Genomic DNA, 144,179 nt, shown 5'->3' with positions numbered 1-144,179 from the left:
ATGATTATTAGTCTAAATAAGATTGGTTGCAGGAAGGTTTGCTACAATGAACAATAGTAAATACTTGGAACCAACTGATTTTTAAAACCCTTGGGATATACAAGGACACTTATATAGAAAATTAATATACACAAATAATTTAATTATTTCTTGCACTGGCCTATCTAGCATAGCATTCTGATTGGCTGTATATCTCCAGGTTCTTTATCATCATCATCACCACCACCACCACCACCACCACCACCACCACCACCACCACCATCATCATCATCATCATCATCATCATCATCATCATCATCATCATCCTTCATTTATTAAACATGAAACTCAGTCAACTGAACATTCAAAAATGTATAAAAAATACCAGTGACTGGTGCTAAAGGTTGATACGGTTTGCTGCCAGCGTCCTAGGTATCAACTAAGTACCTTCTTAAAATATAAGATGTTCCGAGTAGCGCAGTTTTTTGCAGTTCCACTAGTGTTATTCAGGAAGCTGCAATTTGCTGATGTATCTTATAAAATTCTTGGACATGGTACCAAGTGCCCCGATGACAATAATAATAATAATAATTATTTAGGAAGCTCTAAATTTTGGACTATAGCCTCCTTTCAGATGTCAGTTTTATTCACTTCACAATATGGTAAGTTGGCTTTTCTGCATTTGGCACCATTGCTGCTCTTTCTGCCATTTAAAGGACTTATCTTCAAAGACCTGTCCCCATTTATCAGTTGCCTGAATTTTGGGGGCTGGAGATGCCAGAATTTGGGATTCAGCATGCAAGCATGTGTCCTAATGTTCAGTTTTTGGCCGGCAGAGTGGTGCTGGAGGCCGTGAAGGCCTAAGACGGGCCATGCGGGAGCCTCATGGGACCTTCGTATGCCCTGTTTTTGGCCGACAGAGTGCTTCAGGAGGCCATGGAGGCCAAAAATGGGCCACGGGGTGGCTACATGCGCCTCCCACGGCCCATTTCGGCCAGCAGAGGCACCGTGGGCCGGTCCTTTGTTATTTCCAGGCCAATCCCATGGGCCAGATTTAAGCACCCCATGGGCTGGATCTGGCCCACGGGCTTTGAGTTTGACACCCCTGATATATGTGGAATGGACCATAGCTGAGCATTACAACACAAGCTTCCATGTTGAAGTCCAAATTCTGGCATCTCTAGCCCCCTCCAATTGAGCTAGTAATAAAAATGCTTAAATCTAATGATTCTAAAGACTGATCTCTCAACCACTCTGTACATGATTAGTAAGGTTTTAAAAAATTATTTGAAATAGAGATGGCCACTTGGCAGCCTAAACAGTAATTGTGTCCAAACTGAATTTTATTTATCCTTTGGTGAATATACCAAATTTTAATCAGTACATGATTTAAAAAAAACATAATTTAGCTTCATCTGTAGGGAAAGCTGGATGGATGAAATAGTGATAGAGATTTGTCACATCACCTCTTGGAATTATGAAAGAAATTGTATGTCAAACCCCAATCATATCTATGTATATGTGCTATAAAAATATAAACCTCTTTTCTGGTAGATTATTACTTTCTTATGACCCAAATTATGAAGACATCAAACAGCAGTAAAAAAAAATAGTTGGACTATTGTATGGAAAACTGAAATAATGTCTGAATATTAAAAAAAAATGTTTCTGATAGTATTATGCCCCCATAGCTCTGGACTACAGCAACCAGTACTCATAGGATATAAGCCATGATGTAATCCACTATATATGCAGTTTTCTCTGCATTGGGAAGGCAGTTATATAATAATAGCAAGCCACACACTGTGAATTTTCTATAGCTAAAATGTTACAATCCACAGACAAGGAAAAGTCAGTTGTTAAATAGATCAATGATGCCTGAGCTTGCTTGGGGGACATGAGATATCCTATTAAAGCTGAGATAGACAACAGAAAGGAAGTTGGATTCACATTGCATCTGACTAATTATGTTTTTCCTGACATGCCGAATGTTCACCTCTACGTCACAAAATTGACAGCAGCATACCCTTAAACACAATCATTATCACTTATTTGACAAACACTCATTAGTTGCAATAAATCACATACAATAGTACCTCTTACTTTTCTATCGGCATTTTGACGTCTTAAATTCTTTTTCATCTATTTTCCTATCCTTTATATATTCCTCCAGTTGTTCTAGTTTTATTTTAAAATTGTGTATAACTTGGTATTGATCTCCAATTTCCCTGTCAAACAAAACCACCTCAGTTTTGAATAAATTAATTGTTGCACCCGTGCTCTTCTTTGCCGTATAAACCCTACTGAACCTGTGTTCAAAACCAATTGTGTTCTTATCTAGGAACTCAGCATTGAAGGAGAATCAGGGAGGGGAATCAACTTAAAAATTCCTAACTCAAATACTTAGGGAAAACAAAGCACTGGCTCAGCTACATGGTATTAAATTGGACAAATGCTTCATCACAGAAGCACCTTCCCAGGTAAATCAAAACCCTCAGTTCAGCCATAAAATATTTAGAAGCCAAAGGAATGCTGATAAGCTGGGAAAAGCTACTGGCGAGTGAGTAGAGTTGTGGGAAAATAAACAAAGAATACTTCCAAAAATGGGAATGGATATTAACAGCTGGTATTAACAGAAACTTTGACCTTTGATCATTCAGCTTGGAGGCTAAAGACACAGTATGGCCTTCTCCAATTCAAAGAGACACTTGTTCGACAGACTGAGGCAAAGAGGCAGTCCTGGAACTAGTGAAATCTGGGGGCTGGCCAGGGGACAGAATATAACTGCCCTCAGTGTGGAAGGGATTGCCACTCCTGAATTGGCCTTTTTAGTCACACCAGATGCTGCTTTAGGACCTCTTTCCAGAGCATGATACCATAGTCTTTTGATGCCAATGCCAACTTCTCCCCCAAAAAACCTGTGTTCATAGAATACTGCCTCTTTGTTCCCTATTGTCTTTGGAGTTATGCCCCATTGCTTCATAGTTACACTCTAATGGTTTTCCTCACCTCATCAGATATCAGCTTCACCTGCAGAGATAAGATTCTCTCCCCCCCCACCAAAATGCTCTGACACTCTTTCATAAGGTTCCAAAGAGAAGGTTCAGCCAATGGGCTTGTGAATCCCAGAGCGATACAGAGCCCATCAAATGGCTACTTTGATTGTTGAGGGGGTGGGAAGATAACTGGGGTTATGTCCTTTCAAGCCACCTGGAGTCACTGGAGTTTGTCACCCATCTACATTTTCTTAATGAATAGATAAATAAATATGATGTGATATATTCAATGAAATACATGGCTATTCTCATTTATGTACAGCCAAGGACGGTAGTCCCAGCTCTTCTTAGCCTGTCTCTGCCTCTATGTCTGTCAATGAACCATTTTCCCTTCCAATATAATGTGTCCTGGCCTCTGGTTTAAATGAACCCCTTTCAATGCCAAAACTGGAAGCTGTTCATGCGATAAAACCATTGTCATCAGGTTCATGGTGGAAAGCTTTCAGAAGAGCAGTTCATCTGACTGGGAAAACTTTGGCATCTATTTCTCTCTCTGTTTGTGTATGTGTGTGTTGCAAGGAACGCTCATTAAAAAAAAAGTTTCTATTCTATTCTATTTCTTTCCAAAAACTAAAGGAACCTGTTTCTACAATGAATAATATGTGTAAAAAAAATATTTTTACAAAAGAAATTAATCAAACGGATGTAATTTAAATGACAATTAACCTGGGTTTACTTCAATTAAACTCTAATTACTTCTAAATGAATAGATTAGTTTTAGACAAATTTTAATGACTAAAACGTGAATCAATCTATATTTATATTTCAATTTCTTTATGCCTTTAAATGCTATAGTATACCAATTTGCCTTTCCTCCAAAGGGAAACTGTTCATTGAGAGAACAAACATGGAAAGTAAACAAGAATTTGCCAGTATAATTTTACAAAAGGAAAAAACCAGGAAAAGGGAGGGAGTAGAGAAACTGTACATTCTAAGAAACTTGTGTGCTCAGCTTTGAGGACTAAAAAGATCATCTTCTGAATAGCTGCTGATTGCAAATTGTCTATCTCCTGACTTCTTCCTATTGAGAAAAGCAGAAGTAGAGTAGACCATAGAGGAGCAGAGCATAGTAGGAACATAAAGCATTGCAGTCCCAGGAAGTTTGCAAATTGGAGATTGTGGGAGGAATATAGAGTGGTTTTTCCCTTTAATTCAAGAGTTTGTTCTTGGCTAACCTGGAACTCTAAGATGAAACTAATGACAAATGAAACTCTTTCTACTGATGGGGCCCTGAGAAGAAAAAGTGTTGATGGATGAACAAGAGTATGCAATTATGAGATATTTGTGTTCCTGCCTGGAAACAACCTTTCACATATACAGTATGCAGCAAATGCAAATTCACAAGAGTCCTTAAAAACAAGACAAAAGATTTGAGCAGCAAATGGCCACACTTCAGCTGTGGGGAAAGATAGCTCAAAGAAAAGAGACTGTGCAACAGAAACTGATAGTTTAAACAATTCTGCATAAGAAAGAAACTCAAATCAGAACAAGCCAAGTAGGTAGAAAAAATGTCTGAAAACGAGACACAGAGGATATTCTGCAGTGCTTGAATTCAGAGGTGATTTTTCCAGATGAACAGGAGCAAGGGAAGTAGAAGAAACATTGCAGAATTGGTGGGTCCTTAAGTGTCAGAGTGGATGCAATTATGTCCTATAAGAAGACAAACAGAAGAGTCATACTAACATATAGTCATTATTATGAAGAACTGAAACAAACGGGGGTGGATTAGGGATGTAGTTCGTGAAGACATGAACCTCATAGAAATAATTGTGTACCATATTGTAGAGATGTTGCTCAAATGGGGCTTCTTAAACCACAAAGTGAAAATCACACTGGGCCACAGAGTCCATTGTCTTCACCATCTATATGCTAGATCTCAGGCCATAGAAATAAAAATGATAGTCTTGAGCTCTTAATCCAGAAGGATACATGTGATTAAATAGGTATTATGGACATCTAGAGGGATGACTGATATGACTAAAATAAATAAATAAATAAAATACAGCAATTGAATAACTTTTTTCATTTACCCCAAAATCCAGATTAATGAACTACTTAGCAAAGCTGTAAAAAAATTGTTGATTATGTGCCATAAAGTTGGTGCTGACTTTTAGCAAACACATAGATTTTGTCCATGTCAACCTTGTCCTTCAGATCATCCAATCTTTCACTATAACTGCATCCATCCACTTCACTTAGAACTTTCTCAAAACATCAGGTCTTCACATAATGTGTCTGAGAATACTACACAGACCTTCTAATTTAAAATAAGTGAAGGAATAAATAAAAGCAATGTTCTTTTATTTTCAATTACTCTTCATCCAACCATGGAGAAGAAGTGGATGATATCTATCTTTCAAAGAGACGAAGTTCTCTGTCATTCTTTCATACCTTCAGCACTGGAAGGTAAAACCATTCACTTGTGTCCCCCACTTGCACAAATGGTATGTGCTCTTACCCATTGCTTTTGTGGCCTGGTAGTGGGCCGAGGCACAGAGTGGGGATCTCTGCTCTAGGGGATTGGAGATGAGGATGTCAATTATATAGTTTACCTCAGGCAAACTAGTTACAGAGAAGCCAGCTAGAGACACCAATACAGCTATTTTTTATTTTTTATTTGTCAAGCATATATAAAATAATAGATATAAGTATAAACATGACTATGAATACATGAAATGGATATGAATAAATGGGGACATTAGGACAGAGGAGGGAGACTCTTTGGTGCACTTATGCATGCCCCTTACAGACCTCTTAAGAATGGAGTGAAGTCAACTGTAGACAGTCTACCGTTAAAGTTTTGAGGGTTTGAGAAAGAAACACATAGTCAGTTAGTGCATTCCAGGCATTGACCACTCTGTTGCTGAAGTCGAATTTTCTGAAATCAAGTTTGGAGCAGTTTAGTAGTAACTGTATATTAATTACTATTAATAGTAATTCTTGGTTTAATAATAATCAGTTTACAAGGCTGAAATGAGGAAATGAGCATTGCAGGAATACTGGGAGGAAGTAATATGTAACTAACATTCAAGTTCTTGATTTTAACAGAAACTGAAGTAAATCGTAATAAAATATTTAACTTTGACTATAAAAATCAGATAGATTGTGACAAAATAGGATCACTGGGAAGGATAAATTAATCAGAAAATGAGCTCAGATTGAATGGGAATTTCTGAATAAGAGATATTGACTTGCAAATAATTCATAAGGGGGGAAAAGGAAGAACAGAAGGAGCTAAAATGGTGATATAGCTTAGAAGGGATCTTGAAAGTGTGTTTGTGAGAGAGAAAATATATGGAGGGAATGAAAAGGCCAGATCACAAAGATGAATACAGACAGGTAGCCTGGAACTGTAAAGTTGGTGTCAGAAAAGCAAATGCTCAGAATGAGGTGAAGTTAGCAAAGGGGGCAAAATGTGACAAAAAGGCTTATTTAGATATGTTTAAAATAAAAGGAATAGAAAAGAATCAGTATAGTGGCTGGTGAATGAAAACAACCAAGTGCTAATGGATAACAAGGAAAGAGCAGAGGTATTCATCTCCTATGTTCAATCTTCTCTAACAAAAGCCATGTATTGCACCAAATTTTTTTTGATGGGCTGAAGATAGGGATGAAGGATGAAATTGAAAAATCGTAAAGGGATTTCTCATCACTCTGAATGAACTACAGGATCAGATAAATTAAATCCTGGAGTACTGAAGCAACTAGGTGATTCTCTGGCTGAAACATGATGTATTTATCTTGGAGAAATCCCAGAAAACTGATGAATTACCAAATGACTGGAGGTAGGCAGATGTTGTTCCTATCTTCAAAAGGGGGAGAGAAAGATCAATATTAGTTAGTCTGACATTGATATCTGGAAAGATTCTAGAGTAGCTCATAAATCAATCGATATGTAAGCACCTTGAAAAAATGTGGTAGTTATTAGAAGTCACCATGGATGATTCAAAAACATTTTTTATGCCAGATTAATTTTTTATAATTGTTTTGATCAAATAGGTTTAAGAATAAATTGTGAAAATACTGTAGAAATACTATATCATGACTTCAGCAAAGTATATAAAAAGCACCCCTAACACTCTAATTAACAAGAATAAGTTAAATAAGATGTGACAAAACTAGCTCAAGTATGTAGTTATAAAGTGTGATGATCCTTCATAAAAATAGAGGTGGGTATCCAGTATTGTGCCATAGGACTTAGTCTTGGGCCTTAGAGTCTTCAATATTTGTTGTCAATGATTTTGGTGAAGAGATAGAGGAAAAGCTTATCAAATTTGCAGTTAAAACAAAATGAGTGGCAGAGCTAATACTCTAGGCAAGCAGAAATAAAATTGAAAATGAACTTGATTAGGTACAAAGTAACAGAATGAAATTTATCAGAGACAAACACCATGCTCTTTGCTTAGGCAACAGGAAGCAAATGTATGAATAGAGACTGGAGCATACTTCACTTGGTAAGTAATACTGGCAAAAAATGGTATTCTAATCATAGCTGAATGAAACTAAATTTGAGCCAAGCACGTTGCAATTTCCAAATCACAGGAAGTTATCATTTCACTTTATTTTGCTTTGATCAGATTTCATGTCAAGTTTCAGGTTCCATACTTCAAAAAAATATGAAGTAACTATAAAAGGTCCAGAGAAGGGCAATGAAGATAATTAGGAAATTAAAAGCTTAATTCTACAAAGAAAGGGAAAAACTTTTTAAAAAAAGAAAGAGAAGGGGCAGATACTCATTATGATCACATTCTTCTAATATCAGCAAGGATATCACAGAGAAGAAGGTCAAGATCTATCTATCATTCTAGAGTTCAGGACACATAGAATAATCTATTTAAATTAAAGAAAGCTGTTTCCAACGAAATACTAGATTATACCTCTTAACAGAAAGATCTGTCTGACAACAGATCCAGTTAACCAGAGATGTACTCACTGGAGTGATTCAAAAGAAGGCTAAACTACAATGTGACATCAATGCTTTAAACTGGATCCCTGACCTGAACAGAGATTCAATTCACTAAATTAAATAGCACTTTCCAGACCTGTGATTCTGAGGGCCATTTTTGCCCGTACCTTATTGTGCCCCATTGTTTCCTCTCATTCTTTCTGCTTTTCATTTGCTGAAATAAGTGGAACTTTAATTCATATTGAATGAAGGATGTGCACAAGTATAATATGTGGAAAAACAGGTATTGATATTAATAAAGCTTCAGATATATTGCGTTGGTTGCAATGTAGTAGTCTAGTCTTATGTAGTAGTACATACATTCCAGAAGTCTAACATTGAACTGTATTGTGAGACCATATTTGCATATTACCTTCACCCTGACCTTATCAAACAGGGCTTCATATTTGCCAAAATTCTTGCAGGACTATAGAGAGATCTTGAGATTACCCATATGTTTTCCATACAGCTGCATTTCAATGACTAAAGAGCAGAAACTGATGTTTTGTGGTCTCTTGTGATCAGCTAGGAGTTAACAGGATTCCATTAAGCTGAGAGCCATTAATATAGCCTTTTTTATTGACCCAAGTTTCAGCCAATCCTCATCTTTTTAAAATCACTTTGGATTTTAGCTCCCTTCCCTCATCTACATACTATTAAAACTCTGGTTCCTATAACTTTTAACTGGGAGAAATGGTGCATTATAAGCAAAAGCTTTTTGAACCAAGTTATCTCAAATGGGGTAAACCTACAGAATGATTATGGTTATTCTTTATAAAGTTTAATTGGGTATAAGGGAAATAATTTGTAAAGTTGTTGTTTTTGATATATGAACAAAGTGTTGCTATTTTCTGATGATATTTAATGAGAGGTTTTTTTTATAGGAGTAAGATGATCGGCTATGTTTGGTAATGTTTAATTGGGTTTTTTTCTGACTGGGATTGAATTTTGATTATTTGAAGACAGGGATAAGGAATGTGTCTCAACAGAAATGGAGATATAAATATTTAAATATTTATTTATGATAGCTTTTCTGGACTTTTGCTGATTAATAAGGAGAGTTGCAGATTTAGAGATGCACTTATAGAAAATGGGATGATGTATAGAATGAAGAAATGTTTGGTTGTATTTTAAGAGACAAATGATAAGTTGTTCTGTTGTCGACATGCTGTGGATAATGAGGGAAGATTCTTTTTAATTTCCCCATTTTTTCTTCCTCTTTTCCTTTTGTTTTGTTATTCTTCTGCACTTTTTATTAATTTTGTTAATTCAAAAAAAGTATTTTAATATATTTCTGTATTATGCCATCACATTAGATGTACTTAATATGATTCTTAATAAATTTATTGAAAAATAATAGAATTATATAGTGAATACTTAACCATTCTTTTAATGAGAATACCATAAAGCACTTTGTAGATGGCTTTGCTATGGTCTAGCAATAGCACTTAGACTTATATACTGCTTTGCAGCCTTCTCTAAGCGGTTTACAAAGTCAGCATCTTGGCCCCCAAATAATCTGGGTCTTCATTTTACCAACTTTAGGTGCAAATATAGCTGTAGCATTTCCCTGATCTGCTAAGCTAGTAACTCTATTAAAGAAGGAAATAAGATTAGTCTGGCACAATTTATTCACAACCAACCTGTGCTGACTCCTATTAATTACAGCAGGTCTCACAAACATGCTGATTAATAATCTGTTCAAACATTTTGCATAGCATAGACACTAAACGGACAATCCTGTCATTTCCCCCACCTCTTTTTTTCTTTCTGTTATTGAAGATGGGGATAATTTTTGCTCTCTCCTATCTTCAGGGACCTTCTCTATTCCTTTCAATACTGTAATACGTAATTTTGGCTCCGGAGATTTGAATTCATTTAAGTTAGCTAAGTGTTTTTTTTATTCTCTCCTTGTCAGTCCTTAACTGCCATTTTCACCTTCTCCTGGTAACATAACAATGACCAACTTAGACTCTCCTTCCCTTCTAGGATAAAACAAATGCAAATAGGCTTAAGAAGTTCTTTCTCACCATCTACCATCAGTTCACTATTATTTTCCTTGCAGTAGACCTATATGCTATAAGAGCCATGGTGGCACAGTGGTTAGAATGCAGTGCTGTAGGCTAATTCTGCCTGACTGCCAGCTGCCAGCAATTCAGCAGTTCGAGCCTCATCAGTCTCAAGGTTGATTCAGCCTTCCATCCTTCCAAGATCGGTAAAATGAGAGTCCAGATTGTTGATGCTGACTTTGTAAACTGCTTAGAGAAGGCTGTAAAGCACTGTGAAGAGGTATATAAGTCTAACTGCTATTGTAGGGCTAACCTCTTTGGCTTCCTTATTTTTCTAAGGCATCCAGAAAACTCATTTTTTGGGGGGGGTTGGTATTTTTTTACAAGCCTCAAATTGTTTGATTGCACTTTTGTATCTCATTTTGTTGGATTTCCTATCCTTCCTAAATGTTTTTCTTTTTCAGGACATAAAGGGATTAGAACTAACCTATCTTCCCTCACAGTTCATCAAAATCTGCTTTTCTGAAACCAAAGATAGAAGTTTGACTCTTCTCAGATTCTTCTTTCCTGGATATCAGGAATTCAAAAATAGCATGATCTCTTTCCTCCAAGGTACATGTCACCTTCGCTTCAAGGTACACCTCACCTTCAATTCCTCCCTATTGGTGAGAATTAGGTTTCAGATAGCCAACCTACCTTGTTCTTTATTCCAATATCTGATAAATGAAATTGTCCTCAAAAGTGGATACACATTCTTTGGATTTCTGACTCTTCAAAGAGCTGGATTCCCAGCTGGATAATTGAAAGCTCTGAGAAACTTGTCATCTGATGCAGTAAGGCCTCACACATATCTTCTATCTAGACAGTTCATAATAATCTTCCTCAAACAACGTTTGTTGCTCACTTATCTTACAGAAATGCTTTTGATAAAGTTTCCATGCTCCAATTCCAGAATTACTGTGCAAATATATTTTATTATTTGCACAGAGTGCAACACACCTACATAGTCTTATAGGACTATGATGGCTATGCTTCTTTTGAATAGGTTCTAATCTTCCAAACTATGTGGCAATCATGAGTAGCATTTCACCATGTTTCATTGTTGCCCATCCTATCATAACAGTTGGAATCTCTAGTTATTCCCTGTACCTTGGTTTAGGAACATCTAAAATGTTTATCACCTAAAGACTTTTTCTGTGAAATTCAGTATTATAAGTAAGCATCTTCTCCTTGCCTTTCAAAAGTTAACTAGAAAGGTTAAGAACACATTTGTGCAGTATATTTTTTTCTCTTCTTAACTACTGTTATAGAATGACAGAATTACAGCGTTTGGAAGGGACCTTGGAGGTCTTCTAGTCCAACCCCTTCGCTTAGGCAGGAGGCCATATACCATTTCAGACAAATGGTTGCTCAATCTCTTCTTTAAAACTTCCAGTGTTGGAGCATCCACAATTTCTGGAGGCAAGCTGTTTCAATGATTAATTGTTCTAACTATCAGGAAGTTTCTCGTTAATTCTAAATTGTTTCTCTCCTTGATTAGTTTCCATCCATTGCTTCTTGTCCTGCCTTCAGGTCCTTTGGAAAATAGGTTTACTCTCTCTTCTTTGTGGCAACCCCTGAGATATTGGAATACTGCTATCATATCACCCCTAGTCCTTCTTTTCATTAAACTAGAGATACCCAATTCCAGCAACTGTTCTTTATATGTTTTAGCCTACGGTCCTCTAATCATTTTTGTTGCTCTTCTCTGCACTCTTTCTTGAGTGTCCACATCTTTTTAACACTGGATGCAGTATTCAAAGTGTGACCTTATCAAAGCATTATAAAGTGGTATTAACACGTCACTTGAGCTTGATCCTACCCCTCTGTTAATGCAGCCTAGAACTGTGTTGGCTTTTTTGGCAGCTGTTGAGCAGCTGCAGCACGGTTACTTTTCCCACTACATTCAAAGAGAATTCATCCCAATAGGCTTTCTCAGTGGTGACTTTATTGTCACCAATAAGGGTTGCCCTTCAAGGTTGGCAAATTTCTGTTTCCCTTTGTGTCCCATCTAAGAGCTCTCACATCTCTATAATGTGAGTTCCAGTCCAGTCCCCATCAGATAGCACCACAATTTTCTACATGCATATTGTCTCCTGGCCTATTCTTTAGTTTTTGACTATGTAAGTTTTTTTTTTCCTCTTTCAGAACCTTCTCATTTTTAAATAGTCATCCTGATGAATGGGGCCTTGCTGGCAAAGCAAAAATGATGTGGCATATCATTTAAATGCCAGAACAGGAGTTGAGCGGTATTTTTTCCAAGGCTGTCTCTGCAGATACACACACACACACACACACACACACACACACACACACACACACACACTCCTGTTATAATGGAATGTGGGAATGACCTTGGAAGACTGAGTAAAGAGATACTGCAAAGGGAACAGTCAGATAAAATATAGCAGAGCCTTAGAAGAGTATGTATGTATGTACGTACGTATGTATGTATGTATGTATGTATGTATGTATGTATTCATTCATTCATTCATTCATTCATTCATTCATTCATTCATTCATTCATTCATTCATTCATGTATTGATTCATTCATTCATTCATTCATTCATTCATTCATTCATTCATTCATTCATTCATTCATTCATTCATTCATTCATTGGCTGCCTATGAGATAACTCTGGCCTGCTAACAGATATAAAAATGCATACATATTGAAACCTAAATAAAGTAAAAGCAAAGATTAAAATCAAGGACACATAGGAAACGTGGGAGTAGAATGTGGGGGGGAGGAGTGGGATCTATTGTTACATGATCAACCACATCCACTGTGCTGTTTCCCCCATTGGGGCCCAGACTAAATAGTAGAGCAAGGTCTCTAGGCCCTTACGAAAGGATAGGTGGGTTGGAGCCGACCTCCCTACTTTCTTGGGCTGTGAAGGAGACAGGATGAAGGGAGAGTATTGTATTTTCTGACCTGCAAGATCCTGTCAATGTAGCTTTACAATAAGGTAGAGTTAGCTCATCTTGTTGTGATTCCTACCTTGTTTATTTTGGGAGGCTAACCCCAGACAACATCTGCTGTTTCTTTGCAGATAGCTTGCCAAGCAAAGGGAACTCTCACACTAGTTACACAGGAGTTTCACAATGTGGTTCTTCTGTCCCCCTCAGAGACAAAATGAGGGGTACTAGGAGACTTTTCCCAACCTATACAATTCTGGCATGTGATCAGCTTCCTTCCAAGTCAAACATTGGCATGCAGCCTTATTGGTTTTCTTATTTTCATCTGTTGCTGAATCACTAGAAAGTAACATGCTTTTAAGTCTTATCTGCTTAGTCCTGTCTTTAATCTGTAGTACGTTCTTTGTTTCTGGAATTTACTGATTTGGGATATGCTATCAGTTCCTTTCTAGGGAAACTATCCTCAAGAATCCTTTCTAACATCTGAGTCTGAGATCCGGCAATGAAAGAAGATTCTGTGATTGAATAAGGATGTGCAAATCTACCAGCATTTGTCTTGATACGGATACTATTATTTTCATAACAGTTTGCTTGTTTTGTAATCAAGCACATACTTAAATGTGTATGTATTTTGAGTGAGTACTTATTCTGGCATAGAGTACACATATTTCTTTTTTGCCAATAGTATTCACCTAATAAAATGCATTTTATATCTTAAAAAAGTATATGTGCCTTTGGTATAGACTTTTCTCTCGGATATGCTGCACATAGTTTTCTAAGTGGCAAATACATATTACAAAATTATGTGTGTGTATATATATGCACAACTCTGGACTGCCTTGAGCAATTTCAACCAAACTTGGTACACAGATGACTTACTCTCCGGATAAAAATACTGTGGTGGAAGACACCCCTAACACCCCTCGGGGTGTGTGTTCTGTTAAGATACAGCCTGTTGTGCTGTACTGCCATACTGGCTTCTACTGTACAGCGGAATCACCATGGTAATGGCTTCACAGTACTCCACAAGGGACCTTGTGGAGAAATTATGTTTGGTCTGGACATTTTCCCCCTATGAATAAATACCCAGGCAACATTGGGTTATTGACTAATATGAAATAACATTTTATATTGGTTCAAGAGAAATGACAGTGGAAGTTGCATTCGAATCTGAATACAAGATTTCTTGGCTTAATCCTGGCAGAAATTAAGACTTGCATTTCAGAAAGTTGGAAATGACTTTCCAAAACACAACTATGATTCAGGGAGTGGGGAGTGAGCAATTGGGAGATGTCAAATTTTCAAGCCATGGTTCTTGATTTTGGTGGTAGGACAATTGCATTTCCCACTATTTTACCTCTGACTTTCTGAAATGCAATCTGTTTATATAATGCAAGAAGTAGCCTTTTGTTGGATCTTTGGCCATCAAAATATTGCCTGGCAGTCATTCTAGAGGTGCCTTTCCAAATTGTGCTTGAAGATGCTGGAAAACATATGATTTTCTAACACAAAGATGGGCCCTATCTTTGAACTATCGCTCTATCAACAGCAGCTATAAGGCTGACGGTGGAACTACATTGCTAACAACGTTGTGCCCTCTTCTCTGAAGCTTTACGTTGCTCTTTTTTCATGAATATTAAAGATCTACAATGAGGTGTGTTTAGATTGGCCCTATTCTATCAATATGCAGGGACACTGACTAGAAATAATTTGCTGAGGCTACTGTATCTGCTTTTCCTTCTCATCAAGGGGGACTGCTCTCTGGTATCAAGGAGTGCATCAATGTGTTTAAAGTAGCATAAAAAAAGCTGTCATTAAAAAGAGATTGTGTGCAAAGTGGCTGCCTGCATACCAAATCAGACCAACTGGTCCTCAAAGGTGTTTTAGCAGAATAGAAGTGCCATCATGTGGTTTATTTGAGTACTGATTGGAGGGAGGAGACATGTAACTGCTGAACCCTTCAGGGCTCATACTCCAGAGTGTATTTGAAGAGAGGAAAGTATCACAAAGTTAGTTTATTAGAAGAAAAAAATATTAGGAATCTTATTCTGCACAGAAGCTAACAGACTGCTGCATGGGTTTCTAAATGGATTAAAACCCATTTCATCTGAGGCAGTGGGCTCTAGTCCGGGAATTGCTTACACCACTAAAATTCTATTTATCGTTATTAGGCCACTAAACTTTTTGTTGCCCTAATTATAATTGACAACAGAGCTATCTGAGAAGCAGAAGGAGGTTTGAAAGATGTTCTTCATTAAATTGTTTCGGAGTGAGCAAACTGCAAATTATGTCCTTATATAACAACCAGGATATGCTGTGGGGCATCTCCTTCTACATAAAATGATTAGAAACATGGAAAGTTATCTGTAAAATAGGAGGCAGGCTGGATAAGAGTTGGCAATTCAAAAAAATGGCATCCAAGAAGGGCTTGCAGCTAATGGATTGGAAAGTTATTAATTCATACCCCAAAGAAACAAGGAATTCAAGGAAAATAAAAGCATCTATGCTCAGATGGAGGCAGGCAGGCATCTAATCTTGCAATTCTACTGCAACATATTGAGAATGGGTCACTAATGAGCTTAGAAATAGGTTACAGAAAGTTTTGCACTTCCATACATAGTTGGAGAAGCCAGCTGTGCAAAATATTCATGACCCTTTTTCTTTGTTTCTCTGTTCCTAATCATGAGAGTACAGAAGTGATGAAATGTGCTGTACTCTTTCACACCATACTGTAATGTGTGTACATTTATAAAGGGTGGAGTTTGCATTGCCACATTGTGACACACATTTTATCATTTTTCCTTCCCTCCCACCTGAGCATGCATATATGATGCATACTAAAGTATAATTTGCTTCCCTTTTGCTTGCATTTTCTATGAGTTAGAGAGTTATATAGGTTTCAGTTATTACTGGATAAGGAGAAAGTTATATTTGAGATGAATATCAAATGCATTGTCAAATTTCACCTGACTTAGTCTTTTTCAACTGGATCCCCTCTAATAGATCATATATAGCTCTAAGCTGGGACTGATACAAAATAATTGAACATATTGCACCAGGTTAAATGAATTGTCTTAGGCAATAGGCAGGTGGAAATATGGTGCTACCTGTGCTTAATGAGACTGAAAAAGTGTGTCCATAAAAGTGATTTCCACACTATGCTCTATTTGAACTAAAGAAAGTTAACTCAACACTATTTATTTTAAAGCAAGATGGGGTTCAACTCATTATGTGATGTTTCAGGCCACAAGAGAATCTGTGAAAGAAAATGAAATATATAGTAAAGAGATGAGAAGACTGTAAAAAACATGCCAGCCTTATCAAGGACTACACATTTTAAAGGAATTGTTATGTTTTGTGTTGTTGCTCATGTATAAATTATGCTAATGTGGAGATTGAAGATATAATTTTAAGGCCACATCTCATCCCCAGACCACATGAAGCAGTGAAAAAGGGAACATTTGACTAAATGCATAGAGTACTTTTTGTCCATTTGCTGAATGGTGATAATATTTAAAATTTATAAGAATGTCATTGAGGATTATTTCAACAATGTTCATTACAATTCTGTAAGGTAAATCAATCTTAACTATCCCTTAACTTCTGGAGCCCTATATTTGGTTGGATATGAAATAGGATACAGGTTTAATGTTGGTGCTATAAGAATGTCATCTACTCAGAGGTGGGTTCCTACCAGTTCGCACCTATTCGGTAGAACCGGTTCGACAAATCTACCGAACCGGTTAGAAGAGGTTCCACCAGTGGACCCGGAAAGCAGGCCAAACCTACAGAAGAGGTTCCAAAAATTTTTGAAACTCACCACTTGTCCTTGGATATGATTATTCTACACTATCATGCTCATATTTATAAAACTCAGTGCCTCTGTGTGAAAGGTAAGAATGACGACTGTGTTTGTGGTGCAATCAGAACATTGCATGTGTTGAAGTTGTTTTAACGGAAACCAAAGATGCCTTTTTTAAAAAAAAGTTTACATCATATTCTTATGCATGCCAGTGGTGGTTCTGACAAGTGTCGTTGGCATCATATCTGCTCACATGGGCAGCAAGCCACTCCCCCAAAGGAGGTCACACCCGCAGAGTAGGTTTGAACAATTTTTGAAACCCACCACTGCATCTACTGCAATGGTAGTAGCACCTGTGTATTCCAATACTTCTAGCGCTCCCTGACATTTGCATTGGGAGCCAGAATCAATGGTCTGATTCAGACCAATGGTAGGACCAGTGCTTCTTGAATGCAACTCACTTAGGACACATGATGTTTGAAGAAAGAATTCAGTAGTTCACAGATAAGTATCTTGGCCATTGTATTAAACATGCTCTCTAAAAACCAGCAGTCACTATGTTACATCAGTCTTCATGAGTCATACACTGACAACAATAATCAGTTATCCCAGACTAGATTTTCATGCTTTAAGGAACGTTCTTTCATCCTCAGCAGGTTTCATCTTCAAAAATGAAGCATCAGTGCTTCATTTCTCTTAGTTCATGATTCAGATTCTCTCCGGCACAATTCTCTTTTGTTTTATTGATCTGACAAGCATGTTACAAACAATGGTTTCTTGAAGTACCTGCTGCAAAAAAACCATTCTTCTCTCATGACACATAATCATAGTGCTTCAACAAACTTTTTGAGGGCATGATTTTTTTTAAAAAAAAAAAACCCGATAAAATGTGATCATGATGATGGGGCTTGTCCTTGGGAAAGATTTAAAATGAAACAATGACAGAAAGTTAGCAAACCTTCCATTTTGGTGACATTCTCCAATCTGATGCTGATCAACTGAACTGGATTATATCAAATATTGCTCAGAATTGAATGCCACTGTGTTTCCAATAAATGACATTGTTTAATCGGAGGAACCCACAGTGTATCAATCCTGGCTAGGTACATTCTACAGGAGACAGATGGTCCTTCAATAAGCTGAGCCCTATGACATGTAAGGCTTTATAGGAAGGATCACACCCAGAAGCAAACTGGCAAGCAATGTAGCTTGCAAAGATGGGTGTTATTGGCATGCACATCACTATTCATGCCACTGCTTCCTGGACCACCTAAAGCTTCTAAAATCTAGATGATCTACAAGGGTAGCCCATGTATAGCACATCACAATAGTCAAGCTTTAAGGTGACTAGGCATGAGTGACTGTATGAAGGGCTGTCCAATCTAGATTAATTGTACAATCCAATTCTATGTATCTATATATCTCATTATGTTCAGTGCTACTTATCCATCGCTTTAGAGCCCTCTCTGTCTTTTTAAAAAAATGGATCTCTATTTCTAATGGCAACAACTTTGGATAGTAAGATGGACAGTATAATAAACAAACAAACAAACAAACAAATCATATATCAATGCCTCTGCTGCCATTGTAAAAGTAAGCACTCAGAAAGACTGAGATAATACATCCCATCTAGCCAAAAATGTTCTTTTAACCCAGTGGTGAAATTCAAATTTTTTTTACTACCAGTTCTGTGGGCATGGCTTGATGGGCATAGCAAGGGAATTATACTGCAAAATCTCCATTCCCTCCCCACTCTGGGGTCAGCCAGAGGTGGTATTTGCTGGTTCACCAAACTACTCAAAATTTCTGCTACTGGTTCTCCAGAACCTGTCAGAACCTGCTGGATTTCACCCCTGTTTTAACCTTAGCTTTCTGCTTTTTTTCCAGCCACTCTACTTGGAAATAACGGCTTATTGCTTGGTATGATGTGGAAATCTAAACAATAAACCTTGAATAAATGTGGCCTTCTCCAGCCTGTGGCCTCTAACAGCATGTTGCCTTCAGTATTCAGAATTCCCCGGACTGTACGGCCATTATTGAGAATTGGGAGACTGGAGTTCAGACATCTGGATTGGGATGGTCTGGCTTAATGGAGTGTGTGAACACAGTGACTATGATTATCTTAAGTGAGAGTACCCATCAATCAGGAAAGGTTCTTATATAAAAATTAAGTCAGCCTTCCCTAACCTAGTGCTCTCCACAGCATAGAATGTTGATGGAGAACTATGACATGTGTAACACAGATTTCACACCATGTTATTTTCGGTGATATGCTGGAATGTACATTTCTGCTCAGTTTTCTGAGGTTGTGGAGGCTACACAAGAATGTGGTGTGCTCTCAAGCAGACTCCAGCCCCACTGGAAGTCATGTGACAGGGCTGTGTTCTTGTGGCCTCCAAATAGTACACAAGAACAGACCACACTTTCCCCCTCTTTTCAAAGGCTTCAAAGTTCCCAAGGTGAAGGCCTCATGTGACCCATAGCTGCCTCAGAGAGCTTCCTCCCCCAGCTGAGACTGGTGCAAAATGTTCATTTGATGAAGTATTGTACCATTTCAAACCATAATGAATTCTTCAGAAGTAATCATTTCAAACAATAATGTATTATTTTAAGCCCAATTAACAATGGGCATACTGTATTGCTTTCTCAGTTGTAAGTCACTCTCTTTTCTTTCAGTTTTTCACACTTTATTCTTCGGAATAACCCGTTTTCCTTCTGTTTGATTAATATAATGTTTTAATATGAAACTCATTTAATCATGAATCTGCTTTTTAATTATTATTTTCCAAGTGTTTGAGTTTGTTTTATTCATGTTTCATTTTTTTAATCATTTAATATTTCTCTATGTGATATATAATACCTACGATTGGACTGCATTTTTCTTAAATAAATGAATATGTAAAGAATTGTTCCGCTTTTGTTAGGTGCGTTTGTGTGTGTGTGAGACACACCATAGAGTCAAGTTAGGCATTTTCTGAATTTTTGATACTAAACTCAAAAAGTCCACCACCATTACTACAGGGTATCTTTAACCAAGCAAGAATATACATTCAATAGACTTCCAATTTACAGAATTCATAATTGACTGCGAATTTGACAAATTAAAGGCAGCACAAATGGGGGCTACTCTGTTAGAGAATGCTATACTAATGCTACTTGTACCTGAATTGGAGGATGGGGTTTAGGGCATTAAAGAATGTATTACAAATTTTCATTCCATGTCGTCACATAAAACTTAAGGGAGTCATATTGCTTTTATTTTGTTTATCATTTTTCATATTTCCCATTCTTAATTTCCTGCTTCTTACCCTGGCCGTTCTCTGTCCCACTGTGAAGCAGACAAAAGTTCACAGTGCCTATTTTGTTGGATATATGATTGTCCTCCTTTATATTTAATGTCAAATGCTGAAGCTTTCAGAAGTGAGAAGAAGAAGAAGAAAAAACTACTTCTCACCTTCTCATGTTCTAAATGGAAAGAGACATACTGCAGAAGGAGTTCTTTTAATGCAAAATGTTCTTGCATTTATCAGGCAGGAAACTGAAAGGAAAGTTTTAGAGGAGGGAAGCTATGAGATGGTACCCTTTCAGTGGTGGGATTCAAATTTTTTTTTACTACCGGTTCAGTGGGCGTGGCTTGGTGGACGTGGCAGGGGAAGGATACTGTAAAAATCCCCATTCCCTCCCCACTCCAGGGGAAGGTTACTGCAAAATTCCCATTTCCTCCTGATCAGCTGGGACTCGGGAGGCAGAGAATAGATGAGGGTGGGGCCAGTCACAGGTGGTTTTTACCAAGACAAAGAACTACTCAAAATTTCCGCTACCAGTTCTCCAGAACTGGTCAGAACCTGCTGAATACCACCTCTGTACCCATCTCTAATGCTGTAGAGCCTGTAATGCTCTGAGGGCAGGAAGGGTGCAGAAATCTTTCAAGCATTTTGCCATTTTAAATTTAAATTTCATATTGATGGCCATTGTTTTAACTCCTTTCCACTTTTTCACTCTCTTACCTTTCTACAATTTCAGTTCACTTCTTATCCTCTGTTTAATTTGCTTTATTTTTGTTTTGAAAGCAACAGCTACTGCTCATCCATTCAGAAGCTACATGCCCCCCCGTAATCCTATCCTTCCTTGGGAAGGGTCACGCCAGTGACCTAGCACAAGCTTTGCAGGCAAATGTCTCTGGTTCACAGGGTGGCATCTTCAGGTAAGGCTGAGTAAAACACCTGCTCCAAAGCCTAGAAATCTCCTTGGTGTCAGTGAGGGTTATATACTGTCAGATTCATAGGTTTGTCTCTCTATAGCATTACCATCCTGGTCTAATATGTTTATATGTACAACATTACGAGTTGTACATTTAATTTTGTGAAGCTTTCTTTCACGAAACATCGTATTGCTAACTAGAGCTTATAAAACTTATGCTAGACCAATCTTAGAGTATCGTTCAATTGTTTGGAATCCCCACCATATATCTGACATCAGTACAATCAAGCGGGTTCAGAAGTATTTCACAAGAAAAACTTTGCATTCTTTTGTACACAATAGAATTCCCTACGCTACTAGGCTCAAAATTCTCGGTTTGGATAACTTAGAACTGTGTTGTTTGCAGTCAGGCCTAGGTATTGCATACAAAATTATACATAGTATCAGTAATGCTTTACCTGTAAATGACTTTTTTTGTTTTAATCGCAATAATACGTGTGCGAACAACCGCTTTAAACTCAATGTATCTTGTTCTAAACTTGAGTGTAAAAATATGATTTCTGTAATAGTTGTCAAAGCCTGGAATGCTCTACCTGATCCAGTTGTCTCAGCTACAAATTTTCATAGTTTCAGTCGCAGATTGACTTCTGTGGGCCATACTTAAGTGGCCAGTAGAGGGGACGTGCATAAGTGCACAATCGTACCTATTGTCCTTGTCATTGTATTTTTTAAATTCTTGTTCTCATTTTTTGTTTCACAAATTCTGATAAATAAAATAAATAAATAAATATGCATACCAGTGGTGGGATTCAAATAATTGAACAACTGGTTCCCTGCCCTCATGACCAGCTGGGTAGGCATGGCTCGGTGGTCATGTGACCGTGTGGTGTGGCCAACTCAACATCACTCACATCGATGGGTGCTTTGCTTTAGCTGTTACAATGTAGTAAGTGTTAACTGGAGAGGCAGTTTCTGTAAGCAAGGCAATAGGGATTAGGCTAGAAACAACACCAGAATGTTTCCTTCCTGCCTTCCTTACAGGATTAGCCTAGTCAAGTGGGAAAAAACTAAAAGGAGATTTCTTCCAACAACCAGTTCTCTGAACTACTTAGAAAGTTAACAACCGGTTCTCCCGAATAGGTACGAACCGGCTGAATCCCACCACTGATGCATACATATATGTACATACATGGATGTGGATGTAGATGATGTAGAGATAGAGATAAAAGTAAATGTAGATGGAGTGCAATGGCTCAGAGGTTAAGATGAGCAACAGGGTGAACTCCCATTCTTGCCCCACCTCCTGCCTGCCTAGTGGTTTGAAAGCATACAAATGTGAGTAGATAAATAGGTACCACTTCGGTGGGAATGTCACAGCGCTCCATGTGCCTCGGTGTGTAGTCCATGGTCCACATGACCATGGAAATGTCTTTGGACAACTCCCTCAACTAAGAAAGGGAGATGGGCACCACCCCCTAGAGCCAGACACAACTAGGCAGGAGAAACCTTTACCTTTATATGTATATATCAAATAATTTTAACAAAGTTAAAAGATAAACACAAAAAAATGAAAATAAACAAGAAAGATAGAAAAATATTGAAAACAATAGAATGTGAGAAAATAAAAAGGAAATCAAATACTTAAAAATGCAACATCCAATCTTCTTTACCACAGTTGTGGACATAGTGAATGCCCCATTCAAAACTACAGAACAGAGTTCCCTTCTCCCACATGCATCTCCATTTTTTAATTAGTGAATCCAAAAATCACCAAATTATTTTTATCCATTTTCAGCCAAAAGTCCATAAAAGGTTTCCCAGTCTTTTATCAAAGTAGTTATCATTCCCTCCCTGACCAAACAAGTCATTTCGGCTATTACCACCATGATCTAATTCATTTATCCAGTCATAAGAGAAACAATAGTGTTCCTGTTTTCTTTTTATCTGCTTTTTGGCAAGATCACATGCCTAAGCCCCAACATATCTCTCCTAACCATATATTTCATCTTTGGAAATACCTTCTCCTGTCAGCTGCACTCTAAGGTGCTGATGCTATGCACATTAATCATAAGGGAAGACATCCTTCTTCACTGGAAAAAATACCTTTAGAAAAACATAACTGATCTATTATAGCTTTCCTCCCCAGGTGCAATTTGCAGAAGAGCAGATGGAAGCTATGAACTCTTCTATAGTACCGTCAATCCTAGCCAAGCTTAATTGAACATCTCATTGATGTCAGTGGGACACTGGATAAAATTAAACTGAGGTAAATAAGGAAAGGATTAGTGACCCCCGCCCCTCCGGAAAATATTATATCATAAATCAGACATAAGCAACTTACAAATCTAGGGCAGCTTACTGTCATTGGATGATTAAAAAAAAACCTTTAAAAAGAATCATAGGTCAAAAGAATTTGACCTTTGAAAAAAGTTATATGTCTTTTCTTAGGCGCTACATTGTGTGAAAAGGATCATAGTAGAGCCACAGAAAAGTATTATTTGAGGAAATAACATTGAGACAACTATTCTGTTAGCTGCTCATTTCCACCACCCCTCTTGTCTTCTTGTGTGACTAATTGTTCCGGGAGTTTGACAGGTCATCTTTCTCATCCTTGCTTTTACACCTTATCTCGGTTATTTACACTACCCATGACTGGCGGTGAAGGTCATGTCTTCCATTTTTACACTGTAAACAATTTATGCAGTGAGAAGTTATAAAAGACAGATGGATCCCAGGGATATCTTTTTTGAACCTCACTGTACATTAAGCTTGGGAAGCTGCTATACTCACCTGTCATAGATCCAACTTTCTGCTCAGCTACGCTTCTCAGGAAAAAGGAATGTAAGCTTACTTTTCCATCACTATGAATAGTCAAGGTAAAGTAATATGTTCATCTTACTCATGGTGACATTATTAAGCATCCATTAAGAATCTGTCTGCACAGCTATGCATTATACTTACCTACCTTGATTGTACTTGATTACTTTTTTTAACTAATAAAGGGTTCTCTCTCTTCTGCAAATGGTAGGATTAATTCATGATGAATTTCTGGACATATATGTGCATCTCTTCTCCTACTCATAAATCTGATTCCTAAAAATCCAGATCTAAAATACTTTATCTGTTCGTGTTAACAGCAAGGGTAATCACTGAAGGCATCGGAAAACTCTCTTTAAAAATTAGAGCCATCAGGGTACTTTTAGGCCAATCATTCTCTCTCTCAGCCCAACCGACCTAGCAGGGTTGTTGTTATGGGTAAAATAGGAGGAGGAAAGAGCATTATGTATGTTTGTTGCCTTGACTTACATATAAGTAGCAAAGTATAATAATGAAGCCAAGTCAGAGTGAAGGTAACAGTGTATTCTAGCACAGGGGCACCAGTCTGTGGCCTGCCAAGAACCGGTCCGTACATGTGAGTGAAACCTCATCTGCGCATGTGCAGGATCCAGGTGGTGTGACAAACCACACTGGCCTGTGGAAAAACTGCCCTCCATGGAACTGGCCTCTAGGGCCAAAAGGGATGCTACTCTACCATATTCTGAGGAAAACAAGAACAAAGGAACAAATCTGACACTATTCCATAGCTGATGCTATAGAAAGTTACAGTCTGCAGCACTGAAATGGAGGAATGGTGTGCTTTATTTCAGGGTGGAAAAATAATGGGATTGCATTTTGACTTAGCACTAGGCACACCTTAAAAACCCATTTCCCAAAGCTAATTGAATTATTTGCATGTGGGAAAACGTATTTGCAGATACACCAGGAAGTTTACAATATCACTGATATTCCTGCAAACACATTCTTTAGACTGCAGGAGAGGCAATTTGGTTAAGGTGCTAGACTATAAACCAGGAAAATGAGTTTTAGTCCATCTTGGGCATGAAAGCCAGCTGGGTGATTTGAGGCCAGTCACTCTCTCTCAGCCCAGCTCACCTCACTTCACAGAACTGTTGTTGTGGGAAAAACAGGAAGAAGAAGAAGAAGGAGGAGGAGGGGGGGGGAGAAGAAGAAGAAGAAGAAGGAGGAGGAGGAGGAGGAGGAGAAGGAGGAGGAGGAGGAGGAGGAGGAGGAGGAAGAGGAGGAATATTAGGTATGAGTTATTTATAAAAGTAATAAAAGTGTGGGGTTCAAAAACTCTTTAAAAAAAGAGGTGCTTCCTGTTAGTACATCTTCTAAACACTTAATAAGCTTTTGGCCCAAAAAGGATAATTCAGACAGAATCAATAGGGAGTAGAACCAAAGCAGTGAAACCTCTGAAATATGAAGAAGATTCATTTTCTCACACAGAGCCGAGAGCCATCAGATCTGACAGAGTAGAACAATCTTGCTCCTTCATTCTGATTCATCTTAGACCATTATTTAAAAAATTAAACTGTTATCAACAAATGTGCTAGCCTCACTTGTATTGAAAGATGGGCTGGTTCAGCTAAGTAGGTAGTAACTGGGTCTGTCACGCCTCCGAATCAGTTCTACTGCCGGCAGCGCCATCTTGATTTTTGGTTTTGTGCAAGCGCAGAGCAATCTTCATTACAGAAATATAATTTTTTTCCTCTTCTAAGGTTGTGCGCATGCGCAGACCTTTTTAGATGCAAATGTGCACGCCAAACTGGCAGTAATGCTGGCAGCAACCCACCCCTGCTTGTGTTTCCTTGCTACAAAAAATCATTGTGATGTCTTGTTACCAGTAAATATTTCTGTATTAACAGGATCAAAACCAGTGCTGGCAGAGACATGAGTAGGTAGCTGTGGCATTCTCACTAGTGGCTCCTTTCTTCATATTAGGATTAATGTCAAGGCGTCTACAATCGGGTTGAATTCAGTCTTCTGAGTGTTTTGCAGGACTGAGCACTTGAATGTATCTGGAGGCTTATTTGACCCCCTCTGCATACCAAATTTCCAGCAGCTGAAGGAAAGGAACCCTGCTGATTCCAGACAAATCACTATAATCTTTGCTTTCCATTCCTTCCACTTGAGGAAAGCTATGTTTCTTTCCCATTTAAGTAATAACCATCTGTTGGGAAAGCTTCCAGCATTGATAAAAATGATAGGGAACCTGCAGGTACTGTGGTGTTTTGACTCAGATTTAGTGGTGTGCTTTTGAGTGATAATGGAAAGGCTTTTTCCCCCTCTCCTAGTGGCCTCCCAGTGCTCCTCCATTGTGACAAGAAGACAGACTGTTAGTACCTTAAGTGCCAGATCTGGCACTTGTGCTGTCAACTGAAAGGACTGCAGCTGCTGGTGCTGCCAGGATGATGGGTGCTCCTCTACCAACAGAGCTGCTCAAGAACAAAAGGTAATAAAGAAATATGTAGTGTTAGCACTTGTGGCTGGTGCTTCTTGTCTGGACTTCTTCTAAGGGCTAACATCAATCTTGCAAGTCTGAAAATACATCTCACCCCCCCTTCGCTTTTACAGCCTAAGAAACTAGGGAAGGTCCCTTCTGAGATGTTTGCTACACGCCCCCCTCCCCCCCACTGCTAAGTTGCTCCTTACTGCTTATCCTATGGCTCTTCCTCATCTTCTCTTTCAAGGTTATTCTCAAAGACCATTACACTTCTTTGCCCCTCTGAACCACTGAATGGGGGAAAGCATGGAAGGGAAAAAGAGGGGAAGTGTCACTGTTTTGAATGCTGTGCTCAGGTTCAGACAGCAAGACAGCAAGTTCCATGTGGGACTTTTCAAACAGCTGAACTCCCTTTCTGTCCCTCCCATAGTTTCTGGTGCATTTGGGGAAACTTCATTTCCACAGCATATAAAAGGGGCAGAGAAGTGGTCTGGATCAGAGGTGGGTTCCTACCAGTTCGCACCTATTCCGTAGAACCGGTTCGTCAAATCTACCGAACCGGTTAGAAGAGGTTCCACCAGTGGACCTGGAAAGCAGGCCACACCTACAGAAGAGGTTCCAAATTTTTTTGAAACCCACCACTGGTCCTTGGATAGGATTATTCTACACTATCATGCTCATATTTATAAAACTCAGTGCCTCTGTGAAAGGTAAGGATGACTACTGCATTTGTGGTGCAATCAGAACATTGCGTGTGTTGAAGTTATTTTAATGCAAACCAAAGATGCCTTTTAAAAAACAAGTTTACATCATATTCTTATGCATGCCAGTGCTGTGTGTGAGGTAATTTAAGGTGGTTCTGACAAGTGTCGTCGGCATCTTCATATCCGGTCACATGGGCGACAAGCCACTCCCATCCGGTCACATGAGCAGCAAGCCACTCCCACAAAGGAGGCCACACCCACAGAGTAGGTTCGAACAATTTTTGAAACCCACCACTGGTCTGGATCATAGCTGTGCTGACTCCCTCATGTTTCTAATGCTCTTACAAGATCAAACATGAGGTAGAAGAGAAGGAATTAGGCAATGAACAGCTTGCCCTCAATTAGATATTATCTTATTTCTTCTAGAGAACAACTTCCTATTTGTGTTACTTCTGTAACTTCAGCCTACCCTCATAAAATTAAGAGACACTCTATAATGAAGATGCCAAGAATATATGCATGCATGTCTTTCCCATATATAATCTCTTTCCTGTCTACCTTTCCTTTCTACCTAGGCCCCATTCATCAACATCAAAAAGAGAAAGGCAGATTGGAAATGGCACAGCAAGATTAAACTGCGGCATATCCTTGTCACAGTTGCTTACAGTGATGCCTTTACTGGCATTCATTCTTTAGCCAATGGAAATACAAAATTGGGGCCACAGTGATAATGGTACCCATAAGAGACTTTTTTAAAGCAAGGTCAGGGGATTTATTAGATTGAGATAGAAAGCAGGTATGTCGAATTCCATCATCCATCAATCAACATGGCCAATAGTAATGGCAGGAGCTGCAGTTAAAAAAAAAGGGAAGGACCATTGATGTCTCATACTGTGCTAGAACATGAAAGGAAGAAAAGAACAATTGAAGATCTCAGTTGAAGAACTAACCAGCATTCCATGGGCTTTTCCTCTCCACCAGTGTAATATTGACTAGTGCCACTCAGATATCGGGGCTTTACTGTACATTTTTTAAATTGTTATTTTCCTTCCTAAAAGAGTTCAGTTTGTTTTTCAATTGAATGGTATAACTTGTATGTCATATTAAAGACGGAAACAATTCTGAAGTGATTTCTCCTGGTCTCATTTATTTTACGTCTCAAAAACATAGCATATTAAGGTAAGGGTAAAGGTTCCCTACACACATATGTGCTAGTCATTCCTGACTCTAAGAGGCAATGCTCATCTCCATTTCAAAGCTGAAGAGGAAGCACTGTCCGAAGATGTCTCTGTGGTCATGTGACTGGCATGACTAAATTCCAAAAGCGCACGGAACCTTCCAACCAAGGTGGTCCCTATTTTTCTACTTGCATTTTTTTACTTGCTTTCAAAATGCTAGGTTGGCAGAAGTTGGGACAAGTAACTCCATTATGCGGTACTAGGGATTCGAACCGTTAAACTGCAGACCTTTCTGATCAACAAGCTCAGTGTCTTAGCCACTGAGCCACCATGTCCCTATGGCATATTAACAGGGGTCAAAAATTTAACAGGGGCTTAAAATTCTATATCCATTGTACCTCTCAGACTATAAAGATGGACCACAGCCTGAGAGAGAGAGATGTCTACTGCTTGTCAATGCAGCAGAAGAAGGGTGTTTTCCCCTTAGCTTCCTATGATAGCAACCATCAGTGTTTCCCCACCCAAAGGAAATGAAGGAAAATGTACACAAAATGTGCTCAAATACAGAGCAGCAAGGTGGTGATGGGGACTAGAAGTTTTGTTTCTCCCTTTTCATGTAGAATAGAGGTGAGGAGATCTTCTTTGGTTCTGTAACTGAGGTATGTAGTCTCATGTTTTATTTTCAGTTCATACAGTTCCCTCATGTCTTCAGAATTTTGAGAGTTCCAAAACAGTGGTGGGATTCAGAAATGTTTACTACCTGTTCTGTAGGCGTGGCTTGGTGGGTGTGGCTTGGTGGGCATGGCAGGGAAAGGATACTGTAAAATCTCCATTCCCTCCCAATCAGCTGGGACTTGGGAGGCAGAGAATAGATGGGGGCAGGGTCAGTCAGAGGTGGTATTTACCAGTTTTCCGAACTACTCAAAATTTCCACTACCAGTTCTCCAGAACTGGTCAGAACCTGCTGAATACCACCTCTGTTCCAGAAGTGAAAATTAACACAATAACTATAATGAATCAGGAGTTGAAATGGAGTAGTGTGAAAGTACCCACAGTTATTTGATGCATCTGAAACAATTCACAAACTGCAGCATTTTCTGAGGCTTACCTATACCAGCCAGGGAGCTTCTGTCTATCTTCATTCCTTCCAAAGATCATAGTTAGGTCAAATTTTGGCTGATTGCAATCCTAGGTTTGAAAAATCTGGTTTGTTTTACTATAAATCCTTGCTTGGAATTAGAACAAGAATCCAGATGCCGAACCTCAAAGCCACTGACTTGTTCTTGCTGCTGTTCCCCCAACTCCAACTTTGCATTTCCTGCTAGTATGCCTCTCCAAATCCTTTCTGAAGTCTGCAAATAATTCCTGGCTGGTTTTCCAGTTTCAGTCTCTCCCTCACTGGCAAATGATTTCTTGAAGCCTTTTAAAATTGTATCATCTTTCAAAAGAGGAACTTGTAAGCCGAGGTGGAAAGGGAGGGACGATGCTAGAACTTGCCACATTCCTGTTTTTTGCCCATTGTTTCCTGGCCTTTTATGAAGACGTATAGGCATTTATTATGAAAATAGATTACCAGCTGCACTCCCAAGTCCTTGATAGGAAAAAGGCCCAAAGTGTCAAGTTTCGTTTTCTCTCTTCAGATATGCTTGTGCTCCCAAGCACAGAAAGAAGCATGTTAGCCAGCCAGCAATCTATCAAATTTACTATCCGACACTGCATTGCACACCTAGATAGGAAAGTGCCCATTTGCACCGTGAGGAAAATTTTCTGTTGAATTAATGATGAAGGGTCAACACAGATTACATCTTGAGTCAAAGGGTGAACATGAAATATGAATCTAAGCTAGTCAATATTCTACTCCAGCCTGTTTATAATGCCTGAGCTCCTGTTTATGAAGAAAAATGTTCCAATGAAATGCATCAGAAATTGTCCTCATTTTAATTTTCCAGAATGCCCACTATTATTTCAAGGCATTTGGGGAAACTGAGACTCAGAATCCTGCCACAGCCTACCTGTTCTGACCTTGGCTTCCCGAGAAAGCATAAATCATACTCTTAGTCCCAAAAATCCTCTTTTATTTAAACGGCTATGAATTATGGTCATTCACAGCCCGTAATGATTCACAAACAATCTGTGAAGAGTCTGACAGATGTCTGCTCAAGTCTTTCAGGGTAATGTTGATAAGCACCCACCTTTAACTCCCTTGAAACGCTGCCAGAGACCTAACTGCCAATTAGTTTTGCAAGGGCAAACATGGCATAGTCAAACAGAGGTTCTCAGAGTTTGAACCAACCACAATGAACTAATTGCTACAAAGGCTCACATCCGTTTCCTCTTCTTTTATGTCTTATAGGAGCGGCCAATCAACTGCAAGCCTTACTCCCAAGTCGCCCCTTTTTTCTTAGTTGTTCTTGTCTTCTGACAGCTCACTGGGAATAGGCTCCCCCTGTTCATCTGCCTCACTGATGTCAGGCTCTGGAGGCTCCGGAAGCAGCACATCACTACCAGATGGCTTTGCCCCTCTCTGCCTCCAATGCAGAGCCTCATCCGAGCCTTCCCCAGACTTCATTTTAACCCAAGTCTCATCAGGACTTTGCTCTAGAATCTATACTCGGTACTTGGAAAGGAGCCTGGGTAGCACCGTGGAGCATAAGAAATAAGCATATGAATTTAGGAAGCTGCCTAATGCAAGAGAGTACGAGCTTCTGTAAATAGGATTCAGGAAAAGAACTTCCCTACCATGTAATGTTTGCAGGGGGAGGGCGTGAGCAAGCCTACAGATACTGTGGTTGGAACCTGATTTATTCTATATGCAAAGCACTGTGATGCCCCTAATCAAAAGTGGCAATCTACAGCTTCAGAATCCTGGGGCCTTCGGCCTGATTTCAAAAGCCCTTTGCAAGTAATCAACTCAGATCACATCTTTTCCAAAATCAATTTATCCTTTTCTTTGCAGCAGAAGAAAAACAAGTGTGTGTGTGTGTGTGTGTGTGTGTGTGTGTGTGTGTGTGTGTGTGTGTGTGTGCTTGACGTCTCTGTCCACATCCACTTTTTGTCTCTTGCTCTGCCCACCAGTGCCACCTCTAGAAGATTACTTCTGTAGGAAAATAGCTCTACAAAAAAAAGGGTGCATATCTTTGCCTTAAATAAATTGGATTATCCTCCATTTTATAATTATAATTTGCATAATCTTCAATTCCCAGTAGCCACAAGCAACCTGACCAGGAATGTTCAGCCCATTAACATTTGGAAGATCAGCTGTAGTTCTATGAGATTATGGGAAAAGAGATCCTGTGCTAAATAAAAGGAGACTTTTAAAACCTCAAACTTTTTTATTTTCAGATTAATCTCTTGAGATCTAGTCCCAGCTCAGACGAGTACCTCTAAAATAGCTAAAAGAAATAATACTCTGACTTACTTCCTCCTCCTCTTTTAATTTAAACTTTTTTTCTGCTTTTATACATATCAGCCAGCATAGCCATACAATCCCTTACTTTCTTCCCATTACCAGTGAGAAGGTGGAGAGCAGTAAATCACCAACCCAGATTCAATCTATATTGCTTGCTTAATGAAGCTAAGTTACAGGAGATAGTTTAAAACATTAGATATAGTATTATATATATATATAGCTCTGCAGCTGAATGAATCACTAACAATGGGTAGGGATTTTCTGCAGGTATAAATGACCCTTTCTGAACCTTTAAGGTAATAGGAAATATGAAATTATGTCAATTTTATATTCAGTACAGGAGAAAATATAAGCAATGTCTGCAATGGAGATTAGGGGAAATTCTCTACCATTTAAAGGTACTCTTCCTTCTACAGCAGCAGCAATAACTCTTACCCATTTATAAAAATAATCTTTAAAAAGAAGCTACCTAGTTTGCACCATGTTCAAGATCCTTAACCAAATTAAAGACAAAGCTAGTCACTTCTTCTCAGGCAGCAAACTTTTCAGGACATATTTCCTTCAAGGTGATGAGCACAAACTGGTTCTAAATTTTAACTATGGGTAAAAATCTTATAAACTTTCATGTGATAACAAAAACTTTGCCCATTGTGGCAGAAATCCTTCAGATTTGGATCATTTGATTCCTTTTAAAAAATATTTAATTTTGGAGATCCAGGTAGAGCCGCGGTGGCACAGTAGTTAGAGTGCAGTACTGCAGGCTATTTCTGCTGCCTGCTGCCTGCCTGCCTGCAATTTGGCGGTTCATATCTCATCAAGCTCAACATCAAGGTTGACTCAGACTTCCATCCTTCCGTGGTGGGTAAAATAAGAGCCCAGATTATTGGGGGCAATATGCTGACTCTGTAAACTGCTTAGAGAGGGCTGTAAAGCACTGTGAAGTGATATATAAGTCCAAATGCTATTGCTAAGTGCTATATTCAGTTACACTGGTGTTGTTACCTAGTTGGGTAATGAAATGTCTGCAAGCAAAACTCCAAGTTCAAAATGCACCAAGAACTTCACATGACAGAATTTTTGCCTGACATAATGTTCTTAAAGGCTTTAAAATAAATTCTGGTCATGTTGAAGGGATTTATTCATTTTATTGAGAAAACATTGTGGAGGGAGTAACTAGAAATAGATTTCGTCTCATCTGACTGAAGCTCCAAAGTAGCTTACCAAGGAGTTCTGGGAAGAAACCCAGCTGGAATTATTTCATACCTGAACATTTATTCTCTTTGCACATCCTCAAGTATTTGAACAGGTGGTACAGACCAAGCCCTTCTTGGAGTTTCTGTTGTGAGCTAAATTGGTTAGAAATCTCCTGGCATATATAATCTTTACAGAATATTTGGTAATTTATTTCCATTTTATGTTCAAAGTTGCCTCTTTTCCCCCCACAGAGATTTCTTCATCCTCTTTCCATGGTGAGATGTATGATACATGCGAGTCAACTAACTAAATAAATAAATAAGCAAACCCCTTGGAGGATTGTCCCCATTAGCAAAAAGGAAGAGCAACACAGGGGCCTCATTCAAGAAAAACCTTCACATTCATCTCCTGTGCTTGCACGTGATTTGACTCTAATATCTATTCGCTGTGCCTGCTAGAATTAATTCACCTGCCTTGTTGCAGTGCCAAAGAGAGAGAAAAAGAACTTGGTATCTGAATTTCCTTGTGCACGGAGCCCTCTTCAGGAAGAAAAGAGAGAAAGAAGAACCACAACTGGAGATAAAAGAGGCTAGATTATCTGCAAAAAAGGGAAAGCAAGACATGGAATAGTCACTGCTCATCCATACTCAAGAAAAAAGGAATTGCTGATTTCCTAGCTGTAATTCATTATTATAATCACCATGCACATAAGTAATCCACCTTCTAAATTTAGCTACCATCTATACATTATGCAAATAGCATCCACAATTCCTCTTTTGAATTGTTCTGTCTTGCCCAGCTTAAAGAACAGCAAGGAAATGCAGAGGTCACCACAGCCTGAATTTTGCACTAAATGTTTGTTTAAATACTAATTTATAGTAGGTATAGCATAGTACTTACAGGACAAGTTACTTACTGCAGTTAAAAAGGCAAAGTAATGCAATTAAATCATAAGAATAATAATGCATAAATAATTCAAATAAAAAGTAAATATAACAATAGACACTAGAATAGATTATATATTAGCTAAAACAGAGGGTGCTAGAACAGAAGGTGATTGTACATAGATTGGCATCAATAAATTTTTATTTCTACTCTGGTATTCACACATTTTCAGGCTGTATTTCATAATTATAATAGCTCAGTGCTACTACTAATGATATTATTCCAAAAAAGTACACTTTATGCACTTCTTCCTGCATAGCTGTGGAATTGCTACAAGCATCAAACCTTGAGTATATTCAATGTTATCTATAATTTGTTTGGAGTTGCTTGTTAATATCACAGTCATTCTATTATACATATTTCAAATAATCTGAGGAAATCACTTCATGTATGTCCAATTATAACATAAAAAATTAAGCCAAAGGATCACACTAGGCATGCTAAGATTCCTCAGATCCGTGATCTTAAAAAACAAATTGTGAAAGATTTGTAAACTAGGTAGGTATAAAATATTTTTTTAAAAAAATGTTTATGCTTCTCAATTTTTATTAGTTTATAATATATAATATAAAAGAAAATAGTAGGAAAATAGAGGAGGAAAAAGTGGAAGGGAAAACTGTAGGGCAAGAGGGAAAAAGAAAGAGAAGGTGTTGACTTCCAAATCCCTTTGGTGCAGTAAAATAAGATAGCATCAAACTTCAACTTTTACATAATAATATTATAAACAAGTCATTTCTATAATAACAAACCTATTAATTGGTAAAGCCCAAAATCAAAGTTTCATTTTTTCCCACCTCAAGCATAAAGTCCAGAAGAGGTTTCCAAGTAGAAACAAAAGTGATTGTATTTTTTTCTTTTAATCAAGAAAGCCAATTTGGCCATCTCTACTAACTCCATCAAATTTTGGAACCATTCATCCGTTGTACGAATCAAAGTGTCCTTCCATTTTTGTACATAAAGTAATCTTGCTTCCTTCAACCTATATAACATCAATGTTCCATTTTTTTTTCTTTTTCCATTTTCTTCCATTAAACCAAGAATAAAAGTTTCTGGTTTTATCCTTATATTCACTTTAAGAATCTTCTGTATTAAGATTTCAATCCCACTCCAATATTCCTTTGCTTTATCACATGCCACCATAAATGATAAAAGGCCCCTTCTTTACTTTTACATTTCCATTCATTTGAAATACCTTTATACATTCTTGACAACTTATCTGGTGTTAAATACCAACGATACATCATCTTATAGATTTGTTCTTTTACATTTAATTTACTGTAAATTTTAGATCTTTCATCCACACATTCAGAACAAGAAGCAATGGGTGGGAAGCAACTTAGAACTGAGGAGAAATTTCCTGGCAGTGAGAACAATTAATCAGTGGAACAGCTTGCCTCCAGAAGTTGTGAATCCCCCAACACTGGAAGTCTTTAAGAAGATGTTGGATAGCCATTTGTCTGAAATGGTATAGGGTTTCCTGCCTAGGCAGGGGGTTGGACTAGAAGATCTCCAAGGTCCCTTCCAACTCTGCTATTGTATTGTATTGTATTGTATTCTCCCATTGTTCCAGTATTACACTACATCCAAAATTTCTGAATCATACAATGCTTTACATATTCATTCTCCAAAATATTCAAATTCAGATAAATATTCCACTCACAAGCCAGTAGTTGGCATTCATTTTTTTGTCCCCTCCTTTCAGCTATGCATGAACTAACCCATGATAGGTTCATGTCTTTTACCTTAATCACCCCCCCCCCCCCCAAATCAGCTCTACTACATTCAGGAAGGGCATCACCATTCTTCAACGTGCTATGTCTATGGAAATTCTCAGTCATCCAGCTCATGGTTGTCTCAAAAGTGCTTTTTGTAGTTCCTTGAAGACATTTTGCTTCTCACCCCAGAAGTTTCTACAGTTCTGAAGAAAGTTCTTGGATGAGAAGCAAAACGTCTTCAAGGAAAAAGAAAGTCCAGTTGTCTTTTGAAAAAGCACCTATAGGTTCCTCAGAGCAGCCTCCTTTTTGCAAAAGACCTCTCAACCTAATCTGAGAATGATGGCATCAGGCCTGCAGCTAGTTCCTTTTAGGATCTTTGGCCTGCCACACTCTCTATTATTTTACTATGCTTTTTCATTAGTTGGGAATTGGGAGGGGGAATAGTAAGGAGTAGAATGTGTTGTTGTCAAAATAAAAAAATTCCTTCCTAGAAGCCCAAGGTCATTTTTGTCTCTGCACCTCTGCACCTGACCGGAAGTGGATGGGTGGAGATGCCAGAGTGGCAATGGAAGTTTGGACCATGTGATGGACTTGTGGGTGTGGGGGCAAGATCATGAACTTTCAACTGGGTGGAAACCCCAGGAAGTTCTCAGATTCGGGTTTTCACAGATGTACCAATATGTCTCTCTTAATAAATTGGAACTTAGAGCAAGACTTTGCCTTGGACTCTGATTTAATTTTGGATGATATTTGGAACGCTGACAGATGGATGTTTCCCGTCAGAGAGGTTATTATTCTATTCCTAAAATGATAGCATTTTAGGAACTTTTCTAAATAAAGGAATCAAATTTAAAGGATATTAATTCAATCCCCCTGTATGAATTATTTTGATAGTGATCGGATTTCATTCATCCATTACATGTATAGCTTTCCTGCAAATCTCATTTTATTCCGTAATAATTAAAACAAACAAGCACATGTTTCTCCCATATACTAGAATTATTACATACTATACAATTTCTATAGAAGATTGTATAGAGCTCCCTTCTCTCGGAATCTACTTAAAGTCATGGATTAAAGTCAGATCGTATGAACTAATTCACTTTGCAGTGCTGGATAAGACTCAAAATTGACTTGGATAATTTTTGTGCTGCTTAAATTCCTTATTCTGAATAAGAGTACCTCTTCAATATCCTTGAGAGCCATCAGCTTCCAAACCTGTCAATGTTAATATTAGAAGCTATCTTATATTTGTTTGAGCCATCCAAGCTGGACTTTCTTACTTTGAATGAATTTGCTTTCTTTGAAAAGGGTTGCCATTTGGTGAATTTAAGACTTTTCACATCTAACAAATCTTTGGCATTTTTCCAAATTGTATAATGGGATTCATAAGAAAAAAGAAAAGCAACAGAGACACATAACATACCTCCTGCTTCTGTTTTATGTTGATAAAATAAAAACAAAACCACAAGTGTAAAAGACCTCAAGATGTTTTTCATTTTTTTCATTTAAAAAGAAAAAGTGTTATTTCTTCATCTGTTTGAATCTGTGTGGAAAACAACACACCCGACTTCTGGCTAAGTATGCATATGGGAGTGTATTTTAATAACAAGCAATTCTTTACATCTCCTTAAACAAAAATATTGTACTACTCATTAGTATGCAGGCATCATTCTTACAACAATCCAGTTCTTCATAACCACGTTAAACAAATTTTATTATTTTACAGAACTCATTGTATAGATGAAAAATTCAGAGGAAAAGGGGAAAAAACCCCTAGCTTTTGATCCTCTAGACTAATGAATGTTTCAGAGGAGGAGAGAAGTAAACAAATATCAGTCTGTAAACACACTTTTCAACTGTTCCAACACTGATGGAGCAGCCAACTCAAAGAACATAGGAACTAACAACTCATTGCATTGATTATTGTTTAGATTCTGACTTTGGCTGGAAGATCCTGTCCTAAAAACCCCTAACATTCAGTATTATCATCAACTTGGCAATAATTTCCAGGTCCAAACTAGCCATTTGCTAAGCTCAGCCACACAGTAATATGTGTTTATTCTGGCCAGGTTTCACAGCATCCCTTGAGTCTATTAGTTCACTTTGTCCTTCATCCTATTATTCCAAGTAAATTAACCTCAGATAGCATCATTATTCAAGAAACCTCAAGACTATGAGTCAGAGGAGGCAGGTGTCAATGTAGACAAATCTAGTCTTACAGGTATAGAAATACTATTGAAACCATTCCCTGGTTTCCATCAGCCATACCAAGGCACACACACACGACCATATCCTGCTCCATTTACTAAGAAATCTGTGCTTGTTTTCTGTACAGAAATAATTCCTGCACCAGTGTCTGATTCTGCATATGCTGACTCTGGAAAATGGAAGCAGGCCACTGATCATCCTTTCATTCACTTGTCTGTCTCAGAGATGGTTGAGGAATTTTGCCATTTCAGACTTCAAATAAATATTTTCTTGGTGTTAATCATCCACCGAACAAGGTGGCACAAGCCAGAAGTTTCATTTTTTGCTGGTAACTTTTTTCTTACGAGCAGCAACCAGGTCATAGAAGGGATCTCTAGTGATGCTGGTCCTAAAATAAAGAAAAATAGAAAGAATATTAAGATTTGGCTGTTAGCAAAGCACTGATTGCCTCTTTCACAGAACACAAAGGACTCTTTAAGCTGGGAAAAGCAATAAGCCATGTGATAGTTATGTACTTCCATGTTTCCACATACTTCCAACATCTTCCATGTTTAGAGGTAATGTGTCATTGAAATTATACAGGCAGGAAGGCTTGACAATGGCCTTCATATTCTTTCTAAGGAAGCTTGGTGGTTACCCTAAAAATTGGATACTGGGTTTAGAGAGCTCTTCTCATGCTTAAAATGATCATGGAAATGAAAGTAGGAAATGAGGAAGAGAGTCCTGCTGAAAAGAATATAAAGCATTATTGTTGATATTTTTATCAGTGTTTGAAAGTGCTCAAAAGTAAATGCAGTCAGGTGGTTAATGCATGCATGTTTCTTACTTGATGATTGCATGGGACCGTGATGGCAAACCTATGGCACGTGTGTCATAGGTGGCACATGGAGCCATTTGTTAGGGCATGCAAGGCATTGCCCTGTCAGCTCCAGCTGACTTTGTCTTTCTTTTGAGGCCATTTTTCACCCTCCTGAGACTTCAGGAGGCTTCCCTGAAGGCTCTGGAGGGTAAAAAAGGTCCTACAAGCAAACCGGAAGTGACTTCAGGAAGCCTATGAAAGCTCTGGAGGTCGGAAAATGGCCCTATGGACAAACCGGAAGTCACCATTCCCGAACTGATGAGTTCCTCATAGGTCTGTTTTTTTGCCCTCTGTAGACTTCAGGGAAGCTCCTGAAGCCTCCGGAGGGCCTCTGGTGGGGTATGTGTGTGGAGGAGGCTGTTTTCATCCTCCCCAGGCTCCTAGAAAGCCTCTGGAGCCTGGGGAGGGCAGAAAAAGTGTGCCAAAAGTGGGGGAAGTGCTGATCGCGCATGCATGCGCACTGGGGTCACGTGCAGAGCATTATGGATGTGCAGTGACGTGCAGTGAGGTTTATGGCTGGTGAGGCAGTCCTCTTCCCCGACATCCCACTGCCTAAAGCACTTTCTTTCTTTCACCTGCCTGTCGGAGTTCAGGCAGGCGAAAGAAAGAAAGCGCTTTAGACAGTGGGATTCGGGGGAGAGGAGAGAATGCCTCTGCTGGCGGGCTGCCACAGACACAGATGCGGGCGAAAGAAAGTGACTTTCGTCCGCCTGAGCTGGCGGGCTGCCCTCCCTGCCTCTCCTACCCCCTTCCCTCTGTTCACTCAAACAAACTCTCTCTCAAATTGAGAGAGGGTTTGTTTGAGTGAAGAAACAAACACACACACACACACACACACAAAGTTGCACCAGGAGGATTAATTTTGAATTCCTCCCCCTCCCTCCGACCCACACGTACCTTTTCCAGCTGTTTCACAGAGGATTTCAACTCTGTTCTTGCTTACCATCATGAAAATGTAAAAATGTAAAAGGAAAAAGGCAAGAGCTGAGGTCAGGCTGGGCTAGTTGCTGCCAGAGTCACCGTGGATACTCTGCTTAACTATTTAAAAAAGCCTCTAAAAAACGCTCTCTACAGGAGGAGGCAAGAAAACCACGTGCCTCATCTACATCAGGAACTTTTTGGCTTTTAACCCTTGCTTAACTCTGCTCGAGTGATCATAAAGTCAGACTAGATGAGGCACGTGGTTCTCCTGCCTCCTCCTGTAGAGGGCGGTTTTTTAGAGGCTTTTTTAAATAGTTTTTTCTTTTCATGTTGACAGTGGTGAGGCTCTGCCTACCCTGACTGCACGTGCCTGTGGGTGTGGCACGCCTATGCACGACCCCCCTGCACTCTCCCTGCTTTTGGCATGGGAGCCAAAAAAGGTTAGTCAATGGCATAGAAGTCAAAAACACCAGAGAGAGAATAATGCAATAATTTCGAATGCAATATCTCACAGAAGAGCAGTTTCATGAAATGATGATAGGTGCCTCTGTTAAGCCCACACTATAATATTGTGATATTCCTTATTACTGAACATTTCTCTCCCTCTGGGGCCTTCTTTCCCATGTCATTGTTATCCCGCCATAGAATAACAGCCTTTCCTCCTTACCGTATGGCTTCAATCCATAGGTCACGGTCCTCCTGGGAGGCTGCAGAGATCTTATAGGATTGGTGCTTGCCTTCAACCACCCTTCCATCCCCATCCGTCTTGCAAGCTTTGATCTTCTGCCCTTTGCAGTGTGCATTGAAGAGTTCAAAGCAATTCTGACAGAGAAAAAGACAGAAAGCAGTGAGAATCAAGAATACTAACTGTCTCCGATATCTGATATGGATGTGTACATTTGTGCTGCAGGTGAGAAACACCTTGGACCTCTAGGTGGAAAACAGTGAAAATCAACAATACTACTCTCGCCAATATTTGATATAGATGTGCACATCTTTTTTGTGCTTTGGTGAAAACATCCTAGACCTCTCTATGACCCAGGACAAAGATCCTAAAGGGCTTTCATTTACCTTGACCTGGATAGCTGGGGATGATAGGGCTGCTTATCCAATACACCTGGAAGAGGATGCTATTTTGCACCCTTGTTTCATTTACATTTGGATTTATGTATTCCAACTGGTTTCACCTAGTCCTCCACTTATGGACTAATATGCAGAATGGAATGCAGTTAGTTATTGCAATTATTATCTTACAAAATGAGAATTTTGCATTTCTCCAAATGATGCAGCACAATTCCTAGACCACCCCCATCCATAAAGTACCAACATTTATTTTATGATGTACATTATAAGAGGATATTGGGAGCTAATTAGATTCAGTTCCAATAAAATGCTAAATCATGGAAGATATTACATGAAGGAGTCCTCTGCTCAAGCACTTTCTCCTTTCTGTTTTCCTCCCATGCTTTCCTTTTCTTCCATTAGTCATTTGATGGATTTCGGCAGACCCCAGTTTTAATTGCATTTTACCATTCTTGTATTAGCCACCTGAGACCATACAAGGAAAAGCAGAAAATAAGCATCTTAAATAGATCAATTGATTACTGCTGGACCGGCAAACTATGGTACAAGCGTATTTTGCAGACCAGGAATAGACATTAGATTTTTGTTCTTGTTTTCTAACCTTGATTTTTTTATTTGCTGAAAATAAGGAAGTAGCCAAACCAGAGAGTGAAGGGATAGAAAGATAAGGCATCAACATATAAATAAGCTCGTATTCATTGGATACTTATGTGAATAGATCTGAAAATAATTAAAACAGCCTAGATCCTATGTTGAGTCCATTTTTAGATTCTATTCTTAATAGAATCTATAGAATAAAATAGAATAGAATACAATAGAATAGAATGGATTACAGAGAAACTGATTTTATGGAAAAGGCCATAGTTGAGGTTTCACTTGAACCCCAGATTTTCAGAATGCTTGTGATCTGGGAATATGTCCATGCTATACCACCCAATCTTATGCTGATTTTTTAAAAGCAACTCCAAATGAGTAAGCATGTGCAGGATTGGCATAGTGTCAGCTGTTCAATGAAAGGAAAACACTGGCCAGGAATCTGTTTTTGATCATACTTAGGCTGGTCCTTGGCAAGAATCAGCCATTTAGTCTCCTTAGAATTATCCATCCCAATTATATGCAAGAGGTTAAAAGATCTGATATCAGTTTTGTAAGGCAGTTTAGCTGCTTCAACTTGCTCTACTCCTTTAATAATTTTCCAGCATGGCATATGGCATTCTGTATAATTGATGAAATTTCCTTTCCCTTCCATTCTGATGGGTACACTAGGAGACAAGGTAGGAAACTGGCTTCTGGTCTGGTACCAGTTTTTCTCCCGTGGAGTTTTCTGATGAGGTCACCCTGACCTCTGTGAAGTCTGTATCTTGGGTCCTTGATGAGTCCAAACATCGAAACAAAGGGCTGCTTCTCATCTTTTGAAAGACAATTTTAATGTAGATTTCACAAAACATTATCTCAGAAGCTCCACATTGAAAATATGGAATAGATATAAACACAGACTGTGCCTGAAAATGCATTTAGGGATCTCAGTACAAGAAGCATTTCATAAGAAAGAAACAGCAGGTAGAGAGAAATGGTTAACCTATTGAGAGCTGTTCGAACAAGAGCTTGGAGAATATAAAATGAATCCAAGAGAACAACTGGTTGCGGAGGGTTTTAGTTTTAAAAGAGTTGTTTTTATCATGCTTGGTAGACTTCTAAAAAAGCCATAAAATTGGACTTCCAGATGAGGAAATGGTTGACTAAAGGTGGCTCCACAAAAAGAAGAAACACAGAAGCATAGAGTCATCATAAGGCTGGAAGGGACCTTGGAGGTCTTCTAGTCCAAACCCCTGCCCAAGGCAGGAGAACTTCAACATATCAGACAAATGGATAGCCAATCTTTTCTTGAAAGCCTCCAGCAATGTAGCATCCACAATTCCAGGAAGCAAGCTGTTCCATTGAGTAATTGGTCTCATTGTCAGGAAACTTCTCTTTAGTTCCAGATTTGGCTCTCTCTTTAACAAGCTTCCACCCATTGTTTCCTCAGGTACTTTGGAGAATAAGACTAATCACTTCTTCTTTGTGAATGCTCCTAAAGTACTGAAAGATCTCTATCATGTCATCTCTAATCCTTCTCTTCATTAGGCTAGATATACCTACTTCCTTTAACTGATCAGTTAACTGTACAGTTTAGCCTCCAAACGCCTTATCATTTTGTTGCTCTACAATGATCAATTAAAGGAAGTAGGTATATCTGTCTTTTTTCTATCATGGCAATCAGAACTGGATGCAATATTCCTAGCGTGGCCTCAATAGTGCAGTACAGAGCAGTACTATCATTTCTCATGATCTTGAAGCTGTCCCTCTGTTGATGCAATCTAGGACTGCATTGGCTTTTTTGGCAGCTGCATATTCGAAAGGATTAAGAGTCCAGTTAAATCTAAAATATGATTTTGGAATTTATTACAATGGATTTTTCATGTGGAAAATAGATCTGTTTGAACTTAACAACATAAAAGTAAACAATTTTAAAAATTGGAGTCCTTTAATAAAATGTATATATTAAAAAGGGGAAAGAATTTGAGATATTTCATGTCATATGGCTTTGTTTTCAATCCTTAAATAGACATTTCTTTGATGGGGTTTGGAACAAAGAAATTACAGAAGAAAAGGCCTTATGGGAGAAAGACATCTTTAAGAAATTCATGGCCACTTCAGTTTCAAGTCTTGTTAACCTCCATTCTAAAATTATAACCAGGGGTGGGATTCAGCCAGTTTGGACTGGTTCGGGTGAACCGGATGTTAATTTTAATCTGGTTTGATGAACCGGAAGTTTCAAGGACTGGCTGACCCTGTCCACCCCGCCCGTCCCCTCCTAGAAGTCTCCACGTGGCCCGTTTGGGATGCCAGGTAAGTGCAGGGCCCACGTAGAGCCTAGGGAGGGTGAAAAACAGGTCTACTAAAACAGTGGTTTCCAACCTTGGCAACTTTAAGACTTGTGGACTTCAACTGCCAGAGTTCCTCAGCCAGCAAAGCTGGTGGAGGAACTCTGGGAGTTGAAGTCCACAGGTCTTAAAGTTGCCAAGGTTGGAGACCACTGTACTAGAAGTACCAGAAGTCTGGAAATGGGTCCGTTTCCAGTCTCCAGAGGCTCGAGGAAAGCCTCCAGAGCCTGGGGAGGGTGAAAACACCCCCCCCCCCACACACACACACCATGGTGCAGGAAGCTGACTAGACCACACACCCATGGCCACGCCCACCCAGCAACTGGGCAGAGAACCGGTTGCTAAAAAAATTTAAGCGAATCCCTGTTTATAACTCCTGGAATTTCCAGTATGACAACTATGCTGAATTTTGAAGATGAGTCCTGCCCATTGTTATAATCCAATCCCAAAGAGATGTCCTGAGAGGCAATCTTGCCCCCCCCCCCAGATTGAGGAGGCTTGAACAGAGAAATAGCAGTAAGCCTGAATTGAAATGCTGTGCAGTGCAACATGTCATTTCTGATCTGCAATACATTGGAATCCTAAATCAACAATGTATAACACAGGAAGAAAAGGAATTTAGGGACTGGACTCCATAGACTTCATGATCATGACTAACATCTAAAGAAGAAAGGTGTTGGTCTGGGGGGGAGGGGGAGTGCAGTATAACCAAAAAAAGGAAGCAAGTAAATTCTTTCCAATTTAGTGAGAATTAAATGGTTCACATAACACACTAAATTGTAAAGATGGAATAATAAAACATAATTGTTGAATTTCCATATCATGCTATGCCCAAACAAATAAAACATGCATTTAACATTATGGTCTTGTTCTCACATGCTATTTATATACTTGTTATATATTGATTGTATTTTTATTTTCTGTGATAAAAATATAATAAATTAACAGCAGTGAAAACACAAAATTACAATAAAAATATAATAGGTGCTATGGCTGCATCTAATAACACTGTGCTCCTGCAATATGCTGGAGCAAAAATTAATTTATTTTAGCCCAATTTAGCATGTTTTACAAACCCAACGGCAATGACTTACTGGTTTCTTGAGATCATCTATTGGTTGAACTGATAGGTTTTCCAATGGGATAATCCCTAGAGGCTCTTTGTCCTAGTAAACAGCAGAAATCATAAGTGAATTGTCCCAGTGTGCACATAATATCAGTAAAATTAATGTAAATCTTAAATCTCCATTTCAACATGTCTGGTAAAAGACTTAATTCCTTTTTTTTTTGCATGGGATTCCAGTTCAACAAAAAAAAAAGTTTCATCTTACAAAAAGCCCTACAGCTGGAATGGGAAGCAAAATAAATGATTTCTTAAGAGTTTGGAATTAAGATTAAGACTAACCTTTATTGTCATTTTTTTACTGTGAGCACACATTAAGCACACATTAAGAATGAAGTTATATTGCCTGCATAACACACATATAATGTGTATGTGTGCATGTATGTATGTATGTATGCATGTATGCATGCATGCATGCATGTATGTATGTATGTATGTATGTTTTCGTAAATTTTCATGGGTGTAGGTATGCTGGTCTTGTTGTATTCGTGTCTTTTCCCATTCATGTCTTTTCCCATGTAAGATTGAGATTGTCTTGGCAACGTTTCGGCAAGGTTGAACACTTCAACAAGAGAATAATTATGGAAGCTATCAAAATAGAGAAACACCCCCACAACATGAATAAACGTGACGATACCTCCCGCCTACCAGACATCTGGAAACCAGCCCTAGTCAACAAACGAGCTCCACCCACCACCTAGGCCGTTACAACACAAAACAACAATGGACACACAGCCAGCACCAATCAACATCAATCTACCAATCATGATACAACCACATGACCTTACTGAAACTTACTGAAACAAAGCAAGCACTCCACACACCCCATCAAGATTTATAGAAAGACGGCAGCTCCGACCACACTTTAAGCCCAAAACCCAGCCTGAAGATGGCGAGTGACACCTCACCGAAACGTTGCCAAGACGACCCAAATATAACAAGGCCATATATATATATATATATATACGGCAAAGTAATGAGAATGTGATTGCCAGGTGATACACACACACCCATATTTTTTTAAAGAGCTACAGAGCCTTCTGCAATTTCAATCAGATTTTTGTGGCCTATTGGCCACTGGCCCCTCCAGCAGCCGAATCAGAGGAGGAGGAGGCATGGGAGTAAGGGTCATCATCAAGGCAACTTGAAAGCTCCGAGTGGGAAGAGGGAATGGAGTTGGCAGAGAGAGAGACAGAGAGAGAGACAGAGAGACAGAGATAGAGACAGACAGATGGAGGTGGAGCCTCGGCCATCCATCGCCTTCAGATGGAGAGTCAACAGTCCCCAGGTCTGGAGGTGGCTGATGAGGAAGAAGAGAAACAGCTGGGTCCAGTGCCTGATGCGCAGTTGTGCAGAAGGCAGAAAAGAGGATACCAGGGGGAATCTAAGGGCTGGTCGGGATGGAAGAACCACCACTGTTAGCAAAGCCCCACCCTAGCTCTGAGGATAAAAGGCAGGAGGTGGAGATGAATAGATGTGGCAGACAACTATTCATTTTCCAGCCAGATGTATGTGTTAGCCTGTGACGAGAGAGAAACTTTTTGCCGCTCCTAATAATGGAATGGAATGGAGTAGAATAGAATAGAATAGAATAGAATAGAATAGAATAGAATAGAATAGAATAGAATAGAATAGAATAGAATAGAATAACAGAGCTGGAAGGGACCTGGAGATCTTCTAGTCCAACCCCTTGCTTAGGCAGGAAACCCTACATCACTTCAGACAAATGGTTATCCAACATCTCTGAGTTAACTTCAGAGGGTTTGTCGTGTTTGGGGAGCTGGGTCAGAACACAGATATTCATTCACCTCCCCATAAACTGAAACCATGATCTCAGTGTCATGAAGGATTCTACATCCTTTCATCAATTTTTTTCTCATGTTGATTGCTTACCTCCACAACCATAGGTAGTGAACCAAGCCATAACCAAACTTGAGGTGTGGTAATGTGGAAGACCATAAAGCTGGAAGACTTCTGCTTGGATATACCAGCAGGATAAAGTCAGGCTTTCCTCCATACTCTTCCTGAATACAATTATGGCTCAATAGAACGATCAATGTGGAACTTGGACAACTTTCTGATTCACATAAGCTCTAATTTCTAGCCAAGAAATCTTATACATTGAAGATCATTCCCGAAGATGCTCTTACCGTGGTGTATTCAAAATAGTAGAGGCAATTATCTGTTAGAATGAACCAGCGGCGTTTCCAGGTCTTCACTCTGCCTCCTGGAACAAAAAGAGAATGAAATGAGCTAATTAGGGTTTTTTCTTTTTAGATTCATAGTGGTAAAGCTTCTTGTTACACATCCATGAAAATGTGAGGATATATATATATCGAACAAACAATATTTGCGGTAGCTAGCACAGCCAAGGGTCAGACACTTCATCAAAACATGAAAAGTTAATTGCCAGTTTGTTTGTTTGTTTTTCACATTTCTGAACCCTCCATCTCCCTCCAAGAAGGGCTCTGGGCGGTGTATAATGAAACAAGGAAATACAAAGCAGTGTATAAAATTTAAAAGTGTTAAAATTCAAAGTTTTTAAAAATTTAAAAAGTTTTAAGGAGGCAAGAATAATGAAACCCAATTAAAAATTATTTGAAGGCAAAGGGAAGCAGGGTTCTCATGGCACCAATACATGCCACAACTGTGTGCTCCTTTGAGCTCCCCACACAAGGCCACAGAGCAGTGGGGAGTTCCGGATTCCATTCCAACCAGTATGCCAGCCTGGCGGCATCCACATGGATACGCGCACACATGCAGTGGGCGCTTGTGTCTTAGTGTCTCCGTGAGCCTCCACGATGCTCCAGCTGCTCCGCGGAGCGTCGTGCGGGCACTGTACGTACCATGTGCATGTGCGGAAGCCTTAAAAGACAGGTAAGGAGCTCAGGCGGGTGGGTGGACCATCCAGAACACCATATGGGAACTGTATCCAGTGCTCCGGGCAGGCTCCGGTACGCCCATCCCGGGGCGTACCGCTTGCAACCCACCACTGTCGCAGAGCCATATTTTAACCCTGTTTCAGAAGGCCAGGAGAGTGGGAGCCTGCCTCACTTTGGGGGAGGGGAGAATATTCCATGGGGCAGGGGGCAAATGGCAGAGAAAGCTCTGGTTTTAAAGCCCACCAGTTGGAATTCTTTAACTGATGGAATCCGCAACATATGTAATGGGATGAAACCAGTTATAGCAGTTAGACTTATATACCGCTTCATAGGGCTTTCAGCCCTCTCTAAGCGGTTTACAGAGTCAGCATATCGCCCCCACAGTCTGGGTCCTCATTTCACCGACCTCGGAAGGATGGAAGGCTGAGTCAACCTTGGGCCAGTGATATTTGAACCGCCGAACTACAGATAGCAGTCAGCTGAAGAGGCCTGCAGTGCTGCACTTTAACCACTGCGCCACCTGGGCTCATTCAGTTCCTTAGATAGCCTGGCCCTATGTAATATAGTACTATACAGGTCACTTTGAACTTGCATGTGCCCTTCCATGGGCATCCAGTATAGCTCTTGCGGCCACATTTTGTACCAGCTGAAGCTTCTGATACTTTTCAAGGGTGGCACCATGCAGAGCCTGTGGAAATAGTCCAGACAGAAGATAACCAGGACATGAGTTACCAAGCGGAGAGTCTTCCTATCCAGGAAAGGGATTTTGCCTACTTCTGATTAAAGGAGATGAAATTAGAATTCTGCCCGATAATATCCTACATTTCATGGCACAATGTATAAAAACTTGTTTCCATATATTTAAAACTCTTGCTGTTGTAAAGGTAATTTTTTCAACTTATTTATGCTAGTTAAAAACAAACAAATGTATTGATTTAGGGCACAAACGGAGGAAAAATATCCATCTCAAGAGCCAAATATTATTTGATATAGGTCCGTGTTAGCAAATCTATGGCATGCGTGCCAGTGGTGGCACTCAGAGCCCACTCTGTGGGCATGTGCACCATCGCCATTGGTGGGGTCGCAATGGGTCAGACACAACTTTGCAACTAACAAGAAAGTCCTCAACTTACAACCACAATTGAGCCCAAAATTTATGTTGCTAAGTGAGAAGTGAGTTAAGTGAGTCTTGCCCCATTTCACAACAAAAGTGGATCACACGACCCCAGGACTCTCCATGTGAATCAGTTGTCAAGCATCCAAATGTAAATAGGGATGCTGCTGGGGTCATAAGTGTAAACAATGGTCATAAGCCATTTTTTTCAGTGCCGTTGTAACTTCGAACAATCAGTAAGAGAACTGTTGTAAATCAAGGACTACCTGTACTACCTCCAGAAAAATAATTCACCTCACAAAATGGCGCCAAAGGCCCTCCAAGCCTATCTCCCAAATCCCATTGTTTCTCCCCTAGATATCATCCAGTTCCCACAGTGATATTGAAGACAACACTGTGTTAGAGAACCAACACTTGAAAAGTTTCATAAGAACATTTAGAATCGCTTTCTTGAGATACGGCAGGTGGTTATTGGCCTTTCATCATTCCTTTAGAGATCACTTGAAGTCATAACGACACTGAACAAAGTGACTTATGGCTGGTCTTCTCACTTAAAACCATTGCAGAATCCCCATGGTCATGTGATCAAAATTTGGGCATTAATGACAGTTGCAGCATCCCAGGGTCAGGTGATCATCATTATAAGCTTTACAGGCAGCTTTCAACAGGCATAATCAATGGGGAAGCTGGATTCATTTAACAACTGCATGATTCACTTAACAACTGAAGTGATTTGTTTAACTATGGCAAAATAACAGGTCAGTTCTTGACAAACACTTTGTTTGGCAACAGAACTCTGACTTAAGGTTTTAAGTCTAGGCAGGGGTGGGCTTCAAAAAATTTAGCCCGGTTGCTGGGTGGGCGTGGTCATGGTGGGGATCTCTGCCTGGTTGCTGGGTGGGCGTGGCCATGGTGTGGCCTAGTCGGCCTTCTGCAGCATGATGGGGGCGTTTTTGCCCTTCCCGTGCTCTGGAGGCTTTTCCTGAGCCTCCAGAAGGGCGAAAACAGCCTCCCCAGATTCCGGAGGCCCTCTGGAGGCCAGAAATGGGCCCATTTCCAGCCTTCCTGAGCTTCCATTAGGCCCGTTTTTGCCCTCCCCGAACCTCCGGGTGCACCCTGCACTTCCCGGCATCCAAAATAGGCCATGTGGGGACTCCTGGGAAGAGCAGGATGGGCGGGGCCAGCCAGGAGTGGGATTTGGGGGTTATCTGAACTGCACAGAATCTTAGTTAGAGGTTCTCCTGGATCACTGCGAACCCCCCAGCACCCACTCCTGACAGGGGTGTCAAGCTCACATCATCATGGCTGTGTCACATGACCTATTGGGACTTTTTTCCCCCTTTGCTAAAACGGGCGTGGGCATGGCCAGTGCATGACACATCCTATTTGTGGATCACAAGTTTGTCAGCCCTGGTCTAGGACTACCTGTACATTTCTTTCCCTTTAAAAAAGTTACAGAATGGCAAAGGTTTCACAGTATCGCTTGGCTTCTCGGTGAAAGAAGAAGGGAGAGATAATGTTTAAGTAAAATTGGGACTTTGCCCCAGGAAGCTTATGGATGTGATTCAATTGGAGCCAAAATACTTTATTCTTTCTTTATGGCTTTTGATTTATACTTTTAAAGAGCACAGAGGAGGACTTCAAAGAGCAGCCAGGAAGGAGAGTGCACTGTTAATCAGAAATAAGCCTCACAGGCTTAATCCTAATAAGCAGGTTGATGAATTAGTGAAACAAAAGTATATGGATGAGAAAGGAAAGAAAAGAGCATTTCATTAAATCATCTCTCTTTGAATGGTGAGCTGCTATACAAATTAGGGGTTAAATTACTGGTTCTTGACAATTCCAGTTCGGCAATTCCTGTTCATAAATTCTGTTTATTATGCAAGGCTTGGACTGGCTGTCGACATAGCTACATAGCTTTCAGTTTATCCTTTGAAAAAGTGTCCCCAGCATTCTCCCCAACCACTGGCCCTCCAGGTGGCTTTCCTCCAGCCCATTAAGCGATGCCAGTCAAGCTACCCAGGCCAAGTGAGGAGCAAAAAATCAGCCACTCTGTTTTGGCCTTGTGCCGTTTGCAGGAGTCTCTAGAGAAATATATACCAGAACCAAACACCAGGGGTCCTTCTAGCCCCACAGCTGAAGGCTGGCTGGCTGATTTCTGCTGCTGCAGTCTTCTGCTACAATAGGAACACAACCCTTTTCCTTGGAAAAAAGACATTTGAGTAGAAGTCAGGAGCAAGGTTGTTTTTTTCCCTCCCTTATTAGCAAATTACAAGTGGGTTACCTAGCTTGAGGAGCCAGCCTTCCCGACTAGGGTTGAAGAAAGTGTGGGTGAGATCATTCCCGTCATCTTCTGGGATGGAAAAGGGTTCGTTTTTGATACTATCAAATAAATGCTGCCAGGGAAAAGAAGAAGAGAAAGCAAGGGGAAATCATGATGAGTTTTAATATTTGGTGTACCAGATCAATGTATCTATTTATTTGGACAGTAATAGGCCTCCTGGTTTGAGATCTCAGGTAGAGTGTCTCCCTTCCCATAACACCTGTTCCTTTTGATTGGTTTCTTTGGACCTTAACTGGATATGGAATCAGTCCTTTCAATGGACAATCCTTTCTGTATTAACTGGCAAATTTGCTCTTTCTTAAAATTAACCATATAGACCTGTTGGAAGAAATGTCCATCTGGGTTCAGTTCCAAGTGGGGAGAAAGACACTGGAAACAATGGTGGATGTTTGGAAAGATGGTTTTAATGGTGGACAGGACCACGTGGTTTGAGGTCCTGGGCAAAAAAGGCACATGGGAGAGAGGGGGGAGGGAGGAGAGAGAGAGAGAGGGAGAGGAAGGGAGAGAGGGAGAGAGGGAGAGAGGGAGGGAGGGAGAGGGGGAGGGAGAGAGAAAGATTGATTGATTTATACCAGCGGTGGGTTGCTCCCGGTTTGCTCCCGGTGCTCCTGGCAAAGTGTTCGCGACGTGAACTGATACCAACCAGATCCAATACCAACCAGTTAACCTCTGATTTATACCCCCTGTTGAGCTTTGAATTTGAGGTTGTATTCTGATTGGTTGTCATGCAGGGGCAACTCTGTAGGCTGTCCTGAGTCCCAAGCTTGGTTGACTCTTGCTGGGTGATGATGTAATGAAAGCGCTTTGGGATTCCTATTATGGCTCTGCCTGAAGGAGGTAGACTTTGTTATGTAGAATAGACTGCCCCACGCCTTAATGGCCCATTGACAAAGTGTGGAGGAGCTGAGTTTCTGCCTCCCTAACCCTAACCATTTTTAATATTTCCTAAAATATTTCATTTTCCTAGGAGAGGGGTGGGTGCTAACTTCCTACAGACAAAACCAACCTGAGTCACTAAACATATGTTATATATTATTGTGTTATTAGGAGTACATGTACAGTTTTGACTAAATCCCCAGACATCTAGTATATCTGATACAGTGGAGTCCAAACAAACCGTTATCCAGCAAAATGAGATAGATATATGTTTTGCAATTTTCTAAAAAAAATATATGAAGGAAATTAGTTAAACCACTTCATTCTATCAGTTCTTCTCTTTACGTGTGTGTTTGTGTGTGTGTGTGTGTGTGTGTGTGTGTATCACTTCCTGCACTGAAACTATGTTTTCCTGCCATTCCTCTCAATCTAATGTGAAACTTGAAATTTCTTGAGAGTCAGCAATCAGTGAAAGCAGATTACTTGGCAGGTCAGGAAATTACTGGAAATATGCGGGCCATCCTAATTGACTGGCTTGTTCAAGTTCAGATGAAATTCAAACTGTTGCAAGAGACCATGTACAAATGGCAAGGCAGAAATCAGAGGTTCACAGGCCAGACAGAAGCTTTATGTAAATAAATGGATTAAGTTATATTAACTAGTTCCACCACAAAACCGCGATGCCCTTATCCGCGCCGACATAAGTGCGGAGGCAAATCCGCGGCGTCCGAAGCGCTAAGAAAAAAACGACCCTACCGCCGCGACAACAGCGCGGTGACAGAAGGGCGTTCTACATGCTTCGTTCTTTGCCTCCAAAGGTAGCCCTCCTCCTTCAGCTGACAGCGGCAGCGGGCACGGGGCAAAGCGGGCTGCCCAGCAGCAGCAGCCCGTGGGAAGGGTCCAGCTCAGCCGTGGGGGGCAGCAGGAAGCGGAGGAGGATGCGGCAGCGGCGGCAGCTGAGGCTCTCCCGGGCCGGCGAAGCGGGCTTGCCCAGCGGAGGCAGGCTGCCCTCTTCTTCCTCAACAACATCTCCTTGGACGGGCGGCCTCCGCCACCGGCGCCTCTCCCAGAGGAAGAGGCAGGGCGGGCGGCGGCGGCGGCGGCTGAGGCTCTCCCGGGGCCGGCGAAGCGGGCTTGCCCGGTGGCGGCGGCCGCCCTTCAGCTGTGGGGCTAGAAGGACCCCTGGTGTTTGGTTCTGGTATATATTTCTCTAGAGACTCCTGCAAACGGCACAAGGCCAAAACAGAGTGGCTGATTTTTTGCTCCTCACTTGGCCTGGGTAGCTTGACTGCTGCGTCCTCCTCCGCCGCCAGCATCGGCGGCCCTGCTCGGGCCCCCCGCGGGCTTCCTGCTGCCCCCCATGGCTGTGCTGGACCCTTCCCGCAGGCTGCTGCTGCTGGGAAGCCCGCTTTGCCCCGTGCCCGCTGCCGCTGTCAGCTGGAGGAGGAGGGCTACCTTTGGAGGCAAAGAACGAAGCATATAGAATGCCCTTCTGTCGCCGTGCTGTTGTCCCCGCGGTGATGACGCGCGGTGATGATGTCGCGACTTTAGTGACGTGATTTAATCTCCGCTATTTTGCGTAGCGCGGTTTTGTCGTGCCACGGTACATGACGGTTGCCATAATAGATTGCTTTCTTCAGAATAACAAAATAGCCAAAAGGATGCTACAACTGGTTGGTGTAACAGCCATGTTCATTGCTAGCAAATATGAAGAAAGTCTCCACCAGAAATTGGTGATTTTGCCTACGTGACAGATCATACTTACACCAGCTTACAAATCAGGCAAATGGAAATGAAAATCTTACACACATATGCTCAGGAAGTGTATTTCCATTTTATAACATTTTCTTAAATCTGAGAGAACCATAGGTTTTGTGTATGTACATATAACTTATTGCTAGGTTTCCGGGGTTTTTTAAAGTGATTTCTCATCCAATGAAGTAATAACTTTGGATTACTGGGATGTGATGTCATATATTATGTAATGTCCCTGCAACTTCCTGCAATTGCTCATTCAGAAAGCTTCGTTTTTACTCACAAAGTCATTTCAGATTCCTTTGCAAAGTTGCACGGGAGTGTCTCAAGATAATTTTTGAAAGCCGATACTGAATTTGTACAGGTTTGCAAACTTTTACAGAAAATACCTGTAGCTCTATAGTACAAATCAAACATGCTATGAAACCCATATTTAAGAGCCTGAGCACTGCAAGAAGAAAAATGAAAAAGACTGTATAATTCCAACACTCGCCCACATTCAGTAGAGAAGTGAAAGGTCATATATAGATGCTGATATAACTGTCATAATCAAGAGTTCCCACTAATCCAAGGAGGCTTATGTGTATGCAAATGTTTACTAAAACATAGCTGCGAAGAGCATTGCTGATGGGCATGTTCATTTATGACAATCAGATATGATTCTGTTTGTCTTTCATATACTTGATCAATGCACTACAAAATAATCTGAATATCCCTATCTAGTTTAGAGATCATAGAATAAATACAAATATTACCACAAATATTACAAATCCTAGTGTATCCAATATCCAATGTCATCTTCTCAGCAACAATTCAGAAGTGATTTTACATTGATTTTTCCAGTTTTTTTAAAAAAAATCCTTATCTAACCTGCACCCTTGTACTTTCTTAGTGTTCCATCCAAATCTGACAAATTAAAAAAAAAAAAACTAAGATCATCTGGATGGAATTCTTTACTTGAATATGTGATGATTTTCTTTTGTGTCTCATCTCATGTACTCCCTTCATTTGTTAGGATTGAATGTAATTAAAATATACTAATCTGGTCTACAAACTGTGAATACAAAATAATCAGTCTAGTTCTTTGGGATACTTGGCAATAAATTAGTGCATCTTCTTTAGACTTATGACAGTGTATGTCTAATATCCTCACAGTAATTTGTTTTTCCTTAGCAAACAATGCTATTTATAGATACAATTAAGCAAATTCTCCTATCATTCAATGAGTATGCTGGGGATAACTGAATTTCTGAACAGAATAGTACACACAACCATTAAAACCACCAGAAATCTATTAGGAAAGGTCTGTTCATATCAGTAAAATGGATGACAATTTTAGTTTATTTTGTTACCTTACCTTCAGAAGCACTTCTTGAAGATCTGCTCCATTATTGATCCCTCTGTTCATGGACATGAACCGCTCAAATGGGGGCTTATCTTTGACATTTGGATTGTGGAGGCTGGTATTCAACATGATGACTGAGAATGAAAGGATGTAGCAGGCATCTGCCAAAGAAAAATGTAGAGTTAATAGCTGACAATAGTAGATTGCTGAATGAGAGAGAGAGAGACAGATATCAGTTTTATTAGCAGGTTGATACCTTTAGAGCAGGCACTTACCTTGATACCTCAGCTGGTAACCATTTTCTCCAAAACATTTGTCATCACAAAGGCAAGTTTGGGTTACATGTTTTTGTGATGGCCTCATTTTGTACACACATTGAGATTTTATTTCTGGGTCAGTACAATAAAAATATTGGGACTACTATATTAAAAAGACAGTAACAAAGCTTAAGCAAAACAGACCAGAGTCTCCTGAAGCCATAATAAATGTAAATAAGTAAAACAGTAACAGTAAGTTCTAACCAGTGGTGGGATTTAATTTTCTTACTACCGGTTCTGTGGGCGTGGCTTGGTGGGCATGGTGTGGCTTGGTGGGAATGACTTGGTGGGCATGACAAGGGAAGGATACTGTAAAATCTCCATTTCCTCCTGATCAACTGGGACTTGGAAGGCAGAGAATAGATAGGGGCGGGGCCAGCCAGAGGTGGTATTTACCAGATCTCCGAACTACTCAAAATTTCCACATCCAGTTTCTCCAGAACTGGTCATGTATTCTCTGCCCAACTTGGCACCTATTTATTTATTTTTGCCTTTAGATCCCTAATGGCTTTTATAATTTTCAGGAAGTCCTTTTTTATTTTAGGGGTGCAGAGCATACTCTTTCACGTTAATACTTATCAGGATGTGATCAGTGTTATTCTTGCCTTGTTTGTTGCTTTTAATTACTCTCCTAACAATGAGTTGCAAATAAGGTAAAGGTAAAGGAATCCCTGCAGGTTTTACTCCACTGGTCATAGCTGACTTCAGGAGTGGTGCTCATATCCATTTCTTTAAGCCATTGAGCCAGCATTGTCCAAAGACATTTCTGTGGCTCATGTGGCCAGCATGATATCCCACTGCAGCATGAAGCGTACAGCAAAACATGGAACACTGTTACCTTCCCACTGAAGTGGTACCTATTTATCTACTTACATTTATATGCTTTTGAACTGCTACAGTAGGTTGCAGAAGCTGAGGCAAGTGATGGGAGCTCAGTCAGTGGTAGGACTCAAACCACTGGAGTATAGACCTTCCCCAGCATCTTTTAAGCCACTAAGCCACTCATTGAAAGGCAGTGCAGTAAATATACATTAACTGAAGCAGCTAGATCTTGGGCTTGAAAGTTAGTAGATAATACAGAAATGTATTATAGACGTATTGATTTGAAGCACAGATTGAAATCAGACAGGCATCTCTATCCACGCTGTTAGGACTAGTATTTTAGGAACTTAAATAAATATCTCCACCCATTCACCTGTTGACTGAAAAATGCCTGGGTTACACTGACAATACCAATTGGCAAAAGCTTCCATCATGCGGTCAATCTTCTGGGCTTCTCCAGGCAAACGGAAACTCCACAAAAACTGCCTGCAAAGGAAACCATATCTTCAGAATCTTAGCTCAGAGTAAGGTTTTTCCTGCCATAGAAAATAGAAATGAATACAGCTTCTACTCTTATGATATTCCAGACATTAATGAAAGCATGGTTAGTCTCCCAGGCCTTGGTAGAGTTGGGGCCCTTTTTAATTAACCCCAGTTTTGATTTCCTGTTGAGGCAGTTTCTCTTTTATATGTATTTATTTTTTTCTGTTACAAATAAGCTGCCCAGAATCACTGAGGAGTTAGGTGGTCTTAAAATTCAAATTAATAATTAAATTAACAATTCTACTACTTCGGGTAATGTTTTTCATCTGACGATTTATTAATTGCATTGATCTTTTGACTTAGCTGAGATGAAGAGGACAATCCTTTCTTTTTGCAACAAACTGAAGCTCGGGTTATAATTGTGGCTTCATGCATGTGACTAGGATTTTCTTTACACAAAGCAGCTAAGTTCATCTAAGGATGCATAACCACTTCAGATGAGTCTAGATTCTAAAATCTAGATTTCCACAGTATACTCAAAATTGGGTTCATTTTTGTGGCTTAGTTATTTATTTTGTGAACTTGAGCCATTTGGATAGCTTCTAGTTCAAGTTATGATACAAGCTCAGTAAACATCTTGTGTGAACACAGCACAACTATTGGATGGATTTCTCTTCCATGCCACAAATTTAGAATCATTTTTCACAGTGGTAGAGTCTTGAATTCTTACTGGCTTTGTATCGCAAGGCTGGAGTTTATCTACATACCGTACATACATGCATGCATGCATGCATGCATAGAAATGGAACAAAAACTACTTAAGTGCATGAGAGAATTTATCCATTTGATTCACATTGGCAGCATCTCAGTTGGTTCCCCTCTAGAGAAGAAAAATGACCTTCAAGATCAAAAGAGAGCCATAGAATAACAGAGTTAGAAGGGATCTTGAAGGTCTTCTAGTCCAACACCCTGCTCAAAAAGGAGACCTTGTACTATTCCAAACAAGTGGTTGTCCAGAATCTTCTGAATAGCCTCCAGTGATAGAGTACCCACAACTTCTGAAAGCAAACTGTTCCACTGGTTAATTGTTCTCACTGTTGGAACATTTATCCTTCCTTCTAGGCTGCTTCTCTCCTTGATTAGTGTAGCACCTAGCCTCAATATCTGAGATACTTTGCATGTTTTGGAACTTACCGTAGTGCTTGCACAAGATTGAGATTGGCAAACTGGTGACATTCTACAAAAGCCTGCAGAACCTGGAGATTCAATGGATCCCTGGCAGGAGAACAAGACCAAGATAAGAAACATGGATTTTTCCCCACACCCAATATTTTCCCTGTGGCCTGAAGGCCGGAAGTGAAACATAGATGTGTTTACTCACTGACAATGCACTTACCTTTGTCCCAGGTAATCTCCTATGGCTGTTTTATTGAGTCCTTCTCCTTGGTAAAGAAATTTAGCAACTTCTTCTGCATCCAAGGAGAGTATCTTTTGCTCAACCAGATATTGAATACCCTGTTTGGGAAAATAGAGGATCCCTATGAGTTAACTGTGAATGGATTGTTGGTTCCAAGAAACAAACAAGAACTTGTGAAATAAGGGAGTGAGTGGTGGTTATTGTTATATATGACAATATATAATTATTGTCATATATATTGTTATATATTAGGAATATCATGATAGTTGTCTTCCAGTATTGAAGGACTGTTACAGAGAAGAGTGGTTAGGGTTCTAGAAGTTGTGGACCACTGGAAGTTTTCAAGAAAAGATTGGACAACCCTTTGCTTGGACCAATAGAAAGTCTCCTAATCAAACAGGAGGTTGGACTAAAAGACCTCCAAGATCTCTTCCAAACCTGTTATTCTATGTTCTTTGTTGTATGACTTGAATTTATTTTAAGCCATGAATTTTCCAATATCTCAAGTCTCAGGAATATTCAGTTGCCTAAAAAAAGCGATAATAGGTTATAACTAGTTAATAATTTCTTCTCTAGGTATTTTAAGATTTCCAATGGTTTTCTTTCTCAAAATTCAGCTACAACAGTTGGGCCATATGTTCCTAGTAAGCAAGGTATAGTCGGATTCTGGAGCTCTGCTTTAGGCCCTGTGATTGTGAGAAATCAGAACTGAGATTTCTTAAGAGATTTCTCTGTGATGACATTATAATCATAGGATTCTCTTTCACGCATATGTAACTTCTTTAATTAATTGCATCAATTAAGTGAAGATGTTTTGTTCCACCAGTTTCTTATTTTATTGTTCAAGGTGTTCAACTGTCTTCAACTTGCAGCTGTGTTTACAATACTACTCCTCGATGTGAAGGTAAGTGGGAAATGGTTCTCAGTGTCAATGTTTTAGTGTTTATACGCACATTCTTATTTGAAGAAGAGGGGTTTTAAATAAGGCTGGATATATTTTCTAGTTGAACTAGTTTTGCATGGGTAGGTCCTTTAATAACCTACACATTGATCAGAAATAATAATGCAACTAATAAAGTGAGCTTAAAACACAATGGATAGCAATTATCCTATCAAATTGTCCTTTGTGTTTTTTCTTTTTTTAAAAATAGAATTTATTTTTATTTTCAAAACAAACACAACACATCAAATCTTCCTTCTTTACATACTGTAGAAAGTGTATCAGTTGATTACAAAAGGTTTTCGTGCATCTCTTCCACAGTCATCAAGCATATTTCATATTAACTCAAGTATTTTAACTCAAATATTTATACATGTTACCCTTATACCTCCATTTTTATTTGACTATAATTATTTAAACATCCTTCATCATAAAATATACCCAGATTTAATACATAAACACATACTGGCATTTCATTTAATATTTCTAAAATCCTCCAATAACACTGAATTCTTATGTCATATTCTAGCTAAACATCCATAATATTTAATAACAAACTTTTCTAATCCTCCTTTCCAAATCACTGTTGGCAATTTTCATCTAGTTTCCTTATGTTATACTCAAACATATAGATATGGGTTGTCATCATTATCCCTCCTTTATTTGACTATATCCTGTATCATAACATTTTCCCCCTAATAATCAAAACTTAACTGTATCTAACTTAATTCTTTTTTTATTAACATTTATATATAATCCAAAAGGATTTCTAATCTTCCTTTCATGGGTACCATTCAATATTCATATCCAATTATTACTTATCATAACACTACACATTGTATACATTATTATCATTATCAATTATTTCTTTAACTATATCTATTATCACTAAATTTCACTAAGTTTAACTAGTTTTAAGTTATATTCTTCCATCTATCAACCTGTATCTTTTCAATAACAAAACAATCTCATATCTTCTGCCATTTGTGGTACCAATCCTCTAGTCATCTTCTTGATCAGATTTGTATGGACTTCTCTTAGCAACTCCTTGCTTATAAGATCTCTCATATAATCTTGATGCCCTCTTTCTGTTTCCTTATTCAGTTTGTCTTTGATTGTCAGTAGTGTTATCGAAACTTTTGCTAGTGGAATTTCTTTCTTTAAGTCCATAGGTTCTTTAATTTTAACTTCTTCTATATCTTGACCTTTGAAATAGATTTCCTCTCCATTTAATTCCTCTTTCTGTATTCCATCCTTTCCATTTTCAGGAACAAACCAATTACCATAGATATCAGCAGGTTTAGTCTATTTATACTCATTTTCCACTTCGGTGTTTTGAGTTTCAATCACCCCATTTTGCATTCGATGAACATTTTCAATTTTTTCATCATATTTTCTTGTTATGTGCTCTATAGGTATTCCAGTTTTTTTGTCTACTATATTTGATAATTTCTGTGGTTCTGAAAAAATATTTTGCAAAGTCAAGACCTTATTTTTCCTTGGGATTGTGTCATTCTGACAAACACAGCTACTCTAGTTTTGAAAGATCAACAAAATTAAAGCATAGATTCACAAAGAACACTGCTCTCATTTCTCTCTGGTCAAAAACATACTTCAAAGGGACCACTGTGCGCTCTTATCAGTCTGTAGCCAAACAGTAAAGCCTTGCGGCCCCAAATCAAAGCAATCCGTGAAAGAAAGAAAAACGTTCCATTTTGAATACACAAAATTCTGATCAACAATACCTCCCAGCCTCCGGAGCGTAGACACTCTTAAAGAGTTTCTTTTTGTATCTTTCTTGTATATCAAATTAGAGAAAGAGGTCCAATATTTAAATGAATTAGAAAAATACCCACAGCAATAAAAGAGGAAAACTTTAGTCTGTAAATTACAGAGAGTCACAAAGTGAATGCAGAAGAAGAAAACTTAATCCATCCATTTCAAAAGGTTTGCATAGATTCAATCCATGTAAATAACATTTAAAAAGTAAGATAACCACTGTCCAAAACCATTCCAAATTCAATTCCACCACTTGATTCTTCTATTCTTTAATTTAAATTGTTTTTTGAGTTTTTATAGGCAGTCTCTTTTTTAAAACAATAAAAATTCCTCACCAGCTGGAAACACTTTCTCTTTCCGTATCCTTCCATTTTGGAGCTGCCGCAACTTTGTCAGCCTTGGTTGGATTTTTTTATCACCGGCTTGAAGAACTTCTCTTGCTTCTTTCGAGGATTTTGCGAAATCCCTGAGATCAGCAAGACATATTCTTCCTGTTCACCATCTCTTCGGGACGGTTTAGGTCCGTTTGGACCACCCAACGGCAAAAGTGTTGGCTGTGGTCTCAGAGCATTGAGACCACACAACCATCTCATCGTTACATTGACTCCTCCCTCCCTTTGTGTTTTTTTTTCTTAAAGGCCTTGTTCATATTCAGCACACCTTTACTCCATAATAGTAATGTAGGTAGCTGCTTTTCTATTAAGAGTCTAACTACCATTTAATGATTGAATGATCACTTTTGACTGTAGTGTTGTTAGTAAAAGGAAGTAATTACACTGAAAGAAAGAAACAGTTCAGTGTGAAGTGCAGTTCACAATGGGTTACAGTTAGTGGAATGCACAGAGATAATTACATCAAGAAAAGAAAGATAAGGATAAAGACAACTTCAGTTCCTTCTTTATATAGGCAAGTACACAAAGTAGACCTGGTTGTGACAAATAGAAAGAAAAAGGGTAAAACCAAAACATGGGCATGTATAAGATCTCCAAGATGAAATTAGCTGCAGTCAACATAACTGCTTATTAGTAATTTTGGCTTTCCTTTTTCAAGTATAAACTATCAATTCCAAAGAAGAGAAAGACAATTGGAGAAAATACGAATATGCTCTCCATTCGTTTGTTTCTTTTAAGGAAGCGGCTGGTGGGAAGGATGCAGCTGGACCACAAAAATGCAGAATATTTTCTGTAGGTGTAGCATTTTTCATCAGAAAGAGGACCTGGGTTGCTTTCTGATCATTCGCTAGAAAGAGGACCTGGATTCCTCAGAGCTGGACCTGTCTTTCATCATATGGCTTATTTCATTTCTTATAATTTCATAGTGATCTCATTACTATGCTTTCATTCAAGTTTTCTCATGTCTTCCATTCTCTTTTTCATGTAATATATTGTACATAAATGTCTATGGAGATTCTCAGTCATCCAGGTCATGGTTGTCCCAAAGGTGCTTTTTTCCAAGAGGCAACTGGACTTTCTGTTTTTTCTTTGAAGATGTTTCGCTTCGCATCCAATATATGTATATTGTACATAGTTATAAAATTTGGCTTAACTAATAATGGGTGTATGGTTTGTTTTTGGTTTTTTTAAAAAAAAAGAAACTAAGAGCCTTTCTCCAAGGCTGAGTTAAAGTGCTATCATCAGTCTTGAAACCAGTCAAAAACTTTATTGGCATTAAAGTTGCTGCATCCATCAATTCTCTATTGTTCTATTGGCAAAATGCTACCAAATGGTGTCATCCTTATTTATTACCCATGGGGCATATTAAGAAATGACTTTGGAGAATTTCCTCCAAAGGAAGAAGTCTTCCCTCCTCTTAGCATCATCTGACTGAAAACAGCTATCAATTACACTCTTTACAGGGGGTTAGGGATTGGAAGGAGTTGAATTTTTTTATCAATGGCTGGTCTGGCAGATTTAGTAATCTTTAGTCAAAATTTACTCTGACTTTGAGCAAATATTTTGCATACCCGAATTCAACAGGAGCCCAACTATTATCAGATAATGGGGATCTTTTTGACATAGGTTTAATGCACTAAATCCATTCTCAAAAGAAACAAAAGCTTTAGTGCTTTTCTCGGAGACCATTACCGGTAAACCAGGGGTGAAATTCAGCAGGTTCTGACAGGTTCTGGAGAACCGGTAGGGGAAATTTTGAAAGTTTGGAGAACCGGCAAATACCACCTCTGGCTGGCCCCAGAGTGGGGTGGGAATGGAGATTTTTGCAGTATTCTTCCCCCGCCCACAGAACCAGTAGTAAAAAAAACATGCATTTCACCACTGCATTAAACCCATATTAAAAAGCAAGGCAAACAATAGATAACTCAGTGGGGATATGCCAGGAAATGGCAGAGAGAAAGAGAACTACTTTCTCTCTTCCTCTTAACCGTCCAGCCCAAGTACCATCACCTTTGTTTCAGCTACTATTTGAGCTGATTCCTGAGATGCACATTGGATTTGAGACATGGTAGGCACAAAAGTAATTCCTTCCTTCCTTCCTTCCTTCCTTCCTTCCTTCCTCCCTTCCCCTTCCCTTCCTGAAATTAGCTGTTTGAAACATGAACGCTGAGATTGTCAAGGACCTAAATCTTAAATTAAATCTCAAAGACTTGTTCCTACCTTAACAGGATCCATATTAAATTTCTTCCGTCCAATGCTCATGTTCTTTTCCCTTTGAATATGTTTGCTGCAAATATAAAGATAGGATCAGAGCACAGGGAAAAACAAAGGAAAGCCACCTTCTGTTTTTTCGAGCTGTTTGCTAAGTCCCAGAAATATACACCAAACTTCCCCCATTAGATGCATCCAAGTTCAGTTTATACAGCTGACTTACTTAATTTCAGGCACATTAAATCTCAGTCACTTACTTGTTTTATATCAGACAAAATATAGGTACAAATGAAACATTACTAATTTATGAAATAAAAGGAACAGTATGAAGCAAAGTAGATCTCCCCTGCTGTTGCTCTGTGCACATCTTACAGAGCTTATCATGCAAAAAGTTAATTAATTATAAGTAATATTATAAGCAATAAAACCAGAGTCAGTTTGGTTTAGTGCTTAAGGCTTCAGGGTACACAGCCAGAAATTGTGAGTTCTAGTACTGCCTTAGCCATGAAAGCCAGCTGGGTGATCTTAGTTACTCTCTTTCAGCCCAACTCACCTCACAGGTGAGTTGTTGTTTGTGAGTAAAATAGAAGTAAGAAGTTATGTTGGATATGTTTGCTGCCTTGAGTTATTTATAAAAAATAATAAAGCTGATAAATAAACATTTCTATTCCATTATATACTACTACTACTACTACTACTACTACTACTACTACTACTACTACTACTATAGTAAAGGTAAAGGTTCCTCTTGCACATATGTGTTAGTCGTTCCCAAAGCTAGGGGGCGGTGCTCATCTCCGTTTCAAAGACGAAGAGCCAGTGCTGTCCGAAGACATCTCCGTGGTCATGTGCCAGCATGACTAAATACCAAAGGCACACGGAACACTATTACCTTCCCACCAAAGGTGGTTCCTATTTTTCTACTTGCATTTTTACATGCTTTCGAACTGCTAGGTTGGCAAAAGCTGGGACAAGTAACGGGAGCTCACTCCATTACGCGGCGCTAGGGATTCAAACTGCTGAACTGCTGACATTTCTGATTGACAACCTCAGCGTCTTAGCTACTGAGCCACCACATCCCTACTACTACTATAGCATAGTATAAATAAGACATATGCTACTCTTACAGCTAAGATTACAGCTCTCTGTAATCTTATGTTTCAAATCAAAGTTTCTATTACATATATTGTTTAGAAGATAGCTTTAAGCACTTATTTGGCTAAGTATTTTTGTAATTTTGGCTTAGTAATATTTTCAAGGAAACTGGGAAACGCTGAATGATTGACTTGTCAAGTTGATGGCATATAATTGTTCCTTGTACATATAAAATCCAGCTGTTTTTATTGGATCAGTTTCTAATCTCCCCATGGAGCTCTCCCGGGTCCTGAATACCTGATACAGGCAGCCTGTAACTAGCTTTAAAAAAAAAAACTGCTGTTACAAATTGTAGGCAGTGTTAAATGACAGACTGGCAGTTCTCATTTCAGACTGACAGATTAATCAAACAGAAGTTAGGATGCAAAACAAGCTGTATAATTCTGAGTGCTCTTAAGTCTCACTGCTGCTGCTTTTCCCTTAGCGTATGTTGCTTAAAGTGGCTAATTCAGTGTTTTTCAAACTTTGGCAACTTTTAAAATATATGGACTTCAACTCCCAGATTCCCCAATCAGCATTCTGGATCATGGTTGAGTTTAACTTCACTAGTGAAATTCTTCACTAATTTAACTAACATAGCAGAGACTGTTAGCTGCAACAGGAAATAACATTTTTATATAAATTATTCTCAAGATCCCTTGTAGCATTGAAAAAACCCTCCTTTCCCCTTTTAAATCCAAAGAGAACTTCTGTGTGGAACATACAGCATTTCCTAGTTTTGTTTTATATATATTTACTGTATGTATGTATGTATGAATGTATGTATGTATGTATGTATGTATGTATGTATGTATGTATTTATGTATGTGACTGGCACCTCACCATGATTGTGCTTGCTGGAAATGATCAATCTCCAGTAGTATTTCAGCAATCTCTTGATTTATTTTCTGGAAGCAAGAAAAACAATGAGAATGAATATAGGGAGAAAAACAATGACTTTCCAAATATTCTGTATAGAAGATTAGGTGGTCAAAAAAAAGACCAATAATTACATGGCAAGTAAACAGATACTTGCATTTTTCAGTCATTTCACTTAGACACAATATACACATGTATTTATCCTTAGAATATATATATATATGGAAAGGTAGAGATTCTCAAGATCAATACGTCACAGGCCAAGTAGAGATGGTCATGAAGAAACTTCTAGTAATAATGCCAGGAGTCTTTTCCCAGAAGCATAGCCATTATCCAAATATATTGTTCTATCTCACAGAAAAATAGTGCTTACTCAGTGCAATACACTTGACTTCATAAGACTTTTTCTACTACCCGTAACCCTATTAAATCCAGGGTCAAAAATTACCTAGCTGCATTCAGATAATCCTTTGCTTTCTCTCAGGCACCCCTAATCCCTAATCTGGGGTAGTCCAAATGCTCTTGACTAGACCTCCTATAATTTCCACTTCACAGTCAATAGGCATGTGCAAATTGCAAATTGTAGTTTACCCCATCTAGTTTCCAATTTCATTTTAAAATGTATCTTATTCCAATTTCATTTTAAATTGTAGCTTATTCCAATTTCATTTTAAATTGTACTTTAGCCAATTCCATTTTAAATTGTTTTTATCAGATTTTAGTAATAATTTGTGTCTGGAATGCTGCACTTTGATATGGCCCAAGGGCTAATCAATAAAGTAAACTCAACTCAACCCATCTAGTTGGTGAACCAAAGTGATGCCTACCTGAATGTCTTCCAGAAAGTTTTCCTGATGCTTCTTCATTATCTTTAGCTCAGCCTTCTCAGTGTCATTCAAGTCAGATGAATCTGAAAGAGAGACACATTTTTATTCCCACTACAAAACTCAGTGCAGTAATAAGCGTAAGATTCCAAAGGGCATATATGGTATAAAAAAAAATCACACATACATGTAGATCCTTTCATTTGTATTCAATGAAAATCAGTCAGGTCTAGACTGTCATGAAAGTTTCAAGGGACAAAATTGTCAGATTACTCCAGAACAAAACCCATGAGTTGTCTTTAACAGAACAAGTAATATAAAGTACTCACAAGGAAAGAAATTTGCCAGACCACCTTGGAGTCAATGAATGAGAAGTCCAGGTATCAGGGCAAATGGCAATGCAGTGTTGAAGTACCAGTACAAGGCCTGAAATAGATTGATGATGTTGATCCCAGAAACTGAATTTGCATTAGCTAAAAACTTTTATGATGAGAGTTTTTTTTGGGTTATGCTTCTGTTTCAGCTATTCCTCAGATAAATGACACCATATGGATGTTACTGGAAAGTCTGTTTATGTGTTTTTCATTGTTGAAAGCAGAAGCTGTGATGCAAATCCATGCAGATGCTGCTATTCCTGAGAATTTAAAAGGAGTTCCAGATTTTTTTTCTGGCTTAGATGCAAGGCAAGCTAAACTGATTATTCTTTCCTATTGTTACCATTTTTAGAACATATCATGATGCCTGCTGAGCCATCTTCTCTGAATAGATGTCTTCTTCTAGAGAGTAAAGTTCATGACTGAGTAGGGATTTGAACCCAAGGTTCTGAAGTCCTAGCCTGTCACTTGAATTATTCTACTAAATTCTATCTCCCTACCCACTTCATCTTTAAAAATTAACATTGTGGGAATGACAAACCCATTTCCACAAAACTGTTTCAAATTCACTTGAATTAAAAACTTAATTTGGGAATTGCTGTCATCATATCCTAATAAAGTGAGTGGTTAAAATCAAAAGAGTGCTAGCAAGAATATTCCCTGTGTGGAAGTAAAAGTTGGACTTTGGAGAAGCAGGATAGAAAGCATACTGACACTTTTGAACTCTGATGTTGGGGGAAAAATCCATCACAATATATGGACAGTGAAAGAATGGATCATTGAACAAATCAATCTAGAGTTCTCACTCAAGACAAATACGATCAGGTTGAAATTATCTTACTTTGGACTCATTATGCAAACATCCAGCTCCCTAAAGATGTCTTTAATCCTGGTGAAGGTGGAAGGAAGGAGAAGAAGAGGATGATCAGCTACACGATGGATGGGTTGTGTTACAGTGGCAATGGGTGCATCCTTGGGAGATCTGAAAAACCTAATTGGGGCAGATTTGTCATGAAAAAAACCTTTTGCTGTTGTTGTTAGTTGCAAAGTTGTTTTCATTGCGACCCCATTGACAACATTCCCTCCAGGCCTTCATGTCCTCTATCATCCTCTAGAGTCCATTTAAGGTCACGCCTACTGCTTCGGTGACTCCATCCAGCCACCTCATTCTCTGTAGTCCCCTTCTTCTTTTGCCCTCAATCTTTCCCAGCATTAGGTTCTTCTCCAGTGAGTCCTTCCTTCTCACTAGGTGGCCAAAGTATTTGAGTTTCATCTTCAGGATCTGGCCTTCAAAAGAGCAGTCAGGGTTGATCTCCTCTAGGACTGACTGGTTTGATCGCCTTGCAGTCCAAGGGACTCGCAGGAGTCTTGTCCAACACTATAGTTCAAAGGTTATTGAACTTATATGGTTACTAAGAGTTCAAAATTTGATGGTACATAGTCAGTCACTGAATCAGTCAAAATGAGAGATTAAGCAGAATAATCCTATGGACACTTTTAACTCAATACAGCCTTTTTGAATGGGAAAAAACAGGGGAAGAGAACAAATAGATAATGAAGTGTAAATTACAGCAATACATCTAGTAAATGATCAAGTACTTTGTGTTATGAGAATGACTGCCTATAGCTGCGGAAGAAGAAAGCTTGGAGTTGGGGGATCTCTTTCTCTTCCTGCCAGGTGGTAGAGCTGAGGTGGTGCAGTGGTTAGAGTGCTGTACTGCAGCCACTTCAGCTGACTGTTATCTGCAGTTCGGCTGTTCAAATCTCATCGGCTCAGGGTTGACTCAGCCTTCCATCCTTCCGAGGTGGGTAAAATGAGGACCCAGACTGTGGGGGCGATATGCTGACTCTGTAAACCGCTTAGAGAGGGCTGAAAGCCCTCTCAGCGGTATATAAGTCTAACTGCTATTGCTGTTGCTATTGCTAGGTGTGCTTATGCAGACGTTTGCATAAAAAGCAAGCAGGCTTTAGCTTTAGTGGAGACAGTCTACAAAAAGGTGAGGGTCGGATGAGTTGCTGTGAGTTTGAGCTGGTATGTGCTCCAGTGGTGGGATTCAATTTTTTTTTACTACTGGTTCTGTAGGCATGCTTGGTGGGCATGGCAGAGGAAGGCTACTGTAAAATCTCCATTCCCACCCCACTCCAGGGGAAGGTTACTGCAAAATCCCTATTCCCTCCCAATCAATTGGCACTCAGGAGGCAGAGAATAGATGGGCGCGGGGCCAGTCAGAGGTGGTATTTACCAGTTCTCCAAACTACTCAAAATTTCCGCTACCAATTCTCCAGAACTGGTCAGAACCTGCTGAATTCCACCTTTGAATTCTGCTCCTGTTTGCTCCAGTAAATGGCTTTAATCTTCCATGATTGTTCTCAAAGGAAGCAAATCCTCTGTGTGAAGTATTTGAGTCCCAGAAAACCAGGGGTGGGTTCCTGCCAGTTCTAACCTGTTCTATAGAAGAGGTTCCACAAATCTACAGTGCTGTTTAGAACCGGTTCCAGCTCCTTCCCACCGCCCGTCCACACATCAACAAGATGAAGAGCGAGAGGAGGAATTTCTGGGAGTTGAAGTCCACAAGTCTTAAAGCTGTCAAGTTTGAACACCCCTGGGGTTTTTTTTCCCTAAAGGGTTAGTGGTGCAAGTGTCCTGTAACTTGACAGCTTTAAGACTTGCGTGCTTCAAATGCCAGAGTTTCTGAGCCAACATTTTGGTTGCTAAGCAAGAGCGTTGTTAAGTGACTTTCATCACATTTTACAATTTGTCCACGCCCACCCAGTCACATGGCTGGCAAGCCACTCCCACTCAGTCACATGGCTGGCAAGCCACTCCCACCCAGTCACATGGCCGGCAAGCCACTCCCACAAAGCAGGCCACACCTACAGAAGAGGGTCTAAAACATTTTGAAACCCATCACTGCAGATAACTCACAACATGGAGGACTGAATGAGTAATTCCTTAGCGTCATTTCCATGTATATCCTGAAAATGGTCCAAATTGGGCAACTATTTTGTTGAGACAGAATACATATACAATGACAATGAGAGCATAAAACCTAAAATTTATACCAGGGCACCTGTTGTAATATCCTTATCTACATAGATCTTCCTCCCCACTTGAGAGGAGATTAAGATGGTAGAAGATTTTGAAAGAAAGGGAGGCCTTATCAGAAGCTGTCCATAAATCTTACTCTAGGCTGTGAAGAGTTTCTGTTTAGTTCTCAGGAAAGGGGTGGCTGATGTCAGAGATAAAAGCCACAAAATGGTTTACTAAAGAAGCAGAAGTAGCAAGGGGGCAGGGTGGCAGTGGAGGATAATACTACAGTTAAATCATGAATGCTTAGCAAATATTTGTCTATTAATGAGAAACAGCTATTGTAACTGCAAATAAATGTATTTATTTGATGTATAAATTGTACCATTTATGAGGCGTTCACTCTAATGGAGAATAAAGGTATCACAGAAACTTATCACACAAATGTAAATGTCAGATCCCTCCGTGAAGGCTGTGTTTTCCTTTAGCTAAATACTGACATTCAGAATGGACCTTAGTTAATTTGGGGAAATTAATGTTTAGCAGGGGTCAGGATTAGTTCTTCCATTAGAGAAAATGAGATGGTTCATTTCCAATAGGAGTTCTGCAAATTTAACTCACAGTGGTTATTGTAATTATGGGGACATTTTAAATTGCACCCACATTGGTTTATTTGATTGGTCTCTGTTACATTAGAACAAATATTCTTTGCAAGCACACTCAGTAATTTAGCAGCAGATCATTTTAGTTTTTTTCTCATTTTCTTCTGTCAGGGTAGAAAAAAGGAAGTTTAATCCATTGGTCTGGAAACTATTTCTCTGTATTTCATGTGCAGATTATTGCTAAATATGGTCAGAAAAAGGGAAGCCACCACCTAGACCCAAGGTGAAATTTGGATAGGAAAAGGGAGAGAGAGGAACAAAAATCCCATTCAACATGCCCATTTTTTCCCCCTTGGCTAAATGTTTAAAAGGAAAAAAAGAGGAAGGATGATGTGCAATAATTATTTTTCAGAGCCCTGATGTGAAGCCTGACAGAAATAGTGATATCAACATAGAAAAATGACTGGATTTTTTTAAAATGAACTTTTGTCATTGGGAGAGGCTATTGATACATGACATCTTTTAAAAAAACTTTCCAAGTTTGTGTTTTTCCATTTAATTTAGCAGCATGATTTCTGAACAAAAAGAGGTTCCAAATACACTCATAGATTGCACAATCTCTGTTCTAGAGCAGGAAACATTTAAAGTCTCATATTTTTCATTGGCATTCAGAGATAATTCATTGCCTAATGATTGCCTCAACTTACTATGTCACTTCCTGATAGTACAGTACTAATCATATGTAGTGCACTCATCTGGTAATGCAGAGATATAATGTTTTAGCTACAGCTGGGATGAGCAATGGAGTCAACAAAAGAGACAGCAGGATAAAAGATACAGGAACCATGGTGGCGCACTGGTTAGAATGCAGTATTGCAAGCTAACTCTGCCCACAATCAGGAGTTCAATCCAGATGGGGCTTGAGATTGTCTCAGCCTTCAACAGTACTCAACAGACACAACAGTAAAATGTGAGCTCATATTCCTGGGGGCAATATATTGACATTTGTAAACTACCCAGAGAGTGCTGTACAGCTGTATACCATGGAACAGTAAAATAAGTCTAAGCGCTATTGCTACACAACATTTTTGCAAAGCTGACTTAACACTTGGACACATGGATTTCTTTACTCAGTTACAGGATCTAAACAATGAGTGCCAGTGGTGCAAAGCTGCTGCAGCACCAGGCAAGAAACTAGGAGACCTGTTTGAAAAGTTTGCCACCCACCTATTCCACTGGATTGCTGGGACCAATTACTATTCATCATCCTAACTCCTCTTAGAGGGATAGTATTCAGAAGGACACCACTGAGATTATTGTAAATTCCTTGAAGATTACAAAATGTAGCAAAACTTGTTAATTTTTGTCAAGATGATTCTGAGTAAGGTCAGAAAGTCAGCTTTTGGGTTTCACCTGTAATAGTACCTAAGAACTCATCCAGACTATCATTTCAATGTGCTTCTTTAGTGAGGTATCACTAAACATAACGGGAAGAAATCAAAGTCTTCTTTAGCTTTTTGATATTTATTTCATCTCTTTACAGTTCTTCAGCTTTGATTTCATTTCACCAAAGACTGAAGTCAAACTCACCTGCATTTTTGAGATGTGTTAATTCAAAGGTTTTTAATAGATTAAAAATAGTTATCAAGCATGATTAGAAAAAAAAAGTTTGCAAACTTAGTGACTTTTGAAAAGCATCAACTGTGGTTGTGAAGATGGTTATTCCCATCATGCCCCAGTGCTCAAAACCCACAGATTTCTGTCTTGTGGTCTCCTCATTAGGAGTGACTGTTCTGAGCACATGTGAACAATCTCCCATCCCCTCATTGTCCAGAGAGATTCTGAAGAACCAGTCTACTCACTGGCTCTTTATTGCAGTCATTGGTTTGCTTTTTGTCTTCAGTCTATTATTTCTTCCACTGGAACAGGAGTGGGTTTCAACCGGTTCGCGGAGGTCCCTGTAAACCGGTTGGTCGGCGAACCCGGAAGTAAGTAACTTCCAGGAACAGTGAAGGGCACGCCCGCCCGCGGTCTTTACCTGGTTTTGACGAGTTCTGCGCTTCCACGCATGCGCAGGACGCATACAGCGCCTGCGCAATCCTCCAGGAGCAGCTGGAGCGTCACGCAGATGCTAGTACGCATGCGTGCACCGCGCGTGTGCACGAGGACGCCGCCAGCCCCGTTCCAACTGAACTGATTGGAACGGGGCGAGAAACCCACCCCTGCACTGGAAGGCTAAGATTCTTTCTCCTTAGCCAATGTAGAAGTGACATTTAGGAAACTGGCTAGGACAGAGTACTTTTCCAAGCTTGAGATTTTCTATATATTTTATTAAAAGTGCCCCAGATCTGGAATGTACCTATATGTGCATTTTCAACTTCCTCTATAAGCAGTTGTTTTCATACATTTCCTCTGAACAATGTTCTACACCGGGGGTCAGCCACCCACAGTTTGGGAGCCACATGTGGCTCTTTCATCCCTCTGCTGTGGCTCCCTGTTGCCGGTTGGCACCACAGTTTTCACAGGAGCTTCCAGTTGGTTGTGGGGGAAGCAGGGCGTGCCAAGAGGAGACTCTATGGCAAGGGGTGGATTTTCTGATCAGCTCCACAATTGACAGGGCTTTTGGTTAGGACAGGTAGAGGAAAAAGGATGTTGTGCTAGGAGGAGACTCTGTGGTAGGGAAACTGGACTTCCGATCAGCTCCAGAATTGAGCTGGGGGCTTGCGGTTAGGACCTTTGTGGCTCTTTGAGTGTTTAAGGTTGCCAACCCCTGTTCTAACCAGTAAATACAAGGATCACAGAAAAATGTACATTGAAGGTACAGTTGCAAGATTTCCTAGGTAAGCCTTTAATCTGGGAAGACCAAACCAGAGTGTTTGCACATACAAAAAACCAAAAAAACAACCACCCCCGAAGTAGAAAGGCTAACAATGAATAAGAGTTAATATATTAGAATCTCCAAGCCAGTGAAACTGGCAAAATATCCCATCCAGTACATGGACTCTGATCACAGATTGTTTAGTCTAACTGATAAAGAATTTAACCATTCTTTCAACTGGCAAATCCACCCCCACCCCACCCCCCCCAAAAAAAAGTTTATTCTGAAAGCAAATCCGAGGCTGGAATCCTATACATGTAGAGTAAGTCTTTTGGACATCGCTGTGTTTCTTCTTTTTCAGGAGAACCACAAGTTCTGTGAATGCAAATTTTAGTGAAACTAAAATGCAGAACAAGATGCAAAAAAAGGAACAGAATTCTTTCAACAGCTGAGAGGAACATTTTATGCATAGCTACAGCTGCTAACTTTTCCTCTTCGATAGTGTGACTATTGTCTGCCGTATATTGTCAATCGTATAACTATTGAAGGCACTAAAATACTTGTCCTCTTTTCATCTGGCCACATTGGGAACTATGTATTACATTACAGATTGACTGCCAACTACACACATGAGCTACAATTCTCCAACCCCAGGGAGAATAAATGTTAAAGAGAAAGATTTGGAAATGTTACTGGCTCATTTAAAGTCTCTGTATTTTAAAAATAACAGTAGATATTTATTTAATAAATGGGCAGGATGCCTATTTCATATGCATAACTCTGGGTGGTGTACAATTAAAATAACAGAATAACAGAGCTGGGAGGGGGTTTTCCAGTCCAATCCCCATCTCAAGCAGGAAACTTTACACCATTTCAGACAAATGGTTGCCCAATCTTTTCTTAAAGACCTCTAGAGTTGTAGTATCCATGATTTCTGGAGGCAAGTCATTCCACTGATTAATTGTTCTAACTGTCAGAACTAAATTTCTCCTTAGTTCTAGGTTGCTTCTCTCCTTGATTAGTTTCTACCCCTTGGGTCTTGCCTTGCCCTCAGATGTTTTAGAAAACAGATTGAACAGATTCTTTGTGGCAGCCTCTTAGGTACTGAAACACTGCTACCATGTCACCCTCTAGTCCTTCTTTTCTTAAACTAGATATATCCAGTTCCAGCAACCTTCTTTGAATATTTTAGCCTCCATTTGAGGGGTGAAATCCAGCAGGTTTTGACAGGTTCTGGAGAACCAGTAGTGGAAATTTTGAGTAGTTCAGAGAACCGGCAAATGCCACCTCTGGCTGGCCCTAGAGTGGGGTGGGAATGGAGATTTTGCAGTATCCTTCCCCTGCCATGCCCACGAAGCTACGCCCACCAAGCCACACAACACCACGCCCGCCAAGCCACGCCCACAGAGCTGGTAGTAAAAAAAATAATGAATTTCACCAGTGTTCCATTTCCCTAATCATCTTTGTCAGCCCTCTCTGCAGTCTTTCTAGAGCACCAAAACTTTTTTATATTATGGCAACAAAACTGGATGCAATATTCCAAGTGTGGTCTTACCAAGGCATTATGAAGTGGTATTAACACTTCATGTGATCTTGATTCTATCCCTCTGTTAATGCTGCCTAGGACTGTGTTGGCTTTTTTGGCAGCTCCAAATGATGCTGACTTATGTTTAAGTGATTGTCCATTTAGAACAAAATAAACAATAAACAATTAAAATATCCGGAGTTTAAAGCAACAAAAATAACATAGGAATAATGCCCAAGATGACTCACAGCCACTCATACCAGCCAAGTCATGGGCTCACTTATGGCATCAGCATATCAGGCTTGATGGCAAAGCCAGATTTTTAGTGCCCTGCAACAAAAGAAGGGGCAAGTCTAATTTGTCAGGGGATGATATTCCAGAGGATGGGTGCCACAGCAGGAAAGGTGCTCTTCCTTTAAAAAGGAGAAGTGGTTGAAATAATGCAAAAATGACAATAGTTTGCCACAAACTATCAAGAATCTTGTAACTCCAGCCCTGAATGACCATGGTCTCTTACCTGTATACTACTGAGCCAGATTCAAGATATTGATGCTGATGTGTGGAGCCCTAGGTGACTTGGGAGCTAGAAAGAAATAGTTCTTTCTGCATCCTCTTGCTAATGTTTATTTGTTTAATATATGTTGTTGTTTTTAGTAGTGAAGTCATGTCCGACCCATCCCGACCCCATGGACAACCTTCTTCCAGGCCTTCCTGTCCTCTACCATCCTCTGGAGTCCATCAAGAGCCAAGGTGGCGCAGTGGTTAAATGCAGCACTGCAGGCTACTGCTAGATCAGCAGGTCAGCGGTTCAAATCTCACCGGCTCAGGGTTGACTCAGCCTTCCATCCTTCCGAGGTGGGTAAAATGAGGACCCAGATTGTTGGGGGCAATATGCTGACTCTCTGTAAACCGCTTAGAGAGGGCTGAAAGGCCTATGAAGCGGTATATAAGTCTACTGCTATTGCTATTGCTATTGCTATTTAAGCTCGCACCGACTGCTTCGGTGACTCCATCCAGCCACCTCATTCTCTGTCGTCCCCTTCTTCTTTTACCCTCCATTTTTCCCTGCCTTCCCTGAAGTTCAAATCAGCAGCAACCCTGGTTTCATTCAGAAATGCAATGAAGGTTGGGATATTTCAAAGAGCTTTTGAAAATTGAGGAATGGGTAATAATTCCCAGAATGGGAAAGTTGCACATGGATCTGTTCTTTACTTAGGAAGTAGACATTCAACCCACAAGCAGGGTTTGGTGATTGTGTTTGTGAAAAAGATCTCGAAATAGTAATTGATAGCCAAATGAATGTAAGTAAGAAGTGTGGTACGGCTGCAAAGAAGAGAAATAGAATTTTAGATTGTATGAACAGAACTATATTTCCCTGAACTCAGTTTAAAAGAAGGGAACTGCGTGTTGGGGGGAAAAATCATTTTTTGACAGTAAGAGAAATTTAACAGTGGAACCAATTACTGAGAGTTGGGGACAGGGAGTTACTAATGATAGTTGCAAAAAAAAGAGGAAGATATGTTTCTCATTGAATTACAGTCACCATAGTTCATATGGTAGCATTATGAGTAGAGTAGCAATGTATTCCAGATGCACAGATTAAAAAGGCAGCAACTTTACAGCATATAAAAGTAACCACTTGCCACACACTACACATTCTTTGCTAAGTATTTATGAGCAATGTATTTATAGCACACTTTAAAAGATGTACTTTCAGAATGAGTTGACTATATTTTTTGTCCACCAAATAGAAAAGGACCTCCTGACCCGCACAGAGACACCACAATATTTAACAGGAGGAAAAGCTCAATACCAAATCAGGTATTTTGCAAATGAATGGCTACTCCCTTGAGTTTTCAGGACAGAGATACAGATGTTATATTACATCACAAAACAATATCTGGCTAGCTGTATTGGATAATTTAGGGAAACCAATCACATAATATCTGCCTCCTGGTGGTCTATGGATACAGTCAATCAAAATCATTTTCACTTAAAAGCATAGGATAATAGATGATAAGAAATATATTTGCCAAAAACCTGGAGAGCTATCACTGGAGATTTAGAATTCTTAGTTCTGGTTGAGATGAACTCTAAGATAAGAGTTACCATGAAGCACGATGGGTACCTAATAAATTTTACAAACAAACAAATAAATAAATAAATAAATAAATAAATAAATAAATAGATAAATAATATGGCCATAACTGAATTGGATTTATTCTGATATAGCATCAATTGACTGGTCAATATAAATAATGTTGTTGTTAGCTGCAAAGTTGTGTCTGACCCATTGTGACCCCATGGACAACGTTCCTCCAAGCCTTCCTGCCCTCAGGAGTCCATTTAAGTTCACGCCTAGTGCTTCAGTGACTCCATCCACTTCATTCTCTGTCGTCCCCTTCTTCTTTTGCCCTCAGTCTTTCCCAGTATTAGGCTCTTCTTCAGTGAGTCCTTCCTTCCCATTAGGTGACCAAAGTATTTGAGTTTCATTTTCAGGATCTGGCTTTCTAAAGAGCAGTCAGAGTTGATCTCCTCTAGGACTGACTGGTTCGACAGCCTTGCAGTACAAGGGACTCGCAGGAGTCTTCTCCAGCACCATAGTTGAAAGGCCTCAATTCTTTGGCGCTCAGCCTTTCTTATGGTCCAACTTTCACAGCCATACATTGCAACTGGGAAAATCATAGTCTTGACTATATGCACTTTTGTTGTCAGGGTGATATCTCTGCTTTTTAGTATGCTGTCTAGATTTGCCACAGTTTTGCTCCCCAGGAGCAAGCATCTTTTAATTACTTGGCTGCAGTCTCCATCTGTGGTGATTTTGAAGCCCAGGAAAATAAAATCTGTCATTATCTTCATTTCTTCCCCATTTATTTGCCAGGAATTGAGAGGGCCAGATACCATGGTCTTACTTTTTTAATGTTGAGTTTCAAGCCAATTTTTGCACTCTCCTCCTTCACCCACATCAAGAGAATTTTTAGTTCCTCTTCACTTTCTGCCTTTAGAGTGGTATCCTCTACATATCTGAGGTTGTTGATATTTCTCCCAGCAATCTTAATTCCAACTTTTGATTCATCTAGCCCCATTTTTCTCATGATGTGCTCTGCATGTAAGTTAAATAGGCAGGGTAACAGTATACAGCCTTGCTGGATTCCTTTCCCAATTTTGAAATCATCAGTGGTTCCATGTCCTGTTCTCACTGTTGCTTTTTGACCTGCATATAGGTTTCTCAAGAGACAAATAATATGGTCTGGTACTCTCATCTCTTTAAGAACTTGCCACAATTTCCTGTTTCTTGTCTTATGTGGCAAAACTCTTTTGGGAGCATAAAGGACCCATGGAGAAAAGCTATGGATGGAACTTCTTTTCCAATAGAACTCAAAAGAGTGAAAGATGTAAAAAAATAAAATAACCACAGTTCTCTTTCACAGAGAAATATCAGAATGCACTAATAGAAAATCATTGTATCAGCCATGCAAAGAAGTCCTGACAAGAAGCACATCCAGAAGAACTAGTTCTATTCCATTAAGGTTACGTTAATTACAGGTCTACTGGTTACATTAACAGAAATTTACAAGCTTGAGAGTATGTTTCTCTCCTGTTACCTTTACAGCCCAAGAAATAAAGGACAGCACCTTCTGAGATGTTTGTCATATCCACTTTTCTGCTATCAGCTAAACTTCCCTTTATCTGACTGTTCTGATTGCAATTCTTGTCTCGCAAAGTCACTCTCATACTGTGACATAAAAGACTGTAATAAATGCAATTTTCTAACACCTCCAGATAGAGAGGTTTACAACATCTAGAATATATTCCAAAATGGTGCATAAAATCAATAGATGTTCTAGTAAGCTTAAAATATATATCAGGTTTTAATGCATACTATATAAAGTTGGCTGCTTTGTATATAACAGAGCAGTCATAAAGGTCACATAGAAATAATTTGAAATTGCAAGAAGGGCGGGGGAACAGACAACATCCCTATGAAAACAGCTGCAAATAATTCAATGGGAAAGTTGTCGGAATAAAATGTGAATATATGTGGCACTGCATGGGCCAAGTTTCCACCAACTAGCACATTGTATGTGGCACTGAAATGGAACCAGACATAGTATAGTGACTTTGGGAGCAGGCAGGAAATTAAGGAAGAAATATGTGGAGATTACAGTGAATCCACCTTAATGTGCTGTTTTGCGTCACCAAGATGCATCATTGCTTTGATGTGTTGACAAAAGTGAGACACTCTGCTTCCTCCAAGCAGCAAGCCAAGCCCAATCTCACTTGATCTGCTGCCTCATTCTGGTGAATGCAGATTCTGAACATGGACTGTTTTATACTTTCAGAATGTTTCTGAATCTCTTCTTATTAGAATTTATGTCTAAATCTGAGCTGTTTAATGTTCTATTCCTACCAGAAAGAAAATGTGATCCTGTAAATTACTGCATATTACATTTCTTCTATTTTGCTTTGTAATGTCCAGATAGTGTTGCTGCCTAGTGATACTGGGAACATCTGGATATGGACCAGCCATAGTGGGGACTAGCTTATTTTTATCTAAAATCAGACATACTATGAAACTGCATCTTAGCATGGAAATAAGGCCTTCCGGCGTCACATGACGTATTGGGAGTTTTTTCTCTTTTGCTAAACTGGGCGTGGGCATGATCACATATGACACATCTGGCCTGGGGGCGGGAGTTTGACATCCTGGTTTAAGGCTTTTCCCATCATTAATAAATGTCTTTTTATTTGAAAGGCGGAAGAATGTCTTGACTGAACAAAATTCCTGGTCACATTCGAGCAGGAGAGAAGGATGTTTCTCAGGCAAGATGGGGTTTTTTCCCCTGTAAGAAGCTGGTCATATATAAAATGTTTGATTCTGTTACAGACAGTAAGCTCTGTCTTGAAATTTGGGAAATCAAGGCACTTCATGAAGTCACTTTGGAGAGGGACTTCATTTAGAGCAGTGGTGGATTCGACCAAACTGGTAATAATTTGGCGGCCTGAGTCACTGGAACCAGTAGTGACTCAGGTCTGCCACACCCCCAAACCGGTTCTCCGGCTGGTGCCATAGGTGCTGCCATTTTTTTTTTTGTGCAGAACAATTTTTATTGCACTGCGCATGTGCAGTGCACATCAAGCGTGCACACACGAAGCACAGACGCGCAGCACGGCCATGAGTGAACCGGCAGTAGTGACTGCCAAAACCCACCCCTGATTTGGAGTACTGCTAAAGGGAAGCTCTATTTCATTTGGATTTGCTTTTGTAAGAAGCAATATTCCTCCGGGCATGTCCTCAGCCGATAAAGTTGTTTTTAGTACTGGCACCACAGGTCATACATAAATGTTTTTACGTACAAACCCTCTGTTCCTCAACCTTTCTGTATTTTAATAATCTAATTTAGGAAGGGGAAATGCATTTTATTTTCATTATTATTAAACCAGCAGAACCCTTATTGGAATCTGTCAACCTTCTGCCCATCAATGGTCTTAACGTTTGCTAGGAACTATTTTGTTTGATGAAAAACCATCACAAAAAGGTGAGATTAAAATACTTACGCTTTAACAATTATGCTTATAATTTAGTGCTCTGCTGCAAAATTATCCAGCTTTTTTTTAAAAAAAAAAAAACCACCCAAATTATTCTAATTTATTCTGATGAGGGAAAAGTATTTCCAATATAGAAAAGACAGGAAGGTTTCAGAAAAACCCTGATGGCTGGAGTACGGGATAATTGTGTTTACTGGAATACTAAATGGGAGTAACCTTGGTTTTTTTAACCATTCAGAGAGATGGGTTGAAGCTACCCTGCCTTCCCTTCAGTTATATTTTAGGAAAGTCAATATGAAGGAACTTTTCTGGCACCTTTTCAGGACATCAGTGATAGATAACCACAAAGCACAAAACACAAAAGAGAAGGGGAGATGAGGGTAATCGGTTAGAAAACTGGAAAACAGTCTAGCTAGCTGTGAAAGTCCTCTAAATTATTTACCACCCATTGTAATAATCAATTCTCTTTACTTGCCTCAACAGAAAGAAATGTAATACCCTCCTTGAAAAACTAAGACTCATACTCAGCAGTATTATTGGATACAACAGGAATGTTCAGGTTTTTTTTTAATTTCCTTTCTCAGATGGATAAACCAAAGGTTTTATAGCTTAGAAGAGCGACTAACCTTCCATTCCCCATGTTCCTGAGTAGCTGCCCTGCATGCAGCCAAATAAGAAATGAAGCCTTTGGAAGAGAATCAAGATTGTGGATGACCCAGCAATCAAATAACTCTCCATTTCACAAGCACTTTCCCTAATTGTTTATTTGGGGCAGGGAGCACTAGCTCCGGTCTTTGCATGTAGTTTTAAAAACTTCCTCAAAAGGGTCAAGTTAGCCATTTCAGATATCTCATTCTCAGAGAATGAGATATCTGAGTTTTTTTCTGTAATTTCATATTTTCTGATCTGAATGATTGGCATAAAACTCCATCTCTGTACAGTGCCTTTATGAGAGTGTGTTTGAAATAAAACACTTGGCAGTTTGGACTATCTGATTAGTTCTTCTCCAATAGTTCATCTTTTTCTAAGTTTTTGGCCAGCGTCTTTATAACTCCATTTCCAGACATTATATTTACCTATCACTATCTGCAAGTCACAAGGAGACTTCATTAAGTTAAAGTACATCTAAGCCTCACCTGCTGAAAGCCTTTCTATATCACCCGAGTGGAGATGAGTGAAAAGACAAAATACTTGGAGGTCTTCTAGTCCAACCCCCTGCTTAGGCAGGAAACCCTACACCCCTTCAGACAAATGGTTATACAGCATCTTCAAAGCTTCCACTGTTGGGGCATTCACAACTTCTGGAGACAAGTTGTTCCACTGATTAATTGTTTCAACTGTCAGGAAATTTTTCCTTAGTTCTAAGTCCTTGATTAGTTTCCACCCATTGCTTCTTGTTCTACCCTCAGGTGCTTTAAAAAGTTGTATCAAACAAGTCATCCTGACCCTTTAGTTCTTTTTCACTTTTGTAAAGGTTTATATATTTTTCCATCAATCATTAAGCTCAAATAGTGATCATGTTTTATACAGTGATACAAATATCCATGAGAACACATGCAAAATAACGAAATGATATAGCAGCTGGAATTGTTTCCCTTTAACATATCTTTGGCTGAAAATAAGGGAGCAAAACAACAGCAAACATCCATCAAGCCAATTAGACAAACTTATATTCTACCCTGTTGTCTCATTTCTTCTTGGTACTTTAAGCTGATGAAACTCCCATGAGACAGATCTCTCAGGAATCCCATCTATAGAAAGCCAACACCAAAGTTCTCTATTTCTTTTAAGAGAAGACTTACCAATGGGAAAAGCATCCATCCTGAAGATGTCCCAAGAGCAAGGCAGCAGCTCCTCTGATTAGTCTTCCCTTTCTTCAAACTTAAGGTGACTTGAACATAATAATAACTAAACCAAGTGACTCCACCCTTTGTTTCTGGTTCCTCCTTGAGAGTTCAGATAGATAGAGGAAGCCATTTACGCACAATTCAGAACTGTGCACAAGTAGTTTGGTTATTTCCTGGAAAAAAAATTGCAAACCCACAGCACCATTGCTCACACTGCAATGAACGTCTTTGTTAAGAGGAATCTTGAATCACAGAATTATATTCCTCTCTTAGAAGTGATTCCCACTGAGTTCAACATGCTCATTTGTAAGTGTTCTTATAGTTAAAGCTATCATGCTCAGGAAGAACATGGTAGTGAAATATGAAAAACCTCAAGCGATATGATAATTAAGGATACTTTTTTTGTGTTGCTAATTAGACTAAAATCTGTTTTAGGTTTTGGGTTCCTTCCAGGAAGCCAGAACTAGAAATAAAAGAATGCATCTCTGAGTATTGTGGTGTGTTTTTTTTGTCAGTTAAAAAGAATTGGGGGCTTATGTGTATAACTTAATTTTATTTCTTCAGCATGAGCATGCTTTTTTTAAAAAAAGTCCTATGTAGTGTGTTAACATTCAGTTGTGATAAAATTGTATTGAGCTCACGTCTCTTCCCCCACTTTGGCCTATATTTGGAGCCACAAACCCCAGCTTGCTGTTGTTTTGTAATCCCTTTATTCCTCATTCGAAGCAAGTCAAATGTATTGGACGCTTGCATATTTTGTACACCTATCCTGTGAAAAGAAATTTATCTCCACAAATCCCTAAGCAAGGAGCCCTAGACAAAGTTCTGACAAGTTGACAAATATAACTGTGTGTATGAAATTGTATGCTACATCTGGCTTCCTTAACAGACCAAGGGAAGCAGAAAACCACACTGTACCTTTAATTACATATGTATCTGACATTTCCTCTTCTCTGCACAACTGTGAAGGGGACAAAAGCTCATATTTTGCATCCCGATTCCTAGATTTCTCTCTTGCTCAGGGGTGTCAAACTCGATTTCATTGAGGGCTGCATCCGGGTTGTGTTTGACCTTGGTAGGCTGGAGTGGGTGTGGCCAGGATGGATATAATCTGTCACTCATGTAGGGGGTGCCTGTGGCAGCCCAGTCACTCTGCCAGTGAAAACAGGCTCCCGAGTTCTGTTTCCAGCTGCGACGGTCTCCTGCAACCTCTGCCAGCGAAAACTGAGTTCAGGAGGGCAGCCCTCACTAGCTCAGTTTTGATTGGCAGAGGGTTGCAGGAGAGAGTCCCAGCCAGAAACGGAGCTCAGGAACCCATTTTCACTGGCAGAGGCACCGCGGGCCGGTCCCTCACTGTTTGCAGGGTGGCCCCACAGGCCAGATCTAAGCATCCCATGGCCCAGATCTGGCCCCCAGGCCTTGAGTTTGACACATATGCCTTAGCTGATTCAATGAACCCCTTCCCCACATCTTTTCATTCCATCTTACAAGAGTGTTGTTTAAAAGGCGATTAAATGGAACCAGCAGATCAAAGAATACTTCTGCTTCTCTTTCACATCTTACTCAATCAGCAAGGGTGGAAGAAGGAAATGCTCAAATGGAAGCACCGCCTTTTCTTTCATTTCTTCAGAATAATCCGGAAAAGCTGCACCACCAGCTGGAAAGAAAAGAAAAGTGCAACAATTACAATTCAAAGAAATCAAGTTCCCAAAGTTTCCATCTTAGGGCAATGATTAGGACAGTAGCATGTAATAACATGTATTGGATGCAGGGACGTGCAGTCAGGGGAGGCAGGGGAGGCAGAGCCTCACCACTGTCATCATGAAAAGAAAAGAAATGTAAAAGGAAAAAGGCAAGAGCTGAGGTCAGGCTGAACTAGTTGCTGCCAGAGTCACCGTGGATGACTCTGCTTAACTGTTTAAAAAAGCCTCTAAAAAGTGCCCTCTACAGGAGGAGGCAGGAGAACGACGTGCCTCATCTAGTCTGACTTTAGGCGTTTTATGGTCACTCGAGCAGAGTTAAGCAAGGGTTAAAAGCCTAAAAATTCCTGATGTAGGTGAGGCACATCGTTCTCCTGCCTCCTGTAGAGGGTGCTTTTTAGAGGCTTTTTTAAACAGTTAAGCAGAGTCATCCACGGTGACTCTGGCAGCAACTAGTTCAGCCTGACCTCAGCTCTTGCCTTTTTCCTTTTACATTTTTTTTTCTTTTCATGATGGCAGGCAAAAGCAGAGTCGAAATCCTCTCTGAAACAGCTGAAAAAGGTACGTGTGGGTCGGTGGGTGGGGGAGGAATTCAAACTTCATCCTCAAGTGTAGATCCCTCCCCAAGTGTAGTTTGATTGCAGGCAGAGCCACGTTGCCTTTTCAAACACACATATGCGCACACACACACACACACACACACACACACACACACACAGCTGGATAAAACTATATAAGCCCAACTTCACTGATTACAAGTTTGAAAAGGCAACGTGACTCTGCCTGCAATCAAAGGCTCAGATCGGCTCCCCTCCAGCTTCTCTGCCTCTTCTCTCACCCCAGCCTGCAAGCAGGAGGTGAGTAGGTGGGTGGGTTTTATTGTGTTTCAGGCATTTCCCACCCAGTCAGGAGGCTGCATTTGCAATGGTGGAGGGGTATGGCAGAGGAGCTGCTTTCAAGCCATTGGAAAATATATCCAATCCAACTTCTATGTTTGTGTTTGTTTGAGAGTGAGTGAGTGAGAGAGGGAAGGGGGTAGGAGAGATAGTCCAATTCAACTTCTCTGTGTGCGTGTGTCTGTTTGAGAGAGGGGGGAGGGAGGGAGAGAGGGAGGAAGGAGGAGGAGGCAGAAGAAAAAGAATGAAGGAAACTTTTTCGCAAAGGAGAAAAACAAATGCTGTCGCTTTAAATTGGAACTGAGCATGCCTGGCTGTAGAATTCTGGGAGTTGAAGTCCACAAGTCTAAAAAAAATTGAAACCCACCACTGTGTCAGTGCCTCAACAGCCATAAACCTCACTGCACGTCACTGATTGGATGTAACGATCATAATAATATGTCGTTATTCTGAATCTGTGCCTATAGTGAGTCCATCTGAAGAAGACATGTTAAGTGTCTCACATCTGTCTAAACTGATGAGGTTATGAGCAAGATGGTAGGCCTTCTTTGTGGCCCCTACCACACTCTTAAATACTCAAGTTTCAGAAATGCATTAAGTTTCCTTCCATCTTGGTTTTCAGGAGATTTTCTTGAGGTGGAAAAAATGAAGCTTTGATTTGGGGTTTTACTGATTAGCTAGATCTGTTGTTATAGAAATGGCTAGTTTATGCTATTATGCTATTGAGCTGCGGTGGCACAGTGGTGCCACCTGCCTGCAATTTGGCAGTTCAAATCTCACCAAGCTCAAGGTTGATTCAGCCTTCCATCCTTCTTAAGTGGGTAAAATGAGGACCCAGATTGTTGGGGGCAATATGCTGACTCTGTAAACCGCTTAGAAAGAAAGCACTGCAAACCAGTATAGAAGTCTAAGTGCTATTGCTATTATATAAAAGTAACAAATTGAGGTTTGATGGCTTAGTCTATTGCACCAAAGAGAGTTGGAAGTCAATACCTTTTCTTTCTTTTTTTCCTTCTCTATGCTTTTCTCTTCCTTTTCTCTTCCTTTTCTCTTCCTTTTCCCTCCCTTATTTTTCCTATTATTTGCTTTGCATTTTTGTATTGTATATTATAAAGTAATAATAAGAATTGATGATTTTCAGGAGATTTTCAAAAGTAGACATATTTCACCAGACTTTCAATGCTGTCTAGGTTTTTTTCTCTTTCGATTTGGGGAGAAAGGGAGGGGGAGGGAGGGAGGGAGGAAGGAAGGAAGGAAGGAAAGAAAGAAGGAAGGAAGGAAAGAAAGAGGGAAGTAAGTAGCAAATTATATAGCATAAAGTAGATGTAATTGTGGAAAGAAAATAGGGAACTTTTTGATGCATTTTTTTGCACTTTGTGTTTAACCTTACATTTCACCTTTTATCTTTAAATCAGAACTGTAGTGGTAAATATTTGAAAATAATGTTCCTGTCACCAAGAAGACACTATAGTCAAGCTTCATGAACATATTGATTTTTAATACCTGTTGTTTATACACAAAGAAGAAGAAAACAAAAAGAAAACCAGGAATCTGTTGGCACAGTTCAGACTTACAAATCTTATTAAAAGGCATAAGTTGTCATTAGCTATGTGAAAGCTTCTGCTTTTTGGCTATTATAGATTAACTAGAGCTCTGTTACAATTCCTTGAATGGTTAAAAAAAACAAAAGCATTCAAACAAATTGAACAAGGAAACTACTAATGAAATAGCACCATTAAATTTATGGAGCATGACAACAATTCTGCACACAGATACCTGGAAATAAGCAGCATTTAACTCTCTTGGGCTTACATTTGACTACAGAAATGTTTAACTTGTAAAACATAGTGAGTTTTAACAAAAGATCTTTGGGAGGCTCAAACATAACCTTTACCTTTTAATTAAAAATGCAAGCAATCTTTTAAATAACTCTTATAAGTAAAGCAAAAACCGTTATGTTGATGGGGAAAAAATGACAATACCTTTATTCAGCCAACACTTTGTCACTTAGCTTTTAATTTAAAAAATGCAAGCAATCTTTTAAATAACTCTTATAGGTATAGCAAGATCACTTATGTTGGAGGGGGGAAATGACAACTTTATTAAGCCTACACTTAGTCACCATCATGCAAATTGCTGAATATAGAGGCACAGAGAGACAAAAGTGTGTAGCATGGGGGAGGGGAATATATAATGCCTATGAATCCCAACTGATAAATGAAGATGGGAAGGGAACTTATCAAAGGTGAGGGAAAAGCAGACAACCTTTACTTTACTTTTCTATTTTCTTCATTCACTGATTATTTTAATGGTAAAAGTAAAGGTTCTCCTCGCACATATGTGCTAATCATTCCCAACTCTAGTAGGTGGTGCTCATCTCCATTTCAAAGCCGAAGAGCCAGTGCTGTCTTAAAACGTCTCCATGGTCATGTGGCTGGCATGACTAGGTGCCAAAAGCACACGGAACACTGTTACCTTCTCACCAGGGGTGGGTTCCTGCCAGTTCTAACCTCTTCTATAGAAGAGGTTCCACAAATCTACAGTGCCATTTAGAACCGGTTCCAGCTCCCTCCCCCAGCCCGTCTGCACATCATCAAGATGAAAAGCGAGAGGAGGAATTCTGGGAATTGAAGTCCACAAGTCTTAAAGCTGTCAAGTTTGAACACCCCTGGGTTTTTTTTTCTAAAGTTTTAGGGGTGCAAGGGTCTTGTAACTTGAGAGCTTTCAGACTTGCGTGCTTCAAATGCCAGAGTTTCTGAGCCAACATTTTGGCTGCTAAGCAAGAGCATTGTTAAGTGAGTTTCACCACATTTTACAAGTTGGCCACGCCCACCCAGTCACATGGCTGCCAAGCCACTCCCACCTGGTCACATGGATGGCAAGCCACTCCCACAAAGCAGAAGAGGTTCTAAAAAATTTGAAACCCACCACTGCTTCTCACCAAAGGTGGTCCCTATTTTTCTACTTGTATTTTGACATGCCTTTGAACTGCTAGGTTGGCAGAAGCTGGGACAAGTAACAGGAGCTCACTCTGTTATGCAGGCACTGGGGATTTGAACTGCTGAACTGCCAACCTTTCTGATTGACAAGCTCAGTGTCTTAACCACTCAGCCACCGCATCCCATATTTTAAAGGTAATATCACACATTTTGATGAAACGTGAAAGCCTTATTAGCACCTCTTCTTTTGGCAAAGCACAGAGCACTCAAGAATTCTACTGGTGATCTGTCAAATGATAATATCATGACTCATCTTAAGAAAAAGTGTGCAGTTGTGTTGATCGTGTATTTCCACTGTATTTTTAAGCAAATAAATTCTAAGCATTTTAAAATGTCTAAGAATATAGAAATTATTTCACAACTGCAGTGCCTCCACAACTTCTTTGAGCAATTTGAATTTTCTGTCCCAATAGTTTGGAGTCTAGATGGAGCAAGACTCCCTTTTTAGAGCTTAGGTTTTGCTAAGAATTTACGCACCCAGCACAGAAACAGCAAAATATGTAATCTGCCACTATCTCCTGTAAACTGTGAAAGGAAAAACATTTTTTTTTGCCTTTTTCCTGGCAGTAACATTTGATTTCAGCCTTGATCCATGGCAGTCAGTAGGCCAGAAAAAGGGCTGAAGTGGTGTCTGTATGATAAAAGAGTTAAATAATAGCTAAAATGTGTTGTCTGCTGAGCGTAGATGGAAATAAAGATTGCAAGACAGAAATCTTCAGAGGGTAAGAGAACTGCAGACTGAAGCATAAGTCACTGGAACAGGAAGACAGATTGAGGGTAATTTAGCAATTTCCTCTTGTGCTGTATAATAATTGCTTTGTTGTTACAATCTCCTCTTCTAAAAGGTGAAGAATAATGCAAAAAGCAGTGTCATTCTCAAACAATCTGAGGATGCCACTTCATTGCCCCTCTGCAGTGGCAAAATTACCTCCATTTACTTCCGTAGCCAACACGCGATCAAATGATAACCGGCAGTCTTCTTCCATAATTCGTTGGTATGATAAGAGGAAACTGCAATAATTAATCATGTGATAATTTGATGTTAGCAGGGCAGATTCATGGCTAATGAAAGCAGTTATTTAAATGATCAAATGATATAGCTTCAATTATCATATTAATAATTCATTCCCCTAGTTAATATACCCATTTGCCTTTGATGAAATATAGTTCAAGCAGAGGTATATAATCTTTTCTGGGGCTGGTTTTTTTTTTGGTCAGTTCCTGCAAACAAGGGCATGTACAGCTACTCACGAGTGAAGAACTATCAAATTCTCTCTGGGGAGTGGGTGGGAAGATAATGCAGAGGAAGAAGCTTGGTAAAAGTGCAACAATTTAGTGGCTTTCCTTGGTATAAGTCTTTACTCACAATCACATCTCTAGCACAGAGAAATGGCAAATGCTGCTAACTCAGTGTTGTTGTTATTTGCAAAGTCATGTCTGACCCATTGCGACCCCATGGACAATGTTCCTCCAGGCCTTCCTGTCCTCTACCATCCTCTGGAGTCCATTTAAGCTCACACCTACTGCTTTGGTGACTCCATCCAGCCACCTCATTCTTTGTTGTCCCCTTCTTCTTTTGCCCTCAATCTTTCCCAGCATTAGGCTCTTCTCCAGTGAGTCCTTCCTTCTAATTAGGTGGCCAAAGTATTTGAGTTTCATCTTCAGGATCTGGCCTTCTAAAGGGCAGTCAGGGTTGATCTCCTCTAGGACTGACTGGTTTGATTGTCTTGCAGTCCAAGGGACTCACAGGAGTCTTCTCCAGCATCATAGTTCAAAGGCCTCAATTCTTTGGCCTTCCTTATGGTCCAAATTTCACAGCCATACAATGCAACTGGGAAAACCTATATGCACTTTTGTTGGCTGGGTGATGTCTCTGCTTTTTAGTATGGTGTCTAGATTTAGATTTGCCACAGTTTTCCTGAAAAAGCTAACTCAGTAGACAATACTATCAAGTTTTGAAATGTTCACAGTGGACAGGGGTTCTTTCAAATTATTGTTGATTTCTGGTAACTACCTGGACAAATTCCTGCAGTGGTTTGGAAGTGTTTGCCATTGATGTGTGTGTGTGTGTGTGTTCATTCAGAAATATGGTTTTGATTAATAGACAAGATTGTAGAAAGAAGAATCATATGATGTAACTTTAGAGAGAGTTCAAAATATATTTGCATTATAACTGCATGACATTGTAATTGCTGAGAAGAATATTGAAAGCCACTTTTTATACTTATTTTCTTTTCTATTTTTAATTGAATTTTCTTGCTTTTTTCTTTAATTTCTTTCTTTTGCTTTAGTCTGCATTAGCTTTTATCTTGTTTACAAATTTTAATAAAAATTATGTAACATTAAAAAATGGAAAGTTTGTGAATATTATTCTAAATTCAATTTATTGTACATTTACAAGAAAAGGCTAGTATGTCTGAGACAAATTAGCTAAAAAAAGACAATTTAGACAGGATACGATTCAAGTCGATAAATTCATGTGTGGTTTGCAGATATACCAGAGGGCACCCTATAAAAATGTAAGCAGTGCCTGCTGCTGGATGAGATGCCTGCCTCATCTAGTTCAGCAGTCTGTTTTCACAGTGACCAACCAACTGCTAAAAGAAGTAGTCTCCCAGAAGGCAGCTTTCCAAGGCTGTCATAATGTCACCAAGGTCCCCATGATTGCCATGGATTGGTCCAACTCTTTCTATGAAGCCACCTGAGCCTTTAGCCAACACTGCAACTTGTGGCAGTTACTTTTGTATGAGTAATACAAAAAGTTGTGTTCATTGCCCAGGAAGTGGCTATCTCAGCCGTCATATCACCCACATTGAACCATTCAGGGTATGATTATGATTCAAGAGAAGTATCAGTTGGAAGAACAATATTTGATGAAATATTACATAGGAAATTTGGGAGAAGATCTTAACTGGGAGAAGATCTTAACCGGCTTTTAAATAAGTCTGATTTAAATAGCTCAGCTCTCTATAATCTTGTAACGGCAACTAAGTAAGCATCCACAAATATCATCATCTGCTGTTATTCTGAATCTATGATTCAGTAGTATACTCAGCACATCTGAGACCATTTTTAGATCTAACTCCTCCAAGAAGCAGTTTGGTGTAACCGTTAAAGACGGTTAAAGTTAGAAACCAGGAGACTGTGAGTTTGTGCGAGTTGGAAGAAAAGTTTCCAACTCCATCTCCTTGAGTACAGGTTCCCCACATGGCTGTGTCTTGAATCTGCTACTGTTCACCTCGATGACCCATGACTGCAGTATCAAATCTGCTATGAATCATATTGTGAAGTATGCGGATGACACCATAGTAGTGGGTCTTATCCGGGATGACAATGAAGATGCTTATAGGGAAGAGGTGAAGGCTCTGGTTGACTGAGGCAATAACAGTAACCTGGTTCTAAATGTTAATAAAACAAAGGAGATCATTGTAGATTTTAGAAAGAGCCGGCATAGTCATACTCCACTCAGTATCAAGGATGCAGCTGTAGAGATGGTTAATGGTATTAAGCATTTTGAGGTGCAGATAACCAACAATCCGAACTGGTCTCAGACATCATCCTTAGTGAAGCGTGCAAACCACTGTCTGCATTTCCTGTATTGGATGAAGAGAGCACATCTTTCTCCTTCTGTCCTGGCTGATTTTTAAAGAGGCACAATTGAAAATGTTTTAACAAACTGTATCACTGTTTGGTTAGGTGACAGAAGTGCCTCTGATAGAAAGTCCATAGAGAGAGTGGCAAGGACAGCCAAGAAGATTATAGGAAGTCCGCTTCCTGTTATTCAGGATACTGCTTATAAGTGCTATGTGCTTAGAGCTCAAACCATTGTTAGTGACCCCACACACTCACTTTAAGCTCTGTTTCTGTTGCTCCACTCTGGGAGGAGGTTTCGAAGTATTTCTAGCAGGACCACCAGATTCTGTAACAGCTTTGTTCCCTATGCCATCTGTCTGCTAAACTTGCAAGATTCATTTTTCTCCCCATGTACATGTATACATCTGAACTAGACGGTGTTGTTTCTCCATCACACATAAGTGGATATAGACATAATTCTGTATTTATTTTATTTTTGTCATGTTTCTGTAGTGTACATTGGAGGTGGTGACCTTTTGAGATCTGTATGCAACAAAATTTCATTTTAATGCATGCCAAAGTGACAATAACGTTATTCTAATAAGTCTCTTCTAGTTTAGCCTTAGGCACAAAGCCAGCTGGGTGACCAGTCATTCTCTTTCAGCCTTAGGAAGAAGGACATGGCAAGCCATTTCTGAAAAATGCTGCCAAGGATATAGGAGGCGGTCATCATGACTCAAAACTGACTTGAGGATGCAATTATTTTCCTCTGTTGCTGCCATGCTACTCACCTCTAAAAATATAATCAACATGCTGGCACCAGCCACCAATGCTGCACCTGCTTCTTTGTCTTCAGAAGCATCCCCCTTATTACCTGCGCCTGGACCGACTGCCACATACCATACTCCTTGGCACACCACTGCTGTGACCTATTCTGCTTCAAGTAGTCACTGTATCTTTTGTGTATGAGCTATGGCTTATTTCATCAGTTCTACCATTCCTCCTCTACTAACATGTCATCCAGTCCAGACTGAAATTTGAATGTCCATAGCTTGGAAGAAGCTACCCTGTGTATCGCAGGACTCCAATCTTCTCTTACTGGAATGAAATGCCATAATACTCTCATAGTCTCTTTTGAAGAATTCCCCACCTGAAAAAAGGAAGAAAATTAAGTATCAAGCCCAGAAACACTCACAGCTTTCAGTGGGTGAACCAAGTGGTGCTGTGAAAGACAACAGCAAAAGGTGCATTTAATAGAGCCTAAAGGTTAATATGGGTCATTAGGCAGACTGCCTGCTTGGCTTATAGAACTAGGGACATAGCTGAGGCTTATTAGCAGCTTTGGGGCATGGGGACCTGCTGCAAGACTCATGCTATAAACATTGCTTTCAAATGTTTCACACTGCAGCAAATAAATTTGGTTCCAATTCTCAGCCCTTGCTCTAATTCAGTATCTTCAGATTGTGAACCTCCCCATTTCAGAGTTTTTTTCTGGCCACCTGTCCTGCTTCATCTATAATTTGATAAATTGGATTGCATCTCTTTCATTCAGTGACTAGGACTTCATATGTTTGTTTCTATAGGTGCTTTATTGCTGCCTTCAGTCATAAATGTGGCTTATCAAGAGTTAAATGGTTAGCTTCTATTGGCAAATGTTATAGACATGAATATTATCATGGCTTGTGGAGCTGTTCAGCATGCATATCCTTATCATATATTCACTTTGCTTTATACATTGTGAGGTGGGGAACCAAGAATTCTGCACGGGCAAAACCAAGCAAAACATTTCACAATGTTTTCTGTGAATATCCAAGTTTGTTGAAAAGCAAACAAAATGTTCTTAAACATCACTCCTAAAAGGAAGACAACGAGGTCCTCTGTTTACAAAATACACACACTTTGTTTTGTGCTAGACCAATATGACTTGTTCTCTCTCCCCCTCTCTTTGCAGTAAGACCAAGGCAAACAATTCCTCAGCAAGGCATCTTCTCTTACTAGCTAAAGTAGCTAGAAAGAGAAAAAGGACCTCCTTTCTCTAAGCATCTCTCTACTTCTCCATCTGCTGCACTGGGCAATTTTGTTGGGGAGAGGATTCAAAGCAACCCTTTTCCCGACTGTCCATAGTGTGGAGTCAAAGATAAGAGGAAATGATGAACCATCTGGGATCTGCAAAAAAAGAGTTCTGCTTTCAAATAGCAAGCTTGCCCTTCCCCAGCAAACACTTAAAGCTGCCTGGTAAAGGAAGAGATCAGTGGGCGGGCTGAGAAATATTCTCTCTCTTCCGCTTCCTCCCTAACCCACAACCTGCTGTTAATTCAGCTTCAGTTTTGACATATCTATAGAAGACTTTCCACCACCAACATTTGTTGAGCTGCTTCGTTGCTCAAGAGGCTTCCTGAACTCCACGGTGCTGCTAGGCCGGAGACATGCAAGCTATCAAATGTGTGGTAGTAGGAGATGGGTATGTACTTTTCCTTTGAGAAGCAAGGAAGTGAGTGGGTCTTCTGACAAGGGCTTGTTCTTTCTTAATCTCCATCTTTCTTTGAGAGTGGGGGAGGGAGGAAGAGAGGAAGAGAGGGAGGGAGAGAGAGAGAGAGAAAGAAAGAGAGAGAGAATAGAAATGAGGAAAGGATTTCATTTGTTTTCTGTGCAATATGAATGGGGGAAGTAATGCTTTCATTTTTCAGAAATGTGGTGTTTTTTTAAAAAAAAAAAGTCAGCCTGGATAGAACATATACAATAAGATTAATTGTGGAATTGCCTACCAGATAACTTGTTACCTATCAAATAAACCATGGCCCCCTTTATTTAAGTACTTGAAGACAGAACCTCTCCAGCTTCCTGCTCTCCAGGTGGGTAATTGGGACCGCAGCTCCCAGAATTTCCAGTCAATTCGCCCAAAGACCTCATGCATTTGAAGAGCAAGACCTGGGGGGGGGGGGAGTCTGATTTAATTAAAGTAGTGTCATTATCGGGAGTTAAATGTTGCAAGCCTGGAATAATGTAACTATCTTTCAAAGGATTTAAAATGGAGATACAGGCCTTTATATTCATGGCTTTCTGCCTAGGTTTGTGGTTTATTGGACCAGTGGTCTTAGTAAGTTTTCATGGCTTTTTTTTTGCTTATGAAACTAGTAAAATGTTTTTTTTTTCTATGCAGCCCTCTAAAACTAAGATGAAAGCAATTTTCTATGAAGCACTTGTCACCTGAGAAGGTCTATTTGTCTTGATAATATTTCTTAGATGTCATTTGTGGGTGAGAGGCCAGGCTCAAAAGCAAACTGAAGTTGCCAAAGAATGCCTCTTAATGCAACAGCTGTTGATTAAGAAGCAGAAAGGGGGACTACCATAAAAGATATTGTTTTTTAGGATTGTTGGGAGGTTGCTTTTAGGATAGAATTGACAAAGGTCACTCCTTTGTCAACTCTTTCTTGTATCTACTTGTTGGAGGAGAGTGTCCATAATCACATTGCAGTATGACAGCTGCATAAGATACAAGAAATCAACATGAAAGATTCATAGAATGATATACTGTGTAATAATGTGCTGAAAGCATTTGTAATAGCAAAAAAACTTAGCAGCAGACATAAACTTCACCTCCTTCCTGGTAATATGCTCCCGATGACTCAAGAACAATATTTTTTTTCCATGATTTGGATTCAGCAAAAAAAATATGTTTGGATTGCCTACATGTAAAAACAGCTTCTATGTCTACTAAATGAGATATGACAAGTTTAATTTATTTTGGGACTTCCTATTAATTGTGCACTGAACATCCCTCTCAGCTTCTTCCATTTTGGAGAGTCTTAAGCACAAATCTGCAAAGACCAGCATTATACTTTGGAGGAGGAGGACATTGGCTTTGAATGAAATTCAGCCTGATCCCTTCATCCTGGGATTTCCTGCAATTATTTGCTCTGGGCTGGTACAGACAAAGGGACTTTTCTAGCTTCTGCATTTCACCAGTATCTTTTCTTTTGCTGAAACCTCCATAAGGAAGTTTCTTTGAAGTGTTTGACACCTGTGATTTAAAAAAAAAACCAAGCATGCAGAAGTTGAGGGAATGGTCATATTTCAGTGGCTCAGGTTTGAATTTCTTCAGTTGAAAAGACCAAGTACTTAATGCTCCTACAAATGAGAATTAGATCAGCCTTTCTAAATCAGAGGCCACTCTGATCGTTCTATACTCCTGTTGGGAGAAATGTCCTTCTGGGTTCAGCTCCAAGTGGGGAAAAATACACTGGAAACATGGAGGCTGCTTGGAAAGATGGTTTCATGGTGGACAGGAACACATGGCTTGAGCTCCTAAACAGAGAAGGGGGATCACATTTCCAGATGTTGGGTGAAGAAGAAGAGAAGAGAAAGAAGGGCTGAAAGTTTCTGGCTTTATACTCTCTGTTTGACCTCTCTGTTTCCTGTTCCTGTATAAGAAATGTATTTTGATTGGTTGTCAGACTCCCATGGGGCCATGCAGGGGCAACTCTCTAGGCTTTGTTTTGAGTCCAGGTTTGAGTTTTCAGGTGCCATGTGGTGAGTGGGATAAAGGGCTAACACTATCATGCCTTAATCCCATCATTCTAGAGCTGAAGGGGGGGGGGATCTTTGTTATATAAAATAGACTGACCTGGGCACCTTAATGGCTTATTACATGGGGGCTATTAAGAGTGAGTCTGTTTCCTGCCTAAAAACATGTTTCTCCATTTCTGATCCAGTGAAATATACTATTCTGCCTTCTTAATATTTCCTAGGATATTTCATTCTTCTAGGAGAGGGGTGGGTGCTAACTTTCTACACCGCAAGTCCGGGAGGGCCTTGGCGGTTTTATGATTTGTGGACTTCAACTACCAGAATTCCTGAGCCAGACATGCTTCTGGGAGTTGAAGTCCACAAATCATAAAAGGGCCAAGTTCCCCACTCCTGCTATACTGGCTGGGAATATGAGGAATTATATAGCTAATTCAACTGGAAGGCTTCCAATTGGAATTGGCAATACTGGGTTTGGTAGCACAATGGCCTGGCATGCTGGTTGTATTCAAAGAAACACTAAGGCAATCATATGGCAATCTAGTGTGTTGTGTGAGCCTATCTATTTAATTAGATAACAATTCACACAATGTGCACCCATAAAATTGGGTTAAATGAATGTACTTTGTGAACACCACATTCTCAATGATATTCTGATGGTGAAGTCTCACTATTTGACATTGGTGTTGTCCTTTTTGACTATCTACCTACCTGCCTGCCTGCCTGCCTGCCTGCCTGCCTACCTACCTACCTACCTACCTACCTACCTACCTACCTACCTACCTACCTATCATCTATCTATCTATCTATCTATCTATCTATCTATCTATCTATCTATCTATCTATCTATCCTGTTGTCCTCTCTGACTTTACAGCAACAGCTGCTGTACTCAGCTACTAGATATCTTTGTCTATATGAGATGATCCTTGGCCATCACTGGTAAATTCTTGATTGGGTCAAATCACTTTTGCCTTGTTACTTTTTCCTCCAAAGCTACATGGAATTTTCCATTAGGGTGGTTTCCCTCAAGTATCAGTCGTGGGGCCTATTTTGTCTACCTATTATACCCTTCTCTTGGGTGCCCCAATATCATGCAAATATGAAGCCTATCAACCCATCTTACTAGGTTTTCATCCTGGATGTTTTCCCATTGCCTAAAGTTGAATAGGGATAAAACAGAGTTTGTTTTGTTTTGGTCTAGTGGTTTTTTCCATCCTTTGCTGTCTTTCTCATTTGATTCTAGAACGTCGGATTACTTGTTTTCTCTACCTGAAACTTTTGAATCTTGCTTGATAACAGTTGACCCATTTATTAATTGCATAGCATATTTTCAGTCATTGGGCATTTTTAGGCTCTTGGTGGCTTTATTGATGCTTGCCTCAATTGCTTCATGCTTGGACTAATGCAATAGAATTCCAGCAAGTGCCCCCAGTTCCTCTCTCTATCATTTGCTGTTAGTCAAAACAGTACTGTTTAGATTGTTCTGGACCTCTAATGCTTTCCTCATATTTTACTACACAATATGGCACATTACTTGCTTTCTATTTGAATCAGAATTGAATTTAAATTACTGGCTTTTGGGATGGGTTTTTTTTTTTTTTTAGCTTACTGGTCTCAAGCCATCCAGTATCTGCTCTTATGCTACGATCCCAACTATCCTTTCTACCCCTTTGTGCAAGTGTATCCTTCTCGTTCACCCTCCAGGACTGTTATCTGGTATTCTGGGATGGGCCCATCATTCTAAAATGAGCTTCCCCTGTTCCTTCATATCTGTGAAAGTTGTGTAGATATCAAAAAGGATTTAATGTCCTTTAATCTGATTTGTGGGATAATGTAGAGTTTCTTTATTCCATCTTATTCTTTTGCAATTCCTAGAAATGTTAATATTGTAATTCTTGCTGCCATGTTCTGGTTATTGAGAAGAGGGATGGAGGGAGGGAGATAGGGATATCTATATCTAGGGGATAGATAGATAGATAGATAGATAGATAGATAGATAGATAGATAGATAGATAGATAGATAGATAGATAGATAGATAGATAGGATAGATAGATACTGTAGATAGACCGATAGATAGATGATAGAAGATAGAGAGAGAGAGATGACAGAAGATAGATAGATATAGAGATAGATAGATGATAGATAGATAGATACTGTAGATAGACAGATAGATAGATGATAAAGATAGATAGATAGATAGATAGATAGATAGATGATAGATAGATAGATAGATAGATAGATAGATAGATAGATAGATAGATAGATAGATAGATAGATAGATAGATAGATAGATAGAAGCATAGTGTGTATGTGTTGTGGTACAATATCAGGTGGCTGTTTAAATTCTAAATATTGTTCAGTTGCTCATTAAGTTCTGGGCATTTTTGTATTGCATGAATATTTGTAATTACCGGATTTCCTTGCTCATACCATGACTTGGTACAAATACATATGATTTATTATCATTATTATTACTACCACCACCATTCTCACGTACCATTCTCATGTTCATGTAGGAACAAAATGAGAACATCCTTTTAAAGCCAATTCCAATTATTGGTTAGAAACTCTACAAATATTTCAGCTGAACTCCAAGGAGGATTATCCAGATATAAACTCCACAAATGCCATCCTACCATATTTTTAATTAAGAGAGCTGAGGATGATTACCTTAGAACAGCTTTTCCAATCTGGTGCCCTCCCAAGATGATGCAAACATCACTTTTGTCATCTCTTAGCATGGGCAAGCTGGATGTTTTACAATATTTTTTTTAAATAACTTTACAGGCAGATGGTTTATTAGAAACACATGTAGCTCTTCCTCCTAGTTTCTATCTTTTAGACCAGGGGTGTCAAACTCAAGGCCTGTGGCATGCTTATATCTGGCCTGTGAGGGGGTTGGGGGGGCTGCACGTGGGTCCTCCCGAGCTCCATTTTCATTAGCAGAGGGTTGCAGGATGCCGTCGCAGCTGAAAACAGATCTTAGGAGCCATTTTTCTCTGGCGGAGGGCCACAGGTGCTCTCGACATGAGTTACATTGAGTTGGCCACAGTTACTCCCCTGAGGTCAAGCACAACCCTGATGTGGCCCTCAATGAAATCAGGTTTGACACCCCTGTTCTAGACTGTGGGCTGGTGGGAAATACCTTCTAAGCTACATTTTTCATTGACTCACCCTCTTAGCTCACCTGCCTTTTTATGGCCTCCGATCTGACATCATTTTTTAAACCAAATTTTTAGAAAGGCCTCTGAACATGGACAACATTTACTAATTGCACAGAGTTTAACAAAAGAGTGTTTCTGCATTATTGGTCTTAGCATGCCTTCCACAACTATGTGGAAAGTTTAAAGCATATAATATAATGTGAATTGCACAAAGCAACTTTCATCCATATGATGGATTCTGGCAGAGGTGGGTTCCTACTGGTTTGGACTGGTTCGGCCAAATAAGAAGTAACTTGGCAGCCTGAGTTGCTGGAACCGGTAATGACCCAGGCCTGCCACGCCCCTGAACCGGTTCTCCTATGGTGGCGCCATCTTGGTTTTTGGTTCTGTGCATGCGCAGAACAATTTTCATTGCAGAAATGTATTTTTCCCTTTTTAACATTTTGCGCAAGCACAAACATTTTTAGATGCAAATGCACACGCATGCAGAGCAATTTTGTGTGTGTGCCGAATTGGCAGCAACCCACCCCTGGATTCTGCGTATCTTGAACACAACTGTAATTATCTGAAATAAGCATGACCAGACTTGATGTGAGCTATAGACAACCATGTCTCAAGTCTGGCTTAAGCAATTGCGTGACATTTTTTAAAGCTAAAGAATGAATGGGGAAGTGGCAACTTGCTTCTGGTTCCTTCCTGATTTTAATGAATTTTATTCACCAGTACCTAAGCATAGAATAAACATGGCCTGGTAATCTTTTTCTCTCTTTGTTTCTTTGGTATGTTTTTTGGAAGATGCTTTCATCTCATTCCCACCTATGTATAAGAGAAGTTGTTCTTATCGACATGCTTCATGTTTCCATTCCTCTTGTTTGACATGATACTAGGACAGTGTTTCTCAACCTTGGCAACTTAAATTCAATTCTGGACACCATTGTAATACCAGGAACTTTTATTCATAAGCAAAGCATCTCTCTAAATCTACTACAGAAGCATATTTTAAAAAGAACTGTCATTAAATGCCTTTTCCCTTTTTTCCCCCACCTTCAGAGCTGTAGGTAAAACTTGTCTCCTGATCAGCTACACCACCAATGCATTCCCAGGAGAATATATTCCTACCGTGTGAGTATGGAAATGGTTTAGCTTGAGATTGTTGGATTTGAAAGAGTTAGATCTCACTAAGATTCCTGTTTCTGAAGGAAATGCAATTTTGCTGGGTAAATAATAACAGCACAATATAAGATCAGGTTTCCATCAATCAAGAGAATTCAGCATTTTAATATTCCTAGATGGGAATGTTAAGAAAAACAAATTGATTTGATTAAGAAATTATTTGCACCCATTCTATGCATTTCAGGAAAAAGACATTAGATAAATTAATGTGCTCATCAAATTTCTTGGAATCAGAACTTTCAGAAGAGGAGTTGTTACTGCCAATACATCTAGGAAAAGTGATAGTAAAGATAGTATAATTGTATGTCATGGGAAACTATTACTTAAGAAGGGAAAGAACTAAAATAAGGTACATAAACTTGCATCTGATTTGAAATAGGATTGTAAGCATGAGCAGTCACAAAATATCAATTTTCCCAAAGACAGCTTAGAGATGTTAGGTGCTGTGATTTTTTTCTAGCCTTCCAGAAAGAGGGCGGGTGGGTATAAAAAAAACTCAAGATGACAATCACAAAAATGCAATCTGAGCCATGCGCTCCTTATGTACAATACACATAAAAAAGGAGCACAAAGGGAGTTTTGATTTCTAAATGGTGCCACCATTTTGGCTTAGAATAGAATAACAGAGTTGAATGGGACCTTGGAAGTCTTCTAGTCCAACCCTTGCTTGGACGAGAAGACTTCCTTATCTTCCAGATTGTTCACTAGCACTCCAGAATATTTTTGTTATTGTATTTGCATCTGTTGTGGCCTGCCAGTGGCAGAAGATTCGGACAATGAGGAGGTTGGGGAGGAACATGGGTCAGTCCTGGAGCCTAGGGAAGGCTCTGATGAGGACTCTGTGTCAGAGCGGGAGCCAGAGTCGTATGCCAGTTATAATCTGCCTTCGGAGTCAGACATCAGTGAGGCAGATGAACAGCTGGAGCATGTTCCTAGTGTGTGCATGCGCAGAGTTGCCAGATGAAGGGAACAGCTAAAGAACAGGGGTCAACTTTGGAGTAAGGGCACAGGTGGACAATGAATGACCCCTCCCAGAGGAAATAAAAGGGTAGCAAAAGGAGAGTGGAGTTTGCAGGAGACAATTAGTTCACTTAATCGGTTCGTGACTCTCCGAGGCTCCTTGCCAAGTTTTACAGATATCGGCCTGGCAGCTCTCCAAGACAGATAAGGTCTGTGACTGTAAATCCTCCCTTGAAAGACTTTGCTGGATGTGAATGAGCAGAATTCACAGTAAATTAATAAAAGAGTTTTGTGCAAGGACGAGGAGTTGGCTTCATGCTCTTGGAAACCTAGGTCAGAACAGTACCAAGATTCAAAGAAATCACTGCAATGAACCATCCTCTATTTTCATAGAATACCTTTGGAGCTTCATGCTGCATCCAAAGGTGCCAGTGGGATTTATAGAATCCAAACCTCCTATTTAATGTTTACCAAATAAAGTCAACTGAATCAAAGAGTCTGACGGTGCCAAGAGACATATCTGTTAGCACCTTGGAGACAACCATGTTTTTTCCTCCTGAATTAGGATTTCAGTCTAGGAAAAAGTAAAATCCCTCTCCCTCTAATGTCACTATAAACTCTGATATCTGTTACAGCTTTGATAATTATTCTGCCAATGTGATGGTTGATAGCAAACCAGTAAACCTGGGATTGTGGGATACAGCTGGCCAGGAGGATTATGACCGCTTGAGGCCTCTCTCCTATCCACAGACTGTAAGTCATGAATTTTCTCTGAAGCATCATCTAATTGCTTAAGGCTGTTTGATATGGACTACAAAAATAGTTGAATCTACCAGTAGAAGCTTCAAAGAGCCATAGTTCTCCTTATTTAGTAGACATCCAGATTTGTTTTGTTTGACAACCTTACCTACCTCTGAAGAGCTTTGTTCATATTCCTTCTTGGCACACACATGAGAGCTTCTACCGAATGATAGCTGATTTCCCCAAAAAAACCTATCTAGGAGTATAGAATAACAGAGTTGGAAGGGACCTTGGAGGTGTTCTAATCCAACCACCTGCACATCAGAAAAATGGTTATCCAATCTCTTCTTTAAAATCTCCAGTCATTGTTGGAGCATTTACAACTTCTGGAGGCTAGTTGTTCCATTGATTAATTGTTCTAACTGTCAGTAAATTTCTCCTTAGTTCTAGGTTGTTAGAATGAGTCAACATAAGTAGATGTAATCAACATTTGGATGAGATGCAATCAACAAATCAGACTGTAGACTAGAGTGGAGATTTTAAAAGAGCATTCTGAAAGAAATCAATGGCAATAAGATATCTCCACATCATCACCAGGAGACAATATTATATTAATGAAGTGTTATTATATCTGGGCCTCCAAAATCCTAATTACATTCGATGGTGGCACTGCAAAATATTATAGTCATCACAGCTAAAAAAAACCCAGAATGTTTAAAAGTTTTACCCAGCTGATCCAGGACATTAGAGAGCCTTTCCTCTCACTTTTTAAGATGGAAATAAGATTATATTTACATAATTTAAGGCGGTCCTTCAAGATTCCTGGACAAAATCCTCAGGCTTCTCTAACTGATAGTAGGTATTGTACAATAAAATATTAAATATAGCTCTCAGATGGGGAAGGTGATAATGACATGAAGAAAGCATCAATTTAAGATTTTTCTGAGTTAATCTTGATTAGATAAATTAGCGAGTATTTTTCAGCCTGTGGGCATAGCTGTGAACATGTAAGGGGTGCTTGTGGAAAATGGCAACCACTAGGGCATGCCTTATCAAAATATGGCTTCTTCAACAGGTATTCTTGTAAACTAAGATAATGTGACACTTTGCTTTTTTAGTATTGTGGATATTGATTTATTAATAGAAGAAGTAACTGTTTCATGTCTCTATAAAAGAACTTCAAGGTTTTGTGCATTGTTCTTTGTTTCAAAAGTTTTTTTGTTTTCATAAAGCATTTGGTAAAGATTCAAAATTACTTAGATGCATCTTTTAAACCAACCAAAATCACTGGACTAAATATTCATTAACAATACCAACGTAGCTTACAAGGTTCTTGCGAGAGTTGCAGAGATGTTCTGTAAAATGCTTTAAGCACCTGAGCAGCAATGTATATCAATATTTGCTACATTCTGCTTCATAATGTGACATTTTTCACATGTTTTTTCACGGGTCTTTGAATTTTCTGCCCACAGGATGTCTTTCTCATCTGCTTCTCTCTAGTCAGCCCTGCATCTTATGAAAATGTTCGTGCTAAGGTGAGATCATCCGGGGTTCTGTGTGCAGAGCAAGTAAGGCAAGGGAAGACTCAGTCTTGGTATTGCTGTAGCCTGAAAAATATTGACAGTATAATATTTGGATCCTCATGCAATGTTTAAATTGGACTGGTGTGAAAGTTTTCATTGAAAATTTTGAATGAAGACTCCTAATTTTTCCCATGACTATGTTGGATTTTCCAGATTGCCTGAGAATTCTGGTAGTCAAAGTCCAATAAATCTGAAGGATGTATTGGATGATGTCTGCTTTACATCAACACAACTCTTCAAATCTATCAGAGGTTGCATCATAGTCTACAACAGGGGTGTCAAACTCAAGGCCTGTGTGCCGGATCCAGCCCACAGGGCGCTTAGATCTGGCCCACGGAGCCTCCCTGGAAACAGCTAGGGACCAGCCCATGGTGCCTCTGCCAGAAAAAATGGAGCTCTGTTTTCAGCTGCAATGGCATCCTGCTACACTCTGCCAGCGAAAACAGAGCTTGGTTTTTGCTGGCAGAGAACCTGGGCCACCACAGGTGCCTCCGACTTGAGTGATGTTGAGCTAGCCACCTGGCCCCTCAAGGTCAAACACAACCCTGATGTGGCCCTCAATGAAATCAAGTTTGTCACCCCTGGTGTACAAACAGGGTTCAGCAACACTAGAGTATGAGGCTTTGTAACAGTTCCAGTTCATCTGGAGCCTTTTTAAAAGTATCCAGGGATTAAGTGAGTTCTTCATTGTAATTTTTTTATGATCAGAGTTGGGTTTGTTTTCTGATGCCATTGTCTGGTTTTTTAAACCTAGATATATCTCCCAGAATTGCAATTGTGAGATGGGCAGCTATATAAATTGATCAAAAAAATATACTCAGTGGATGTAAGCCAAGATGCATTTGTTAAATGTTTGTTTATAACATTTATAGCCCCTCCACAATCAGAATCAATTCTCTCTGGTTCAACAGCTATGTTATTATTGTGACTCATATTCTTCTTGTTATCAGTTGCTATTCCAAGTTCTATTTCCTGTGTATCAGTGGTGGGTTGCAACAGGGCCCAGCGTCCTCCATATGAACACATGCAGCGTGCGCGCACATGCGTCCTACCATCCAGCGATGCCTCTGCGACCTTCCACGATGCTCCATCGCATTCAGAGCATTACTCAGGGGCTGTACCCACTACTGCTGTTTTATTATTACAAACCTGGGCATTTGGTTTCTAGTCCTTATTTAAGAAGGCTGCATTGGTGCAAATGGCCCATCTGATTTTTTTCATTGATCAACCCGCTGTTCTGCATCATTGTTTTTTTGTATTATGTCAGTAAAATCTTGAGCTTTCTTTTAGTGGTTCCCTGAAGTACGACATCACTGCCCTAGCACTCCCATGATCCTGGTGGGCACGAAGCTGGATCTCCGGGATGACAAGGATACTATTGAGAAGCTGAAGGAAAAGAAGTTAGCCCCCATTACATACCCACAAGGTCTTGCCCTTGCCAAAGAGATTGGTAAGTGTTGCCTCAGGGAGGGGAAAGATTTGCCTTATGTCAGCCCAATTGTGGATAGCCATCTCTCTCAAACAATAGCAATAGCAATAGCAATAGCAGTAGACTTATATACCGCTTCATAGGCCTTTCAGGTCTCTCTAAGCGGTTTACAGAGAGTCAGCATATTGCCCCCAACAATCTGGGTCCTCATTTTACCCACCTCGGAAGGATGGAAGGCTGAGTCAACCCTGAGCCGGTGAGATTTGAACCGCTGACCTGCTGATCTAGCAGTAGCCTGCAGTGCTGCATTTAACCACTGCGCCACCTTGGCTCTTCAAATGCAGTCAAATGCAGTCAGACATCCCTGACCATTATTTAGACTAGGTTGGTATTTATCTTCTATCTGTTTTTCTTTAGCTTGTTTATGTTGCAGTTTAACCTTTAGAAACTAACTGTGGTGCAATATACAGAATCCTGTGCAGCTATAAGAGCTAGAAAGCAGCTGAGAAATTCAGAAAGGCAAAAATACATGTAAATATTGTCTACCAAGCTCACAAACCTTCTTTTTTCTTTTGATTGAATAGAGAACCCTTTCCAACTATTAAGTACTGTTCATCTACTGTATCCTTGAATTGGCAGAAAATATACAGCTGTTACAAATTAGCATTACCATTCCAATCTCTATCCTGCCTTTATTGGTTCTGTTCCCATCTTTTATTTATTTATTAGATCCAGAAGGTGACCTTTGATGGGGCTTTTGCAGTGGTGTCTGCTTCTGGGAAAGAGGATTTGTCTTCCTTGAAGGAGGCTGTGATGAATCCTCTTAAGAGTCCCAGTAGCATGGAATCATTTTCATCCAGCATTGGATTAAAGATTACAATTCGTTAAATCAAAAGGACAATTCAGATAAGGGGAACAGTATATGCTGTATGTTGGACTAAAATAGCAACAATGCATGACAGATAAGGGAAGAAAGTTTTTTCCAAGATAACTCTCACATTAGTTGCTCCAAGGAAATTTTAACTTGAATATTTTGGTCCCCAAGTGATGTATATTTAAGGTTTTTTTGTTCACATTTTAATGAACTGTTATGCAAATCAGAAAGCAGTTATCTCTGAAATTTCACACTTCTCCTAATTATGTGATCCAGTCTCGCTTCAGAAAATGCATGCATGAATGTGTATTTTGAGAATTTAGAAAGAAAAAAATGTTGAAGAAAGCCTACTAAAATGTAAATTTTTCTGCATTTAAAAATAAGAATGTATGTGGCCATGTGTTTGAAAACTTATACATATTTGTGCTCAGATCTCATTAGTACAACTTTGTTGGTTTGTGAGCAAAGACACCAATGATCTATATATACAAGGGTTAAAGTGGCATCAGATTACTTGCAGAGTTAAGATTAAGATTAGGGCTTTAACTCTCAATATCAGAATGCTGATATTTGCCCCCTCCTCTTCTGAACTTTCTGTATCCGGAACTTGCCTTCTGTCTCTTGAAATAATGTTGAACCACAACTTCCTTTTCCTGTCCTGTATTCTGGGGACACACCAGCAAAAACTGCAAGTCTGCTCCCTTTCTGAAGAATCTTTACCAGGGCACACTCATGTTTTCTGGAAAAAACAATCTATCTTTCCCTTTTCACTACCTCCCAAAGCCTAACTAGTGGGCGAGACACAGGCAGAGTGAGAAGAGAGAAAGATACAGTATCTTTGATGGTAATTCTGGAGGGAGAAAAGCTGTTCTTTGGGACATCAGTTTTCTCTTGCTTTCTTCAGTAACAGATGTCTTGCTGGGTGGATTTAGGATGGCTGTGCTTCAACAAAATATGGCTTTCCTCATGATCTGCCTGATAATTTGAGAATCTGCATCTTCAGTATCAGAAATAAAGTTTTTATTGATTGATGTCTGGACATCCATTACAGTATTTATTTTCTTCCTTATTGCATCAAAGACATCTAGTTTTATCACATCAAAATGCAAGCTGTAGAGCAGCAACAAGCAAAATTTTTGTGTCCATGTATTCCTTACAGATGCCTGTAGCCATCAGATTGGCTAAGTGGTAAAGCATCTGTACTTAACATGCAGTCCTTGTTTAGTCTTTGGTCTCACAATTAGTAATGTTAAATATTTCTTCCGGAAACCTTGGACAACCAACTACTGTCATTGCAAACAATACTGAGGTAGATTCTTGAATGGTTAGACTCTACATAAGCCATCTTCCTCCGACGGGGCTTTGGTCTGATCGTGTTAGTCTTTTCTTATATTACATTCCTAAGTAGTTCTGCTGTCCATAGAGATGCCAAGCCTGATATCAGGACCAGTGAGAGAATTTACTCATTTTTCCTTGTTCCTCGGAGAGTGAGCTTTTTCTCTTTGCAGATGCAGTGAAGTATCTTGAATGTTCAGCCCTCACCCAGCGTGGCCTGAAAACAGTGTTTGATGAGGCCATTCGAGCAGTTCTCTGTCCACAACCTACAAAGACAAAGAAAAGGGGGTGCAACATCCTTTAGGGGTAAGTATCAAAAGGCTCCCTGCTTGTGCTTTCATCCAGAATGGATCAATACCAGCATGATTCCTTACCACCCCATGGGACTTGAAAATAGCAGAAAGTTTATAATGTGCTACTGTTGTCATTTTAGCAGGGAAAAAAATATGGTTCCATTAATGTGCTGTGGAAAAACTGCTGCGATTTAATGAGCCAGACATCTAAAAGCTCATTTTTCCAAACTCTACAAAGGACCAATGTATATGAGAAGTCTGGATGATATAAACCTGAGCATGGAATAAAAGAATCAGTATAATTTGACACAAGGTTTAAAAAAGCACACAGGCTTCATTGCACGCATAATCCACACATCAGCTTTGCCACATAGGAACTCTGTAGATCGGTTGCATTACAATTCGTTGTGCCAGACTTACCATCTCTGATCAAGGATTGTCAGGGAAGCAGTGGATGGTAGTTGACAAACAGATGTATCACTGGGCATACAACGCCCTTTCGAAATTCTCTGCTCAATTTATTCACAGTAAAGTTGATTTTTTTTCCAAACCTCTCCAGGGAAGAGAAAACAACTTCTCTATAAACACCCCCTTAGTAATGACAGTCACACACAGCAATTGGTAAAGTCCCAGTGGAGAAATTGTCTTGTGATTTAGCTGAAACATGGAACATCAGAGAAGCTGCAAACCATTGGAAAGATGATTGTATGTATAATAAACAACAAGGCATTTTAATATAGACATACATCCACTTTGTCTATCCTTTCACTATCTAAATGCAAAAAACATTGTGGGAGATTGTTAGGTATATTTTATATATAGTGGTTAGTCTAAGCCTAACTCAATTTCACTGAGGGTCGCATCAGGGTTGTGTTTGACCCTGGGGGGCATGGCTGGGGTGGATGTGGCCAGCACACGGCTCTCCCAAGCTCCATTTTCAGGTGCCATGGCCTCCTCCAGCATGGTCTCCTCCAGCCCTGGGCCAGGCCAAGGATGTCCTTGGCTGTTTCCAGGGTGGCCCCGCGAGCCAGATCTAAGCATCCTGCAGTCCAGATCCAGCCCACGGGCCTTGAGTTTGATACCCCTGGTCTAAGCTGTAATGAAATTTAGGTTATATTGTGACTACAAAAATGTTTCTAAATTCTCTTCTTTGTTCAGGGTTTCCAAAGCAAATACTTTTTTATTAAATCAAATGCAAATTTCAGGAAAATTCCTCAGTTTAGTACTAAGAAGGTGTGTGGAACAGAATGTTTTTGGCAGGAGTAGAATGTACAGTATATTCGTGTTTAAGAACAAGAATAGCGGGGAGTGTGATATATGTAGGTAGTCTGGAGCACAACCCAACACACTGGCATTGGGGGAGGGAATAGATTGGAGCCTTTTCTCTTACTTCACCCCTCTCACCAATTCCAGGGGGAAGAATATTGTGCTGCTATATCCCAGCATTTACGTATCTATTTTGTATAGCAATGTTAAGGAACCCATTAAAATTGTTTCCATGCTTACTTTTCATAACTATTTTACTGAATGCAAAATGCATCAAATAAAGGTTATCAACACCAGTTCTATACAAGGAAAATGTTTTCAGGCAAAATGTTTTCCCGCATAGGAAGCTGTGTTTGGGATCCAGCTGTTCCACCTTTTCCATTGGCTTTTCCCATGCATTCTCCCACTCTCAAATCCCACCCATCTATCTCCACTTGGCTAGCATTTTATTGTGTTTTTTTTAATATGCTGCTACCTTATTGCATTGTATTTTACATTAGCTATATAAAACCCTTAAAACTATTTTTGTACTTTTGCAAAACCTGAGATTTTTCCAAGCCTGATGACAACATTTGTACTCCAGTCCTCTTCAGGAAGATCTTTAATTGAGCAGCAGGATATTCACTGCTCTGTTCACCCTCAATAGCTAATGAAGTCACCCAAGTGGTTTTATGGGGCTGAAACTAGAGGATAAAGTTTCTCAGCAACAATACCACAACTTTGTGATTCAATTGTATAAAAGGATAATGCTTTCCTAAACTCACCCCCAATGCCCCATACATCATAGACTTAGCCAGTGGTGGGATTCAAATAATTTAACAACTGATTCTCTGCCCTAATGAGTAGATGGGTAGGTGGGGCTCAATGGTCATGTGACTGGATGGGTGTGGCCAACTCAATGTCACTCACATCGATGGATGCTTCGCCTTAGTTGTTACAATGTAATAAGGGTTAACCAGAGAGGCTGTTTCTGTAAGCAGGGCAATAAAGATTAGGCTAGAAACAACACCAGAATGTTTCCTTCCTGCCTTCCTTACAGGATTAGCCCTATAAAGTGCAAAAAGCCAAAAGCAGTTCTCCGAACTGCTTAGAAAGTTAACAAGCGGTTCTCCCAAATAGGTGCAAACTGGCTGAATCCCACCACTGGCCTTAGCTAAGAACTCTAGGTGTTGAAGTCCACATACACTATATTGCCAAAAGTATTCGCTCACCTGCCTTTACTCGCATATGAACTTACTGTAAGTGACATCCTATTCCTAATCCATAGGGTTCAAAATGACGTTGGTCCACCCTTTGCAGCTATAACAGCTTCGCCTCTTCTGGGAAGGCTGTCCACAAGGTTCAGGAGTGTGTTTATGGGAATTTTTGACCATTCTTCCAGAAGCGCATTTGTGAGGTCACACACTGATGTTGGACGAGTTCACGTGGCCTACCACTGAGTTGCTGTCATTCCCAAACACTTCCACGTTCTTATAATACAGCTGACAGTTGATTGTGGAATATTTAGGAGCGAGGAAATTTCAGGACTGGATTTATTGCACAGGTGGCATCCTATCACAGTTCCACGCTGGAATTCACTGAGCTCCTGAGAGCAACCCATTCTTTCACAAATGTTTGTAAAAACAGTCTGCATGCCTAGGTACTTGATTTTATACACCTGTGGCCATGGAAGTGATTGGAACACCTGATTCTGATTATTTGGATGGGTGAGCGAATACTTTTGGCAATATAGTATATGTGAAGTAGCCCTGGGTTGCAGAGGTTTTTCATGTAGCTAGCAGACTAGAGTAACATAATTTCTCTTCCTCCCTCTCTCTTTCTGTCTCTCTGATACAGAATTTGGATTTTGGCCCTGCACCCAGACCTTTCTCTGGACTTTGAAGAGGGGATGAAGAAAGAAACCTTTAGAGGCTGCTGGATTTTTAATCTTGTTTCACTCTGAATAGCCCAGTGCTTCCACAACTAGCTATTTGTTCACTTAAAAGAATCTGAATGTATTCATTACTTTATTCTTAACAAGGTGCATTCCAATATAAATTGCTTTATCTCACTCTCCCTCTTGACCTAATTTGTGACTATTGCTTAAAAAAATAAAATGCAGTTGTTATGGCAATATATTCATTGGTAATAGGGAAAGTATTCTGAAAACTTTTCAACAGGGTCTTTGTTTTCCACATACACTTTGCAGGTTCAAACAGTTAATGCCTCCTGTTGATCTGGGCCAATGGTTTTTTTAATCAATAATTTTCATTTTCCTCCTGAACACATTCCCTAAATTTCCCCAGTGCTGGTATGGATGTGTGTATGGGGTACTTTTTAACTATTGATTTTCTCCTTGTTTTTCTTTTTTTTCTTTTGAATGGTAAACTAGTGCTATAAATGAACTTTTCCCTTATTATACAAAGCAAAGAAATATGAATAGTGTCAGGAAATGTTTTACTTCCCAATGAGAAGTCAAAATGGTAGTGAGGTAATTGAAGATGTATACAAGGTAACATGAAGCTATACAAACGTAATGCCTTATTATGAGGTAATATGTAGCATTATCCCCATGCTCTATTAACATGTATAGGCCACAAAAAACATTGTTTTTGAATAAATGATGTGGAATATGGGGAAAAACTGCTAAGAAAAGGGCCAGGTAATACAGTAATGTATAATGTGCTACATATCCCTTCATGTTCTAAAACATATTCCTGTACTGGAAAAAAAAAGATGCTTCCTCAGTACTAAAGAGTTTAGCATGGGAGCTAAATTTTAAGATATTATTTAAGGTATTCTACATTCCCTACCTGCTCCTATTACTGATCACTGCATTGCAAATGAGTTCAATTAAAATATAATCATAAACCATCTGTTCTTATTACCCATAGCTTGTATGGGTGTAAAAGAGATACACATTTTCAGAGATAGGTTGCTGTTCTGCTACTTATTGACCAATCTATCTCATTTGGCAATATTATGAGCACACAACTGATGAAGTTCATTCCTCATAAATACTAAATGAGAATTTAGACTGGATGTCATTACTGAAAACTAATGTGCCTTTGGTAGATATCATGATCGTTAGAGGGCATGATCCCAATTTTTAGCACATAAGATGTCGTAGTCACAGGTCCATAATTTCACTTTTGGATTTTCCATTCTATATTGTTCCTGTAGCCATTCTGAGATGTAACCTGGACATTTAATGGTTTTAGAAAATACTAACTTCTTGCCTCATTTTATTTCACCAGTGGATCTTCTGCTGACTCTGGTTGTTTGCCTTTTACCTCCTTGCCCAGTGTCTCTTGCCCTCAAGCCAAATACTCCAAATTGCTTCATTGTCTTCTTTCTTTCAGGAAGCTTTTTAATGAGGCTAAGCCAGGGTGTCTACATGTTGGTAGTGCTGCATCAATTCTAATCTAGAATTGCAAATATTTGCTCATGGCAGACAAGTTGCATGGCAAAAACCATGTGACTCTTGACAATATATAATTGCATGGCAACCTATTTGATGTGCAAAAACCATGTGAACATGCCAAAATGAGTGATGTGGCTAAGCCTGCCTTGGATACATCTTTCTGGATTAACCAATGGATACAGCTCCATACTGTGAAAGTATAGATTGGCTCTGTTTTTATCTGTGCCAAAGATCTCGCCTTTTAAAAAAAAAATTCCCTTTTATGGAAGACTCCAGCTCACTTAAAACATTTACTAAAGATCTTTCTTCTAACATCTAGACCACTAAGTCAGTCAAATCTGATTGGGCTGACTTTGGATCAATAGGGACTGTATTGATTTTTTTCCAAAACCTCAAAATCACCTCAAACTGGAATCAGCTATGGAATCATCTCAAACTGGAAACAGCTATGAAAGATGATGTATTAGAGCAGGGATGTCAAACTTAAGGCCAGGGGGCCAGGTCCAGACTTCAGGGTACTTGAGATTTGGCCCACATGGCCACCTTGGAAAGAGCGAAGGATTGGCTTGTGGTGCCTCTGCCAGAGAAAATGGGCTCCCAATATCCGTTTTTGGCCTCCTGCAAACCCTCTGCCAGGAAAAACAGAACCCTCCTGAGCTCTGTTTTCACTGGCAGAGGGTTGCAGGAGGCTGTCCCAGCCGAAAATGGAGATTGGGGGCCCGTTTTCTCTGGCAGAGAACTCGGGTCACCATAGGCGCCCCTCATATGAGTGATATCAAGCTGACTTCACAAACCTGCCCCCTCCCAGGTCAATCATAATCCCGATATGGCCCTCAATGAAATCAAGTTTGACACCCCTGGGGGGTGCTAGCTGGGGAATTCTGGGAAATGAAGTCCACTCATTTTACGTTGCCATGGTTGCAACTGGCTTAGAGGAAAGACAATTACCTGCTATAAGCTGTGAGCCATACACTTGTATTATTGGCATATTCAAGCACAAATCAACAACTGTCTAATTACAGCCTGAACAAGGAGGTGGAAGAAAATTGTTGCTATTGTTCAATTGATTCTTAAACAGTTAGGAATCAGAAACCTGTTCAAGCCACCCAGTGACCTATTAGCAAATCTTAACTTTACCTCACCCCTGATACTAAGAAATGCATTTCAGCCATTCTAAATAATATTTAAGACCCATAAATCTGTCTTTCTGGAATAAAACACATCAGGACTAAATTAAGATCACCAAGAAGCCTCTGGTCTCAACTTCCTCATTCACAGTAAGAATTCCTGACCTTACTACAGTGTGTGTGACGAATAAATGACATGTGTGTGAGAGTGGGATAGCTGGTAAGAATCATTTCTGCAGGAAGGCAACCTTATTCTTTGTTTCTTATATGCCAGGCTGTTTTGTACCAGTGCACCCTCAGCTCTCTCCTATCCACAGAATGGTGCCAAAGAGCATAAATGACTATATGTTCTATGTTTTGGCAATGAGTAAATCTGCATTATTAGGGACTTCCTTAATTTAGGACCCATGCCTTTGTGGCCGCTTCCTCCTGCTGGAGTTCTTTTGGGCACCTACAAAGAATGGCACAGATCTCTGCTGCTATTCCAATCTCTCTGCTTACACTGATCTGCAAGCAAGAAGCAGAGACGAAAACTGAGCACTGGAAGGAGCAAGGAGGCAATAGAATGAGTCACCGATCAAGACGAATAGCCTACGGGTTGCTAAAATAAAACTGATGACAGGTATCCTTTTGGTGCAGTAGAATTGGCAGCTATGGGGACCTATTTTTCTGGATCTGCTAAGGACCAGAAAAGGGGCATGGCTTTAAATGACGATCAGTAAGATATATTCTTGACTAACTTGCCAAAGGTGCCATTTTCTCATAGTTTTGTTGCTACAGTTTTTATTAGCTCAAACAAAATTCAGAGCAACAGATGCAATCAAGAAGACACCACCATCACCCAGATAAGCAAACACAGAGGGATGCAAGTATCCCCTTCTTACTCAGAAAAAAACATAGCAGAAAATTATACCTATAAGGCATTTTATAGATTAACTGCTGCAATTTAATTAATGTCAGTTCTTCATCAGTACCACTTGGATGCAAGGTACCACTAGCCTGCTTTGCCAAATAGAATGCTTGATTTGTCTATGCTCTTTTTTCATGTGAATTAGGTGAGACAAAGGCTGTAATTCATGGGTTAATTACAGGTTTGCATGCAGAAATTAACTGGTGTTCACTTGTCAAATTACATGTTTTGCATGGAAAAAAAAACCCAAGATTTCCAGCAAAGATAGGAATGCCCCCCCCCCAACTTAAAATTTGGAGACCACTGCTCAGATGGAACACATACTATATCTTCTTCTTATAAAGCTGGACATGAAGTAAATATTCCCCAAACATAACAATGTTGGATTCAGATATTTTGTTAGCTACGGATTACTTAATTACAATTTTATAAAGAAGCCACTACTGGCCCATGCTCTAAAGGAGCATTTTCATCCTGTTGCAGCCCAGAGTTGGACAGTGAGGAGGTTGGGAAGAAGCATGGGTCAGTCCTGGAGGCTGGGGAAGGCTCAGACAAGGGCTCTGCATTGGAGGCAGAGATGGGGCCAATGCCGTCTGGCAGTGATCAGGTGCCTACGGAGCTAGACAGCAGTGAGGCAGAGGAACAGCCAGAGCCTATTCCCAATGCACGCATACACAGAGCTGCCAGAAGAAAAGAACAACTCAGAAATCAAGGTAGACTTGAGACTAAAGTCACAGGTGAAAGGTGATTGGCCCCTCCCATAGGAAATAAAAGAGGAGAGAAAGGGGAGTGGGATTTTACATGGCAGCTTTCCGAGATAGATAAGGTCTGTAGTCATAAATATTCCTTTGAAAGATTGTTTGCCCAGCCTTGCTGAATGTGAATGAGAGGAAAAAGTGTTTTGTCAGTTCCAGGACTCTGCCTTGTGCTTTTGGGGGAAGCCTAGGTCAGAACACATCCTATGGCATTGTTAAGAGTTTATCACTTGACATAATTTGGTGAAGAAAAGGAAAAGAGATGACATTAAGTACCTTCTGTCCAAGACTATCTACTAATCTGTGCCAACGGAATCCCCCTGTGTTGGATGGGGAGTTAGGAGTTGTTCTATTCTCCTTCCTTTACTCACAAGTAGAACTGGGATCTGGTTATAAAATTCCAGATGATGAAATGATTTTATGTGCATTCAAACATGTGTGACTAGAAGCCCTGTGGATCTCATCTCAGTAAATGGGACTCAAGAATGCTGGAGAGACAACTGGACAAAATCACTTTGGAATTTCTAAGGTCTTTTCATGTGGTAAAATAGTTAAAAAGAAAAAAAAGAAGGGAAGGAAAAATATTGTTGAGGGCATACAATTTTATTTATAGACTGTGGTTGAAGAGATTCCACATATGCTTCTCTAAAGATTTATAGAGGGAAATGACCATATAATTGTTTTCCTCAGCATATACTATTTTGGGGACATGCACCTCTTAAACATTATTTAGATTTTTAAGATGGATATGACTCTTGCTACATTGGAAGTACAATACTGTTCAGAAGAAAATGGAAATACAGCTCTGATTGACAGTTTCCTTTTTCTTCATATTCTATCTTCAAATGGAGCAGAAAACAACATAATCTCAAATTTATTAAAATAGGAGACAGAGTAGTTTTACTCTTTTGGCAAAGTGTAGCTATCAAAACATTAATGCTATCTTAATGGACACCCGAAAAACAATACAAAGCTAAGCTCTGTTCCACTTTATGTGGAATAGTTTCTACGGTTGGTCCTCTGAACCTTGTGGATTAGTAAAGAATGCAGACTACGGTATAATCACAGAAAACAAACTCCCTTGAGCAAAGCAGAATAAGGTGGGCTGTAAGCAGGAGATGAAGGACAAATCCAGGAGCTGGAAAGAATCAGAGACAGTTAGACAGAAGCAAAAAAAATGTGGGTGTTGTTGATCTTTAGATAAATGCCAAGGGAATCAAAAGGCAGATTCTCCAAAAACACAGGCTCGCACACACAAATCATGTAGAGGCAGAAGAAAATAGCTGACATGTTCTGTTCTTTTTTAATGGCACGCTTAGGTTGCCTTGAACACATGTTTTTTAAAGGACATTCTTTGCTTAGATAATAATATATTTAATAATATACCCTGCTTCCCTGAAAATAAGCCCAATCGGGCTTTTGCGCGCATGCGCTAAAATAAGCCCCCCCAAAAAATAAGCCCTCCCCGAAAATATTGCAACACAGCAGCAGCCATGAGGTGACCACGCTCACCGCCTCCTGCACCTGAAAAATAATAAGACCTCCCTGAAAATAAGGCCAAGTGCTTATTTTGGGAGTCAAAAGAAAATAAGAGCCTGTCTTATTTTCAGGGAAACATGGTATTCACTTATTTCAAAAATGGAACAGACAATAAACATTCCCTGCCCCCCTTTACGTTCTCCCATCTTGTGCTTTACAAGTATCATTTCCTTGATATTTTGGGGCAAGGCGGAAAGTATTAAGTTTCTTGGTAAAGATGATTCTTTAAAAAAAAGTGAACATGCCTAGAATGTCATATTTAAGAATTACATCATTATCATAACAGCAGCCTATCTATATAATCAAACAGTGAAGCGAAAATCTCCCTCTACACATTTATGAGGATTACAACCTACAGTAAAGTGGATTTGGAGTAGAGGAGCGTTATCTATTATCAAATTATCAGGATAGGGCTATATTTTAGTTTCCTAAAAATAAGTTGCAATTCTTTCACATCTTTGTTTTCACTGCCTCTGAAATTAGGGTAATCAGGACAAAACTGAATACCTCGGGACTCTTATAGTGTTACAAAGACAATGTCTCCAAATCTGACGAAAGAGCCGTGCTGATTTAATATAAGTTGCCATTGTCATCTTTTCAACCTAGCCTATGACTCTATTCTCTAGTAATCTCCCAACCAAGTACTAATGAGCTCTGACGCATTTACCTTCTCTACCAAAGGAAGTCAGATGTTGCTACTTAATAAAACAGTTGTTAAGGTCCAGATAATTAAGGTATCATTAATTTGTGATAAACAATCAAGAATTATGAGAAAAGATGAAAACAAGGTCCAGTTAATTTCATATTATTTAAAAAAACTAGCCATCATCTAGCTAAGCTTGGTCAGGGGTCCACCAGTGAAATATGGTACCCTTGTCCAAAATTGCCAGTCAGGATAAACCAGAAGGAAAAGAAGATATCTAGATATATCATCAAGTTAATTGTGAATTGTAATCCACCGGGCAGAAATTTGGGGGGGGCAACAAGGCGGGGTTAAGTATTGGATGATGCTGACACAACATTGGCTTTGTCCCTGTTATACATGCATTATATAAAAAGGGATGAGTCTCCATTGCAACATTAACATGTTTGCTTCATCATTTTGACAAATTTATCCTGTAGATACATTTGACTATGATTATAATTCACCTATCCTAAATTTAAATACCTTGGACACATGTTTTTAAAATCACATGATATCTTGGAAGCTGTAGAATTTTGGATGTGGTGAAATAAATTCAAATTACATCTTTGAAAGTAAAGCTATTTGTCATCAATACATTGGGACAATCTAATAATATTTTCTTGATAATAACCATGTTCCCTCCAGAGGGAGTTGATAGGATTTAAGATTCTTTCTGAACGTTCTGGTCTGAAATACTGTATGTCTGAAAATTCCTGCTTAAACAACAGATGGAAACCATGATGGGGGAAGATTTTCTCCATCCTTAGCTATCTGGACAAACATCCCCTGAAACAGTAATATGTCCCTGGACCACAATTCAGCTGGAGTATTGCAATGTACTTACATGGAGTAACTTTTGGAGGCAATGTACGCTAGAAGCTACAGCTGGTACAATATGCAGTGCCCAGACTCCTGGCAAGCCACTACATTGAATTAAAATAATAAGATCCTGAAATTGCTACATTGAATCAAAGTGCTTTTATCCGCTCTTTAATGAAAAGGAACAATTGCCATGAGTGGGCCATCAGGATTTTCATTCTGGAGCAATCAGATATGACATTCCTGTCTATAATCCCAGAGGTTCTCCTTACAATCAAATACCACTAAATTCACCACATGCAAAAACTGGAGACCAGCTAGGAGAATAAAAATAAGTTCCATCAGTCTTAGCATTTTTTTTCTTGGAAAGCGAAGGCTGAGACAAAATATGTAACTAAACTTGTAGATGATAATGCCAGATAGATGTTCATTTGGACAATCTCCTCTCTTCTTTGGGAACCTGGAAATCTCCAATTTGCCACAGTTACTTGTTTGGTCCAAATTAGAGTTATCAGCTTTAGCACAATTCTGAATCTTAAATCCATTGCATGATATGGTTTTTCAAGGCAAAACCTGTTCCAAAGCTGGTAACCATAGTTTATTTTTTTCAGATGTAATGTGAAATTATGATAAAATGCAGGAGGACAGAAAAGATATCTCAGTTTATTAATCTAAAGTATGGTTAGACAAATATGTCTGCGAAATGCAAAATGCTGTCCAATTTTTAATAGTCCATTCATAGAAGCATATTCCATACATGGGGGAAAAACAGTTGATATTTTAATTTATCATCAAAAAAAGCAGCCAAAAAATCACATATGATTTTGCCCAGAATATGTCAGGCAATCCACACAACTGTTTTTTCATGTAGCACATCGGCTAATCACTGTTAGAGGGGGAAGGAGAGCAATCATAGCATATCTGCATGTTAAAATATTGAAAACTGTCAACTTAAATATTATAGGATGCCTAATGAACCATTAATGACATGTTTTCTTCATTTGCATCTTAAGAATGATCCTTAGTCTGGAATGAATCTCCTCTGGATATTGTTGCTGTAAAGAGAATGCAGAATAACATTGGTTAGATTAACCAAAGCAATCAATTTATAGCTTATTAAACAGAAGAGATTGAAAGGGGGGGGACAAATTAATATACCAGATTTACTTCTTGAACCAATTATGACTTTTATTACCACAGCTAACGAGATAAAAAATGCAAAATGCTTGCATTAAACATCACTTACAAAAGTGCTGTCCCTCCCCTCCCCCTCCCCCACGCTCAGAAAGCACATATAAACAAGTTGCATAACATCAAATTAAGAAAGACCATATTTATAAATTAAGAAATTGGATGGATGCATGGTGCAGGTATACATGGCACCCCTGACAGGCAGGCATTATAGCCAGGAATTCTGAATATATAAGTCTGTAAAACTTCACAGAAATTCTGGATGGAAAAAAGCACAGATAGAAATCAATAGGCCCCAGGCAAGAAATCCAGCCTTCACAATGAATGCTTAGCTCTAGACTGGAGACTTTTCTTCTCAGCAACCTTCCAGGAGCATCACTGAGCTTCTTTCCATATTTTCCCCTTTCCCTTCCCCCCCCCTCCACTTACCTCTGTCCTCTCTTTCCTGCTCTGTCACCATCTGCTATAACTGCACTCTTATGCACATCCCCTCCTGCTTCCTTTTTTCTTCTTACACCCCCTCACATCCCCTCTTCCTCCTCCCCTTCATGCTCTTTCCTTCTATCATAATCCCTCTGTCACTCCACCAATCTCTCTCTCTCTCTCTCTCTCTCTCTCTCTCTCTCTCTCCTTTTCCTCCTGCCTGCTCCCTCTAAATCGATGCCGATTGGCTGGTGGCACCATTCCCAGGCGCAACTGACATACATCTTGATCTGCCTAACCCTGTGAGACAAGCAGCCCCCCCCCCACTCCACCCACCCTCTCCCTTCATTCAGCAGAAGGAGAGCCGGGCTGAGCTCCACTCATTAGATGCTAGAAGAGAGCTTTCTTACCTGCAGTGACTAGAGAAGACCAGGTGGGAGAGTATTAAAGGCAGGCAGCAAGCAAGCAGGCAGGCAGGCAGGCAGGCCGATGTGGGAGCAAAGGGGCCAGGAGAAGGCATGTCAGTCCAGGAGGAGCAGCCAAAGAAAAGAAAGATAACCAGGTGCTTGGAAGGAGAAGGAAAGTTGAAGAGATAAAAAGGCTTCTCGGTCTGATGTGAAAGACACTGGATTCAGGCATTCCTTTCCATTTTTTTTCCTGATATAAAAGAAAGAGGAAGACAGAAGAAGATGAAATATCACCCTGGCAAGTGAAGGCAGATACCCATTTGTTGAATCTGTGAGTATCCAGCACAGCCTCCTGTCCTTTATTTTTTTTTCTTTCACATTCAATTGCATGCGAAACTTTACTTTGACACCTGGGCAACTGATGTTCTCTGCTCCGTGCCCCTCCCTCTTCCATCTCCTTCTGATCAGTAAGGTTTTTACTTTGGGGGGAGGGGGGGTTCTTTCTAACATTCATTGGATTTGAGCTACGGAGGAAAAAGGGCGAGGTGGATGAATGCTGGGGTTTCCTGCTTTATCAAATTCACTTTTGTCATGGGTTTATGTTTCCCCAGATCTCTCTGCTAAACCTACCTGTTGTCATTCATTTAATTCTGTCGTGCAACTGGCTATAGACTTCAGAAAAGTTCCTTGTCTTTTAAAGGGTTTTTCCCTGAATAACCAGTAGGTAGAAGATTGCAGTCTTGGGATTGTAAAAACCTTTAGGAAAGAAGCTTCATTTGTAGAGTAGCCTGGCCCCGGGGGTGAGTGGGTGGGGTGGGGAGTAGTTAGAAGTTGGTTTAGGGAGAATGCAACAATTGTATTTGTTTGCCTATTTATTATTTAGCTTTCTATCCCGTCTATTTTTTCAGACTTCAAGACAGTTTAAAAATTGATAGCCCCGATACAAATAATGGGCACTGTGGAGAAAGTCATGAAGACATGATAATTTCAGAAACAGATTCTGTTTCTGAACCTTTTTAGACAAGGTTCCACTGAGGAACATAACATGAGAATCAATCTGGGGTGTTTCTTAAAGGCATCAGACTAGAAACCAGGAGACTGTGACTTGTAGCCCTGCCTTCCACATGGAGCCAGATGGGTGAGCTTGGGTCAGTCCCTTTCAGCCCTAAGAAGAATCCCTTGGCAAACCATTTCTGAAATTGATGGCAGGCAACTGGGGCCTGTCCAAGCAGTCACTGGGAATCAAGACTGACTTAGGCACAAAAGAAGGAAGGTAATAATTATCCACTGCCATATCAAACACACTTATGCACATATGCATCTATTGAAATGGTTCAAAACTGTTGACTTTGCTCAGAGACTGATATGGATGAAAATCCTTGAGTTTTCTTTTTTTTCAGATACAGGTTTAAGTAATTTGACAGTATTTTCAATGACAGTATTTTCTCCACTGGTGAGATTAATATTCTCACATGTAGAAGTCCAGCCTCTCACTCTTATTTTTCTATGCAGCAAAAACATGGCAAAAGTGTGTTGAGTTCACAAAAAAAGTGCCTGATTATTATTTTTTTAAAAAGAAACTGTTAGACAAAATGGAGCCCAATAATTGTACACATAAGCATTCACAAAGAATGTGGAGCATCTGTAAAAAGTAGCCAGAGTGGTGTTGCAACTCATACGCTCATAATTTAATCTCTCCAAAAGCATATATATCTATGTAGTCACTAGGAGCAAAAAAAAAAAAAAGATTTGATGGTACATAATCAATTAATCAATCAAAAGATTATAGGTCTGTCTGCACAAATACTTTATCATGGGTTTGTTCTGGTTGAAGATCTCTATAAACATATCTGATTTTTTCATCATTTTGGAATTTTTCATATGTTGACTTGTGGGAGAGAGCAAGAGAAAAAGTCTGGTTATTACTAATTTGTACCTTGGGACCCAAATGTTTTTAAGGCCATGCTTTTTTTCCTGAAACATTGCATTTTCCTAGTAGTTATACAATACAATACAATACAATGCAATAGCAGAGTTGAAAGGGACCTTGGAGGTCTTCTAGTCCAACCCCCTGCCTAGGCAGGAAATCCTATACCGTTTCAGACAAATGGCTATCCAAAATCTTCTTAAAGACTTCCAGTGTTGGGGCATTCACAACTTCTGGAGGCAAGCTGTTCCACTGATTAATTGTTCTAACTGTCAGGAAATTTCTCCTCAGTTCTAGTTAATCAGTCACTGTTCTTCTCCCTACTTTCCGTATAGCTTGAGGCAGTTAGAAATGCTCCCTAAGGTATGGCTGATAGTTCAACTGATGGGGAAGGTTACAAACAAATAATAGTGTAAGAAACCACATTTTCTTTGTAAGCATTGTAAATTGGATCATAATTGTGATTATTTTAAACCATGTTCTAATGAGCAGCCACATTGCTGATTTTTCAGGACTCACTTTAAAAAAACACCCTGCTATTCCTCCTGAATCTACACTAGTTTTGACTATACTTTCCCCCCCATAACGTTCCCATTTCCAAGCCAGGTTTCCAACACCATTTCTAGAACTTTGGAAAATACCCTTAAGATATCTGTCCCAGAAAACTCCTTACTTAAAGCTTTGCATCCTATCTCGACTTTAGCACTCATACCCGTGTTTTGATCTGCTGTCACCATTTACAAGTTTTTATTTCTAATGTTTCTCCATAGATACCTCCAGTTAAAACCAACAGAGATTCAGCAAGTAAAATGATGTAATTAAAACTGATAGCAATTCAGTGTCAAATTCTTTCTTTAATGAGCATGACAACAAGCCATCTTGTATTACTGAGTAACCACATTAAAGCTTCATAATCCGAGTCCTAGGAGTCCAGGCAGTTATTTAAAGTTTGAGAACAGGCAGCTCCCAGGTGATTTTTAAAAGTTATCTCGGACTGTAATTTGTATTTGATCAGAGGAAAAATACACCTAGAAAACCAATTTAATAATATTAGCCTCACTTAATTTACCACGAAGGTTAATTTTCAATTACATTTTAAATTAATCCAATTTATGTTTTGTCCTGGCTTTGCACACTGTGCAAACCATCTGAAGATCCGTTTTGCTTCAAAAAATTTGCACAGTCCAGCTCTTTACTATTAAATAAAAATTTCAGTCTGTTTGCAAACTAATGTAGAAATGTTGGTACTGGTCCGGCATCTTCCATATGTATGGCAATGGTGTCATTGTGTCATTAGTCTTCCCCTCAAGATGATCTCATGAAAAAAACCCTATAATTTACATTTGTTAATGCTTTGGTTCAATCCCATGATTTCCATTTGTCTACCAAATCTTCAGTTATAGTCATTCACCTTTTTAAAGTTCCATAATGAGAAATAACAACAGAAACAGCTAACACCCCTGTCTGAATATAGATGAGTTTTAAGTGATAGATAAGTGGCTAGAGAGAATGTTCTACTGTCTAACTATATCATTAAGTGCTAGGGTTAGAGTTAGGGTTAGGGAAATCATAACTGTGCTATCATTCTATAGCTTTAGAGTTAGCTGCATTGCCCTAGAATAATTTATCTTTGCAAGCACCATTTTTTTAAAATGAAGAATGTAATAGAAGACAAATTAACTCACTATAAGTCCAATATTTAAGTCAACCCAATTCAATGAATGATCATTTTTTTAAAAGAAAGGCAATGGTTTTTATGCATTTTGTTTTAATTACTATTAAGAGAAGCAAATTACTGAATTTAGCTGGATATTAGGGATTTCACAATATGTTATATTCATTTCTACAAATGAGCTGGGAAAGGAGGGAGGGGGAAATAACCTATTATATTAAAGACAGAATGATTCTGAGAGAAGAGAGTTTTATGGCCATGCTGCAAATTGAATATTAGCATTTGAATAATGGAGAATGTTTTGCTTTAAGAAAAAAGTGCATATTTTAATTCTGTATTTGGTTTTTTAAAATATCTTAAACAGCTTAATTTGTAGCATTTCCACCACATAATTAATGATACACCTTTTAGAAAGGAAGCTTGCTTTTTGTTCCATGGTGAATTGGAGTATTGAAGACCAGAATACCAATAGGCATGTGATATCACAATGTTCAAAAATATGCACCAAGTATTTTCATTATTATTCATAGCCCTTAAGTCATGGCTTGAGAAAGTTGTGGGTTTTTTTGTTTTTTGTTTTGTTTTCGCTTTTGGGGAAGTTCAATAAAGCTAAACTAATATATTTTGCATATATTTGTGACATATTGTTGTTAGTTGCGAAGTTGTGTCCGACCCATTGAGATCCCATGGACAACATTCCTCCAGGCCTTCCTGTCCTCCACCATCCCCTGGGTCCATTTAAGCTCATGCCTACTGTTTCAGTGACTTGATCCAGCCACCTCGTTCTCTGTTGTCCTCTTCTCCTTTTGCCCTCGATCTTTCCCAGCATTAGGCTCTTCTCCAGTGAGTCCTTACTTCTCATTAGGTGGCCAAAATAATTCAGTTGCATCTTCTGGATCTGGCCTTCTAAAGAGTTGATTTCCTCTAGAACTGACCAGTTTGATCGTCTTGCAGTCCAAGGGACTCGCAGGAGTCTTCTCCAGGAATTCTTTGACACTCAGCCTTTCTTACAGTCCAACTTTCACAGCTATATATTGCTACTGGGAAAACATATTACACATGTTCAATACTTCCTAAGAGAAGGGTACAACTCCTCTGGAGGTTTTGAACCATGAATAGCCAACATTTTCCTCTCCAGGGGCTGCCTTAAGATCTTCCTGTGCATCCACATATCCACATGCACACAGATTTGCTGACATACATATATATGTATATACACTCCACCCTCATGTATACAGTGTTCAGGCTTTCTCCACACCCTCAATGCTGTATGGAGATACCATTCTAGGTTACTGTTTTGGTTTTCAAACTTATTATTACACCACCTAGTGAGGTGGCAGTGCGATTACATATATGAAGAATGTGGATACTACAAAATAAGATTGATTGTATATTCTGCGTAATGGAATACAAACAAGTAATCCTATACAAAAGTGGAATAGGCAATCTATGGAGAACGTGGGTTCTTCATTTCTGGAGGTTTCTAAGATGAATCTCTTATGGATGGTTTAATTGGTTTTCTGGCACATTGCAATAGGTTAGACTAGTCGTTCTTTGCAGTCTCCTTCCAATGCTATCTGGTACAATGCTACATCCGTAGCTAATTACAAAAGTGCATCTGAAAGATTATGGTTGTACAGCCAACTGCAAATAGACATATGCCTGTTATATAAAAAAAGGGTTCTTTATGTATGTTATGACCATAATTTGACCATGTGATAAAAAAATATCTAGAATTCTCACATGCAGTTAACATTTTATATGCACATGTTCATGGCAGAAAAACATAATCCTTGACTCAAGTGATTTACAATCAATATCAGCTTTCATCATCTCCAGCTATGTGTTTTGTAGAGTTTATAGGGACATCACTTTCAAACAGCAGGTTCTAATTGTTCTGAAGATTGTGGCTGTGTATGCGTGTTCTGTGTGTATGTGTTTAAAAATGGAAATGTTGTGCTTTTTATAGTTTAATCATCATCATTCTAATAGTAGGTCTATAGGCTTTACATCCAAATACTTTTTGGCATTGGGTGAAATGCTTCTATGCATTTTCATGCAGTCCTTCTTTTCCCACATAAAACTGGGATGCATATTCTAGCCTTCCCAATGTGGCGCTTTCCAACTAACTTAAACTACAACACAGCCAGAGTTGTATATTCTGATCTTTGACGCTCCCTCGGTAGGACTTTGCAGAAGAAATCCCAGGCTCCCAAATATCAGAAAATTGCTTAGTAAAAATCTGTAGTAAAGGAAATAAAGCGCTTAGTTGTATTGTGTGGAAGTAACCATCCGTTACCCCTTCGCCTGATGGATAATGGGTTCACTTTCATTTCAAAAGACAAAAATGTTGAGTGGGTAGTAGTGGTGTTCCTACACTTGCCTTATTAATGGGTGACTGAGTGCATGTCCTGCACTTGGCAGCTCCCCTTCTTTCCTATACTTCCACTGCGCAGTCCTCTCTCTCCAGCAGCTTCCCACACTTCAATTATCTCCCAAGGGAAGAACAACATCATGACAGCACTTCTCCAACTGAGGTAGGAAGTCACCTCAGGAATTCTCCAGGCTAAGATCTAATTCTTCGGTCTTATTCTTTCCATTAGACTGGAAATAGTGCCTTCTGTATATAACTCATGATCTAATCACCGGTTTTCATATTTTTAGTCTTAAGTATATTCTATTGTGTTTCCATCAGTTTCTGATTTAACATTTGCCATGAATAGATGTTTCGGCATTGATATCATCTAATATGTAATTTTAATGCTCAGTTTTGCTTCAAATGTTTTGTTGTAAAAAGTCCCCTAATATAAGGCATTTCTGGATGTTATTTTTACTACTGTATATATGCCTTTTTTCTTGTCTCCTCTCTAATATATGTGTTTTAGTGTCTTTTTTGTTGGAAAATGTATCTCAAAGTTTGAAGTACTGCACACACAGTGGGTTAGACAATCATACTAAGGCTCATATTGTGTTTTGGGAGTTGTTAACTAGGATTAGGTTGCCTACCTCTGTTTCATTCAATCATAAAACCCTGTGTTCATTCTTTCCTTTCCCTGCAACCGCCTCTAATTATTATTATTATATGTGGTTAATCTTTGGTAAGATTCACAGCCTTTGGGGCTGGTTGGTAGCTCAAAAGCTCGAGTCCTAACCAAGGACCTAGGAATTATTATTATTATTATTTTAAGTAGGCTGACAGGATATAAGACTGGTATATAACTAGGGAGCCAGTATTGCATGCAGCCATAAAAAAAACCTTCGGGTATTGTTACAAGGGTTCCTTCAAAAGTTCTCACTGACAATGGAGTAGTAACAAGACTTTGTTAAATACATGGGAAATAATCAGTTAAATGAAAGGAATTTAAATGCCTGTTTAAAAATGTTCTGTTTTTCTTCTGACCCATCCAAATTTAGTTTTTGCTCTAATCATCCACTTCTTAGGCATTACCTTACTGACATTTTGGAATGTGTCTCTTGGAAGGTAACTTACGTCCAACTGTGGTCCTTAGGCTGGAAAAAAGTATATCTAAGACAGGACTCAAATTCACAGTCTCCTGATTTGCAGCCAGAGCCTTTAACAAAAAACTGACTCTCTATATCTACACTGGCATCAATTAAATATTTAGCTGACAAGACTTGCTCTTCCTAGAAACACCATCTTGAGCATGGGTTATGAATGAGCTCCTGAATCGAATTTGCCTTTAATGTGAATAATTTTGACAATGCAAGATGTTTGATGCCCAACCGCATTATATACAACAATCTCCTCTCTTGTGATATTCGGAAAATAAAGACTGGCCTATTTTTCAAGAATTTTTTTTGAAAATGGCAAGTGTCTTTTCCTCCCTTTATTCTATGAATTTTCTCTGAAAATTGTTGCTGAAAGAGAAATATCCACTGTAGTCAAAATTAGAAGCAATGGAGATATATAGACAATTTCTAGCCTGTAGTCATGAGATTCACTAGCTATCACTTGCTATTCCATATCTTAAATTCTCTGCAGAGTTACATATTAACTATCTAGAATGCTTGTGGATTATAAAATGAATGTTAAATTATCTATTTCTGTTCTTCTCAAATGCAGAGTCCTCCCAAGGGATCCTGTGGATATTTGTTTCCTGCCCCTCCTTTTTCTGCCATGGACAATTTCAACTTCTCCACCACAGTGGCTTTTTGGGAAGAAAATTCAACAACTTCTGGTACAGCCTTTCTTTCTGGAAATTTATCCCTAGCTTCTAGTCTAGGTCTAGATATTAGTGGTGTCCTTATTCCTCTGGTATATCTCATTGTCTGTGTTGTAGGACTAGCTGGAAATTCTCTAGTCATTTACGTGGTTTTGTGTCATTCAGTGAGTGAATCAGTGACTAACATCTATATCTTCAACTTGGCCCTGGCAGATGAACTCTTTATGCTTGGCCTACCCTTCTTGGCAGCACAAAATGCTTTATCATATTGGCCTTTTGGCTCATTTATGTGCCGTCTAGTGATGGCCGTGGATGCCATAAACCAATTTACTAGTATTTTCTGCCTCACCGTGATGAGCATTGACCGCTATCTGGCTGTGGTGCACCCTGTGAAATCCTCAAAATGGCGGACAGTCCGAGTCGCTAAGACGGTCAGTGCCACTGTGTGGGTAATCTCATCTGTGGTGGTGCTGCCTGTTGTAGTGTTTTCACAAGTCCCTCATGGTATGAGTACATGCCACATTAAATGGCCTGAGCCTGCTTCAGTATGGAAAGCTGGTTTCATCATCTACACAGCTACCCTTGGCTTCTTTGGGCCACTGCTGGTTATCTGCTTGTGTTACCTGCTTATTGTTGTCAAGGTTCGTTCATCAGGAAGAAAGGTGCGAGCACTGACTGCTAAACGCAAACGCTCTGAACGGAGGATCACACGCATGGTAGTAATTGTGGTAGCAGTCTTTGTACTCTGTTGGCTACCTTTCTATATGCTCAACATCATCAATGTCATCTGGACTCTGCCTGAGGAGCCATCACTCTTTGGTATTTACTTTCTGGTTGTTGTCCTGCCCTACGCCAACAGTTGCACCAATCCCATCATCTATGGCTTCCTCTCCTATCGGTTCAAGCAGGGTTTTCGCAAAGCAATCTTGAGACCCTCCCGCCGAGTGCAGAACCAAGAAGTAGCCATGGCAACAACTGCAGATAATATGGAAGAAGAGGAAGAGCGGGAGGAAGAAGAAGAAGAAATGTTAGCTAAAGTAAAGGAGGTCAGCAAGATTACCCAAAATGGTAATGGAGGACAGCAAGAGAGTGAACCAGCCAGTGAGCCGGGAAGAGACAGTGAACACAAGCCAAACACTGAAGAGCCCATAAGTGGTGAGAAGCCCACCATAGTTAACATCAGCTGTTTATAGTGATTGGGAAATGGAGCTCTCTGTCTTTCTCCTGAAATTGCCTGGCAGAGACTCATGTTAATAATATTTTTTAAAAGAATAATTCATAAATTAAGGAGTTTTATAGTAACAATCAGTCCTGTGATGTCTTTTTGAAAGAAAGTACTCTACTAACATGACCATAACTTTTTCTATAAAACAGAATAACTGAACAGAATGGTATTTCTGAGAACAGAGTCGACCCATCATTAAGGTTAGAAGTGGGGATAAAGCTGTCTTTGTTCTTTGCAAATGCTCAGAGATTGATAATTGGAATCATCTGTCAAGCAAAAGTTCAACTAAATATCCCAGCCCCTCTAGGGAGAACAGACCTAGAAATGCACTCCACAGGAATGCTAAAGCTACTTTTATTGAGTTCAGCTACAACAACAGTAGCTTGCATGTGTGGTTGTATCTCCTCCTCCTCTTTCATATTATTTAGTTAAATAGGAATAGTGAGAAACTTCCAAATGTTATCTCATTGCAGAATTCAAAAATGTTTAATCCCTTTGGCCTCATATCTTGTCAAGGTCATCTGCCTTACTCCCTATAGGTAGACTGAAGTTGGTTTACAATTGGGCCTAGTACATCTCGATCTCAAAAATCTGGATCCTTACTACATGACAACAAGAAAACATAGAAATCTCTCTCCTTTTTTTGCCTTCTAATGGTTATTTGGGTTGGTTGGGGTTTTTTGCAATCTAATGTGCAGTATTCAGATCTCTACAGGAACTGTTTTTGGATATAGAATAACTACTTAGTGGGAGTGATGGCTCAGTGGTTGAAGATGCTGAGTTTGACAATTGGAAATGGGGTGAGCTCCTGTTACTTGTCCCAGCTCCTGCCCCCCCCCCCCAGCAGTTTGAAAGCATGCAAATGTCAGTAGATAGAGTTCGGTGGGAAGGTAACAGCGTTCCATGTGCCTCAGCATATAATCACGCTGGCCACATGAACACAGAAATGTCTTTGGACAACTCTTGGCTCCCTCGGCTGAAAAATGAAAATAAGCACGCATTCTAGAATCGGACACAACTAGATAGGGGATACCTTTACTTTTATTAAGTGTGATCGCCCATCAGTGGTACCTCAAAGCAATCATCCCTTCAAAATCAAGAAAAGGGTGGAGCTTCTTTAAAGTGCTACTGAGAGTTACGACGAGTGCAACCTATGACAACCTGGAAATAACTTTCCTGCTTCAGAACTATATTGGGCTATATTGCTGACTGGTTAATGCAGTAAAATATTTCTTTTACAATGTAAAGGCCCATGCCTGCAAGGTAGTCTTTTAATAACATGCAAGCAAGCAAAGAAAAAAAATGAGATATATTTCTTTTTAAGAAATACTAATACCCAGTGTTTTAGATAAACAATTCATTTCAGGAAGCAAATACAATAAATATTTTTCCCACCAGCAAATTAATCTATTATTTATTTATTATTTTATTTATCAAATTCGTATGTTGCTCAGCTCACCAAAGGGCAATTCCAGGCGACTTACAGACATTGAATAAAATGCATTATAAAACATTAAAACAAACAGGATCTTAACAAATAGGATCTTAAATGTAAAAATCATTTAAAATAAAACCAAGCAGGATAGAGAAGAACAGAGCAAAATGTAGTCAGGGAGAAACTAGGGCGTTATCTATTCCATTAATCAACTTCAAAATGCCACGTGCCCATTAGGACCCCAGCAGGGGTGAAATGCTACCGGTTCGCTTGAATCGGTAGTAAAAATGCTTTAAAAAGCTTTTTAAAAGTTCCGACGATCAGCTGTGCGACAATCAGCTGTGCTGCGCGATTGTTGGAACTTTAAAAAAAAAACTTTTTAAAGTATTTTTAAACTACCGGTTCGGTTAGTTCACATTGCTACTGAACCGTTAGCAAAGGTAAGTGGATTTCACCCCTGGACCCCAGGTTAGTTGGCACAGCCATATCTTCAAGGTCTTTCAGAAGGCCAAATGGGTGGGAGCAGATATGACATGGGGAGGGAGGGGGGAATGTTCCAGGGAGTGGGAGCCACAGCAGACAAGGCTTTTCTTTTGGATCCGACCAGCCAAAATTCCTTGGCTGATGGGGTCCGCAGAATGCCCCTTCTGCCAGTGTGGATGGAGTGGCTAATGCCATCAAGGTGAGCTGATTTCTCAGGCAGCAGTGGTGTGGAAGGTTTTAAAGGTAATAACCAACACTTTGAATTGGACCTGGAAGCAAACTGGTCCAGATGGTACAGCTCACAGAACAGCGACGTAACATGGGTCTCTCCAGGGTCCCCAAGAATTGCCTGCACAGTTGCGTTCTGCACCAGCTGAAACTTATGGATACTCTTGAAGGGCAGCCCATGTAGATCGTATTGAAGGGAGGATAATCTCACATCACATTGCCATTGTTCCAACAAGATTATATCTGTTATGTGCTCACTGTCTTGAGTCAGGTCCAAAATAATCTGGGATAGGCTCATGGAGGTTGAAATCTCCCAGGACCATAAGCATGGGGAACTTCACTGCTAACCCTGAGATGACCTGAAGCAGCAGGGAGGTTGCCATGCAACAAGAAGCAACAATTCCAACTGATCTGATGAGGCCAGCTTCAGAAACATGAAAATCAAGGGCTACACAGGTTCAACCTGAGTGACATGATTCTCTTCTGGCGGAATAGTAATATCCCATTTTTCCCCTCCAGTAATTCTTCTGTCTTTCGAAGTTATAAGATAGAAGTTTATTGTATTAATAACAGTTCAATAGAGAGATAGAAATGGACACACTGGGAATAGTTACAACTCCCCACAGATATTTGATGCTGTCATCTGTACTTCTTTAAACTTTGTTGACATTTCTCAAATCAAATTGCCTGAACCAGAATCTTCCTAGTAAGCTGAAATTTGATAGTAACACTCTTCCTACAAGGAAAGTGACATTTCTACCTGTTGTACAGATATAAAAAGCAGCACTTCTGAAGTCATGTAACACACATGGGACATTACATACCAGGCTTAAAAAAAGGTGGGAGGGTGATCAAGTGGGCACACAGTCCCATATCCTTCAGTTGTTATAGGGCTTTACTTCAGCTTTATACCTTGAACTTTTCCATATCTCTGGTTGCTAAGATACCCTCCTATAATCCAGATTTCTGTATGTGATTTTGGACACCATCCTCCAGAGGAGACTTTGGAAGACATGAGAAAAGGAAAACATGCAAGATTCACTTCATCTACTGGGTTTGAAGCAGGGGTGGGTTGTTGCCGGCTTTACTACTGGTTCGCAATGCCCGCGTGCATGCTGTTCAATGTAAATTGTTCTGTGTGCATGTGCAGAACAATTTACAGTGAACTGCGCACGTGCAATCACTAAAATTCAACATGGCGGTGGCAAGGGAACCAGTTCGGGGGTGTATCAGGCCTGGGTCTCTTCTGGTTCTGTGACCCAGGCCTGAATTCCACTACCAGTTTGGCTGAACCGGACCCAACCGGCAGCAACCCACCTCTGCTTTGAAGGGATGAGAAGGTATTTGAGGAAAACCTTGTACAGCAATCAACTCAAATTATACCTTTTCCTCACAGCACTGTTTATACACTTAACATGTGGTCTATTTCTGTCTTTGAGGCTCCAGTTGGGTGGAATCTGGGCATTTCCTGCATCTTTTCAATCTTATAATCATTAAAAACATCTGTGGGGGGGACCCTGACTCCATCAAAGGCCTAGGTTTTATCTGATATGAAAGCAGTCTCTGTCCTGCATTTTACCTTGCTTTGGGTTCTGGAGGAAGAATATGCAGGCACACTCAAACAGAGACTCCATAAACATATAATTTTAAATGGATAATTTACTCCATCATATCCCAGCCTCTTAAGTTAGATAGTTAAGGGGTGATGAAAATAAAAAAGAAAAGAATATCACATGCCTTTTCAAAGATGCCAATGGGTAATACGAAGTTGCTGAGATGCTGCACTGCCAATATAATTATAGTGTTGGACAATATTGTAATGGTTATCAGCTGGATGTGGCATTTATTGCTTACTGTAATTTTGGAAAGAATTCTGGGAACTACAGGAGCATATTTTCTCTATATAAAATGGCTGTGTGTGTGTGTGTGTGTGTGTGTGTGTGTGTGTGTGTGTGTGTGTGTGTGTGTGTTCCAGCATAACTCTGCAATGCTTCCAGCAATTTCAACCAAACTTGGTACCCATATGATTTACTTTCTGGAAAAAAATACTGTGGGGGTAAGACACCCCTAACCCACCCCTCGGGGTGTGTGTTCTGTTAAGATACAGTCTGTTGTGCCTTTAAAATGGCTTCTACTATACAGTGCTGTGGAATTGCCATGGCAATGACTTCACAGTACTCCACAAGGGGGCTTCCTCTGGTAGGGGGAAAATCCAACATTAGAAATTACGCTTCTGGGGGCACAAGGAAAACATTTTTAACTAATTTAATTGTCATCAAAATCAGAGCTCAAGGAGAAGTTGCTCTTGCCATTGCCTCTTCAGGAATTGCGGTGACGTTAATGGAAGGAGAGAGAACAGCCCATTCCACACTTAGGTTGCCATTTGACATCGCCATTCCTGTCTAATACAGGATTGGGATAAATAAATACAGGGGCAATGCCTGGTTATCAGCTAGTAGATTTATAAAAAAAACAACTGAACTCTCATAAACCAGAAAGAAAATTCATTGGCTCTTATTTCTGAACAAACAGCATATAATCATGCCTGTGGTATTATTATGAGTTTTAAAATTCCACACTGAAAGTGTGAAACCTTGCAGTGTCACAATAGGAGGGTGGTGCTTCATCAGTAATATATTGCTGTGCTGATCAGAAAGTTGCTCATTACAAAAGAAGTTGTGAGAACAAGCTTCTAATTAAAGTTGCAGGGGATCCCTGATGTATGTGGGTGTCTGGATGTGAAACACAAATTACTGTGGTATTTCACTTTGTGGTTCGATTCCCTAATCCCTAAGACATTAACATGAAAATATAAAATACAACTTGCTTCCTGCAAAAGTTTTCTCACCATCTCCCAATTTGCTTTTAAGTTATGTTGGAAATCCGACTGGGACAGTATATCAGCTTAAACACTCCCACCAATTGTCCACTGCAAGTCCTCCCACAAAACATCATACTGTCATCAGAAAGGTACACAACTCCTAAGTTTGGCTTATACTTTGAAATTCAGCTGTTAAAAAAATGAGAGTTCCAAGTGCTTTGCCATGTTCTGACCTAGGCTTCCCCAAAAAGCACAAGGCAGAGTCCTGGTCCCGACAAAACCCCTTTTATTAAACAAATGTGAATTCCTCTCATTCACATTCAGCAAGGCTGGGCAAACAGTCTTTCAAAGGAATATTTATGACTACAGACCTCATCTATCTTGGAAAGCTGCCATGTAAATATTTTCCAAATGAGGTGCTGTGCAAGGAAAGGTTAGGCACAGAGTCTCTGAGATTCACAGGCAGATCTTCACACTCCTGAAATGAATCTAACGATCAAACAAATTGTTTCTTGCAAAAGCCCACTCCCCTTTCGCTCATCTTTTATTTCCTATGGGAGGGGCCAATCACTTCCCACCTGTGACTTTACTCTCAAGTCTACCCTGATTTCTGAGTTGTTCTTTCCTTCTGGCAGCTCTGCGCATGTGCACACTGGGAATAAGCTCTAGCTGTTCCCCTGCTTCACTGCTGTCTAGCTCCGTAGGCACCTGATCACTGCCAGATGGCCCTGGCCCCATCTCTGCCTCTGATGCAGAGTCCTTGTCTGAGCCTTCCCCAGCCTCCAGGACTGGCCCATGCTCCTCCCCAACCTCTTCACTGTCCGACTATGCTGCCAGATCTGCTGGCCGCTGGCAGGCCATAACATGTCATCAATAGGCAACATTAGAGCTAACTTGAGGGTCTTGATCCACAAATAAAAAAATATGTCTGGCATGGCTTCAAATAGAGATCATTCTGCCTTTAGATGGAATGGAATAGGATAGAGATACATAGGATAAGAAGATTGTTAAGTATTTACATTTGCAGCGAATGGAACGTTTCTTTTCCTGAAGAGATTACAAAATAAAAGGGTGAAAAAGATAGAAAAAAATAAGTTATTGCAGTCATGACAAGCCCAAGACAAGTTGAAATAAAAAAGGCACTTGATTTCAGAGGTTCCACCACAAAACCGCGCTCGACTAAACCGCGCTCGACTAAACCGCGTAGCTGACGTCATCAACAGGGCGACAACAGCGCGGAGACAGAAGCATGCTGTAAATCCTAAACCTAAAATTAACCCCTAAACCTAAACCTAACCCCCCTAAACCTAATCCTAAACTAACCCTAAACCTAACCCTTAACCTAACCCTAAACCTAACCCTAAACCTAACCCTTAACCTAACCCTAAACCTAATCCTAACCCTTAACCTAACCCTAAACCTAACCCTAAACCTAACCCTAAACCTAACCCTTACCTTAAGTTGAATTGGCTTGCTTTCAAAGCGCTATTTAAAGTGCCCTTCTTTCTCCGTGCTGGCTGTTGTCGCCCTGTTGATGACGTCAGCGACGCGGTTTAATCGGGCGCGGCTTAGTCGAATTTCACGACTAAGGGTCACGAATTTCAGAGACTCACATTTTGGAATGCTTGGAACAAAACAAGAAATATTCCAGAACAGTGGACATTATTTTAAAAAGGTTCAAAGTTCCAAATTTCACCTCCACACCCCACCCCCACCCAGTGCAAGACAGTTGATGTCAAGGACACAAAATTCTTCTATACGAACTGTCACACGTTTATTGATTTAGAAAAAAATTATATAGCCACTCAGCTCACTTGAAGTGACTCTAGGCGGCATACAAGGTTAAAACTAAAACAATAGTGCAATTCAAGAAGCAAGATGCCATTGTGATAATATATATCACATGCATGGAATTAAAAAATAGAATCCTGCCACTTACAACACTGAAACCATAACTACACAAGCAGCCAACAAGACTCCTGACTGCAATGCCTGGAAAAACTTTTAGGTCTAATGCATTGACAAAAATCGACAAGTTTGGGGTCATCATTATCATAGGGGTAACACTGAAGGAAGATGCAGCAACAGAGAAAGTGTACCACAAAGGAAAAAGGGGGACCCAGTATTGCTGTATACACTTCTTGCCTTTCCACATTCTCTGTATGTGCATGGAGAAACTGAAGGTGGTCATTTCACCAGGCTTGACTAGATGCCATTAACAGTGCAATCATCCAGTTTCCCTTTCTTTTTTCTTCAACCCCCCTTTCCTTTTTTTGGTTCATTCATTTTCCCACTCTATAAATAGCTTAATAGCAATAACTATCTGATATCCCAGCTGTCATTCAAAATATTTCGTCAGTATACATGCATTATGGATTCTGTAGAGAGAGAAGTAATTTAAAAGGAGGACAGGAAAAAAAAAGTCTGTTAAAAATCCTGCACTTGTTTGTCAGGGAGAGTAGAAGGAAGGAAGGAAGGAAGGAAGGAAGGAAGGAAGGAAGGAAGGAAGAAAGGAAGGAAGGAAGGAAGGAAGGAAGGAAGGAAGGAAGGAAGGAAGGAAGGAAGGAAGGAAAGAAGGATCAATGGTTTTCTCAGGAAATCAAAGCTGAAAACTTCCTCTGTATAAATGAAATTACATGTAGTTAATTTCAAAGGGATTGTACCTTAGATGTTCCAATCAATTTTGATCATTTGTTTAATCAATAGAAAACTATATGGAAGATTTTTTTTAAAAAAGCAAATAAACAAAGGACATGAATTCTGGCACATAACTGCAGGACAAAATGTAGCAATACATGCTTTCAATTTGCACTGTGTCTTTTCTATGAAAGTGTATGGTGTTATATTGGGGATAATTTTTTTCCTTTCAACATAGATTAGATGGAAAGATAATGACCAGATAAAAGCCATCAAATAATGTTATTGTAACTTTGTGCAGATCTGAGCCAGGTACCAAAGCCAAGATAATAGCAGTAACTGTGAGAGGGATCTTGGAACCTTAGTGGACAACCAATTAAATATAAGCCAATATTATGTGAGAGCAGCCAAAAAAGCCAATGCAATCCTAAATTGCATTAACAAAGCAAGCAAGATCAAGTGAGGTACTAATACCACTCTATAAAGCCTTGCTAAGACCACACCTAGAATACTGCATCCAGTTTTGGTCACCACACTATAAAAAGAAGTTGAGACTCTAGAAAAAGTGCAGAGAAGAGCATCCAGAATGATTAGGGGACTGGAGGCTAAAACATATGATGAGCGGTTGCAGAAACTGGGCATGGCTAGTCTAGTGAAGAGAAGGTGTAGGGGAGACACGACAGCAGTGTTTCAATATTTAAACGGCTGCAACAGAGAGAAGGGGTTCAAGCTATTTTCCAAAGCACCTGAAGGCCAGACAAAGAATAATGGATGGAAACTGAACAAGGAGAGATTCAACCGGGAAATAAGGAGAAATTTTCTGACAGTGAGAGCAATCAATCAATGGAACAGCTAAGCTTGCCTTCAGAAGTTGTGGGAGTTTCATCCCTGGAAGCTTTCAAGAAGAGACTGGACTGCCATCTGTCAGAAATGGTATAGAGTCTACTTGGGTGGGGGGTTGGACTAGATGATCTACAAGGTCCCTTCCAACTCTGTTAATCTGTAAGAAATATTTATCTGTCTATCAGCACTATGAGTCAAGAACTGCCTTGGGTCTGAATTTAAGCACTAGTTCACAGAAAAATGACAATTATAGTGTGTGTGTGTGTGTGTGTGTGTGTGTGTGTCTGTTTGTCACACAGCTCTATATGTCTCCATGGGTATGTTTGAAGTAAATTAATAGATTTGCATTTCTATAAAAATATCCCTGGATGAGCCTGCAGAGTTCTGCCTCGTGCTAGCAAGCAGTGGGTTGAAGCAGATCTCAGATACATGAAGAAAAAAAAGCTGGAAGGTCTGGTACTCTCTTATCTTCCTGACTTCTCCATCTGGACAAGGGTGAGAGAGCCTGGCGTGGGAGGTTGAGTGAACTGTCAGGCTTTTCTTGCTACATTTGACATTCACAGCTCCAGACTTCCCCGTTTTCGCTCCTCCGGCCTGAACAGCCTTAAGGGTTCGATCTTGCTTGCATATCGTGCAATGCAAAAATGCTGTGGATGACGGCAGAGGAAAATCATGCAGATCCACACGGAGAGACAAAAGGGAACAGCCTCTGAGCGGCATTCTGGACATGTCCTAGTACTTATGCCTGCCAGGCCAATAAGGAAAAAAGATACATTTTTTTTTAACTCCAGGTACAGAAGCTGAAAGAGATAAGCATATCAGACCCTCCAGGATGCAAAGGGATCCTTTAAATTAATTATTATCAGCGAGTGACCACGGCTGCTACTATAGCAGCCGGCTGCTGTGCCTCTCTCCAGCTCTATTTGATCAAGGCCAGGCTGCATAGAAACAAGCAAACCCCTCTATGTACACTCGCACGCACGCGCACAAAAGCACACACATTCTTTATTCCACAGGCAAAAGCAAGGGAGCAGAAAACATCTCTCTTTTTCTGCCCACGTCACTAAAAGTTTAAGCTGGCCCACCACTACCACCACCCACACAAACTACACAACTGCACCTTACTTGCATGCAAACAAGATTCGCCCACACAGCACATGCACCACGTAGCACACATTCAACTGCCCGTACCCACGAAACTAATTAGTCACATCTTTTTAGCACAGGCTGGCTTTGCAACCCCTCGAGCTAAGGCTGGAATGCCTTTGAAACGAAGTCCTTTACCAGGACTCTCAAGAAGGGGAAGGGCAAGAGATTGGATTGCACGCACGTGAGCTATTTGTATCAAAACCTCCATTGCTGGTCTTCCTTGTCAGTTTTTCTTGGAAAAGCATGTTCCTATAAAGAAGGTCCAGCCAGCAATGTAGTACAGCCCGGGAAATAAGGATGGGAATCTGGAGTTGAGATTGATTGGAAGAGAAGGAAGAGATTTTAAGGCTTCCTGTTTCAGAAAGAAATCACGTTCCCTCTTTCCTCCCCAAGATACACTGACATGTCACTGTTCTGTAAATGCCAGGTGGAATCAAAACTCTTCATCTGCTTGATTGAGTAGAAAATATGCAAATATTTGTTCTCTGCTTTCTCAAGTAAAGGCTATGCAGGAACCTCATACTGAGCATCTGGCTCCCACTTCACTTCTCAAGCCCATTATGCAAAACCAGAGCACGCCCAGATATTCATTGTGTGTGCCAGATGTCAGAAGTGGGGGATTCATAAGTTGCCAAAGTGCTTCCTTTACCATTGAGGCTGATGGGGATCATAATTCTGCAGTAACTGGAGGGACGCATCCTTTCTGCCTGTGGATATTCACTGAAATATAACACTGGAACATCTGGGGATGGCACCGTTTCCTTTGCCCTGACTCTTTCCATGGCCATCAGTGAGAAGCAGAAATTTGAAAGAGTATGCTACATAATACCACATGATAAATATGAGCCAGCAGGGTGCAGCAGCTGCCAAAAAAGCCAACACAGTTCTAGGCTGCATAAACAGAGGGATAGAATCAAGATCACGTGAAGTGTTAATACCACTTTATAATGTCTTGGTAGGGCCACACTTGGAATACTCCATTCAGTTTTGGTTGCCACGATGTAAAAAAGATGTGGAGACTCTAGAAAGAGTGCAGAGAGGAACAACAAAGATGATTAGGGGGCTGGAGGCTAAAATGTATAAAGAACTGTTGTGGGAATTGGGTATGTCTAGTTTGATGAAAAGAAGAACCAGATAAAAGTGTTCCAATATCTCAGGGGCTGCCACAAGAAGAGGGAGTCAAGCTATTCTCCAAGGCACCTGAGGGTAGAACAAGAAGCAATGGGTGAAAACTAATCAAGGAGAGAAGCAACTTAGAATTGAGAAATTTCCTGACAGTTAGAACAATGAATCAGTGGAACAGCTTGCCTCCAGAAGTTGTGAATGCTCCAACACAGGAAGTCTTTAAGAAGTTGTTGGATAGCCATTTGTCTGAAATGGTATAGGGTTTCCTGCCTAGGCAGGGGGTTGGACTAGAAGACCTCCAAGGTCCCTTCCAACTCTGTTATTCTATTCTATTCTATTTTATAATAGATATAGTGTTGGAATATGTAATAAGGGTACAACTTTGGGAAGAGTTGGAATTTTTTTTCAGGAAAAGAAAAGTGATAATACTTATAATAATCATTAGCTTTCTTATTATAGAGAAAGCCTCTTCTAATGTTAAAAGTTGTGCAACAGGCAAAAATGATTAGAGTGGAGGGTCCTTCATATATGATGTTTGGATCCTCTGACTTGTACTTGGAACCTGAAGCTCATTTGGAGTCAATGATGAATCAAGAAAGAAGAATGAACTCATTAAATGCATCAAGAATCATTATATTTATTGATTTAGTTATTGTATTTTAACTTAACCATCTTTGTCAATGCTTTAACATTTCTTATTCTATTCATTCCTGTAGTATAACTCATGGCATGTCACCCAAACAATGTATGACATTGACATAAAATTCTTCACCTGCTTGTCATAAGGATTTTTTTTTTCAAGACACACTGTTACAAAGACTTCACATATTAACTGTATGCACAATTAGATTGTGGGTCTGAACATTTAGATCTATCTTCTATAAATTAATATATACATCAGCCACATACCTCACAAGATGCATATCAATAACTTCACACAAAACTTTTTTCAAAAGCCATAAATTATGCATGATTTAGGCTAGCTTGCATGATCTTTTTTTTCCAATCAACCATTGCTCTCACCATTTAACAATTGACAAAAACGTTTCAGTTGTATTCACATTCATTTTTGTATATGTTTCTCCTTCTGTAGGTCATCTGTGTCTATGCCTAACGTGAAAATTGTATCTCTCAAACTTTTAGGATATATGGAACTGGCATGTGGAAATCCATATATTGGGCTTGCTTTTCCATATAGGGACAATGCTTTGTATATATAATAGAATAGAGCTGTAAGGGACCTTGGAGGTCTTCTAGTCCAGCCCTCTCCTCAATCAGGAGAACCTATACCATTTCAGACATTGATTGTCTAGTCTCTTCTTAAAAACCTCCAGGGATCGAGCGCCCATGATTTCTGAAGATATTCATCTTCAGCTTGCACTAAAAATTTTGAGGGGTGAAATATGACATGCACATCTCTTGCAGAGAGTGCTGAGGTGGCGCAGTGGTTAAATGCAGCACTGCAGGCTACTTCAGCTGACTGCAGTTCTGCAGTTCGGCTGTTCAATCTCACCGGCTCAGGGTTGATTCAGCCTTCCATCCTTCCGAGGGGGTAAAATGAGAACCCAGATTGTTGTTGGGGGCAATATGCTGACTCTGTAAACCGCTTAGAGAGAGTTGAAAGCCCTATGAAGCAGTATATAAGTCTAACTGCTATTGCTATTGCAATTCCTCATATCTAGTTGGCATAACCAAAATGAGTATGCTCATGTAACATTGTTGTGTACCACATTGCTTTTCCACTTCTAGACCTGAAGGATATTGCAGAATAATTAATGTATTTATCTATTTAATTTTAACACTCCTCTAATTGGGCAAATAGTTTTTAATTGGCAGTTGCTTGAAATATATCTATGCTGAACAAATAGAAGTAGATTTGCTTTAATCATAGTATGCTTTGTATCTCACATAGCATACATCTACAGTCAAATAAAAATGCGTCTGCAATGTGTACCTTTCCCAATTTGATTGCTTCATGCCAAGGTTCCTTACTAGGCCAAGGACAGGTGTCTCAAAGGCAATGCAACCCATCTCGTTTAGCACATCCTGTGCCTGTATTTCTCAACAACAGGTGCAGCTGCTCTCAAAGATAACAAATTGTAATTGCCAGCGGAGTGTGGAAATACCGGCTTCACCCTAACCCTCTACTCCAAATAAAATCAAATAATGTACTTCTCTCTCCATCAAACTCAGTGGCCTATATAAATTCATCTAAAAGATGTAAACTGTTACATATACAAGGAGAGAGAAGTTGTTTTAAAAATGTCCTTTCACGTTTATATCTCAGCCTCAAACTGTGCAATGGCACTTACTATGGCAGCAGGGATGCAGCACGATACATTTAAGCACAAATCTTTGCCAACTTCAAACATACTTCATTTTAACTTGTGTTATTACCTCCAGTATCATAGGCAGTGTGCCAGTTGCGGGGGAGCTTGTGTGGGAAGGCTGTTGTATGCTCCTGTCCAGCTTTTGGGCTTTCTGTAAGCAGCTGGTTGGCTATTATAAGAACTAGAGACTGATCTGGCAGCATATTTCTTATTTTTCTGTTCATTTAATTATCCATGTGGTTCATTGGTTACTTTCACCAATGCAAGCACAAAACTATTCACCACCTATCAGCCATGGAGATATTTCTAATATCTATAGCTTAGAAATACTTTTATTAAGGTAAAGGTAAAGGTTTCCCTCGCATATATGTGCTAGTCATTCCTGACTCTAGGGGACGGTGCTCATCTTCGTTTCCAAGCCGAAGAACCAGCGCTGTTCGAAGATGTCTCCGTGGTCATGTGGCCAGCATAACTAAATGCTGAAGGTGCACGGAATGCTGTTACCTTCCCACCAAGATGGTCTCTACTTTTCTACTTGCATTTTTACATGCTTTCAAACTGCTAGGTTGGCAGAATCTGGGACAAGTAACGGAAGCTCACTCTGTTATGCGGCACTAGGGATTCAAACCGCCGACCTCCCAACCTTTCTGATCGACAAGCTCAACATCTTAGCCACTGAGCCACAGCGTCTCTATAATACCTTTATTAGACTAACCAAAATAATACAAAAGAGTGTGCAGACTTCCAACTAGCCTAAAATTATCAATCAGGCATTACCATTAATTTTTTTAAAAAAAAAGAAAGAAAGGAAGGGCTGCTGCTAAGGAAGAAGAACCAGAGTCCAAAAGTTGAGCTAGATGTTTTGAAATGTAAGAGTCATGAGATTTATGGTTTGAAATTATTGTAATGTGGCATTTTGGGATTTAACACAAGGTGTTGTTTGTATGAGATTATACCACTCTTTCTTGGACATGGGAAATAGTCTAAAGAAAATTTATCCAAGCATAAATTAGAGAATAATAATGTGAACTTGATCTTGCTGATCTTGTCAATTTTGCTTCCAAGTGATCATTCTTTTTTAATTCATACTTCCAATCCAGCACAGCGTATACATAGATGATTCCATCCTTTAACATGGTTCATTCTAACATATAAAATATCTGTAATAACATTAGCATTGTACTAAGTCATGTTTCAGGAACATGAGGCTCCCAATAAATGTGTTATTTATTGATTCTAATAAATGCCATAGTGCATGGGATCCAATTCCAGATAAATCACTAGAACAAAATTTGTAGGCTGTTCCGGTAAAACAAGAACTTGTATATTGAACTAAGGAGCTGTGCAGTATTTCAGATCCAAAGGAGGTGGAAAATGCTTAAGAATATGTTTATGGCAGCTGCTGTGTCTTTTCCCAGGATCATGTTGCTGCCTTCTGAATCTACAGGGGAATCCTAAGAAAAAGATACGTTTGACTTAAGAAGATTCCTTCACTCATGCCTGTTCTGAAGTACAAGTACAATATATTGGTATAATCTTTCACGACTAGTATCCTGTTTCCCTGAAAATAAGACCTCCCCGGATAAACCCAATTGGGCTATCGAGTGCATGCGCTAAAATAAGCCCTCCCCGAAAATATTGCAATACAGCAGCAGCTATGAGGTGACCATGCTTGCCACCTCTTGCACCTCAAAAATAATAAGACCTTCCCCAAAATAAGGCCAAGTGCTTATTTCAGGGGACAAAAGAAAATAAGACCCTGTCTTATTTTGGGGAAAATATGGTAACAATCAAGGAGGGATGAGGTTTTGCACTGAATGGCTCTGGTCAAGTTTTCTGGTGTCTTGACAAAAGTCCCTGTTCAGTTGCCTCTCAGCTATTGAGAAATATGCCACAAAACAGCCGCTCTGCCCCTGAAGCGGGCCAGCCACAGCAGCTGGCGAAATGCCAGGACACAGAAAACTAGACCACAGCCGTTCAGCCTCAAAGCTCATCGCTACTTAACTTTGAAATATCTTTTCCCCTTCAAATATAAAGTAGCCTGTAAGGTTACACCTAAGTGTATGGTGACAGATGAGGCATCATTATGTGTGAATCCCCAATTCTCCAGTAAGAGGAATAATTCTCTCACAGAGATCCCTAATCCAAACGCCGACCTGCTCTTCCTCAGCAACTGACTTGAAAGCCAGCTTTTCCAAAAAAAAAAAAAAAAATCTCCCACAAAAAAAACCCATAACCAGTGAAATGTAAAGGGAAGGGTCAGATAATTGCCTGACATTAATAAAGAAAGCCAAGAGAAAGTGGAGAAAGTTCATCAGAAGTGTCTACATTGCAGGCTTAAACCTGATTTAATGACCATTCCATCTCTCCAGAAGTAGCGAGGGCAGGAAAGGCAGTGGAGCGGTAACCATTATTCTATCCAGTGCCATCAGGGAAGCAGCAGAGAAAACCGGACAGCAGGATGCCACAGAATATAACACCCAGGACTGAGTGGTCTACTAGATAATGAGGTCATTGATGGTATACATGCATCTCCTTTTCTATCAAGGCCAATAGCCACTTCTGCTCTCGACGGACATTAAGAAGAATAA

At 39.7% G+C, this 144,179-nt stretch overlaps 3 protein-coding genes across 4 annotated transcripts; 2 read left to right on the top strand and 1 right to left on the bottom strand.

Moving 5' to 3' along the window:
* Positions 1 to 36,878: 36,878 nt before the first annotated feature.
* Positions 36,879 to 66,095, bottom strand: CYTH4 (cytohesin 4). The gene is made up of 12 exons (XM_087723156.1): positions 66,018 to 66,095; positions 65,155 to 65,219; positions 63,187 to 63,253; positions 57,835 to 57,953; positions 57,633 to 57,713; positions 56,329 to 56,441; positions 54,829 to 54,977; positions 50,781 to 50,892; positions 46,651 to 46,727; positions 44,472 to 44,543; positions 40,038 to 40,192; positions 36,879 to 37,978 (listed from the first exon to the last, which is right to left on the bottom strand). Exons 1-12 carry the CDS (start codon positions 66,054 to 66,056, stop codon positions 37,906 to 37,908), a joined length of 1,122 nt encoding a protein of 373 aa, XP_087579282.1. The 5' UTR covers positions 66,057 to 66,095; the 3' UTR covers positions 36,879 to 37,905.
* A 27,113-nt stretch (positions 66,096 to 93,208) lies between these two features.
* RAC2 (Rac family small GTPase 2) lies at positions 93,209 to 110,385 on the top strand. Its single transcript, XM_087723155.1, has 7 exons — positions 93,209 to 93,387; positions 99,667 to 99,738; positions 101,385 to 101,502; positions 102,963 to 103,025; positions 104,364 to 104,523; positions 106,885 to 107,017; positions 110,107 to 110,385. Exons 1-6 carry the CDS (start codon positions 93,353 to 93,355, stop codon positions 107,013 to 107,015), a joined length of 579 nt encoding a protein of 192 aa, XP_087579281.1. The 5' UTR covers positions 93,209 to 93,352; the 3' UTR covers positions 107,016 to 107,017; positions 110,107 to 110,385.
* Positions 110,386 to 119,628: 9,243 nt separating this feature from the next.
* On the top strand, positions 119,629 to 143,756 carry SSTR3 (somatostatin receptor 3). 2 transcript variants are annotated; one of them, XM_087723151.1, is made up of 3 exons: positions 119,629 to 119,860; positions 127,213 to 128,467; positions 143,007 to 143,756. In XM_087723151.1, the coding sequence occupies exons 2-3, from the start codon at positions 127,267 to 127,269 to the stop codon at positions 143,066 to 143,068; spliced, it is 1,263 nt and encodes a 420-aa protein (XP_087579277.1). In that variant the 5' UTR covers positions 119,629 to 119,860; positions 127,213 to 127,266; the 3' UTR covers positions 143,069 to 143,756. The 2 variants fall into 2 exon arrangements, with proteins under 2 accessions (XP_087579277.1, XP_087579278.1); XM_087723152.1 differs by lacking the exon at positions 143,007 to 143,756 and having other exon boundaries at positions 127,213 to 129,910.
* Positions 143,757 to 144,179: the final 423 nt, after the last annotated feature.

Source organism: Thamnophis sirtalis, unplaced genomic scaffold (genome assembly GCF_051295495.1).
Source record: "Thamnophis sirtalis isolate CommonGarterSnake01/CBP01778 unplaced genomic scaffold, rThaSir2_p1.2 scaffold_9, whole genome shotgun sequence".
NCBI lineage: Eukaryota > Metazoa > Chordata > Lepidosauria > Squamata > Natricidae > Thamnophis > Thamnophis sirtalis.
This window is presented reverse-complemented; position numbering and strand designations above follow the sequence as displayed.

Bases quoted from the DNA above. Each gene is read 5' to 3' on its own strand.
- CYTH4 (XM_087723156.1), bottom strand. From the start codon at position 66,056: ATGAAGAAGCATCAGGAAAACTTTCTGGAAGACATTCAG. The intron at 57,714-57,834 runs GTAAGTGCATTG...TTCTCCTGCCAG, and splicing joins GGAGATTACCTGGGACAAAG to GGATCCATTGAATCTCCAGG. The intron at 46,728-50,780 runs GTAACCCACTTG...TTTTTGTTCCAG, and splicing joins AGGCTGGCTCCTCAAGCTAG to GAGGCAGAGTGAAGACCTGG.
- RAC2 (XM_087723155.1), top strand. From the start codon at position 93,353: ATGCAAGCTATCAAATGTGTGGTAGTAGGAGATGG. The intron at 93,388-99,666 runs GTATGTACTTTT...CCCCACCTTCAG, and splicing joins TGTGTGGTAGTAGGAGATGG to AGCTGTAGGTAAAACTTGTC. The intron at 104,524-106,884 runs GTAAGTGTTGCC...TTCTCTTTGCAG, and splicing joins TGCCCTTGCCAAAGAGATTG to ATGCAGTGAAGTATCTTGAA.
- SSTR3 (XM_087723151.1), top strand. From the start codon at position 127,267: ATGGACAATTTCAACTTCTCCACCACAGTGGCTTTTTGGGAAGAAAAT. The intron at 128,468-143,006 runs GTGAGAAGCCCA...GTCTTTTCCCAG, and splicing joins CACTGAAGAGCCCATAAGTG to GATCATGTTGCTGCCTTCTG.